This window comes from Homo sapiens, chromosome 3 (assembly GCF_000001405.40).
Source record: "Homo sapiens chromosome 3, GRCh38.p14 Primary Assembly".
Classification (NCBI taxonomy): Eukaryota; Metazoa; Chordata; class Mammalia; order Primates; family Hominidae; genus Homo; species Homo sapiens.
The window spans coordinates 177,985,895-178,130,073 of NC_000003.12; the positions used below are offsets into that span (position 1 = coordinate 177,985,895).

The 144,179-nt window shown below is 35.7% G+C and overlaps 1 long non-coding RNA gene and 1 pseudogene across 2 annotated transcripts, besides 3 other annotated features; one reads left to right on the forward strand and one right to left on the reverse strand.

Annotated features, from left to right (window-relative positions):
* Positions 8,345 to 8,552: a silencer, noted in NCBI's record as "fragment chr3:177712027-177712234 (GRCh37/hg19 assembly coordinates)". NCBI's record gives its function as "represses an EF-1alpha promoter that drives an FKBP-Casp9 reporter gene in an ReSE screen in K562 erythroleukemia cells {active_cell/tissue: K562}" and the evidence as "EXISTENCE:reporter gene assay evidence [ECO:0000049][PMID:32094911]".
* RNU6-1120P (RNA, U6 small nuclear 1120, pseudogene) lies at positions 21,778 to 21,885 on the reverse strand (annotated as a pseudogene).
* On the forward strand, positions 29,885 to 79,954 carry LOC105374234 (uncharacterized). Of its 2 annotated transcripts, none has more exons than XR_001741026.1 (3): positions 29,885 to 29,998; positions 64,161 to 64,212; positions 79,928 to 79,954. It is a non-coding gene; the product is annotated as an uncharacterized LOC105374234 (long non-coding RNA). The 2 variants fall into 2 exon arrangements; XR_001741025.1 differs by lacking the exon at positions 29,885 to 29,998 and adding an exon at positions 63,037 to 63,123 and having other exon boundaries at positions 79,928 to 79,952.
* Positions 98,987 to 99,281: an enhancer, noted in NCBI's record as "tiled region #11026; K562 Activating non-DNase unmatched - State 24:Quies". NCBI's record gives its function as "activates a minimal TATA promoter and a strong SV40 promoter by Sharpr-MPRA in K562 cells {active_cell/tissue: K562}" and the evidence as "EXISTENCE:reporter gene assay evidence [ECO:0000049][PMID:27701403]".
* Positions 98,987 to 99,281: a silencer, noted in NCBI's record as "tiled region #11026; HepG2 Repressive DNase matched - State 8:EnhW". NCBI's record gives its function as "represses a minimal TATA promoter and a strong SV40 promoter by Sharpr-MPRA in HepG2 cells {active_cell/tissue: HepG2}" and the evidence as "EXISTENCE:reporter gene assay evidence [ECO:0000049][PMID:27701403]".

Here is a 144,179-nt window from a genome sequence, read left to right on the forward strand (position 1 = left end):
TTTAGCCAATGTCCAAAGTAATTGCCTGTATTAACTCATCAAAACTCACAGCAACACTGTGAGGTAGGGACTCTTAGAGTCCCTTTTATAGAGGAGCTAATGGAGGCACAATGAGATTAGGGAACTTGCCCAAGGTCTCTAAATTGGAAAGTGGTGTTTATGTATACATCATACTTTCTATTCCCTTTGCAACATCGTTATAGTTTTTCCTGCTCATTTGAGTTTCAGGATTAATGTCCATTAATGGGTTGATTTTTTGAAGTCACATGGCTTCATTAGCAAGAGAGCCTGGATAAGACTATAGTTAAATATAATGTGCAACTGCAGAAAACTGTGTCCTTCACAGCCCTCTCTATGATTTGCTTCCACTCCACTTCAATCAGCCGTGGGAACATGGATAGCTCCTCAGGGATAATGATGAATTACTAATGTAATTGTGTATTTCAAAGACCAGTAATAGTTCCAGTGCCAGGCAGATGATACAACTCTTACATATGATTGTTTTAGTTTTGACTGATGTTTAATCCTATTTTTATAGTTTTCAGGAAATGTATTGCAGTTTTTTTTTCCCCAAGAAACTAGTACTACTTAAGATTAACTGATGAAACTGTGGAAAATAGCTGCCATGAAAACAGTCATTACTATTAGGAAATGTAGAGCATAAATCTGAAATAAAGATCAAGCTCTTCTTTTCCTTATTAAAGCATAATTTTATGCATTGGTTGAATGCCTCCTTGAGTCATGGTGAAATTGAGCCACTTAATGATGTGGAAATATTTAGAATGTTCAAAAAGGAAACATATTACAAGGGGCATCAGCACCTAGAAAAATGTCTATCTTTCATTTCTACAATTACAATTTTCCCAGTTACATTTTTTTTGCAGAGATTTCTAATATATTTGAACCCACAGCCAATATATTGATTAGAGATCCATAGTGAATACCATGATACTTGGGTAAGATTCCTGCATTCTTACCCAAGTATCATGGTATTCACTATGGATCTCTAATCAATATAATTTTATTGACAAACATAGCCTCTATTATGTGCAAAACAAGTGCTTGGAAAAATAGAGACAACAGATCCTTAAGGATGGGAGAGGGCAAGTAGACCAAAAAATATAATTCAAAACAAATGAAGTAATGCTTATAAAATACGTTGAAAGAAAAATCTGCAAGGCTGCAAAGAAGGTAAGGTTAAGAAGCATAAGAATTTCCTGAAAGAGGTGCTATTGAGTAGAATCTTGAATAATATGGATTTCAAGTGTAAAATATTTCAAGTGTATATTAAGTCCCCGAGAAATATCGGCTATATGAGTGAAGTTAAAAATCTAGTGGGGAATAAAAGAAAGGAGAAGGTTTCAGGGCTCAGGAAATGACAAATGGGGATATTATTTCAGACGGAGACAGATCCTTCCCTGCTCACCTGCTCCTTCTAGTAAGAACTTACACCTGTAGTGAGATGTCAAGAAAGCTTAATTGAAATACAGGTTTTGACTGTCAGATAGTGAAGAAACAATTGGCTGTTATTTGATACATTGAAGAAATGTGGTGTTCAGAAAGGCTTGTAAACATAATTTAGAATATATGATTATTTTCTTTCTCTGTCTCCGGGGATGGTTTTACCATCCATTCAGCCGTGCAAGTGGGATTCCTAGAAATGGTCCCTGGCCCCTCTTTTCCAGGCTTCCATGAGCTCTGTTGATGTTATGTCCTAATGCTGCCAAACAATCCACTCTTTTGCATCTTTACCACCTCCAATGCAGTCTTTTCTCACTTTGGCTTTTAAAAATTCCTTCTTCCACATCCATCCATGCTCTTTCAATTATGTTTTCTACATTGCAACCAAAGTGATCTTTTAAAAGAGCTGTTTATTTATTTTATTTTATTTTATTTTATTTTTTTTTGCTAAAACTTGCAAGAGGCTCCTCCTTAACATGGTACAAAAATCCTCCAGGGTTTATTCCCTGCCTATAAGTCTGGTCTTACTTTACACGATTTTCCTATATCATTATACAATTTCTTTCACAGGACTAATCACCATTTACATTTGTATATTCTTGTGTGATCAGTTTCTCCCTTTCTTACCAGGGGAATCCACATACATACTCCGTGAACTCTGATTTTGTGTCCCAGTGGTGTGATTCTCAGAGTTATTTAAACATTATCCCTAGTTTTATCATCTGAAAGAAGGAGAAGGAGAAGAAAAAAAGAAGTTCTCATGGAGTGGTTACAGATTACACGGACTAATACCTGCAAGAATTCTTAAAACTGTGCCTGACACATAGTACATGCTCAATAGATGAAAAAACTACTAGTTATAGAATGTAAATACTATCAATACATGTATCAAAATTTGTTTGGCACATCAGCGCTTTGCATAATGCCTAACACAATTGTTTAATTCCTCAATAACTGTCAATTAAATAAATAATAAAGAATACAAACATAAAAGTGAACATTTGATTACACCATGTAATACTTATGAAATTAAAGGTATAGTGTAGATATCTGAAATACTGACAAGGGAGTCCAGCTAATTTCTGTTCTGGAGCCTTACAAGATGATCTAGGTGTAAATCCTTAACCTGCAGGCCAAGAAACACAAATTTTGGCAGTGTTCTGATTAAGCTGATTTGGTGATGGTTTTCCACAATTAGAGTCACAAGAGATGGTTATTAAAACAATATTTGTTCTTTTTAAAATGAGATATTTATTATTTTATTTTATCTTTTTTGATACAGAGTCTCGCTCTGTCACCCAGACTGGAGTGCAGTGGCGCGATCTCTGCTCACTGCAACCTCCACCTCCTGGGTTCAAGCGATTCTCCTGCCTCAGCCTCCCAAGTAGCTGGGATTACAGGTCCCTGCCAACATACCTGGTTAATTTTTTTATTTTTAGTAGAGACAGGGTTCACCATGCTGGCCAGGCTGGTCTCCAACAGCTGACCTGAGGTGATCCGCCCGCCTCGTCCTCCCAAAGTGCTGAGATTACAGGCCTGAGCCACTGCACGCGGCAGAGATATTTATACAATGTAAAACACAATTTATATTTTGGTTAGCACATCCTTTCCTTTCTAGGAAAGTATATGTAAAAACCAAATTATTATAAGAAATATATTCATTGATCATGGAATAAAAGCAAAGGGAGCAGTGGGATGACCTTTATAATTAATGACATCAGGCTTACAAAACTGTGATCCAGCTCTCTTCACTTTAGGGATACAGCAACCAATGGGCAGACCATCTCTTCCTGGATTGTTCTGACTCAGTCTTCATCTTGGTGATCGCACATGTTTTGCTGGACAATATGTAGGCCACTTGTTTGTATTCACGTTTTCTTCTTTTTCCCTAAACCATTATTTAGACTCTACTCGATATGGCTAGATTTAAATCCTAAGGAAACGTAATCATTTTTGTAATAGACTTAGGCATTTCCCAAATCTCTCATAGTTCTACGGATTTGTTTCAGTTTGGCTTTGTTGTTGTTGTTGTTTGTTTTTTAATTTATTTTAACCAAGAGTTAGTTTCATCCTTTATGCTACGGTTTTACTACTCTCACCTGAGCAGTCTGGAGTCATTTACTGATGCCCACAATATGCCAAATGTTACCCTAATGCTCAAGAAACCTGATATTTTAAAAATACCTTCTCATTTCAATTTTGGACTAATTTTTACATAGGAAGCATTACTTAGGTTTTGGTATCATTGTTGTTTTCAATTTTTACTAGTTATGATAATCAAAGAAACCTTTCAAAAATCAATTTTGGGAGGTTTGTAGAGTAACTGAGAAATGCAAGAAACAATGTACAGACTTGGTGGCAGCATTTCAGATAAACCTAAACTGGAGATTTACTTGCACAGAACCCCAGAGAAAACCACGGATACTACTTTCTTTAATTTATGGGCAGTCATAGAATTGAATTTTTTAAAAAAAATAAAATGAATGTTGCCTCGTTATGAATAAACCTTCACAAATTAATTAAACCTTTTAATTTTCCTTGCCATTAGATCATAGGAAGAAATGTCATTTCATATTTTTAATGAGTATTCATTTATTTGAGATGTGGCTTTATAACTAGTGTTAGGTATAGTAAAATTTCCCTCTATTTGGACTAAACAAGGAGAGGAAGCTAGTTTGAATTTAATGAGTCTGAAATAATTTTTATTATTTTCAAATGTACTGGTAACTAAATCAGTCTAACTCCATGCCCTATAATGAGACATAGCAAAGGATTTGTAGTTAGCATATTGATTGCTTTAAAATGCCGTTAATACCTAAATAGGAGCTCAGAAGACACATTAAAAATAGTTATGGAAACAAACAGAATTCCTGCTATTGATTTTTCAAACCTATTTTTCAATATCACACAAAATTATATTTTGTCAAAGAACCATTTCAAATTTTCATAAGTTTCAGATTTGTAAGGCATAATTAAAAGCTTTAAACTAATTTTGTAGGTGGAAAGTTTAAGTAGTTTTTTTTTAAATAGTAGCTTTATGTGTTTAATGATCTTTTGGATTTTTAATGCCTGCAGATTCCTAATTACGATTACAATTATGGGCTCAGTTAAAGTTGAATGCATGATTATGTGGGAGTATTTCAGGTAATAAGTTAGATATTTTAACTCAGTAATTGCCAGTGATTAATTCTATTTTTTTCCCAGATTGTTTTTTGTTTGAATTTGAAAAGTTAGCTTATTATTTCCTTGAACTGTAATTGCCTCTAAATTATGCACAAGGCTTTAAGTTCTGAGTTAATTATATCCTAGTGCATTCTTTTAAATCAAACTTAGAAATTTCAAGGTGCACACATCATAAGAATCCATAAAGTCCTTTAACATGTGCCTGGATAAAGAACTGCCATGCATGATTGATGACAGTAGGTTTTTTGAAGTTCTTTCAATTCTGTGGTGCCAATCATTAAAGGCATTAGAAATTCATCTCTATCGAAGAATTTATGGAGATTCAAATATTAAAATTAAGCTGTCGAGTCTCCGGTCAATACCTTTTAGTCCAACTTCTTTGAAAAACAAGAAGCTTCAGTGTGAATTATATTTTATAAATGTAGGTATAGAAAGCATCAGGAAAAAACTATTTTTTTAAAACCTGCATTTATTATATATCCAAAACCCAAAACCAAAATAGCTTCATAAAAAGCAGAGTAAGAAATCTTAAGGCAAAGTTGGGACATGTTATGATGATGTTACAATTGATACCTAAAATAAGTAGGTGATTATAATGAAATGTCCTGTATTTATCTGTTTATTTATTCATTTAAAAAGTGACATGGAGTTCTTACTTCAGAGAGTAAGTGGAGAAAACTCATTCACTTTCATTCCTTCTGATCCTGTGTAGAAATAAACGTTGAGATTTTTAAAGTATAAACCCTAAATAACAACATGAACCATGAGACAAAATTGGAGCATGAGAAGGGAGAGAGATAAATATGTTTCTGGAAGATTGAAAGCAGTTGGAAATATATTGACATGTTTAAAGGCAAAATAAAGCAAACCAAACTATATTTCCCAACATGCACAATGAAATTTCAGCAGAGACAAGAGTCTACCTTTGAGGGTAAAGGCAAGAGAGACTGAAAGACTAAAAACAAGGGGCTAATTGATGCCATCTTTTGGACAGTTGCTCCCCTGCACATCGACTTTTAACTCTTCTATAAATGAAAAAAAAAAAAAAAACACACACAAACTGGCATCATGCTTACCAGCAGCAGCATTGTTGATAATGTTGATAAATTTAAAAAATCATCCATTTGGAAAAACACTTTTAAACACAATTTTTGAGACTTAAGTATTGATCAGGAGTGAAAGCAAAATAGATGTTTTTAGACTTGTACGAATTCGTAAATTTTACTTCTCCTTTACCCTTTCTGAGAAAGTTATTTGAGGAGGGTACATCAGTAAAATAGAGGATAAAACTAAGAAAGAAATGTTATGAGATAAAGGCACTAGCCTTGGAATGAAGTAGTAGTGGTGTTAAAATGAGAGCTTCAAAGCCGACCTGGCAACTGGACCTAATTGCTTAAAGGGTAAGGGATGGGGCAGACATTTGTATTCAGAAAAAGAACCTTTCCAGTGAAAGTTAATGATAAAAATAAAGCCCGCGTTAGACACATTTTGATGAAATCACAGAACACAAAAGACAAAGAAGTTCAATACCCTTACTCCTTAGCAGAAAGAACAATCCCTTCATAAAGTCTTCTACTTATTTCTACAAGCCTATCTCTGGATATGCATATCTAGTTACATAGTTTTAACTAGTCATATTCCCTCTCATGTTTTGGTTTCCTGCAATGCTAATGCTAATTGCGTTTGTTTATGCCACGCTGTCTGTCTAAATACTTTTCTTTTATCAGTGCTTACTAGATATGTCTGGAGACTATACTATAACTAATGACCACTTATCATTTAATAGCAAGCTCAGTTGTTGTTAGCTTGAGTTATGCATTCCAGGCTGAGTTATACACCAGCTTGAGTTATACACCCAGGCTGAAAATGACATCCATTTTCTGTCTCTCTATCACTCCTTCTTCTGTGGTAGTGTCCAGATCATAAGATATTATAAACCTCTATCAAGGTTGATATCAGTTCTTGCATGGGGGCAGGAATTGTGTCATGTTTAACAGTGAGGTCCCAGTGCCCAGAATAGTGCAGACATATAGTCAGGGCACAACAGAAGCTTATTAAATTGGAGTAACCCATTTAACACAAAATAGTCAGAAGTAAATTCATTTTTTTCCCTGAACGCTTGTCTCAACCGCCCAGGGCATGCTCCAAACTCCACGACATTGGGTCCTTGCTAGTGGTCTTTGCTAATGACAAATGCTTATTTAATGTACCTGCTCTATCTTTCCCTCAGAGGGAGACTGAAGCACATTCTTTTAAGTTAGTTAACTATTTTATTGCAACTAAATCTTTGTGTAGGAATACGGTCACATGCCAATACATAACTTCTCAACAGGAGGGAAATGAAAGAATATATCTCTTTGTCTTTACACTACAAAATTGTGGAGTTCTCTTTTTTTTCTGTCATGTCCTAGCAACATCTACTGACAAACATTTAAAAAAAACATATAAAAAAGGATGTAACCTTATAAAAGTAAAAATAGAAAAAGTGCAAAAAAGAATTATAAAATATATTTAAAAGTTATTAATATTTGATGACATGTACCTAATGTTTATTAGAGAAACAATTACAACAGCACCCTTGTAATTTCCTGGCTATCACCCTCAGTTACTGGGCCTGATTGGTTGTGCTTCCTACTCCATTCCTAACCCCGGTGTGAAGGTCCGATAAGTAAGCTTGTGCAATTCTCTTTGTCCCAGTGAATAAGCTTTTTGTTAGACACTCACCCATAATAACATATGAGCATGATAATGATCAGTCATATTTGATCACTGCGGTTCATTAAGTCTTAGCAAGTCATTAACATAGGGAATCTGCTTCTTAAAATAATTCTTATTATTTGGTCAAGCACTCTGGAGAAGCACACAGAATTAAAGCTATTAAATAAATAACTGTTCTGACTGATGGAAAAAGTTTCCCAAAACAGGACCAAGAGGGATTTTCCTCACACTCACCTTTGGCCCTGCTATCAAGAGTAGCTTTGACCATTGCCTGTTCTTACCCAACGATAAAAATTCCTTAAAGTGATACAGATCTTGACAGTTTACAGATTGCTCTAATATACATTTTCTTGGGTAATTCACCCAACACCTCTTTGATGGAGGTCGTTTTCATCATTCTCCTTTTGTACAGGGACAGGCTAAGGTCTCCAGAAGGTAGCTTGGCCCACTTGACTCGAAAGCTTTAGTGTTGAGGTGCAAACTAAGACAGGTGATTCCAGAAAGAGGGCACTTTTCCATGAATCAACACTGAAACCAAGCAACTCATGCTGTGGCAGTGGTGGTCAAACTCCAAAGGGCTGTTTACATTTTAGATACTGTAGTATGATATACTATAAACTACTGGTGAAAGGGTAAAATCATGACCTCTAAAATTTCTTGCTCCTGTGATACATCTTGGAATGTTCAGCCTGTCATTGGATAAGAGTTGAAGACAAACAACATGCATCTATCAAACTCTACCACAAGAAGGAGAACCACATGACACTAATGGCATACTTTACTCTTTTTTGTTTGTTTGTTTGTTTGAGATGGAGTCTTGCTCTGTGTCCCAGGCTGGACACAGTGGCGCAACATCAGCTCACTGCAAGCTCCGCCTCCCGGGTTCCCGCCATTCTCCTGCCTCAGCCTCCCGAGTAGCTGTGACTACACGAGCCCACCACCACGCCTGGCTAATTTTTTGTATTTTTAGTAGAGACAGGGTTTCACTGTGTTAGCCAGGATTAGTCTCGATCTCCTGACCTCGTGATCTGCCTGCCTCAGCCTCCCAAAGTGCTGGGATTACAGGGGTGAGCCACCGCACCCGGGCTCTTTTTTTTTTTTTTTGAGATGGAGTCTCCCTCTGTGGCCCAGGCTGAAGTGCAGTGGGGCGATCTCGGCTCACTGCAGCCTCTGCCTCCTGGGTTCAAGCGATTCTCCTACCTCAGCCTCCCGAGTAGCCACGATAACAGGCATACACCACCACACCCAGCTAATTTTTGTATTTTCATTAGAGAGGGGGTTTCACCATATTGGCCAGTCTGGTCTAGAACTCCTGACCTGAGGTGATCCTCCCCCTTCGGCCTCCCAAAGTGCTGGGATTACAGGCCTGAGCCACCATGCCCAGCCATTAATTTACTCTTAATCGGACCTCTGTGACCAGGGTGCAAGTCTTATATTTACTCTGTGCCATAAGAGAAAAAGTAGATTTACTTAGAGTTTCTGGTATTACCTTAAAAATTGTATTTCTACCAAGGGCAATATTCTCTGTGCACTAATTCTATCTCACATTTATGTTATTGGCAATTGCATGCAACTTCTGATGGAAACATTTATTTCTAGGATTAGTTTGACCAAATTATAAATGCCTCTAATAGAACAGCTTATACTAATAGATAAATCCCCCTTTCACTTCAAAACCTACTGCTACATGATTTTTAAAGAGCATTTATCAGAAACCCCTAGACAATCCTCCAACTTCAATTGAACCAATTAATTTTATGCAATGAAAAATCTGAAGGAAGTCTCTTGACTGCCTCTCTGACACTTTATATCCTGTGATATTTCATTTTTAGCAATAAGTGATTGAGAGCAACAGACATGACTTTTTAAAAAAATGGTATGTGGGACTCCAACCTACATTTTTTTTTTTATTTGTTAGCAGTATTCTTCTGCCTAACACCCACTCACACTTTGAAATCTTACCTCATTGTGTCATAACAATGATGTGTCATTCTTCATTTGGAAAATCTGAAAAAGAAATCAGGTTATCTGAAGAAAGAATTAAAAATATCCATTACATAGTAGACTCTTTGGAGGTTTTTATGAACACAGCTTAGCCACAAGTATCTTATTTGATTGGGTGAGTGGGCTTTAAAACCTAAAAGTAGAATGTGAAATTTTTTTACATTGTGATGTTGACCCACAAAGTACATGAAACCATTTATCTTTTTCAAGAAATATGTATTTTTAAGATTATAAAAATGTACTTCTCCGAGTACCAAGAAACATTATGTTTCTGGTTCTGATGGGTGTCAGATAATAGAAAGGGTATCTGTCTCTCTCAGATCTTTGCCTTATAAAGGATGGAGTGCTTGTTATTATTATGTGCTGTTACTGAGCAACTTTTCTATTTTGGTTTCAGTTCTTCAGAACTTATTTTATAAAAGCAATGAAACATTTTTATTTTATAAAAGCAATGAAACAATGAAACATAAAAGCAATGAAAAATAAGGTTTGAGGGGCAGAAGGATGCTATCTTAATATTTAGCTATGTGAAAGCTGACAATACTCACCTACTATCATCTGTATGTATTCCCATACTTACTTCTTTCCTTCTATAAAGACAGTAAAAGTGCCTGTTTACCAACATTAGACTAGTTCTGCCACTGTGGGTATGAATCACATTTCTTTCCACTAAAATTAACCCTATCACAGTCTCTCACCCATCTTTAATCATTTCTTCTTACCAATATTTTCCACAACTGCCTTTAACAAATTCTAATTTCTCAATTAAAGCCAAAAAGAGCAACTAATTCCTTTTCCAATTCTAGTTCACCTAACTTTCTCCTTTATTTTGCAGCTAAGTTTTTTGAAAGAGTACATTATATGCTCTTTCCAATGCTTCATATATCATTTACTGTTTTAAAATTTTGTCTTTTGTGTGCTGTAATTTCATCAAAGTGTGTTTAGCTAGGGCCTTGATTTTATATATTCTGTTTTTATGATGTATCGTAGAGCTTGTATTTTTCACATATATGGATATAAGTTATTTAATCATCAGTTCTGGAATATTCTCAGCCAAAATCTAGTTGAATATTATCTTGCATCCATCTCTTTATTCTCTCTTTCCATAACTCCTATTAGATACATTTTGGACTTCTGATTCTGTTCTCCATCTCTCTCTATGACATTCTGGGTGATTTCCTCAGATCCTCAAATCTGACTTAGGGTCTGTGCTTAAATTCACCTTCACAGAAAAGCTTCCCCAATAACCATATCCAAATAGCACCTGCTCCTTCAGCATTCTTTATAGTGTCTTCCTAATTTACTTTTTCTTAGCATTTTTCACTATTATTGTTTTATTAAATATTAAGTTTGTAATTGTCTTTCTCCCTTATTAAGAATAAGCTCTGTGTGAATAGACACTGTAATTTCTAAAAGTTTATTTATTTATTTGTTTATTTATTTTCAAATCTGCTTGCCTTTTAACCATCTTATCATGTTGGTTTATGGTTAGATTTAATTTTAAGTCTCTTTAATAATTTTAAATAAAAATTTAATAGTTTGAAGTTGTCAAGTTTTGATATCAGACTAATATTGACCTCATAAAATGAGTATCAAAATGTTTCCTCTTCCTCTATACTCTGAAAAAGTTGTTAAGTTTTGGAATAAATATTTGGTAAGATTTACCAATGAAGCCATCTGAGCCCAGTAGTTTACTTATTGGAAGAGTTTAACTCTGAATTCAAGGTCTTTAAGAGATATAGAACTATTCAGTTTATCAATTTCTTCTTGAGAATGTTTTGTAATTTTTGTCTTTCAAGGAATTTGCTAGTTTATCTAAGTTATCAAATTTACTGGTTGTGATGGTAAATATTGAGTCAACTTGATCAGATTAAAGGATGCAAAGTATTGTTTCTGGGTGTGTCTGTGAAGGTGTTGGCAAAAGAGATTAGCAGTTGAGTCAGTGGACTGGAAGAGGCAGACCCGACCTCAATCTGGGTGGGCACCATCTAATCAGCTGCCAGCATGGCTAGAATAAAAGCAGGCAGAGGAACATGGAAGAACTAGACTGGCTTAGTCTCCTGTCCTACATCTTCCTCCCATGCTGGATGCTTCCTGCCCTCGAACATCAGACTCCAAGTTCTACTCTTGAACCTTGGACCCCCAACTGAGAGCTGCACTGTCAGCTTCCCTACTTTTGAGGTTTTGGGACTCAGATTGGCTTCCTTACTCCTCAGCTTGCAGATGGCCTATTGTGGGACTTTACCTTGTGATTGTGTGAGTCAATAATCCTTAATAAACCCCCCTTTATATACATCTATCCTATTAGTTCTGTCCCTCTAGAGAACCTGACTAATACACTGGTAGAAGGTTATTCATAATATTCTGTTATTATCCTTTCAGTTTCTGTAGAATATATAGTGAAGTCCTCTCTTTATTTCCTATATTGATTTTATTTTTCTTCTCTCATTCTTTTTCCCACTTTTTTGATAAGTTTGGCTATGTTTTTAAGTGTTATTGATCTTTTCAAGAAATCAGTATGGTTTTATTGATTGTTTTTGTGTGCTCAATTCTATTTATTTCTGCTCTTGTTTGTATAATTAGAAAAAATTGTAAAATTTCTTTTGTTTGTGTTAGATTTAATTTGCCCCTCTTTTTATAGTTTGAAGAGTTTGATTCAAAATCTCTGTTATTTTCTAATGTTTGCATTTAATAATATAAATTTTCATCTAAGCATTGCTTTAGCGGAATCTAACACATTTTTGTAAGTTAGATTTTCATTTTTATTTAAATTAAAATCTTTTCTAATTTCCTTTGTGGTTTTCTCTTTGGCTTCCATGACATTATGTTGGTTAAGTCCCAATATTTGAACATTTTCCATATATCTTTCTATTACTGGTTGTTAGGTTAAAGCTGCTGTGGCCTGAGAACATACTGTGTTTGATTTCAATTCATTTAAATATCTTGAAGTTTATTTTTGACACAAAAAATGGCCTATCTTTCTCAATATTGCATGTGCACTGAAAAAATTATGTACACTACTTTTGCATGGAAATATTCTATAAATTAGATCAAATTAGTTGATAGTATAGTTCAGGTCTTTTATAACCTCACTGATTTTTTAAAAATCAACTTGTTCTATTGATTTCTGAGAAGGAAGTACTGAAGTCTCCAAGTATAATTGATTTGTCTGTTTATCCTTCAGTTCTACTGGTTTTGTTTTAGGAATTTATATTCTCTGTTTCCGGGTATATCTGCATGTAAGATTGTCATATCTTCTGGATGGATTGTTGATTAATTCTTTATTGATATGTATGTCCCTCTTTGTCTCTTGTAATCTTTCTAGATTTGAAGTCTACTTTTTTGGTATTAATATAGCCACTCTAGTATTATTTTGATTGATATTTTTATGAAATTACTTTTAAACCTTCACTTTTAACCTATATATGCATTCATATTAAAGATAACTTCTGTAGAGCATATAGTTGGGTAAACCTTTGTATTCAGTCTGATGATATCTGCTTTTTAAATGTGATTTTTGGAATGTTTTATTTGACATAATTATGTATGCAGTTGGATTCAAATCTACCATTTTGATAATTGTTTTCTGCTGGTCTCATCCGTTCTTTGTTTTTCCTTTCTTTGCCTTCTTTTGGATTATTTTAATTCCATCTTACCTTCATTTATAAGAAGGCTTAATAGTTATGTGTATTTTTCACGATTGCTCTAGGGTTTATATTATACATTTTATCTTATCATTCTCTACATTCAAATAATATCACATTATTTAATGTAGGAACTTTACCATAATCAAATTCTAGTTCTTCTCTTTGATCCTATGAATTATTGTTGGCATATTTTGCTTCAACACATGGTACAATATATTGTTTCACTTTTTGCCTTAAGCAATCAACTATCCTTTAAAGTGAATTTTGAAAGAAAATATCTTATATTTGTGTTCATTTTTACTATTTTTAATGATTCTCTTTACTTTGTGTAAATCTAGGTTTTTATTTAGTACCAAAATTTCTGCCTGAAGAACTTCCTTTAACGTTTCTTCTAGCACAGGTTTGCTGGCAAAGATTCCTCTCTGTGTTTGTTGGTATGTAAGAAGAATCCTTGTTTTGTCTTCATTTTGGAATGTAAGAAGAATCCTTGTCTTCATTTTGAAAGGTAGTTTTATTGGGTATACAGTTCTGGGTTGACAATTTTTTCTTAAAACCCTTTAAAGATGTCACTCTTCTGTCTTGTCTTCTGCTTTGCTGCATTCCTATCTTTGTTTCTTTGCATGTAATGCTTTTCTTTCCTCTGTTTGCCTTCAAGATATTTTTCTTTAATTTTAAGCATTTTTGATGTAATATCTAGGTGTGTGTGTCCTCTGAGCTTCTTAGATCTATGATTTGCTTTGTTCGTTTAATTTGAAGAGTTCTCAATCTTTACCTCTTTAAATATGTCTTCTACCTCATTCTGTCTCTCTTCTATTGGGACCCCAATCACACATACCTTAGGCCAATTGATACTATCCCACAGCTTTTGGGTGCTCTGTTCTTGTTTTTCTTCTCTTTGTTTTCTTTCTTTTCTGTTTCATTTTGGGCAATTTTTATTTACCTATGTTCTAACTAACTTGATTGGTTTTTCAGTAGTATATGGTCTGCTGATAAGCTCAGTAAAGGAAATCTTCATCTTTGATAGCATTTTCTCTTTCTACTAGCATGTGTATTTGACTTAAAAAAAATACTAGGTCTCACTCTGTGATGTAGTTTGGATTTGTGCCCCACCCAAATCCTTGTCAAATTGTAATCCCCAGTTTTGGAGGAGGGCCTGCAGGAAGGTGATTGGATCATGTGGGCTGATTTCCCCCTTGCTGTTCTCATGATAGTGAGTGAGTTCTCACGAGATCTGGTTGTTTAAAAGTGTAAAGCAACTCCCCCTTCACTCTCTTACTCCTGCCTCTGACGTGTAAGATGCGTCTCCTGGAGGGGTTCTGTGGCTCATGCCTGTAATCCCAGCACTTTGGGAAGCTGAGACAGGTGGATTGCCTGAGGTCAGGAGTTTGAGACCAGCCTGGCCAACGTGGCAAAACTCTGTCTCTACTAAAAATACACAAATTAGCCATGTGTGGTAGCAGGCACCTGTAATCCCAGCTACTTGGGAGGCTGAGGCAGGAGAATCACTTGAACCCGGGAGGTGGAAGTTGCTGTGAGCCAAGATTGTGCCACTGCACTCTAGCCTGGGCAAAAGAGCGAAACTCCTTAAAAAAAAAAAAGCACCTCCTTCCCCTTCTGCCATGATTATAAATTTCCTGAGGCCTCCCCAGAAGCAGAAGTCTGTATAGCCTGCAGAATTGTAAGCCATTTAAGCCTCTTTTCTTTGTAAATTACCCAGTCTCAGGTAGTTCTTTATAGCAGTGCAAGAATGTACTAATGCATTCTGCTGCACAGGCTGGGGTGCAGTGGCGCAATCATAGCTCACTGCAGCCTCAAACTCCTGAGCTCAAGCAATCTTCCCATCTTAGTCTCCTGAGTAGCACAGACTACAGGTGCATGCCACTATGACTAGCTAATTATTTTATTTTTTGTAGAGACGGGGTCTCACTATCTTATCCAGGCTGGTCTCAAACTCCTGGTTTCAAGTGATCCTCCCACTTTGGCCTTCCAAAATGCTGGAATTACAGGCATGAACCACCACTACCTGGCCCATACTTGATTTTTTTTTTTTTTTTTTTGAGACGGAGTCTTGCTCTGTTGCCCAAGCTGGAATGCAGTGGCGTAATCTCGGCTCAATGCAAGCTCCGCCTCCCGGGTTCATGCCATTCTCCTGCCTCAGCCTACCGAGTAGCTGGGACTACAGGAGCCCGCCACCACGCCTGGCTGATTTTTTGTATTTTTAGTAAAGACGGGGTTTCACCATGTTAGCCAGGATGATCTCGATCTCCTGACCTCGTGATCCACCTGCCTCGGCCTCCCAAAGTGCTGCGATTACAGGCGTGAGCCACCGTGCCCAGCCTTGATTTTTTAAAGGTAGTTTCTATCTGTTGTAATTACTATTTGTTCCTATATATAATCCGTCTTTCCTACTAGATACCTTAACATATTAATAATGGCTATTTTATTCATCTGATTGCTTTAAAATCTAGGTCATTTCTTTGGTTTTGTGGATTGCTTTTACCATTAACAATTGATAGCTCTTTTTGGGTTTCATTTGTGTGCCTTGTAGTTTCAATTGAGTGATTCCATTGTGTGAAAAGGAATTACTGGGTCTGAGATTAATAGTATTTATGTCTGGAAAAGGACTTGCATCTTCTTTGGTGAAGTTCTTAGCATGGTGAGTGGATTTAATATAGTTAGTTGTTGATCTGGGCTTGGATTATTTTCCTTGATAATGCTGTTCTAATGTAGCACTGGCTTTAAATCTTACAGCATTTGTCTTCCATTAGCTTGTGCTTAGTGTGGTGCCTGGGGACCTGGAGGATCTTTCTCAGTGCTGGAGTTGTACTCTCTGGTTTTGGTAGAACCACCCTGCATAGCTGTGCCACACAGGGAGTTTCTCTCCTAGCTCGTGACCAGCAGTACACTGTTGTTGCATGTTAGTTTTGCTAGGTTTGTAATGGAATGATGGCATTTTTGTTTTGTTTTATTTTCCTGGTCAGTCTTAGGCAAGATTTGTGTGCCTGGGCCTCAGGGGTGGGGCTTTCTCTACATCCTGTTCTTCTTTTTCACCCCAGCCAAACACTGCTTTATATTTTTTTGTGGTCTTAGGTAGGAGTTTCCTGTTCTTCCTCCAGTTATGACAGATCTCTTTGTGTTATGAGTGTAGGATGCTAGGTTCAAGACAATTTCTTGCCTTTCCCCCAATGTCTTAGTCCATTTGGGGAGCTATAACAGAATGCTATTGACTGGGTGACTTATAAACAACAAATTTATTTCTTACAGTTCTAGAGGCTGGAAAGTACAAGATCAAGGTGAAATCAGACTCTGTGTCTGGTGAGGGTCCTCTTCCTGGTTCCTAGAAGGTCATCTCCTTTCTGCATCCCCACATTGCAGGAGGGTTGAGTGATCTCTCTGGGGTCTCATTATGAGGACACTAATTCCATTTCTGAGTGCTTTACTCTCATGATCTAATTACCTCCCAAAGGCACCAGCACACTGAGGATTAAGTTTCAACATATGAATTTTGAGGAGATACAAACATTCAGTGTATGGCACTCAAGTAGAAGGACTTTTGCTTTTACTTCCATCTCAGCAAGAATGGAGGCTGTGTCCTAAGGATGAGAAGCTTTTCTACTCCTTTCCCAATAAAATGTTGGTTTTATTCTACTCCTATACCAGAAGCAATGCATCTTTACCCATTTGCTGAGAGTGAGAGCGTTCATTGCCCTTCTCTAGAATATTAAGGCTTTTGTTTTGTAGGAAAGAACAGTTCAGGGAAGTAGGCACAGCTCTGGCCTGGTCATTAGTAACTGCCAATCATCTCCTTTATGCCTGTGCCACACTGAGTGGCACTCTTCCCTGTAACCTGCTCATCCTCCAGTCTTTCTTGTAAGCATCTGATAGAAGTCTGTGGAATAGAAAATGTGAGTGTTGGCTTCCCTACATCTGGTTCTACCAGCTCTTCTAAACTTACATGCTTGACCACACTTAGTATTGAAGAATTTATTAAGCTTTTGCTAAGTTGTTTTTATCCATTTTATGTTGTATACTCTGATGTAGGTGAATAAGTTTGTGTATCTGTTTTTTTTTTTTTTTTTTTTTTGAGGCTTGCCCTTCTTTGGAATTGCATTTATTTGATTGTCTTATATCATGAATTGAGTGTTGGTATCTCCCAAAATTTCATATGTTGAAATCCTAACCCTCAACATGATGGTATCAGAGGTAAGTCCTTTGGGAGGCGATTAGGTAATGAGGGTGGAGTCCTCATGAGAAGGGTTAGTGCCCTTACATGAAGAGACATGACACCTTGCTCTTTCTCTACTCTCCACCAAATGAGGATACAATGAAATGAAGGCCATATACAAACCAGGGAAAGTATTCTCACTGTAGACTGGATCTGCCAGCACCTTGGTCTTGGACATCTCTGCCTCCCAACCTGTGAACAATAAATGCTTGTTTTTTAAGCCATCCAATCTATGGTATTCTGTTATAACAGTCCTAATGTACTTCGTATACCTTTTGATCTCAGTTTTCTGATGGGCCCAAGAAAAGTTAACGTTTTGTAGATTATATGGCTTTTCTTTTTTAGGAAAAGAGCAATGTTTTGCATCTTTCAACATCTTTAAAGAAAAGTAATCTTGAAGTGAATGCCAGTACTTTGGCAGGTGCTTAGTAAACTTCTGAAACCATGTTTTCACTGTTTCTCTAGCCCACCCTCCCTCCCCAACTCCTCCCCTAAAGCTTTTGCTCCCCTTCATTTTTAAAGTCTTGCCAGAAGAAAGACTGCCCAGATGGTGAGTGGAAAATGTAGAGGAAGGCTCTGTGCCTTATATAGCCCGAACTATAAACTTGTAAAGACACTGAGTTTTACTTACTTAAATCTATTTTATTTAAAATGTAAATATAAAATATTTTATTTCTATTTTGGACAATATAGTAGGTAGCTAGCAGATCAGTAAAATTACAAATAGAGCAAGTGCAAAAGAAGAACAGGTGGAAGACAACAGGAAATGTAGGTGCTGACTCAGCCTCACTTATATGATGTAGAAGAATTTGGGAAATGAAGCCATTAGGTTAGGCAACTCTCTCTCTCTCTGTCGTCACGTTCACATGTGTTAGAGAAAGGAGTGGTTTGGTAAAATATGTCTTCAACCACAAAATTTGACAGTTTTGGAGAATAAGATATCTGATATTCAACTCCACAAATGTGGTGATAAACATAAGTGATATTTAGCCCTCTTAATAACATGAAAAACACTCACACACATGGAGCTGGATTTTCTCCTGGAAAAGATAGGTTTTAAGTTTTACATGAATTTGTTAACTCTCTGCTACTAGACATGGAGGGCACTTGGTTTCCCAGACAAGGTGTTGGGAATGAGAATCCTACGTCTGCCAAACCTATTTGAACTTGTTGCCTTGTTGTGAATCTCTACTAGATCGTTTGGCATCTCATGCACAATTTTTTAATCTTATAAATGAGAGATTCATGTAAATGTTTAACTCAGTCTGAAAGAAGAAATCTTGAAAGGGCAGCCAGGGAGAGTGAGAGCAGTGTCAAAGAGGCAAAAAGAGGTCAGACTTATTTCCTTATCTAAAAGGATTTTATATATCACAACTTCAGGTCTCTTTTCACCCTGCCTGGGGAAGCTCTTCAGCTCGTCTTTAGGAAGCCATGCTCTATCATTGCCCCATTAGGTGGACTTTCTTCTTACAACAGCTGCCATGTGAAATACTGGGCTTGGGTTATTATCACAATTTCTGTGTTTCACATACATTCTGCCTGTGTCACAGCAAATCGATTTCTCTAAAGGGATCATCAATCCAAGACTATGGGAACAAGCAAATTCTCCTTGGCAAGTCATTTCTAATTATCAAAATGTTCCAGATAAGTGATTACTTCTCTAGGAATGTTCTAAATGTGAGCTCATATGAAGAGGTTTGTGTCTGTAGAATGGAAGGGATTTTTATTGACCATCTAGTCTGCCTACTGACTAAAGATCTTTTTTTTTTTAATTTTCTGACTAAAGATCTTTAGGAACGATCATGCAAACTCCACTTTGATATCTACTGTTGTGAACTGACCTAAAAAAATTAGATGTAAAAATATTAGCCTCCTTTGAGTAGAGATTAATAGCCTATAGTTTTTATCTGCTCTTATACCATCTTTCTAAGTAATTGAAAATAAAATTCTTCTTCAAATATAGACATTTAATAGCAAGTATACACAACATAAGCTCTACGAATTCTTGGCTTTATCTTTTTGTGTGTGTGTGTGCTAAGACTGTACTAAGGATGGTAGATTCCCCTGAAGGCAAACGCAGCAAATGCAATATGATTCCAACAGTAGGACTCGGCTGATGTTCTAGTTAGACTTGGGTGGCCAAAAATCCCCCAATCCAATGTCTGGACAGAGGTCTCTATAGAAATCAAGTCTCGGGTGCAATTCTTACAGCTAAATTTTGAAAGGCTAGTTAGATTCTTAAACTATAGTCTTCCAACAGACTAAATGCCTCTAACAGTTTTTGCGTCTATTTGAAAAAATCACTAATCCCTAATTTCAACAACAGAAATCTATTTCTAATATTATTTTGTTAACCTAGAAAGGCTATGGTGTTGACTGGCCAGTAAAGATGCTTAAAGCTCTTGTAGTAGCCACCTTTATCATGTGTCACTTTAATTATGCCTTGATTTATGCTCATTTCAAATTATTCATCTCTCTGTTTCAGCAGGCGTCTGTCTTTGAAAATAGTGAGGGTAATGCTGGTGGATAAAGGGAAGGCTTGCAGGTAACAGTTAGTCTGGGCAAAGGTAGTTTGAGGTCAGCTCTTTAGAGTGGGGATTTCACTGGATCCTCTGAGGAACCTGAACTTTTCATATTTCTCTAATAAATGAGGAAGTTTAGGGACATTATTACCTTTGAACAATCTACATAAGTCATAAATACATCTTCTCCCTTGATGTAAGGGAATACTAAAAGCAAAAAATACTAATAGTTTTCCAGCCTAAAATCCCATTTGGAGAAGGATGGGCATAAAATATTGATCTGTATCTTCTACAGTCCAACCTCTTTGAATTCATCTCATAAAAGCAGACCTGGAACTATTTTTGGTGCATTAGTTTTATGAAAGAGACCATACAAACTCCTATTAGAGACTTGGTCAAAAGAGTCAGTTTAAGTTTTTTTCTGGTCTCCATAAAAATTCAAATTAATTTCCTGTATAATCTACATCAATGGGGATACACAGAAGTTAAAAAAAAACTCTCAAAGAAAGATTTAATTGTATTCATCACAGTAAACTTACATAAACCAGGATGTGGTTCAATTTATTTTGAAAGGATTTTCAGCATTAAAGGTTAAAACAAAAAGAAGTCTCTAGTTAACCTTCAATTAACCATAGCTGCCTGGCACTTTCTATTAATCAAGATTTTACTCCTTCTCGCATTATTTTTATGACATCCAATTTTATTTGGTTTCTTCAATATATTTCTCAGAAGTGAAATAGCTCTATTTTATGGATGAAAATCGAATCAAAATGTAGAAGGCTTACTGTGACCTTCATAAAGTCATCTCCCTGAGGTTCTTTTCTTATTTTTAAAATGACAATAACGAGGTCTACTCCAGTGTGCTGTGTAAGAATGGAATGAAATCTTGCAGAGAGGCAAGGTAGCATTGGAAAGACTAAAGGTTTAGGAGTCAGGTAGATGTAGTTTTCACCACATATGAGCTACGTGACATTGGGCAAGGAATTGACATTTATAAGCCTCAGTTTCCTTATGAATAAAATAAAAACATAAATCCTCATTGGGACATTGCCATGTTAGATGAGGTAATATTTGCAAAGGTCTTGGCATATAAAAGGCAAAATAAGGTAGCTTTTTTTTTTTCATTTGAGAGAAGACCCTGAATATGACTACAAAAAAGTATGAGAACCAGTGTTAGAACTTGCGTGTTTTATTATCATCTTGTGTCTCTCTGGAAATGTTTCTTTCTCTGTAGTCAATATCCATATCATGAACATGCACTGTGTAACTAGTTTCCCTCTTGAAAAATTCTTAGTCTATTTTTGTTTTCTTTTAAGTCCTGATTAAGGATAAGGTTAGGCTTCTGTGAGTTCTTGTCTCACAATTTTGTTCCTTTCAAAGCAGCAAAAGAATTTAGGTGTTGGGAGGAAAAGTCATAGTTGTATCTTAAAGCAGTGGTTCTTAAGCCACTTTGAATCGGATTTACCTGGAAGGCTCTTAAATAATCCCAGATTTAAGGTCCCCATTCCTGATTCAGTAAATCTGAAGTACATCACTAAAATTTGTATTTGCCTAAGTGATTTAAAAAATTCTCTGTAATCATGGTAAAATATACATAGCATAAAATTTGCCATCTTAACCATTTTTAAGTGTGCAGTCAATGGTGTTAAGTAAATTTTCATTGCTGTGCAACCACTACTATCCATTTCCAGAACACTTACCTTGCAAAACGGAAACTCTATTTACATTGAACAATAACTCTCCATTTACCTCTCTCCCCAGCCGCTGACAACCACTATTCTATTTTCCATTTCTATGAATTTAGCTATTCTAGGTTCCTCATATAAGTGGAAGCGTACATTATTTGTCTTTTTGTGACCGGCTTATTTCACTGAACGTCATGAAATCAAGGTTCATCCATGTTGTAGCATGTGTCAGAATTTCCTTTCTTTTTAATGCTGAGTGATATTTCATTGTATATATGGATCACATGTACTTTATCCATTTATCTGATGATTACTCTTCCCCAAGTCATTTTTAAAATATGAAATACTTCACAAATTGGCATATCATTTTTGCACAGGTGCCATGCTAATTTTCTTTGTATCATTCCAATTTGAGTACACATACTGCCAAAGCCAAGGACCCCAAATTATTTTTGAAATCACTGATAAGGCAATTTTTTCAGATGCACATTGGTGGGACATTAAATCAATCTAATTTGGTGACCAATATTTTTTAAAAACATAGAATAGAAGAAAATAAAATAGGTAAAAATTGTAATAATAGGGAAATATATTATTTTAAGTATTTTATTTCTGTATGTGTGTTATTGTGGGAGAGAGGGGTTATGTGAACTAAATCAGGACATACTAGCTGTTCTCAGTTTAAAAAGAATAAAGGCCACCTGTCCAGAGACCTAGAATATAGAATCTAGTTGGATGATATGTAAATTAACATAGTGTTCTCAGCTCAAAATGTGTAGAGGTACTATAGTCCTGATTTTACTTTTAAGATACTTAAAATTTAAGATTGAGAACAGCCTTCTATAGACTGATGTGGACTCCATGCTTCATCATAGAAGTCTGAGTATTGCTTATTAATGAATCATTTTCATAACATTGTATTAGGAGTTACATATAAATTTGGCATCACTTTGATACACTAAGCTTTTATAGACTCCAGAAGTAGATAAAGAATTTCTAACAGCAGTAATGGAGAGGTGTGAATGCCACCAGCAATTCAAGATTCTGTTCCAACTCAGGAAACATACTACCCCAATCAAAATTAATTTCCTCCCCCTTTGGCATTTTTCTCAACCATATGTAGTTTTAAAATTATTGTGGTGACTTCTATCGCTCTTTTGAAAATATACAGGATGTATTTATCGAAGATAAATATAATTTTACTTAGTATGTTTTCTGAAATGATAGCACACAATATATATCAGAAAATAAGGCAATTATATGATAACTGTTTGTGAACTGTATTTGATTCTGCCAGATTTTATGAAAGATATATGTTTAACATATGTAAATGTTTATATTAGATCATATGGAATATAATTTTCGTATGCCTTTTAAAGAATTATGGAATTCATGTTCTTCCTCAGGAGAGTGATTTCCAAAGTGTCTTAGATTTTTGCGTATGACTCCACTTCAAATCCTCTGTGATTTGCATCATGCTGTACCATTTGACCCAGCAATCCCATTACTGGGTATATATATAAATCATTCCATTATAAAGATACATGCAGACATAAGTTCACTGAAGCACTATTCATAATAGCAAAGACATGCAATCGACCCAAATGCCCATCAATGATAGACTGGATAAAGAAAGTGTGGTACATACACACCATGGAATATTATGCAGCCATAAAAGGGAACGAGATCATGTCCTTTGCAGGGACATGTATAGAGCTGGAAGCCATTATCCTTAGCAAACTAACCCAGGAACAGAAAACTAAACACCCTATGTTCTTAATTATAAGTAGGAGCTAAATAATGAAAACACATGGACACAGAGAGTGGAACAACATACACTGAGGCCTGTCGGAGGGGCCGGGGAAGGGAGAGCTTCAGGATAAATAGTTGATGCATGCGGGGCTTAATACCTAGATGATGGGTTGATAGGTGCAGCAAACCACCATGGCACACGTTACCTATGTAACAAACCTGCATGTCCTGCACATGTATTCCAGAACTTAAAATTAACTTTTTTTAAAGTGCATAATCTTCCCAAATAACTGAAGTTATTTGTCTTCTGTTAATTCACAGAGAAAATAGTGGCATAGATGGATGCATAGATAGACGAATAGATGGATAGATAAATATATAGATAGATAGAAGATAGATAGTTAATACATATAAAATAATATCATCTAAATACAGAATTAAGACTTCAAAAATTACAGTAAATGGAGACACAATTAGACTTTAAATACATAATGAGAGTTATGTTCAGAACTATAACCCTTAGCAGTCTGTAAGAACATTTTACATTGTGGATCTTTATTGGTTCCCACAATTATGTGAAAAAAGGCCAAACTATATACATTTTACAGAAGAGAAAACAGGTACCAACATTAACAACCTTGCTGAGTTGCAGGCCATGGTTACGTCAGAGTCAGGAATTGATTTCTGCAGAATTGCTCCAAGTCCAGATGTTATCCTGCTAGACTGTGTTTCACGAGACAAGTAGAATTCTTCCCTATGGTTTAGTTTTCCTTAAAGTCCTTTCAATTTCAGAATGAGACACTCTTGAGCAAATCATGAAGAATTTAAGAAAGTAAGAAATTATTGATAATAATTACAAATTTATTTAAAAATGCAGAGTAATAATAATTTTATTCTCTCCCTATTTTCAAACCTACCCTCAGCAGAGATTTCAAACTTGGATGATGCTCAGAATCAGCTTCAGGGCTTTTGGAAGATAGTGATTTCTACACCCCAGACTTACATATTGCCCAGGAATCTCTGTTTTTGTAAAGGTCCATAGCTGATTCTGATGCTGAGCTAGGTTTGAGAACTGCTGCTTTAGAAAAATATGTTAGAGTAATTTTGGTGGAAAACCTATTAGAAAAATCAAATAGAAGACAGTACATAATGTATTTACATACCATAGTCCACAGTTCTGAAGAAAGTGCAGATTTTGTGTAGCCAGAGTTTATATCAATCAGGGAAACTTCTTTTTTTAAGAAAAAGAAAACATAATTATCAAGATGAAATTAGTTTTAAAGAAAGAATATTTACTAAGAGTGAGAAAAGTAATCACAACAAATTATACATTTTAAAGAAGCTTAAACCTACCACAAACATTATTAATTGCCTAACGCAACACTGTGCTTCACAATATCCTAGAAATTGCTCCACATTATTCAACAAACAACTTCCTTATTCTGTTAAAGGAAATAATGTGCACTGTGTAGATCTACCATAGTTTATTCAATCACTCTCTTATAAATGGGCATTTACATTGTTTCTAAGATGTTGCGATGACAATGAATGATTTTTTTTGTGTGTGTTTGTATGTGTGTGTGTGTGTGTGTGTGTGTGTGTGTATCTTCATAGTATTGGATGTGCAACTTCAGAAAAAAATCCTAAAATTGGGATCATTGGGTCGTAATGTAAACATATATGTAATCATTTGGATATTACCAAATTTTATCCCCTAAGGTTTGCACCAATTTTCTTTCCCACCAGCAATATATGAGGGTGCTTGTGTTTCCACAGCCTAGTAAGAGTACTGTTATTTTTTTTAATTTTTACTGATCTGGTAGGTGAGAGTCGGCATCTTAGTTTTGTTTTAATTTGCATTTCCCTTTTCTCATATCCTGAATGAGGTTGAACATCTATTCATATGCTTAAAGGTTATTTTTATATCTGTCTTGTGAATTGATATCTTTTAAAATAAAGAATTGAAATATTTCAGGGTTTTCCTCCCAGGTGTGATAAATATACTGCAAAATTCTATATGCTGATTTCTACCTCCATAAAATATATTTCACAGTTATTGTAAAGACAGCAATTATATAATTGAACTGTGAATAATGGCTTGTTGTTTGTTATTGAATGATACATCTTAAAGGTATATATCTTAACTTCCACAATTCATAGCGAGCCCCAGAGGAGGAAAATAAATGAGCCAATTCCATCAATAGGCATTGGCAATTGTAGTGACATTTATTACCATATTTCTTACATTGCTGTATGTGTTTGGCCATTCTAGTATCACTGTTTGAAATAATTTTTACAAAATCTAGAAATGTTCCACTATTTCATATCATTTTGTGCTAAAAGGGCCACAAAAATATGCCTCAAAACATCATTTCAGTGTTCTATATCAGCATTTACTTGTTTTTATTTAAAACTATTGTTTGCTATTTATTCAATTATTTCCATTCTAGTAGTTGCACAAATGCTTATGTGCAAATGATGCAAATGACGTTTCATGTTTTTGTGGTGTGTGTGTGAGTGTGTGTGTTTGTATTATCAACAACCTAAATGTTTTCTGTCACAAATATTACATTGTTCCAAACCGATCTGAGAAGATTTGTTGAGAAGCAGGTAAGAATAATAGTAAAATATTTTGTCTGTGGAATTAGAATAGAAAGGGCAATTTTATTTTATTTTAAACTTTTATTTTAAGTTCAGGGGTACAAGTGCAGGTTTGTTACATAGGTAGCTTGTGTCATGGGGGTTTGTTGTACAGATTATTTCATCACCCAGGTATTAAGCCTAGTACCCATTAGTTATTTTTCCTCATCCTCTCCCTCCTCCCACCCTTCACCCTTCAAAAGGCCCCAGTGTGTGTTGTTCCCCTGTATATATGTTCTCATCATGTAGCTCCCACTTCCAATTGAGAATATGCAGTATTTGCTTTTCTGTTTCCGTGTTAGTTTGCTAAGGATAATAACCTCTAGCTCCATCCACGTACAGAAATACCGTTTGACCCAGCAATCCCATTACTGGTTACATACCCAAAGGAATATGAATAATTCTATTATAAAAACACATGTATGCATATGTTTGTTGCAGCACTATTCACAATAGCAAAGACATGGAATCAAGCTAAATGCCCATCAACGATAGACTGGATAAAGAGAATGTGGCACATATACACCATGGAATACTCTGCTTCCATGGTATTAGTATGCAGCCAAAAGAATGAGTATCTTGTTCTTATTCAAAAAAAAGAATGAGAAAGGGCATTTTCATAGTTTCTTTTTCCATTTGAAGAAACTGTAGTGTCAAACAAAATTTTCTGCAATGTTCATCCAATAGAAAATCAAAATAAATGATTTGAATCATATTGTGTTTTTCTAGAAAATGTTCATATCGTCAGAATGATGCAATGGCAATTTTCTAGGATAATATTCTAAAAAACATAGTAAGTCTCCCAAGTTTCTTTAAAATAAAATTTTCTGATTTCATGAATGCAGTTTGTCCTAATGGGCAGGCCGTAGTTGTATTTGTTGCTTCTGAGTTGGGAAATTGATATGAATAATGTTTTTTTTTTATTCCCACTGTTTTGCTCAGCAATCAAAATCTTCGCGTAGTACAGAAATTACATGATCAATTCAAGTTTTGTATTTGATGAAAATAATATTCTTTCTCACTGTCATTACTTTGATCCTTATTTTTTATTAAAAATTATTTTGTAATATTTTGCTTTAAAAATGTCATATAATTTATGTTCAGCAGAAGCCTCTTTTGTTTTCAGTTTTTAAACAGTTAAGCAGATAACTTCTTTGGGGTTTTAAATATTTTCTTTTTCAGTTTTTTTCCTTTTCTCAGCTCAAAGGTATTTTCTATTCCAATTATGATTTGATGTTTTAATTCACATTGATCTCAAAGATTAGAAAATAGTAATAAGGTTTCATTCAACGTACACAGAATGTGAATATATATTCTTCAAAATGCAAATTAAAGCAAATGCAAGAAGTTGAAAATGTGAAAGAGTTTTATGTTATCAAAATTGTTCTTTCAAAAATATTTCAAATTTCCATTAAAGTAAAATAAAATTCATATTTAATATAGGTTAGAATTTGAAGTCAAAATGATTAACACCTGAATTTTAAAATTTAACCTTATAAAACATTTTTATAAAATAAAACTATTTGCAATTCTATTTGCCAATATAAAGAATTAGTAACCTGTTTTTATATACATACATATTCACAAATTTATAAAAATATAAATTGTTTAATATTGTACAATATTTCAACATTTCTCAGACACTATATGCACCTGTTGCAAATACCATGATAATTTGATGGCAATTCCAGAAACGTGATTTAGAACACCATGAAAGACTGATAAATGGTCACTTGGCATTACTTGGAAACTGTTTCACATTCTACCAGAATCTATTTTATTCACATTATCTGAGGGGAAGAATGAGTTTTTATTGTCTTTTACCTGAGTGCTGCCACCACTTAACTCTTTCTGGTATTCCTTAGCAGGGTCTGTTCCCTACCTCTGCCTCACAGCAAACATTCATGGAATTTAAGCCCAGTTGCTTTTTGTTTTTTTTTGTTTTTTGTTTTTTTTGTTATTATTATACTTTAAGTTTTAGGGTACATGTGCACAATGTGCAAGTTAGTTACATATGTATACATGTGCCATGCTGGTGCGCTGCACCCACTAACTTGTCATCTAGCATTAGGTATATCTCCCAATGCTATCCCTCCCACCCCCCACCCCACAACAGTCCCCAGAGTGTGATGTTCCCCTTCCTGTGTCCATGTGTTCTCATTGTTCAATTCCCACCTATGAGTGAGAATATGTGGTGTTTGGTTTTTTGTTCTTGCGATAGTTTACTGGGAATGATGATTTCCAATTTCATCCATGTCCCTACAAAGGACATGAACTCATCATTTTTTATGGCTGCATAGTATTCCATGGTGTATATGTGCCACATTTTCTTAATCCACTCTATCATTGTTGGACATTTGCGTTGGTTCCAAGTCTTTGCTATCGTGAATAACGCCACAATAAACATACGTGTGCATGTGTCTTTATAGCAGCATGATTTATAATCCTTTGGGTATATACCCAGTAATGGGATGGCTGAGTCAAATGGTATTTCTAGTTCTAGATCCCTGAGGAATTGCCACACTGACTTCCACAATGGTTAAACTAGTTTACAGTCCCACCAACAGTGTAAAAGTGTTCCTATTTCTCCACATCCTCTCCAGCACCTGTTGTTTCCTGACTTTTTAATGATTGCCATTCTAACTGGTGTGAGATGGTATCCATGTGGTTTTGATTTGCATTTCTCTGATGGCCAGTGATGGTGAGCATTTTTTCATGTGTTTTTTGGCTGCATAAATGTCTTCTTTTGAGAAGTGTCTGTTCATGTCCTTCGCCCACTTTTTGATGGGGTTGTTTGTTTTTTTCTTGTAAATTTGTTTGAGTTCATTGTAGATTCTGGATATTAGCCCTTTGTCAGATGAGTAGGTTGCGAAAATTTTCTCCCATTTTGTGGGTTGCCTGTTCACTCTGATGGTAGTTTCTTTTGCTGTGCAGAAGCTCTTTAGTTTAATTAGATCCCATTTGTCAATTTTGGCTTTTATTGCCATTGCTTTTGGTGTTCTAGACATGAAGTCCTTGCCCATGCCTATGTCCTGAATGGTAATGCCTAGGTTTTCTTCTAGGGTTTTTATGGTTTTAGGTCTAACGTTTAAGTCTTTAATCCATCTTGAATTGATTTTTGTATAAGGTGTAAGGAAGGGATCCAGTTTCAGCTTTCTACATATGGCTAGCCAGTTTTCCCAGCACCATTTATTAAATAGGGAATCCTTTCCCCAATGCTTGTTTTTCTCAGGTTTGTCAAAGATCAGATAGTTGTAGATATACGGCGTTATTTCTGAGGGCTCTGTTCTGTTCCATTGATCTATATCTCTGTTTTGGTAGTAGTACCATGCTGTTTTGGTTACTGTAGCCTTGTAGTATAGTTTGAAGTCAGGTAGTGTGATGCCTCCAGCTTTGTTCTTTTGGCTTAGGATTGACTTGGCGATGCGGGCTCTTTTTTGGTTCCATATGAACTTTAAAGTAGTTTTTTCCAATTCTGTGAAGAAAGGCATTGGTAGCTTGATGGGGATGGCATTGAATCTGTAAATTACCTTGGGCAGTATGGCCATTTTCACGATATTGATTCTTCCTACCCATGAGCACGGAATGTTCTTCCATTTGTTTGTATCCTCTTTTATTTCCTTGAGCAGTGGTTTGCAGTTCTCCTTGAAGAGGTCCTTCCCATCCCTTGTAAGTTGGATTCCTAGGTATTTTATTCTCTTTGAAGCAATTGTGAATGGGAGTTCACTCATGATTTGGCTCTCTGTTTGTCTGTTGTTGGTGTATAAGAATGCTTGTGATTTTTGTACATTGATTTTGTATCCTGAGACTTTGCTGAAGTTGCTTGTCAGCTTAAGGAGATTTTGGGCTGAGATGATGGGGTTTTCTAGATACACAATCATGTTGTCTGCAAACAGGAACAATTTGACTTCCTCTTTTCCTAATTGAATACCCTTTATTTCCTTCTCCTGCCTAATTGCCCTGGCCAGAACTTCCAACACTATGTTGAATAGGAGTGGTGAGAGAGGGTACCCTGTCTTGTGCCAGTTTTCAAAGGGAATGCTTCCAGTTTTTGCCCATTCAGTATGATATTGTTTTGAGGCCAAGGTGAAGAGCCCTAGAGAGGCATTCTCTGGAGCCGAGCAGTGTTACAGGAGCAGATCTTCAGTCTTAGTATTACAGGTTAGTACATTTCTGTTGTATGTTGCAGTGCTTCCTAAAGTGTGGGGCTTTGAGAATGGCCCCTCTCACCTGGATCAAAGCCTTATCTTGAAGTATAAAGGGAAAAGAATATTAACAGCATTATTTTGACTCCACATACTTTGTTAATACATATGTTTACCACAGTGAGTCTTGAATAATTGTTCTTCCCATTTTACCCAAGCCCCCTTTAATGTAACAGCAGGATTAGTCCCATCTGGCCATCTTCATTCACTAGATTATATTCCTGTAGCAAATGTGAATATATTTGCTTTGAAAATTGGGAGAAAGAAATCATATTCTATAATCAACGTTTCTTTTTTTCTGACAATTAACACAGTAGTTTGGAAACGAATATTTTATGGTATATTTTATTAGCTAATCTGAGCTACTTTCATGTCCTTGATCTAAAGGCAACTTATTTTTCTTAGGAATAAAAACAAAGAATGTATTGATATTTTCTCTCTTTCAAAATTCCCTGAGCCTTTATATAAAAGCTGAACCATTTTATTCTTCTAAAGAACTCTGAAAAGAGAAAAATTAAAAAATTAAAATGCCTTTTTCACTTGAGATATATTCAGATCAACAACCTGAAAGGCAAGATTAAAGGCAGTTCATTATTTCTTAGGGCCTTTATACAGTGCGGTCATTGATTTGGGTTCAAACACCTGGCTGGGACTTATATCTTTCAAATCTTTCTCTTCTATCTAGAACTTCTAATTAAACAGTTTCCACTTTTGGTGATATTTATAAATTACTCACTGCTTAAAAGGATTGACTGATGTTGGTTGGGAATCAAATCTCCAAGAGATCTGCCATTTCTACCTTTTTACACACTGCAGACTCACTGGGTGGCTCAGCCACTGATACATATAATTATTTTAAGTTTATGATATTATTCTTAATTTGAAAAAGTTAAGAATTACTCAGAATCCAATGTGCAGAATCAGTATTCATGTGCCCAGACTCCTGCTGGATTGAGAGCTGGGGGTTGAGACACAAATGGAACCTGGAGTTAATATTACTGTCACGGTAGTAGAACAAGCAGAGCTAGTCCTCTCAACTGAAGCAGAGAGGCAGGTAATAACTATTGGTTCTGCTGCTCCAGAGGCCAGCAGACTGATCCTAACATGGAATGAATCTTTGTGGGATCCCCTGTGGTCCCTGAAGTTCAGGGGAAGTTTCCTTATTCTAAAAGACTGCAGAAATTATTTCATGGTACTGTGCCTGTCATTGACTTGAGCTGTCACAAAGCTAAGAGTCTATGACCAATTGCCGCTATAGCAATTGTCTGCAGCAACCCCTCTGAATTCCCTCCAAAAGTTAATTGCCCGCAATGCAAGCCAAAGAAGAATGAATGAGGCAACCAATGTACCTGAGGTATACTTTAGGTGGCAGCATGAAGAAATTAAAAGGGCAGTGAATTTAGATTTGGAAGACTTTATTTCAATTCCTGTCTCTGCACTTAGCTATATGATCTGAGTAAGTCGCTTGACCATTATGAGTCTCAGTTTTCCTCATCTATAAGATGGGAACAAGAATAGCTATTGACCTACCTATAATGAAATTAAGAATGCTTTATAGTTCCCAGAAACAAAATTTGTAACTTGAAAGAAACAGAGATATACAGAATGCTATATTGTTTCTCCTACCATATTTCAATGTAAATATTGTAATTAATAGTAAATGTATCCCATTTTATATTATGGAACACATAATATAAAATTATTATGAGCTGTGTGAAAATGAGGTATATAGAGTGATGAAAGGAAAATGAAAAATGGTCAATAAAATACTACAATTTGCACATAGACATGACGTATAAATTATGATGAGAAATAATTAAAATTAATAGTTAAAGAAATGAAGTTAAAATATAACTGTGTGATCTTAGGTATAGTTCTTACTTTCAATTAATTCACTGGCATTCTGTTTCCTAAAAATATTTTTCACTTCGCTGAGAATAATGCTGTGATAAAATATTAAATAATGATAGCAGACACTCTGAGATCTTCCACTGTTTCCTGTGCTGGCAACTTCCAAATAAATAAAAGAACAAAAAGAAAAATGAAAACAAAAAGAATGCTTTATAAACCTTAAGTGATGAGGTTAAGTGTTTTTATTTTTCTCCTGGAAGTTATTTGAGGGCAGGAGTTGTGTTTTATTCAATGTGAAGTAGATTTTGTTGTTGTTGTTATAAGTAAACTTATTTTTGGCAATTCTAGTGTCTTCTTGTTAAGTATACTCTCTTTTTGAGGCAATTGCATCTCTTTAGACTTAATCTTATACTGGCTCTTCCCATCTTTCAAAGTCGGCTTTGAAGAAATATACAAACCCAGCCTCTTATATCTTGATCATGACACAGGCAGACACAGGCTGGAGATATAATGGAGCTCTCTGCATAAGCCGATAGGGAAGAAAAGCCCTAAGGGAACCATGCTTGAGGAAGGTGCCATAGCTCTGGGTTTTAGGCCAGGCCTTCAATGAGTGTCCGATGATTAATGAAGGTAGCAAATTCAGCCTTAAAATTAGTATGCATTGAAGAAGGTTCTAGACTGTCAAACCCCGTTATGGCAGTAATAGCAACACGTTTCCAGGCAAATCATCAGTCTGAAGTGGAGAGATGGTTTGCTTTAAGATCTAGGCCATAAGCAACCATGTTTTGTGTGGGATTGAGTTCAATTTGTAGTGTGCAAGGTAAACCAAAATTCATTTTACTTGTTTTCAACTTAATGTTTGAAACAATTGTTTCTTTTCAACATGTTCTTGAGTTTCTAAATTATAAAATTTGTTATTTTATTTGCTTTAAAAATATTCACAGTTACTCTATCAAATCTGTTTTCAAATTTAATCATCTTTTGGTCTTGAATTGTTTGTTGTCTCGATTAATATCTCCTTCCTATATATTTTTTTCTATGTTTGTTAATAAATATTTTATTCTTTCTTCTCTCTCTCTCTCTCTTTTTTTTTTTTCCCGAGATGGAGTCTCGCTCTGTCGCCCAGGCTGGAGTGCAGTGCTGCAATCTTGGCTCACTGCAACCTCCGCCTCCTGGGTTCAAGCGATTCTCCTGCCTCAGCCTCTCCAGTAGCTGGGATTACAGGCGTGGACCACCATGCCCAGCTACTTTTTGTATTTTTAGTAGAGACGAGGTTTCACCATGTTGGTCATGCTGGTCTCGAACTCCTGACCTCGTGATCTGCCTGCCTCGGCCTCCCAAAGTGCTGGGATTACAGGAGTTAGCCACCGCGTCCAGCCTTCCTTCTCTATTCTTACTTTAATTTTTACATATTATTTTGTAAGAGACTTTGATTTTGCTGGTTTGAGTTTGATTTTTTTCCATTGGGAAAAGTTCTATCTCTTATACAGGTGGTTCAGTCTACTCACAATTATTATTGTCTACCTGATATTTTGGTTAATTTGCTCATTTTTGTAAATGCTATATAATTTATACTCTTTCCTTATTACTTTCTTTTTATACATGAATTATATTTTGTATAGTTTTACTTTCTTCTGTGATTTTGACTTGCAAGTTTCATGTTTTATAATTCTGAAACAAGTCACCTTTAGGTATTACAGATATCCTATATTTCTGAAATCATCAAACTCAAGAATTAAATGATACATTTAAAAGTATTCCATAATTAAAATAAGAAATTTATTTTACTTTAATTCCTTTTTCCTCTCATTCCTGATGTTTCCCTTGCTTCACTTTATATTTATGTGTTGTAATTAGGACTCAGATAATTATCACAGAACATCACTCTTATATTACCTATCTTTTATTTTAAGAAATCCTTTGATATTTACTTTACACCATATATTAAAAATGTAACTAGGTTTAGCTCTATGTTTAACAGGCTTGAGCGCTTATCACAGTCTTTTTGAACAGAAACATAGTTTCGCATTCTTATGTTGATCACCTTTCAGTAAGTTGAATACACTTTCAGAAATTTTTTCCAAGAGTCGAGTGATCTATTTCCTCAGTCGTTCTGCATCTGAAAGTGTGTCTCTATTGACTTGATCTATGATGAAAAACTTAATTGCAAATGACATTCTTTGCAAAGAGATTTCCTCCTTCAAATATGAGTATATATAAATTTATTTTCTTCTATATTTATTGTGCAAAGGAAAAATTGGAAGCTTTGTTTCTTTTTGTGTTTTAAAAATAATAGACAATTTTTAAAATATAACTTTTAACTTACTCAACAAGCATTTATTGAATGACTAGTGTAAGCCTTGGGCCAAGTTCTAATCTTGTCACTGGGGACATGGTCGGAAAAAAACATACAAACATTTCAGTCCTCATGGGATTACATTTTTTTCTCTTAAATGCTTACAGGATTTTAAATTTGATTATTATATTTATTTTTTTCTTGAACATGACTTGTTTGAGCTATTTGTTCATAAATTTTGCCTAGGGTAAGTTGGAGGTAGTTTGCTTAAAATGACAAAAGCAAATGTATTTTCAGCTTTGATCTGTGCTTTCTACTTACGCCTAAATTTTTCAAACTTTCTCCTTGAGAGAACCTATGATCCTTAGCTGTGTCTTTATTTTATATATCAGCTTTACTGTGAAAATTTGTATAAGCCGTAAAGTTTTCATTTGTTTCTGCATTCTTAGAGGGCTCTAAAAATTACTTTATAAAGCTCACTAGAGTTCTGAATATTAATTTTACTATTCAATATTTTATTTTCAGGTTTTATTTTTGCTGTTGTAGTTCATGTCATTACAATTGTTCATTCCCACGTTGAGTGCTCTGTGTACCTCTTCCTATTATTTTTTGTCTGCTGATTCATTTTTGTCTCTTCAGTCATTTTTGTCCCTTTGCAGTTTGGTATTGAACTAAAATATAAGTACAGAAAAGTGTATTTATCAAAATATACATTCTGATCAATTTTTACATTCTGCCCACACTTGTGTAATCAGCTCAGAAATCAACACTCAGAACATCACCATCTTTCAGAAACACCCTTTATGTTCCTTTCCAATCACTGCTCCCCTCAAAAGTTACCTTATTGTTTTACATATCATAATATTTTTCCATATCTTTTTTTTAAATATAGGTGCCATGTCTATCATCTCCTGGTGGGCATACAGAGTATTTTTCTTGAATTTTCTCCAGGGTCCTGCAGTATCTTATCTTTAGAGTTATGCTCTTTTACTAAATTTTCATGATTCTTCCTTTCTTTCTTTCATTGGTAATTTATCATAGGCTCAGCTCCTACCCTGCCTTTTTTTGAGAAAATGAGGCAACAATCATATTAAGTCAGTTTGCTCAGATAGGTTAGGCAGATTTCCTGTGGTTCTCATAAGCACCTGCTACCTGAATCCATTTATCAGGTCTTCAGCTGATTATCTAAAGAATTTAACTGTTCATCTATTGTTATCCTGCTCTGCAGTGGTGAAATTTTTCACTACTTCTACTGTCTCCTTCTATGATGTTATATACCAATTAAAGACTTAAAAAAATTAAAAAAAATGTATTTGCACCCTGCTATAGGTCAGTTTTAAAAATCCTGCCTGCTATGGTTTGCTTGTTGAAGCCACATCCACTGAGGTATATTCTGTCTGCATTTTCTATATCACTCAGCTTTCAGATCCACTCCATCAACTTGCAGTCTTGACATGGATGTAGAAAGATGGGAATACTGCAATAATAGTACCTTGGTCACTTTCAAATGTGATATTCACAAAGTAGTGAGAAGCTTGGCTAATTTACAATCATCTAGCTTCTTTCTACTCATGTGTGGTCCTTCCACAAGAAACATCAGCATTCACCTGTAGTTTCTTTGAACTCTCAGGCCTCATCTCAGATCTGCTGATCAGAATCTTTTCACATTTTCACAAGATGTCAGAAATGCAGATTCTTATCAAATTAATGTGATTCCTATGTACATTGATCTGATAAGGACTGACCTAGGAAGCTTTTGAAAAACACATTGCTCCCTGGCCTTATACTAAGTTTTTTTTTTTTTTTTGAGTTAAGCTACATATTACTGTTGGATTGCTACTGTAACAAATTACCACATGCTTAATGGCTTAAAACTATACAAATTTATTATATTATATCTCTGTCAGTCAGAAGTCCAGAAGTCCAGTGGACTCAGCTGGTTTCTCTGCTCATTCTCAAGGTCCATATGAAGTTGTTGGCAGGGCTGTGTTCTTTTCTGGAGGCTGTCAGAGACAATCTGCTCCCAAGCTCATTCGGATTGTTGGTGGAATTTGTTTTCATGCAAAAGTGAAAGGGAGGTCTCTGTTTCTTTGCTGGCTGTGGCTGAGAATCATATTCAGCTTCTGAGGCCTCCTTGGATCATGGCCCCTCGTCTCCAAAGCCAGCAATGATGGGTTGAGTTCTTCCAGTGCTTCAGGTTTCCTTGACCTCCATTTCTGCCCTCCTTCTCCTGTCTTTTCTTCTGCCATATTATCTTTGAATCTTCTGCTTTTCAGGGCCCATATAATTACACTGGCACACCTGGATAATTCAGGATAATCTCCCTGCTTTTAAATTAGTTGATTAGTAACTATCCTTAATTGTATCTACAAAATCCTTTCACATTAATATGTAGATTAACATTTGATCAGATGACCAAGCATGGCAATGTTGTGGAGGGGGAGGCGTTTTTAGATTATTCTATCTACCTCAAGTCAGCCCCATGGGCTTCTAATATGTAGCCAGGATGGAGAGCCACTAGGAGAGACCTTGGAATTTTTATCTAGGAAGAGAGAAATGGGTGTTTTTTCTACCTTCTTTCAGGAATAAGGGAATGCTCTGTTTTTAGGACGTTTAAAAAAAAAGAAAAATAGGCACTATATTTTTTTCTCCATTGACATTTGCCTTATTCTTGGAAAGAATGCCTCTGGTGGTTGCCTGTAGGTGTCTGCATCTGGATACCATCACAGACTGTGTGTGGGTGTGTGCCTAGACTGAATCAGGCAAAGGCAGTTATCATGCTAGCCTGGTAGCAAATTAAGCCAGAAACCTCCACATCTTATTGAGGCAAAGATTTTACTACTTTAATTTTGATTTTTTATTTTTCAACCAGGAAAATTCAGGCTTGAAGAGATTAAAGGCTCTTGCAGAGCATATATATATATATATATATATATATATATATATATATATATATATATATATATATAAAATGAAAGAAGTCACTTGGTCTGCTTAAAAAAAAAATCCCTTAACATTTACCTTCTGGGGAAATGAGCTGTATTTTGTGCAATCCACTTTTATTTCTTTTGAATCTCAAATACATTATTATAACTTGAGGGGCAAAATATATATTCCAGTCTAAAATATACACTTTTAACAGAGCTGGTTAAATTTCTGCGATGTTAAGGGATGTTTGAGGAGTGGTGAAGTCTTATGAGCATTTTGTAGAGCCTTTATTAACAAAAGAGGGAAAAGTTAGGTTTGAATTCACTGCAAAAGTTCAGAGTATCCAGATTTGGGGTTTCATAATTTAGAATCAGTACTGAGCTACTTTCATTCTCCAAATCCCAGAGACAGAATTTCCAGAAAACCATGTGCATTTTTGCCTTTTAAGACCTCTGAAAGAACAGTGAAGCCACAGGGTCTCCTTTTCCACTGGTAAGTCCACTGGTAATGGTTTCATTTTAGTTGAGCTTTAAATTGGCATATTTAATGAGCACTAATTCTTGAGGATCAGTGGTAACAGGGAAAGGGGAAATTTAAGACACTTAGAATCCCTTGATAATCATTTTAGCCATAGAAAAAATTTAATCTGTTTCTTCCATTCCTGGTTCTTCAAACCAGTCCTTTTCAGGCATGCCCAGCCTGCTATAACACAAATGCTAGATCACGACTTTGGAATAACTCAAAAGATTCTTTTGATTCTTTTACTTCTGATTTATTTTGTTTTACTCCTGTCTCTATTGTCCTGAATGTTGAATTCATAATTTACTCTTGGGTTTCAGCCTCTGGTCTCACAAAGTTAACTGATCTTTTTGACTTGCTGTCTTGTCACCTTGGACCTTGGCACTATTGCAGTTTTACTTATTTATTCCACTGGCTTTAGTGTCTCTTATTTCTTGGTGTGGATGCCAGACTCTGCTTATTATTACAGCAGAACATCCCATAATGGTGACCTGACTTGGAGAGTTTTAGCCATTCTTACAATTGTAAAAGTAAGAAGATATTCAGTCATTGCTGAGCAGTGAGTTGAATTAATAAAAGAGAACTAAGTTTAATAACTTGTCTCTACTCAGTACTCCTTCACTATTCCACCAACAATACTCAAAATGTAGTGTGTAAGAATAAATGGTTTAGAAAAAAACCGCATGGATAATAACCATGTAGTATTATTGGCTGTATTCTATTTTACGAAGGTATAGTCTATCCTAACATTAACACTAATTCCTAAAATCAGGCTTTTAGAACAAGAAGAATTTTAGCGATTCAGTGAACTAGTCTAGTATTTGGTTCATGAGAGTTCCTTGAGATCCCCGATTCCTCAAGAGGCTACCACAGGAAGCTGGGGTATGAGAAAGACGGATGAGTAAAGATGGAGTGAGTTGGAAGAAGTGGAAGAACACCCACCCTGTTTAAGCAGCAGAATCTTAGCCATTACTTGTTTTGCTTACGTTAAGTTCCAAGAAAGATTTTGTTTGAACAAAAACGACTGTGATTTTTAAAATATTGACAACTATGGATCTGGTTCAATTCATCATTCTTCACTTGAGAAAATAGAGGCTCAAAGAGATTAAGTGGATAAGATTACAAGAAAGCAAAAGTCACACAGTTACTGTCAAAGCTCTAACCAGATTGCAGGACTCTAGGGCCTCATGCTAGTACTCTTCCCGTTGACCCACAGGCTGCCTTCCATGGAATGGTTTCCATAACAATGAAATAACAGTGGTCATAACCCTTATACTGCTCTGGGTAACCAATAAATAATGATACATGGATTTCATATTTACAAATTGTTAAAAAAATTCTAATTTCATATTTATATCCCAAGGCTAGAGTACTTTTATTGATTCTTAGAAATTAACATTTCACAGTTTTTCATTCAATAAACATTTTGGTGGAAGATGAAGACAATACCAAGATGAAGGACATGTGTTTCCAGGTCTTTAAAAAAGTTCATTATTTTGTGATAGAATCTATTTCAGAGAGAAAAATAATCACAGAACCCTGGAATTACAGACACTCAAGATTGAAGGGTAGTTCAAAACAACTCATTTTAATATGATTTGATACAATTTAAACACATTTTTCATGAATGAATGAATGCTGTTAACATAAATATTTTAATTATATTATCTCAGGATTGATGGCAATTTTTATATTAATACTTGCATAAAACAACCATAGAAATGAAATTATAAAAATGAAATTGCACATGTATTAGGGAGTAAATGCTATGACTTTATACAATTCCATTATTGGAAGTTATGCATATTTTTTTCTTAACTTTCTCTCTATTTTGAAAAAATTGTAGAAAATAGCATATGATTATCTCTAAACTGCATTTCATATTTCCAAATATATGAGGGCCCAATCTTGGGTCAGTTGCTATCAGTAGTTAATCTATGCAGTTAATTCCTAAGTAGAGTAAACTCACTTTGTAAACATTGTGTATATATTCATATATGCTATCATAAGTATTTCTATTACACTGATTCACTTATTTATTCACAAAAATTTACTCAAATCTTGCTATGTCCCAGGCACTGTGCTAGGAACTAGATTCCTTCCCCTCAAGGAACTTGTAGCCTAGTAGGAGGTGTTTCTGTTTTCTTCTCCAGATAAAAATAGCAAATTGTGCATTGAAAGAAAGATGGTCTCAACCAATGATTAATGTATAAATACATAATTTAAAAATGCTTTCATTATAAAGCAAACATATTATTCCAGGATAAAACAAACCATGGATGCCTTTTGAATTAGAGGAGAAAACAGTCTTTTGCTATAGAAACATATAGGGATAAACCCTACAAACTAATATAAAAGCTATAAAAGTCCAATGAAAAAAATAGCTATTATTTAAAATGATGTGTTGGATAGATTTACCAGCCAGTAAAGTAAAAGTAGGAGCAACAGAATCTCTGTAACTCCAAATCAATATATTTCCCTTCTTAGTGAAAGTGGCAAAGGGGACATCATCAGCTCATTTGCAAACTTATACATAGTAATTTTGGTTTTGATACTTGCTCTTTCTCACCTCCCTAATACAGCATCATCTAGATTGTGTCAAAGTAATCACGCACAGGAGACCACTTCTGAAGGAGTTATGGGGCTTCCCAGGAAGGGATTCAAGCTGATCAAAGGAGGGAAAGTGATGCATTGATTGGTTTCATAATGACATTCATATATCTAATGACCTTCTATCATGCAATTTGATTTCTTTTTTTTTTAAATGCAATTCTTTAGGTGAGTGTGAAGAGAAAAAAGAAATCAGGTATTATCAAGGAGGCTTTTCAACATGGTATCACTTGGCCAGAGATTTAGGTCATGACAGTGGAAATAACTTTGAGCCTTTGTGCACTGAGCTGCTCCTAGACACAGTTAATGTGTAGATGTGTCCGCAGCTGGCAGACAGCAAGGTCTATAGTTCAGATTGTTTCAAGAAGTCATAATGAATCCACAAGAGCCTCGTTCTTTATGATAGAAATGTCAGCTCCTAGAAAGTCTCTTAAACTGTAAAGACACTTCATTACATAGAAGATCTGACTTAATATACTTTGCAAATAACTTCATAACATTCAAATTTGAGAATCATTTTCGCTCTTTTATTCACAGTACATAGGGAAATTAGCTGAAATATTTATCTTTGCTCCTCTTTAAGTTTTATAGCACTAGTCTAAAACTAATTAGACTCTGGCATTAAATTCTGCATGCATGCCTCTTTTTTTTTCCTCAAGGAGTGTTACTTGTAATGTAACTTCCTTCCTTTAGCAGAGAGTGGCCTTTTTAATTTAAAGGATCTCAATTTAGGCTTTCTAAATGCCAGATGTATTCACTTTTTTATGTATATCTGACAGGTATTTCAGAAAAGAGAAAAGAGAGGGAACCAATCACCAAAACCAGTAGGTATTCTAATGAAGCGTGATCCACAAAGTAGGTAGGAAGATTTCCTGCTATTTCAGGCCACTAGGCAAGTAGGAGACCTCTCAGAGATGCCCCTCAAACCCGCTTGCTACCTGAGAAGGTGAGGTATGCTATGGGGCAAGTTCAAGTTTATATTAACCCATAAATTCAGGGCAAGTATGTTTCCCTTTTCTCCTGAAGAAGAGTCTCAAAATATGTATGTCTGCATCACTTGTTCCCCTTGGAATCTTCCTTTTGGAATTACTTGATCTGATTGTTGGCTTCTTGTTTTGTATGATATATAAATTTTGGGCTACTCCCCAAAAGAGGGGACCTTATTGCATTAGGAAGGCTCAGCGGTGTGTTCATTAGGTGAACTCTGCTCTAAACCCAAAGGGAAAATTCTTTCTTTCCTTTGATATTTTCCCCCACCGGGGATTACTTTTGGCCATCCCATTGGCAAGATCTTGAGGGCCAAAATTAAGATTTGGATCTACCATAAAGTGTTTAAGAAAGGTTTTTTTTTTTCCTTTTATTCTAGGTTTTAGACTAAAGGCCTAATATTTTCACTGTGGCTTGCAAGTGATTTGACCCATCTCACTAGAGCTGGGAAATTTACAGAAAGGTTTGTGGCCACAGCAGCACAAGAGAATGATATTTTGTAGTAGTATGTCTGATATTCAGATTTCCCTTGAAAATCTGGTAGTAGAAAGACGCTTATTAAATATTAGAGACATGGAATCCCAGCCACCTTTAACTCTTTCTTCAGAAAATTGACCAATATGCATTTTCTCCATTTCAAAATAAATTGAAACAATGAAAAAGCATGTTACCATAAACTACACCAGGCAAATGCTTGGTTGATCTTAGGGTCAGTTTGTACCAGTGAGATAAGGCTGTTTGGTTATGAGCATCCATACATGTAGGAATTAGCACTGAGATTTGTAATAAAAAGTATGAGAAAAGATAGAGAAGACACTGGCTCTATATTCTATACATTTATAACCTACTCATATGCACAGCTGGATATAAGAATAGAGAAAGGCTGAGAAGCCAAAGCTAGAAGCATCATCAAGTTTAAACAATGGCACATTTTAATTTATCCCTTTACTCAATCATGTATTTGTGTGCATTTTACATCAGTACAATGCATTGATCTCATAAACAATGCAAAGATAAATCAGACATGATTCAAGGAGTTACTTGTTTAAAAAGGGAATTAAATATTTATACAAATAACAAAACTAGTATTTTAATTTTCAAAAAGGGAGAAATGACTTCTATCTCCCTGTGTTGGATGGAAAGCTTTGCAATGCTTTGTAAAGAAGGGACTTGAAGTAGTAAAGAAGGGACTTGAAGTAGGTCCTAAAAGCAAATAGAAAAGGGGCACTTAATTAAAGAGAGCATATGTGAAACCTGTTTGTAAATGAAGAGAAAGTTTTTGGAGTTTAGGAAGTTCTGTTTTGTCATGCATGGTAAACAGAATTCTAAACTGGGCACCAAGATTTTTGCTTTCTAGGGTTTATACACTATGCAATCCTATCCCTTGAGTATGGGTGAAAGCTTAGCAAATATGATGGATGCCATTCTTTGATTGTTTTATATTATATGGAGAGGGTGAAGGGATTTTTGCAGGCATAATTAAGGTCCCTAATTAGTTCACTTCGAGTTAATCAAAAGAGAGATTATGCTGGATGGGTCTTACCTAATCAGGTGAGTCATTTAAAAGTGGGTCTAACAATCAGAAACTCAGAGCAGTACAAAATCTCTCTTCCTGACCTAGAAAAAGCAAATCACCATAAATATTTCAACTGTGGGGAAATGTCTGCCAATATACATGTGGGTTCAAAAGAGGACTCTGAATCTTAGATGAGCTGCAACTCTGACCAGAGACCCTGAAGAGAAAACTCAACTAAAGTGTGTCCAGACTCTTGACCCACAGAAACTGTGAGATAATAAATGGGTGGTGGTGTTGGAAGCTTCTAAGCATGTATTAAATTGTTACACAGCAACAACAACAACAAAATACACTCAAATATAGATTATATCATGGCCTTTAAACTGAGATACATGTGTTCTTGCTGTAGACAGAGGCTTTCCAAGGGTTAACAGCCACAGATTTAATGAAATCACTTCTCACATCCCCAACACTTATGTCTTTCCTGAAAGTCATCTGAAAATGTGTTGGTTCTCCTTTCTTACCTCCTCTTGAACAATCACTCTTCTTCCATTTTGACAAGAAAGGTCACCTCTCTCTCATTCTAATTTACTGGTATACTGCACTGGGGTAAAAATACTCTGTGATACCAAGCAGAAAACAAAAATGTTTGAAATAACCGAGGTCTGCAAAGCCTTCTGTAATCAAGGTATCTTCAGTCTGTGGTTGGGCTCCATATCTTCTTCCCATCTTATACATATTTGGGTTGATGCAAAGCTTGGCATTAGAAGCAGGATATTATGACTTGGATGAAGAGGATAGGAATTCATAAATGTTGTGGAATTGGCCAACAGAGTTGGTGATGGCACATTTTGTTTAATAAGCAAACTTCTTTCATCTTAAATGTTGTTAAATACTGCATTTCTCCTGAGGATTGGTTCTGATAGTAAGAAGTACTGGAGGTTGTGACATCTTATTTTATCTAGACAAAAAAGTCATGACAATGCTCAATATAATATGTTTCTCTACTTTTGAGTTAGAATAATTAAGATTTGTAAAAAGAATGCTGGTATATACCAATCTCTTTAAAGTGCTTTCTTCGCACTTGACAATCTGTCTTGAGAACTTGGTGAATGATTTCAGCCACCTGTGTTTCTCTCTGCATCCCAGGGACATATTTTGCATGATTTCAAAAAAAAGGAAGAATTAACCAAAACTTTACTTCCAATAGCTTATTACATATTTGAGTAAAAGAAACACATATGAGAGGTAATTTAGCCTTTTCTATTTCACTGAAAAGTTATTCAGACTTCTAGAAGATTATTGCCATTTACTTTTGCCAAAAAATTTCAGATTATTGGCTAATTTAATATTTAATGCTTTGTCTCTTGTGACTGCAGGGAAAAATACATGTAGATAGATAGTTGTTTCAGAAACATAGGAAAAGATCAATAAAAAACTTTCAAGTAGAAAACTACATTAAGATAAAATTCTGAGGGAGAATAACGAAAATGTGAGTTTCAAGGAGAAAAATGAGTTATGTGAAAATTCTGTTAAGATAATGTTTAAGAACATTTAAAATAAGTTATAGTGGTTATCAAACTACTATACTATTTAAATTTCATTGGGTACTTATAAAGTAATATAAAAATAATATGGTAAATTATTATGTTTATTAAAGACATAATATTTAGAATTACATTTTTGTAACTTTTTAAACCCACAGTAAAATTTGTTCAATACCAACTTAAAAATGGATGAGGTTATAAATGGTTTTTAAACATTCTTTTAGGAGAGTTGTGAACAAAAATTTCAAGACCAAAAGGTGAGAGGCAATGTTCGAAAGGCAATTTAGTATTTAATTTAATCCACTGGGATAAAGCGCATCGATTTTATTTCATAAGCAATAGGAAGCCAGTGACAGTTTGGGAAACACAATGATATTCTTTGTGCAGGATGCCTTGAGTGAGTTCCTCATAGGTGCCATATACTCTGCAAAGCTCTGTGGTCAGAGTTGTGTACTTCAGGAGAGTCTGGGTGATAAATAAATCAAACTTCATATTGTCAGCAAAAATTTCATTATTGAATTAATTTGGAAAAATAACTTTCTGAATTATTTTCTGTTGACCATATGTTTGATTACCCCTATGCATGCACCCAACCCTTCTGAACAATACTGAGAACAATATCAAGAGCTGTGACTATCCCAGGCTAACTTACCCAGGGGGCCAGAGGTGGAAGTGAACAGCCGTTTCCCCCGGTCCTTAATTCCTGGGCAACCAACTGGGTGAGTAGAATATACCAGACATGTTAGCTAAATAACTTCACAATTTATTTCCTATACCATTTTGACCACTATCAGTGGAAGAAGCAGGAGGTCAGCAGTAACCAGAGCTGAACTCTCACCTCAACACTTTTATACACACGTCAAATTCTTACCTTTCATGATGTCATTCCCTGTGGCACAGATCCCTTCTATACCTTTCCTCTGACCTTTCATGAAGAAGTTTATGAAGCCAAGTATTTTATTGCCTCTAATTCATTGTTTCTATTTGCATATGCTTTTTCTCATTATAATATCACAAACATGCTATCATTATAATGGATAAGGATCCCCATTGTCAATAGGAGAATAACACGAGCATTTCATGCTCAGTCAGGCTTTCCACTTTATTACATAAAATCTATTTGCTTAGAGCATCCCACTTCTGCAAATGCAAATGTTCTATGGTGTAACCTTCCTTATCCTACCTCTCCAATAGATTTTATTAACTTTACAGATAATCCAGAATTCATTCTTCCGAAAATTTTATGCTTGCTAAACTCCTCCACATCTTATCAAGTAGTGAATTCAGTCTCTGAATAATGATGCCATATTAGCATTTTTCTAACTTTACAAAGGAGATGACTATAGTGGCATTCAACTTATTTATTAGAATATGGTCTACACACCCTATTGCTTAACGGAGAGCTATAATGGTAAATGGAAAGAAAGAATTTGGAAGGGGTTGTTGGTAAAAGCAGGTGGTAGACACTGAGTTTTTCCATGAAAATGAAATAAATGAGTCCAGTTGCCTTGCATGATTTTAAAAGGTATGTTTTTACTCCCTGTGGACCCAGAACAGAAGTATGCATTTAGAAGTTGAAAAAATAAGCTGAGACCCTTTAAAGAAAAAAAATTACTTTAATGTGATTAAAACATGACTGACTTCAAATTTGGGCAGAAGAGTTGTTTCTACTTATGTAGGTCAGGGCTATTTCTACATTGGTGGCTTTATTAGTGAACAGATTGGTTCTTCTCTGGCAGTTCCTCATTCATCTCTTAATTTAATGTCAGTCTAATCAAACATTGGTACCTATCTATAAAAAGCCTTCAAGGAGGATTTGTTCACAGTCAGCTTAATAAAATAGAATTGTTAGTGTAATTGGTTTGTTTAATCACAATTACACATTTTCCCAGAAATTTTCAATGTCATTTGTTGTTCATCTTTCTATTTAAAGATTCACACATTTTCTTGTTTGGGGCTGAATATCTAGACATGAAGAAAACAAAATGGAACAGGTTATTACCGTCACAATCAATGAATTGCCACTTAGGGTTACTAGTATTGTTTTCTGACATAGGGATCCTAAAAGGTTCACCAAGCATAATATAACTATATTATATATATATATGGCAGCATTTAAAGAGGTGCCCCATTTTTCACACAAATCTTGTAAAAATAAATTTTATAAAAGGAAAATGCAACTTTTAGCACAGAGAGTTTTTTACAGAGCCCTATGTATGAATTTTGTTTTTCTTCAAAGATACTAATACTTTATATATTTTGATGCCTGTTAAGAAGATAGATTTGAATTATTCTCACTTGCTAGATCCCAAAAATCTTTTAGCATCATCTTTTAGCTAGTTATATTTGATAAATGTTTTTCAAAACAAAACTTGGTTTGTTTGCATAAAGTGGATTTGTATTCTTGCTTCATACTTAATTTTGTGCATATTGTAGACCAGAGTTTTGCATTTTAATTGCCTATTCATTATAACTGATCGACTAAATAAATCTTCCCCAAGTTCATCCCACTAACTGCCTACTTGCTTGTTTGTATAAATTGTCTATACGTTTATGTTACCATAAGATGAATAAAAGGAGATTTATTTTCTACTCACCAGTTACAAATTGGTACAACTATAGTTGAATAGTTGAATAGAGATGACAATAAATGATATTTTATTTTCTAAATTCTCGAATTCAATTTGTCATTCAATAAATAAACTATTGTTGTACTTATAGACTGTATTAAGGAAAATAGCCCAGGATTTGTTTACATTTTGCATAATAAGTTACATTTAAAAAAACCAACCAGTACCAATTAATTAATTGATAATTATTTGATGATTTAACAAAAAATTACTAGAAAATTATCACCCAAATTTAATGAATGAAACAAATAAAAATATCGCTAAATCCCAATGTAATGTCATAGAAGGCAACAGTATTCATAAGAATGAAATTTTATTACTATGAATATAATGTGGAGAATTATAGCCATAATTCTCAGAAGCACTAGTTGAAACTGGGTTGATCAAATGTAAAGAAAATCACAAAATTGAAGATAGTATGAAAAGAGAGACAATAATATTGGCATCCTATTATCATTCTTTCATTGGGTCCAAGAATTTTCTCGAGCGACTGGTCAGGATGAAAGAGGAATAGAGACTTAAGAATAATTGCTGCTTAATGGAAAAATATAAGACCTCTAAGCACAGGCTAGCTGAACTTTCTTGTCCCCTGTGCTGCAGTGAAATAATATACCATTTGATATTTTCCCTAGAGATAGCAAATGATCCATGAACAGAAAGCAAACACTTCTTTTACAATAGTATTTCTTGTGAAAAATACAGAAAATATTTATTCCAAATTTTATTTAAGTAATGGTTTGCTTTATAGAACAATGTAAAGGATTGATCTGTATCAAAATTTGAAACACTGAAACAAATATTATTGATGAACTTTTTGTTTTATACTGATTAGCAGAATAAGTATGTTATTTTATATTTTTAGGCAGAAAAATATTACCAATGAATATGTTCTGAATAAATAAAATGCCTCTTCTGATTCTTCCTCTGCAGATTGGCATCCCAGAGTTATTATCTTTGTCAACTAAAGACTTAACAATGTGATTTTTACTTTTCCTCTGTAATTATCTGAATGCATGGCATTTACACGTGGATTAGCTTAAGGAAAGATTAAACATAAATGTTCTAATAGCTACTATTCTTATGTATGGATTATTTTAATATTTCTTAGGCTTTTTATGTATGTATTCTGCTATGAGAATTAATGCTAACAGTCTGATTTGTTAGTGACTGATTGTTGAGGGCCATGTTCTGAGTAAAGATTCTAACTTTTGAAAATAAATCTTACTAGTTGCCTATTAATTTCTATATTTAATGTAAACATAAAAGCTTTATTATTGAAAAGCACATCTTCCTTTTAAGGAAGCCGAAACCCTAAAATAAAATCTAAAAGTCATTGCTAATCCTGAGCATCTAATAGAGCTCCTTCATCTAAACATTTGGATCAGTTTTGTATATTCAAAGGTATTTCTGGAGCTGAGTTCATAAGGTGGGAGCTAAAGAGAGCCGGATATTATAGTGCGAAGTTGGAGTTAGGAATAGTCTGAGAAGGATGGATTGGGCAAAGGAGAAAAAAAAATGAGAGCTAAGAGAGAAGAGAGTCAGCAATATCACCAAGGCTGGATGCTCCATGGGTTCATGTATTTGGTGAAAACCCAGTTGCAGGCTAAACAAAAGGGCTCTGAAACAGGAAAATCCAATGTTCGACTTTCAGTTCTTGACCTTGTGCATATAAATCCCATGTTGATTTATAAGTCCATGTTGATTTAAATTTAATGATGGCTTATGTTTATATAAAAGTTTTCTATCAGTGACTTTTCTTATTGGCTTCCATCTTTTTGTAATTTCCCATTTATTTATTTTTTGTCGACAAATAATTATACATATTCATGGAGTGCTTAGTGATGTTTCAACACATATAATGTATAGGGATCAGATCCAGGTACTCAGCATATACATCATCTCAAAAATTGATCATTTCATTGATAAATATTTATCATTTTCTTTTCACCTAATCATATCCTATTTCTAGCTATTTGAAACTATATCATATATTATTATTACCTGTACTCACCAATTGTACATTGGTATAGAACACTAGAACTTATTCCTTCTATCTAGCTGTAATTTTGCATCTTTTAACAATCTTTCCCTATCCTTTCCTTCCCCCATTCTTCCCAGCCTCTAGTATCCTCTGTTCTATTTTTCACTCCCATGAGATCAACTTGTTTTAGTTTCCACATATGAGTGAGAACATGTGACATTTAACTTTTTGTTTCTGGATTATTTCACTTAACGTAATGTCCTCCAATTCTATGCATGTTGCCTTGAACCACAAAATTTATTTTTTATGACTGAATAGTATTCCATTGTGTATATATACCAAAAATTGAAAATGCATTTATCTGTTGTTGGACACCTAGGTAGATTCCATATCTTGGGTATTGTGAATAGCGCTGCAATAAACATGGGGGTACAACCGTCTCTTCAATATACTGATCTTCTCTCCTTTGGTTAAATGCCCAGTAGTAGGATTGCTGGATCTTATGGTAGTTCTACTTGCAGTTTTTTGAGGAAACTGTATACTGTTCTCATAGTGGCTGTACTACTTTACATTTCCGCCAACAGTGTATAAGAGTTCCCTTTTCTCTGCATACTTGCCAGCATTTTTTTTTGAGTATTAATTCTTATATTTGTTTGCCATTTGTATGTCTTCTTTTGAGAAATGCCTGTTCAGATCATTTGACCATTTTAAATTGGATTGTTTATTTTTATGCTGTTGAGATGTTAGATTTCCTTATATATTCTGGATGTTAATCCTGAGTCAGATGAGTAGTTTACAAATATTTTCTCCCATTCTGTAGGTTGTCTTTTTACTTTGTTGATTATTTCTTTATTTTTCAGAAGGTTTTTAGTTTGATATGCTCCCATATGTCGACTTTTGCTTTTGTTGCCGTGTTTTTGAGTTCTTATTCATAAAATCTTTTTCAAGATCAATGTCCAGACCTGTTCCCATGTTTTTTTCTAGTAGTGTTTAAAGTTTCAGGTCTTAGATTTAGGTCTTTAATCCCTTTTGGGTTGCTTTTTGTATATGGAGAGAGGTGGTCTAGTTTCATTCCTTTGCATATGGATATCCAGTTTTCCCAGCACCATTTATTAGAGGCTCTCCTTTCCTCAGTGAGTGTCCTTAGCACCTTTGTTGAAAATCAGTTGGCTATAAATACATAGATTAATTTCTGGGTTCTCTATTCTGTTCCATTGGACTAAGTGTCTATTTTTGTGCTAGTACCATGATGTTTTGGTTACTACAGCTTCATAGTATTTTGAGGTCTGGTAAGGTCATGGTTCCGACTGTGTTCTCTGCTCAGTAATTCTTTGGTTATTTAGGGTCTTTTGCAGTTCCATAGAAATTTTAGAATTTTTTTTTCTATTTCTGGGAAAAATGTTATTGGTATTTTGACAGGGATTGCATTAAATCTGTAGATTGCTTGGAGTAATATTGTCGTATTAACAACATTAATTATGCTGATCCATGAGCACGGAATTTTTTTCCATTTATTTGTATCCTCTTCAATTTTCTTTAATCGGTGTTTTGTAGTTTTCCTTGTAGAGGCGTTTCACCTCCTTGGTTAAATTTATTCATAAGTATTTTTTTGTAGTTATTGTAAATGAGATTGCCCTCTTGATTTCTTTTTCAGCTAGTTCATTGTTTGCATATAGAAATGCTTCTGGTTTTTGTATATTAATTTTGTATCCTGCATCTTTATTGAACTTGTTTATGGAGTTCTAAGTGTTTTTTTTTTTTTGTAGAGTCTTTAGGTTTTTTTTATATGTAAGATTATGTCATCTGCTGTTGGCTTACATTTTAACTAATGACCATAGCTGAGTGGCATGTTTGTGTTGATACAGAGAAGAAAAGGCACAACATGCAGAAGACATCCTAACTCTTCTTAATGTAATTCTGTAGAAACATGTAGACTCAGAGGTGAGCATGAGAAACAGTTCTCATGCTCCCTGGAAATTTGCAGAAATCTTTGATGGTGCACTGTTCTTTCCTCAAGGCATCGATAGGGAAAGGGCTTGCCTCATTCTAAAAAGTTGGGTAACTGCAGCCGACACTGTTTCATAAATATTTAAAATTATAAGGAATAATGACATAAGCAGGTTTAGGAAAATTGAATTCTATTCTCTGCAGTAGCCACAATCTTCCAAAACAAATACCTAGCCATCACATTCTAGCATTTTTCGTATTAGAAATATGCATTCCTCAACTGTTTGGTAAGTGACTATTATGATCTGCTTTATACCAGAAACTGTGTTAGGTTCTGGAAATGCGAACATGAATAAAATTGTCACTACCCTTAATAACTTCATAGTTCTGTTTCTCTTTCAGAGAAAAACATATACATAATTACAATGCGGTATGATATAATAAGAATAGAGTTATACAAAAACTGTGGTAGGTATCCAAGACAAATAGAAAGTAATTATTACTGTGACCACTGGCAAATCTTTAGAGTAAAGGCAGAATTCATTGGGAACTTCAGGTTCAAAATGTGGGGGACTGCAGCCTGACCAACATGGAGAAGCCCGTCTCTACTAAAAATACAAAATTAGCCAGGCGTGGTGGGCATGCCAGTAACCTCAGCTACTCTGGCGGAGGCAAGAGAATCGCTTGAACCCGGGAGGCAGAGGTTGCGGTGAGCCGAGATCGCGCCATCGCACTCCAGGCTGGGCAACAAGAGCGAAATTCCGTCTCAAAAAAAAAAAAAAAAAAAAAAAAAAAAAAAAAAAGTTGGGGGGAACTGATATCTACTTTTAATTCTCATCTGTTCTCAAGTCTCATTGAAGTGACCTAAGAAATCCATAGCAATCCTGAAGAGCTGGGAAGGATGCCGTCAGAAGATCAGGGACTCTGGAAATATTAGAAAGGGAAAACTGATCAGTTTGGATTGATGCTGAGGGGAGCTGTAGTAATTGAGAGACACTGCTGAAAACATCCAGTGCTGCTTTTCCTAAAGGAACACTGAAAGACGGAGAGATGAGAGCATGCAGAGCCTGATGTTTAAGCACAGGAAAATTGGCAGGTAAATCACTGAACGATTTCTAGGTCAGCAGTCACCCTTTACAGAGTGCCTACATGAAGTTTTTGCCTCCAGATTATAGCTAGCAATATAGATTTCTAAGTAAAATGGAGTCTACCACAGTGGACTCCCAGTATGGGCATCAGGCCTGAAAAAATAAGCAGGACTGGTAACTCCTGTCTTCTACAATTTATGTCATGAAAATGTCATGGGCATGGAAGGAAGGTCATCGGTCCCTATGCTGCATTTTCCTTCCCACCTTCAGCTTATGCAATTTTGAGTTATATTTACTGACAGACGAAAAGTGATTTTTCGCAAGTGTTGAGGAAACATAAGCTCCCTATATGAATTAATTCTAGATGCTAATGAGTAACTCTGAGGAAATAACAAAAAATCACTTCAAACAAAAGGAGGTCATAATGTAAACACATAACTAATCTCTGAAGAAACAATGCATAAAATGCAACTTTAAAATAAGTCTACTTAATATTCTTAGAGTGTTTTATGGGGATATCATATCCAAACGTAAAGTTATAAACATAAAGCATAGTCTGTTGATGGAGGGAGGAGAATAAAGAATAAAAAAATTGGAAAAAGTAAAAATCATTATTATTTATAGAGGGCAGTAGAAAATTTGAATAGCAAAAGGGATATGGCTGATAGCTAAACTATTAATCTAGAAGTGAATATATTAAGAACAAATGCAATAATACAGCATTATTATTATATGAGAAAAGAGACAAGACAGATGTAAAACATCTGATGCCAATTTAACAGACAATCTAGAAGACGATATGTAAGGAAGAAAAAAATAATATAGTAAAAGAAAAAATTCAGATCTTCCTTCAGACACAAAGAACTTTTCCAATATTTTAAGATAACATTGTGGAAGAGGAAAATAAAAAATATAGATTTAATAAATATTGGTAAAATTTGTGAATTCCAAACTAAAGAAAATCTAAAAGACAGAAGAGGGTCCTTACAAATGAATTATTAGTTCTTAAACTGATTGCTAAGGATTATGGCAAAATGTCTATAATTTAATAATAGGATTTTGATCCTAGAATTCTATACCAAAATATAACTAAAAATAAAATCAGTATGCTACATGAGCACTTACGGGAAAAAAAATTCAAGATAAGGATGCAGTAAAACAAAACAAAAAATGAATTCAAGAGTTAGACCTTGGGGATAAAAAGCAGTGGTGAGAGAAGGAGCCAGTAAAACTTCTAATTAAATTTTGAGTTGCTAATAATTTGGCTATGAAATTTTAAATGATTGTTAAGATGAAACTCCTGACATATGTGAGACAAAGTAGACAGTAAAATTACTGTCAACAGGGAGCTAGAATTCTACATAATATTAACAAAATGTGAGAGAATGGGCAGGGAAAATGACTATGTTGAGTTCGTGGGGTTTGTTGTATTTTGAAACAGGGTTTCACTCTGTCATCCAGGCTGGAGAGCAGTGGTGCAGTCACAGCTCACTGCAGCCTCAACATCATGGGCTCAAGTGATCCTCCCATCTCAGTCTCCCAAGTAGCTAGGACCACAGGCATGTGCCAAGATGCCAGGTTAATTTTTTAATTTTTGGAGAGACATGGTCTCTCTATGTGGCCCAGACTGGTCCCAAACTTCAGACTCAAGTGATCCTTTTGCCTTGGCCTCCCAAAGTGCTGGGATTACAGGCATGAGCCACTGTGCTTGGCTGAGTCCCTGCATTATACAATGGCTAGAGGCTGTGCATATAATTGTTTTTGCAATTAAGAGGAAACATTTTAAACATACTTTTATAAACTTAAGAAAAACTATCAATATAAAAAAAAAGAGAGTACTTCCCTATCATTCAAATAAACAAAAAATGTAAAGAAACAACTTGATCAAAATAGGAAATTTGGCAGGAAAAAGGGCAGCCTTACCTTGATGCCAAAATAAGGCAGAAAAAGCTCAGAGTAATGCCATTTATGAATGCAGAGATAAAATTTGAAATATTAAAAATTAATATTAGGAATAAGTCAAAGTTAATGAGTTATAGTGTTCTTACCACTGTAGGCTGACTATAGTTAACAATAATATATATAGGTTCAAAGAGGAGGATATTGAATGTTCCTAACACAAAGAAATAATAAATGTTTGAGATAATAGATATGCTAATTACCCCGATCTGATCATTGTACAGTCTATATATCAAACTATAACTTAGTACCTTATGAATATGTATAATTATTTGTCAATTAGAAAAATAAAATTTAAAAATGTTAACAACAAAAACTAATATTACAATATAATCACGATTTTTATTTCAGAAATGTAAAGTCAATTCAACAGTAGGAAATATATTAATGTAAATTCCTACATTAATATATTGAAAGACGATAAAATCAGTTATGCTACTTTTCTGAATCACAAAGACATTTATGTTTATAATTCTGCAAAGAAACCAGGAGACAATTGCTTTAAAAATTATATCTATCCCAATAGCATCAAAACTATAGCTATAAAGTTAAGAAACACTTCAGATTTCTATAAACAAAATCGTAAAGCTATAAGAAAATAGAGTAGGAAAGATTTAAATTGTCTAAATTAATTGCTCGTTAATAGAAATATTCAGTATTGTAAAGATATTATTTATCTCAAATTATTATATAATCTCAATGCAATTTCTGTCGAAATTACATAAGACCTTTTTTCTTGAACTTTAAATTTTTATCCTAAAGGTTTCTTTTTTCAAAATGAAAATATTATTATACCCAAGAAAAAATCAGATTCATCCACTTATTCAATATTATGTATAGTAGCAAAAAAGTCCTAAAGATTGATTACTCAATTATGAAACATTGTGGAAAAAGAATAATCAGTTATTGAGACATATTATGATCCTATACAATAAGGAAAATGGGAACAATTTTAGTGATATATGTAAAAACAAAATGTCTGTACTCTATAAGGGCAAACATAAAAATAAGAATACATGAGGACAAAGAAAGTCAAATGCCATGAAAAAATAGTGTGTTAGAATTGAACATAATAACACTTCTTGGTCTTAAAATATCTAACATAGTTGATGTGTCATCTTTCAATACAACAAATATGAAAAATACAGCAAGTGGGATCGTAAATAATTTGTATACTCAGAAAACATCAATCAAGAGCTTATTTTTCTTTCAAAGTAATTAGTTTGGAATGCCTTCTTTTTTATTTAAAAGAAAGTGATAGAGAATTATCGCCTGTAATCCCAGCACTTTGGGAGGCTGAGGCGGATGGGTCACGAGGTCAGGAGATGGAGACCATCCTGGCTAACACGGTGAAACCCCATCTCTACTAAAAATACAAAAAATTAGCCAGGCGTAGTGGTGGGCGCCTATGTCTTGTCTTCTGTCTGGTCCCAACACCTTCAATGCCAACAACATCTTCTTCTGTAACATAGCTAATCTCTCGATATTTTCCTACCTTCCTTGATAGACAATTTACTTTAACTGTGCCCAAATCAAATATGCTCTCTTAATGTAGATCAGCTACTAATGGGGCCACCTGGAATGCTGTAAGTTCTACACATAACATAGTTTTAAATTACATTTACTGTTTTAGAATAGCTTTTGCCTCACACTGAACTTGCTGTTCATAAAAACCTTTTTCAAATGAATTACTTAAGTTATACTTCATCTGTTCGGCATTTGAGAAATCATTTTTAAGGCTCAAGGGTAGGCCTAAAATATGTCTCTAATTTAATCTTATTAGTTTTTAGTCTGTCGAAATAATTTTAAATATTGATTGCCACTCTACATGTTACCTGGTTAATTCAATTTTTAGTTATTTGTAAATTTAATTAGTATGTCATTTATATCTTCTCTCAAGTTAATAATCAAAATATCAAATTGGTCAGGATCTCATCGCCATATCACTAGAGAAAACCAGGCTGGCATGATAGTGATGGCTGTCTAGCTAGCTACAGCCTAGCTAACTGTATTCTTGTCCCCTCCTACTTTATTACTACAGTCTCAAGAATATCATGAAAGACTTTGTTATATCTCTTCCTAGAGGAAAAATACTTCATCAATAGGAAGACTTTCAGATTGCTGTTTGCCTTTTCAAAACCAGCATAATTGTCCTTTTTGAATAGTCTTATATGGAGTCAAAATTTATAAAGCATAGCATGGTGGAGCTGCTGTGTTTGAAATGAGAGTGGAAAGACAGGAAACCTACTCTCATCACCCCTGTTTCTCTGAAGCCCTTCCTACATCATGGCTGCCCACAAGCCTCAGGGATGCAAGAAAAACATTTAATGACACTGATTTGTAGTGACCCATCATATTTATTGGTAGAGTCAGCTCCACTTTCAAGGAAATGAGACCAGCTAGGGAGGGAGTAAACTAGGTGAACACATGCTCATGCTTGAATGCCCACTGTTCTATTTGAAGTACTCCTTAAAATCTGTTTAATACTTTTATTAGGTAATATAATGTGTAATAGCAATACTTTCAAGCTTACTGACATATGTGTGTGTGACATATATATTCTCCTTTTATAATAGATGAATTATAATTAGTACAAAGGCCAAATCCTGGTGTCTGCTATGTCTTCTTACAATTTTCAGTTAAAATATTTTGAAAGATCAAGAGACAAAAATTGCAATGACATGGGAAACTAAAAATAAGAATAGACCATATGCTACTCTATGAAGGGAATTTCCAATGACTTTGTATGCACATTCAGTTGTAGACACATTCCACTCACTGTACCAGAATTGTGCGGACAGCTGCATCTCCTATATCTGCTCTTTTGTGACTTAAGGATTACGTTGACCAGAAAATCTGGCAGCCGCTCTCATCCTGATCCACAAGAACTTCCATGGAAGATAATTTACTCAGTATCCTAACTCTAAAACATACAAAAAGGACAATTCTACTAAATGTCTTCTTAAAAAAGTGAACATCTACTTGTAAAATCATATATTTTGATAATGGAAGAACAAATTGGAATTATGGACAATGGCAGGCTATAGGCATCTGCAAATACACAATTTGTGATGATACATAGAAGCCCAGTATATACATACTAGGTGTATGTTGTTGTTTTCCCCTTTTTCATGTAAAACCAGACAAAAGATATTGTAATATAGCTGCAATTGATTTGGGTGATAGATTTTTTATTAAAACAAGTTTTTAAAGACATATGCTTTTGAATTTTACTTATTTATTACCATATTTTGGATCTTATTTTCCATCTTTGTATGGTGAAACTATTTTTATGCGTTTACTCCTTTGGCATTACACAAAAATTGGAAATTGCATTAATGTGGAATATTCAAATTTCATTCAGAAGTTACAATTTCCAATTTATAACATGATCAAAAGTAGAGAAAGGGACAAGTATTGCATTATATCCTGTGTTATGCAATTATCTCAGGAAAAGTCTTGTATGCCGGTGCTGGCTGAGCAAATAAGAATCACTTAAGCAGTACACAATAGATGTAATTTTTTAAGTACTTTCCTTGTACAAAAAGAACTACAGTACAGTCTGACTCTTTATTGTAGTTAAACAGGCTAACTAGTGCACTAGTCTCCTTAGTACACTGAAACAAATGACATGACTCTATCTAACCATCTGCCTACTTATCCATCCATCCACAACAGCGGCTGCATACATTACCCCATACTGAACATATTTCCTCAGACGGCTCTAGAAACAAAAGGATTAATTCATCAGTACATGTAGACTAAGTATCCGGATAAGAATAACTCATATACTCTTTTGTAAAATAAAGCATCAGAATAAAGGAATTAAGGATGAGTATACGAGGTAGTATTAAACAGGATGACTTAGGGTTTATGGAAAGATTTTTCAACATAAAGGCAAAGAAGAACTATCCTGAACAATCAGAGAGCAATATGTTTCTGAAAATAATTTTCTGTGAGAATAAGAGTGAAATGTTTAAGAATATTTGTCTTGGCCTGGCGCGGTGGCTCACGCCTGTAATCCCAGCACTTTGGGAGGCCGAGGCGGGCGGATCACGAGGTCAGGAGATGGAGACCATCCCGGCTGGCATGCTGGAACCCCATCTCTACTAAAAATACAAAAAAAAATTAGCCGGGCGTGGTGGCAGGTGCCTGTAGTCCCAGCTACTCAGGAGGCTGAGGCAGGAGATTGGCGTGAACCCAGGAGGCGGAGCTTGCAGTGAGCCGAGATCGCTCCACGGCACTCCAGCCTGGGCGACAGAGCAAGACTCCGTCTCAAAAAAAAAAAAAAAAAAAGAGAGAATATTTATCTTACTTTCTTAAGAAAAGTCCAATAACACAGCCAATGTGAGGTAGAAACAGGGACTGATACTGGTATCTCTGGCCACAAACAATAATTCTGCTGTGGGTTCACTTAAGCGATTTTCTCATATACATTGTTTTCTCATATACCTAGAAGTATGGAAGCAGAGTGGATTGTCATGTAGGCTCATTACAAAGGTCAACTTGTCATCACGGCTTCTGTGTTTTTCCAACCTCATTGTGTTGGTTCTCTGTTTTCAGGCCTTCATGATCATGTGGTAAATCACCCTCATATTCATTGCAGCATTATTCATAATAGCCAAGAGACTTAAAGTTTTCACTGACAGATGAACAAATGAAGAAAATTGGTATCCAAATACAATGGAATATTATGCAGCCATAAAATGGAGAAAATTGCGCAATTTGAGGCAACATGGATGAGGACATTAAGCTAAGTGAAATAAGCCAGACATGGAAATAAAAATACCGGGTGATCTCAATTATACATAGAATCCAAAAATGTTGAATTCATAGCAGAGAGTAGAACAATGGTTGCTAGGGATTGGAGAGTGAGAAGGGATTGGGGGAAGTAGGTGAAAGGGTACAAACCTTAAGTTATGAGTTGATTAAGTTATGGGATCTAATTACAGCATGGCAACTATTATTAATAATACTCATTGTTTACTTGAAATTTGATAAAAGTAGATTTTAAGCCTCCTGGTAACTATGATTGGTGTTGGATATGTTAATTTGATTGTGGTAGTAATTACACTATATATAGTGTAATTATTATATACATAAACATTATATAGATACACATTTGATATTATCATTTGATATATAAATGTATATACAAGTGTATATACATTTGATACATATAAATGTATGTACATTTATATGTACACACATTTGTATATATACACACATTTGTATATATACACACATTTTATATATATATACACACGCACATCAAATCATCAGGTTGTACACCTTGAAAAACACATTTTTTACTTGCCAATTAAATTTTTTTAACAAAAAAAGGAAACAGCAAGTGTTGCTTATTTGCAAAAAATAAAAATAAAATAAAAGCAGAAGAAAGGGAAAGAAAAGAAAAAGAAAGTAGAAAAATATTTCCATTTCTATAAGGTAAAATTAACTTGAGCCTGCAGATTGAAAGTGGCCCCATATATTCCAGGAAAAATGAAATGAATAGTAAGACACTCACAAATTCTGTATATATTTAGTTAGGAGCAATGACATACAAATAACCTAAAAAGGAGCAAAGTTACACTGGCCTCAGACTTGAATTGTACAACACTAAATTGTGAACAACAATGCCTATAGAAATTTTAGGAGAAAAAATTGCGACCTGAGAATTCTATGTGCAGCATTATTACCAATCTAGTTTGAAAGCAAGACAACAACTATGTGTTTATGGCTTTTGAAAATATACTATTCATTTTTGTTTTCTGTAACTAAAAATATACTTAACTTAATTACTCAATATAGAGAAAAGTCTGGTATTTTTTTTTTTTCGAGGTAAAATGGTAAGGACTCAAGATTCACATACTTATCTAAGATGTCATTCTGATGTAATGACAACAGAAGGATTTTCTTAGGTTTGAAAAGCTCTATTAAACTTGAGACTTACATATTCTTGTAGAAAAAGACATTCTTTGGTCACTTTAAGAACCTAAGAATAGTAATCTGGTAATATAAAAGGACTGATTATCTTTTTATACTTAAAGCTACATAATTGGATGAAATACAAACAACTGTAGTTGTATCCTTATTCAGTTGAATGCAAAGCTACAAAATTAAATGTTGATATCAGAAAAAAATATTCAAATCAAAAAGCATTACTGGACACTGGATGGTTATTTTACATTGATAACTCTTTCTATTAATACCTTAAAACAGAATAAAAATGTTAAGCATTATATAGAGATGTTTACCAATAAAATGACCACTGACTCATACAAAACTCTTCTACCTTACTGAGATACAAACAAATACAAATCAAAATAACAATATATCATTTTCACCCTTAAATTGCAAAATCTTAAGTAATTTTGAGATTCCATTCATTTGAAGATCCCTTGGGACGGTATTGTTGTACATGTACGTTGAATGAAACTCTGAAAAACAGTTGAATAATGTACATAGAGTCATTCTATCTCAAATCATTATGAAGGAATGAATGCTAAGGCATCATCTAAAAAATAATAAATATTTCTGTGTAATGATGTTCATCACAGTTTATAACGGTGCAAAACTGGAGACAAATATCACTGGAAGAGAAGGGTTAAAGAAATTACTTAACATATACAAAAGGCGATGTTATGTAGTTATTAAATAGATGTTTTTGAATAGTTATCATTGCATCGAACAATGCTATGGTTTAAGACAAAGTTGATTAATCCTGATGAATAATTTTATAATCATACTATCACTATGTAAAAGTACATATAAAATGTCAGGAAGAAAATATGCTGTGGTGACCACAGTTGACACTGAAAGATAAAAGTAAAAGTAGTTTCTTTCCTTCTTCTTAATACCTTTCTACATGCTCTAATTGCCTACTTCTGATGTGAATTATCTTAATGAATATAAGATATAAATAATTAAAATGAAAGAAAAAGTTACTTTTTTTCCATTTCCAATTTCTTCCATTTTTAGGCATCCTCAAAGATTGTGGTGGTTTTGTCATTGAACCTCTAGTTCTTTTGCTCCCCTGAGATGTAATTTTTCTGAGACTGGAGGATTACAAAGGCTTTATATTTTCACAGCATCTCCTAACCTGTCTTGTTTTCACTTTCCTCCTAACGACGTTTGCTATCCTTTTGCCATTTTGGGGATCATTCTCCTGGTTGGAGAAGGTGGAAGCTAAATAGGCATCGATTGGTTTTGTTTCCTTTTTGTCATCTGTTACTATTGTACCATGTGTCAACCATAGCCTGCCTTCCCTCATCTTCTTCTGACTCTGAATTTAGCAAAAAGGAAAAAGGTCCACTATTTTGTCTCGAGAAAGTTTTGCAAACTTGAACTCACTTTGAATATTCAACCTCCTTCTTAGAGATTCAAACCAATCTTCTAATTTAATCCTTAGTTTTATGTTCCTAATTCCTCCCTGAATCCCTTTCCAGTGTTCATTTAAAATCTGAGCTCATCAAAGAGTGTCCTTTGCAACTACAATGAGTTTTTTTTTAATCTGTGGCCCTTTAAACCAAATCAGTCCATTTACCAATCATTCACCATTGGTTTATAATTTTGGGCCATATTTACCAACTGTTTTCTCTCTTTGGTCATTTCCTTTTATGCTAACTGCTTTGTATCTTATGTTACTTTCCTAAACTCTGGGTGCTTGTACATGGTTCACATACATACCTTCACAGGCCTAGCTGGTAAAAGGTGGAGAACTGGAAAGCCCAAAGCACACCTACAGGGAAGGCAGTCATTACTTAGCTACCTCTGGCTGATTGCCATGCAGGACTGATGGTCCACTGTGGTAAAATCCTCTGATTTTAAAAAAGATGCTGAAAATCTGAGTGTGTGTGTGTGTGTGTGTGTGTGTGCGTGACTGCGTGTTTGCAGGGAAGAGAGAAAGAGAACGAAAGGAAAAGAAGGAGAAAGGAAAGGAGGAAGGAAAGAAGGAGGAAAAAAGGAAACAAGGAAAGAAAAAGAAAAGAGAGATCATTATAATTTGAATATAAGTAGTTAATACATTTATTTATTTATTCAGGTCAACTATCCACAGAAATTACAAAAACAAAACTTTGTGTGCTAAATTTGGTTTGAGACCTCTAGGTTTTAACCTTTTATACCTACTATGAATTTATTTTCCTACTCTATCCCCTCTTAGTCCTGGCATTTGGATTTCAACTTTCTTAAAGTATCTTCCATAACATCTTGGTGTCACCAACTCACAAGGCTCATCTGTGTGTGTGTGTGTGTGTGTGAAGGAAATAGATATTGATATTTGGCTTGTTTCCCAACAGCATCTTCTGGCCTGATATCTTTATGATCACAAAGCAAGAACTTACTTTTATTGAGTATCCACATATACATGGTCCTCAGTCACACAACATGGCTCAGGACATAAAACAGGTTATGGAAACACGAACTCTCAGGTGCTAGGTTGTCATGGACCCTTCATCTTCCCTCCCACCCTTGCTGCCCCGGCCACTTCTGTTCTAATGTCTACTCATTTCTTTATCATTTATCTTGACTCTAACCTTGCACCTGAATCTTGTTAACTGAATTTGGTCCCCTCATTTTGACCTTTGGTCTTTTCTAGGGACATGACTTTAAATCACCTCTGGGTGCTCACTTTTCTTGATTACTGCAGGTTACTACACCAATCCTGATTCTAGTACTGGATGACGGGGATGGTTTCGTAAGTGAATATACTCTAACATCCAGTGAAAGGAGATCCCGCCCAAAATCTTCAGTAATCAATTCTGTGTATATTAGAGAATGTACCTTTTCTACAATTTTTTCCAAAACAACTTTTCTGAAATCCAAGGTACAAATCAGTTGATATTATTATTAGGTTACATATATTTTTGCTATCCGCTGTCCAAAATGCTTTACAAGTAGTAATTCATTCAATTCCAAGAACAACCCAATGAACTAGTTATGATTATTTTCAGAAACAGAAACTGAAGCACTGAATGAGTAAGTAACAGGCATTCAGCTAGCATCAGAGGTAGAATTTGAACCCGGGAAGTTGGACTTCAGAGGCATACCCTTAACAACCACACGATATTATCTATCTCTCCCTACTTGTTATAAACTCAAAGATGACATCATTCTTTTCTCCCCAGGTTCCCATCATTTCTACCGCTTTCATCAGTTCTTGTGCAGCAGAATGAGGTCCCAGCAGGGTTTTCTCTCATTGCTGCCTCCACCCTCTGCCTTGTGAGTAATGAAACTATCAGTTCAGCAGGGCTTGTTAAGAACTTTCTGATGCTCCACCTTTAGCAGAATCAGCCTTCCAATAGCTATATTGATAGTTGAAGCTGCTTCTACTTGCTTCAGCACCAGTTTTCTGCTTTATTGATTATTTACTTTTTATCCCATAGCTCTGAAGTGTCCTTCTAAAACTGCATAGATAAATATATACTTTTATTTTTAACGAAATCCTACTCTTCCACTCTATACATTGTCATTTAAGTCCACGTTAAACTGTGTTTATGTACAATGCTACTTCCGCTCTTCTTTATTTCGGAGTCTCTCTGACTGACCTTATTCACTCACTTAAGGTTTAAGTGGAAACTTATATTTGTGTGGTTTCAAAATCCTTATTTCTGAGTCCACATGGAGTCCCAAGCTGCACATAAACAAGTGGAAGTAACTCCTGGCCGTATCTTCCCGCAGGCACCTCAAATGCAACACTTCCACCACTGAACTCATAATCTCTCCTCCATAACTGCTCCTTTTTTCCAACTATCTGGTTGTCTCATCTAAAAATATTGGCTCCGTTTCCCTGCCCATCTTCATGAGAAACACATGAAAAGAGTAGTTGGTGATCATCACACCCATTTTCACTTCTCACACACTGTTCTTTGCTCAGTGAGAGTTGGACAATCACCTAACTATAACAGTGAGTGTCATCAATACCTTCCATGTTGCCAAATCCATCAGTCACTTTTCTGTCCTTATCTATTTTATCTCTTAGGCACCTTTGATGTAGTTATTCACTTTTTTCCTTCTTGGTTGTTATGATGCCACACTCTTTTGAATTTCTTATTCTCATATTGGTTGCTCTTTTCAGGTTTCTTAGCTGACTTTTCCTTGGATTGGCCTCTAAATGTTTAAAGTTTCCCCAGCCGAGTCCTTCAGTTTTTTTGTTGCTGTTGTTGGTGTTTGTTCGTTTGTTAATTGCTGCCACAAAAATACTACCACAAATTTAGTGGCTTAAGACAGCATAAATTTATTGTCTTACTGTTCTGCAGGTCAGAAGTCTGACCCAGACCTCCCTGGACTAAACTCAAGATGTCATCAGAGGTATGTCCCTTTCTGAAGGGTCTAGAAGAGAACAATTTTCTTGTATTTTCCAGCTGTGTATTCAGAGTTAGCAACCAAATATCTATGTATTTAACTTTAAGGATCTTACTTAGGTAAACAACTAAATAGTTACACTCTATCAGAGTGGTTAACAGAAATATAACTAAAATGGTGACTTTGTCTGTACTTCAGGTTTTATAAATCTATAATTGTTCAAAATAAATTAGGTAAATATAAATAGAATAATTATATTTATAAATAAACTTTTTATGTAACTTAAAACCTTAAAATTATGTTATGCTGAATTAAATGATAAATACTAATTAGATATCTGAGACATTTTCAAATAAGACAAAATACTAAAACATAAATTACCAAACATAACTATAAGTTTGTTCTTGGCTTCTTAAATTTTACAGAAAGACTAAATATATTTGGTTTTATTAATACATGTAAAATTTATGTTATGGGAAAAACATATTCCTAAAATTATAAAATAGCCCTCACATAGAAACCACTGATATGTGACAGACAATTCAAAATTTCTTGCTTCCTAAGTTTTAACTGAAAATTGCTATATTAAAATTAATATAGAATTCTGTATACAAAATGTACCAAAAAATGTGGTTTTGACTTAAAAAACTATTTAAAAAGATATAAAAGTATGTTCTTTATTTTTTAAAAGGAATAATTTTGTCTAATTCAGAGGTTATTTGAAGGTTGTTTTTAAAATATGGGTTTACAAAACAAAAACAAGATTTAAGAGATCACTAAGTAAGAGGAAAAGATACAAAAATGTTACATGTATGAAAATATATTTTGGGTATCAAAAAAGTTGTAGAAAGAAAATCATTTTAAATAAACAATAATAATATATGATAGATTTTTGTCCTAATGTAAAACGACTGGTCAATTTTTTTTAAAGTATAGGAAAAAGCAGAAAATATAAACATGTCATGAAAAGTCTGAGTAAGTCACAAAAGGTTTGGAAAGGACAAATTTATAGAGGAAATTTTGTACATGATCAAGTTGCCTACAATTAAAAGTAAATTATTTTTGTCTTTCTAAATACTGAGCTTTGATATTAAAAATACACTAATACAAAAGTATAAATTTGGTCTCCTATATTAGAATAGCAAGGTTTTCCTAAAATGTTAATCTACTCAGTAAAACTTGCAAGAGGTTTTGATTTAATTCTAAAGTCTGTTTTTTAAAAAATAAACTTTTCAACCATCTCCTAAACTGTGGATTTACTGTTACCAGCAATGTTTTTCTTGATTCTATACTCTTGGCTTCTCTTGATGTGTCTAAATTTTTCTATGTAAGCAGGAAATTTCCCATGCTTTTACTAAAAGCCATGTATTTCCCTACTTAAGGTACTACTTTTCTTGTTTGCATTCTTCTATAATATGAGATACACTAATGACCTTTGGACACACAACTTTCCTATGTCTGATTAAATTCAAGTACCTTTTCATCAAGTTTGACTTCCAGATTGCCTAAATGAATTTCTCATAAAGAGAAGCATCACACTACAGGAGGTATTTCTGAAGCCTCTTTGGTAACTGGCCTAAAAAACAGATTTTTATGTTTTATCAGAATAATTTCCTATGTTGTCTTTATTGATTACTTAGGAAAACTGAGATTTGAAAGGGTTAAGATATTTGAAAATATATATCCATGAAATGTCTGTGTTACATTTAAAGCCTTTGGTTATCACTCTGGTTAAATACATGGCTATTACTTCATAGTGACTTGTGATACTATTTTGATCAGGTGTTTTAAATATTTTGGCATCTTTGACAGACTTCCTCAGTATCAAAATTGTAAGTTAAGTCTTTCTGATCTAAAATTAACTTTGGGATTTTCCAGTTGAGCCCCTGGAGAGCCTCAAAGGGTATATTTCTCATCTTGTAAAAATATTGAATGAAGAGGTTTATTTGGCAAATTGTACGGAAAACATTTTCAAATGAAAAGTAATGCTATATTTTCTTTTGATTACATTTATGAGTATGTTCTTAATATAAACATCCCCAAATTATATAAAACTCTTAAAAATCTAACATGTCATCAGTCATAATTCTGGTTATGATGTTGATTGCCACATAAATAACCCAATTTCCTTGTCAATTGCTGATTGTAATGAACTTCCATCAGATTTTTAACGATGCTATTCTAAGTCTCTGTCATCTAGTTTTAATTCTTCTCTAAAAGCATTTACAGTCAGATTCATGGAAAAGACTCTAACAAGTATGCTTAAGTATAGATTCTAATAACTTTGAAACCAATGTACTAAATACAAAATTTTCTAAACGCTAATAAATAACTGATACATTCATAAAACTGAATCAAAATCAAGCAAAACAAAAATTAGATGATATTTTAACTGATGAGGTTAATGTTTTTAAATGAAGGCTTTCATTTAAAACAGAGTTTATGACAAGTTTGTAAATCATACTTTTGTGAACAAAGGTAAGAACACTTACTTTTTCTCCCTACTTGATCCTTCTAAAATTCAGAAACTATTTTTGAATATTCGTAGGGTAATATGGTTATTTACATAAGTTCAATAAAAATCAATTGTCTTTTTATAACAGGATACAATTGGAAACATTGGTTATATTACCAGGGTTTTGACTGAAATATCATATTTCAAAATGTACATAAAATGCCCGACTTCAAGGATTCTCAGCCTTATAGTAAGAAAATAAAAATTGTCACTTTCTGACAGATCCAGAAATCTTTTAAGACTGTAGATGAAATCTAAAGTCAGCCTTGGTTTGGCTCTCTAGCCTCAAGAGGTTTTTAAATCTGAGATTCCTATGTGATCAATGTAAAGGAAAAGTTATCTCTTTTAAAAAAGCTATATTATGTCTGTTATTAGATTGTTATTAGAATAAAGCTCTACACATTGTTTTCAAGTTCTTGCTATCTATCAATAGACTAGATTCTGAATTCTTCTAGATTCCTCAAATTCATTTTTTTCTACAAAATTATCAAAAATGGAAACTGCTCCATTCCTGAAGCTCTAGGAGCTAAAATTAGATAAACTTTAAGGGATAAGTCTTCCATTTGATGTATGGGCCACACAAAAAGTTCACCAAACCGCACAATGCCATAACCAGAGATATTCAACCTCCAAACAAGATGAGAAGTTAATGGTTTCATGCTATAGATATGGCTTTTCCAAAACCATCTGAGCAAGACTCCATATCATGAGACTCTTACTCCTCTTAATCCCTACCTTTTTCACGTGGGAAGATAATAGTATAATTAAAATTTTACAATCAATAGCTTCTGCTGGTAACTTGACAAAACCTGACCTAACAGATCCTTTAGTCTACTTAGTGGGTGACTTTGGCAACATCCCTAATACAACTGTTGTTCACTTTCTGCTTTAGTTCAACTCAGTCATGAGATACTAGAAAATAAAATTATATTATTGGTTAAATTTTTAAAGTCTGTGCTATTGCTAGTGCTACATGCTGTAACTGGATAAATTTATCTGAGAAAGGAATATACACAAAATTTAAAATATTTAGGTCACATCTATTGCCTTTAAAATTGCCTGGCCACTGCTTCTACCATTATTATTCATACCGCATTTCGTTGCAGCTTGTCTAAACAATGCTGGGCCAATACTGTGCTGCTCTTTAGCTGCTCCGCTTTGCCAAAAATTGCTGTGCCTCTGATACATCCGTTCTCCTGATGTGGCAAGATCAGCTTGCATTTTCTGCTAAACTCTTCTTCCTAACCTATGTGCTATATTTCTGTATATGGGTCCTAAAACCGTGTTATTTTACACTACCAGTTTCTTAAGAAAACAGTTATTTCTGATTTGCAGCTTTCTCTCCAGGCAAAACTTGTTTACCAGAATCTTTGGATCACTGTTTTTTTTGTTTTTGTTTTTTTTTTTTTTTTCAAGCATCCTTATTGGGAGAATAAACTGAGGAATAGATAATGTTCTATACTCAAAATTATCCCCTTCTAGGATGCACCCATGGTAAATGGACCACATGCACATGTCTGAATCCCTCTTTCAATAGGAATGCTCTTCCAGAAAGCCCCTCAGCACGACGGGCTTCCCGACTCTCCTTCCATTCATGCTCAGCTGTTCTAGCTCATATTTAACAAAACCGTTGAAAAAGCTGCATGTAATCCTCATTCTATCATGTGGAATCAGTTGCTACCAATTAATTAATTCCTTTTTTTTTTTGCAAAGTACTGAGTTTAAGGGTGATTTATCATATTGTTTTGGATAGTTTTTAGCTCAAATGCATTCTAAATGACAACTGTGGACAATAGTCTTGTTATACCGGGTAGCTAGTGCCTCCTAAGGAATGATGCTATAAGCCTTTTATTCCTCCCTCCTTCACTCCCTGTCTCATTCCTTCCTTTTCCTCCTTCCTTACATTTTTCTTCTTTGGATAAATAGTTTGTTGAAAGCAGCAGAATTCCACATTAGCCTTGTCAGCCATATGAATGGTTAACATGGTTGCCTCAGTATGGAGTCGTCTACCACCCTGTGAGTTGCTTTTTCCTTGGTTGGTGATGGATAACTCCCATATGCTAGAATCTGTGGGTCATCACTATTATTGTGGCAATGCTGAAAGATGTCAGTGTTTCTTCCGAGGCTGAACTTCACCCTCTATGATGTGTTTCTCAATCTTTCTTTCATTATCATGCTCTACTTCCTGCCCACTCAAACCCCTAGAAGCCTTTTTAACTTTTTATTCCCTAATCACTTCCCTTCTCCCCCACGAAATTTTAATACCGTAGATACGCTACATATCTGTTTATGCAGTGTTGTCTGCCAACCATTGCAATAAATAAGTTTTATTTATTTCACCACTCCTTCCTACCTCTGCTAAGAACCATTTTTTACCCATGGGGCAATATTAATCTTCATAGAGGATTTATGCTTTCTGAAAAAAAAAGCTCAGATAATATTGTCTTTTTTCTTCTTTTGGGGGAAAGGCAGTTTGATATAATAAAAAGATTAGAGACTTGGGAGTCAGAGAGATGGGGGTTCTGTTTTTGCCATTACCAGCTGTGTGATCTTGGGAAAACATCTCAGAATCTTATTTCATAAGCAGTAAAATGTAGGAAAGTATACTTAACTCATAAGGCTGTTTGGAGATTAAATTTAGAATTCCTGTGCGATCTTTGGCATAGTGACACTCACATAAGTATAATTCCCTAGTAGTTACTCTAGGTCATATTGGTCAACTCATCAATTTCTCAATGCCAATTACCTTCTGTCTTCTTGAAATCGTATTATTCCTGGATTAATTCACACACTATCTCATACTCATTTCCATAAGATGTTACAACTTAATATAGATATTCTTCAAACTGGTTCATTTTCCTTCTGGAAGGAAAAACAGCTTGTATTTAGTTAGAGCTCACAGAACCCAGATCACGTCATGTAGAAAGTCAAACAGAAAGCATACTCTGTAGGTTAAGGAAAAAATTCCACAGGTATTCATATTTCCTGGGTCTGGAATTGAACAATAACTTCTTAGATCTTTGCTAGAAATTTTGGAGTCTGCTCAGTAAAATGGACACTATGGTAGTCCCCCCTTATCCATGGGGGATACATTCTAAGACCCCCAGGATACTCCTGAAACTGTGGATAGTGCCAAACCCTACATAAACTATGTTTTTTCCTATACATACATACCTATTATAAAGTTTAATTTATAAATTAGGCTAAGTAAGAGATTAACAACAATAATAATAAAATAGAAAAATTATAACAACATACTATAATAAAAATTACGTGAATGTGGCCTCTCTCTCTTTCTCTCTTAAAATATCTTATTGTACTGCACTCACCTATTTTCAGACCTAGGTTGACTGTGGGTAACTAAAACCTCAGAAAGTGAAACCTTGGATAAGGAGAGACTATTGTGATTCTAGGAGTTCTTGAGAGTATGCCTTTTAAACCTTCTTAATCCTTGCTACTCAGACTTTGATTCGTAGACCAGCAGCTCCAGCATTCCCTGGGAACTTATTAGAAATGCAGACTCTCAAGTCACACCCAGGAACTACTGAATCAGGATCTTCATTTTAATAAGGTTCCCAGCTGATCTGTATGCATTGTAAAGTTTGAGAAGCACTTTGCATAATCACTTTTCTTCCTCTAGCTGCATCCGATAATCTTTTAATTAACACTATTTGCAAATATTATTACCTATTCATACCTATTAGTGCTATTAACTAAATACTAAGCCCAGCCTTCATCAGTAAATCTTGTCCTGTAAAAGTTGTACACTGGCCACACACATAGAGTGATTCTAAATTTTAGTTATGAGGGTGGGCGTGGTGGCTCACGCCTGTAATCCCAGTCCGTTGGGAGGTCAAAGCCGGTGGATCACCTGAGGTCAGGAATTCGAGACAAGCCTGACCAATATAGTGAAACCTCGTCTCTACTAAAAATACAAAAATTAGCCGGGCATGGTGGTGGGCACCTGTAGTCCCAGCTACTTGGGAGGCTGAGACAGGAGAATCGCTTAAACTCGGGTGGCGGAGGTTGCAGTGAGCCAAGATCGCGCCACTGCACTCCAGCCTGGGTGACAGAAAGAGACTCTGTCTCAAAAAAATAAAAATAAATAAATGAATAAACTTTAGTTATGTTTATAACTTACCTTAGAAGCCTACTAAAAATGCAGGTTCCAGGAGACTACCCAACAGAAATTAGTATTCACTAGATTTATGATGATGTCCAAGAATCTGAATTTTCTATAAACACTTAAGTTTTTTTTAATGCAAGTGATTTGTAGACTGTAGTTTATGAAATATGGCATTAAACTATTTAATTTAGAAAGGATCTTGCTCTTTCTTATTCCTTTAATCGTAATGAGAGTTGCTGGTCACTTTGATGGGTAGAGAGCTCAGGCAATGTACACAAAGCCAGTTTCTTAGAATACTTACTCATCTCACTGTAATGTTTTTAATATTTTCTCTGATGTTGTAACCCTACTCTGGGAAAGAACATGTGAGACTGGCTGAGGCTGCAGAAAATGTATTGCAGTACTCATTAATGAAGGGGAGAAATTTTTATCACTTAATCCCTCTTTAATCAATGACCACTGCCAAAACAACTAATGTTTATTATATTTATAACTTCTTTTGTAAGTATGTAGGGGAGGGGAGTGTTAAAAATCCAGATCCATCGCATTGCTTTGAAGACAATTTCAAAGTATGTCTTACCTAGCTGTATATACTATTTTGTAAATGCTGGGCAGTAAATGGTTAATTCATAGCCATAGCATTTTCCCATAACATTTTGTGCTACAATTAAGGTATCAGGTAAAACGCATTGAAAGTCTTTCAGAAATTGATGCACAAAGCAGAAAACACATTAATAGGAGTACAATAGACAATTTTAGAGATAGCAGATCATCTTTCCCATCTTGCTTGAGAAACAGATGCTGAATAACCATCATATTACACAAAGTGTCCTTCAGAAACACTAAATGTAATTAGGAGTAGCTGTTCCTTGGAGAAGAAAATAGCATAATAATAAGAGGGTTGGTGGCACATATGAAATGGAAGAATTACATAATCCTCTGTATATTTAATGCTACATAAAAGGTTTTTATGTCCAATGAGAGAGCCCATCAGATAAGAGAGCTTGGTAAATGAGCACATTTGACATTGAACCATGTTGAGGGTCAATATTGAGATTTTGACTTTATTTATTGTTGTTATTGTCAATTTTTATAACAAACATTGAACTATTGATTACATGGGGGGCATTATTTTTTTGTTTTTTAAAGAATGACTTCTTTTAACTTTTATTTGCCTTTCAACATTACAGCCACCATTGGGGTTTCTTAGATAACAGAACTAGACTTAATCAGTAGAAATTATGAAAATAAGAATAATTTTGAGTGTCTGTCTATATCTATTATCTAGCTATCATCTCTCTCTCTCTCTCTCTCTCTCTCTCTCTCTCTCTCTATCTGTCTACCTACCTAGCTATCTTTCGGAAGGAACTAAAGATTCCTCCAAGGTCCCTTCTCCACTTCAAGCCAATTTGATTCGTAAGATTCTGAGGGCATTTCTGGAATCTATTTTAAAGGTAATATGGCAGCAAAAAGGAAAATGTAATAATACCACAGGAAGTAATACAGGGCCGAGTCAAGAAAGCTGTGGGTCATAGGGAGCAGATGGACTATTTAGGAACAGACCTAGGAAGGAGACTATAAGGCCAGAGAAGGGATTTTCCATCATTAGTTGTTTATGGAAAGTGAGTAAAAATACTCTTATGCATCATCCCAGTTCCCATGATGTTTTGAGTGTCTTTTCTATAAAGAGACTGTTATAAGAGGTAAGATTACTAGCAGTACATCCAAGGGACTGCAGCTGGTTTACCTAATCCTTTATACTGTGATTGGTAAAAATCACACAAGGTCCAGGGTAAGTAATGAGGCTGACATATCTTTAGGTGCATCTTTGTTACAAGTTTTGGATCAGCTTTAAAGAAATTGTCCTTACTTTGGCTAAACAAAGAGACAGTGTTTTATCTTTTTATTTTCTAAGGTACGTGTCTTTTCTTGTCCGCAGCTTATCAAACAGAACAATTACATCAGCCTTTCAGATTTTTAAGATGCTAGGCTTTATACCTTCCAAACAACACTTTTTGTCACCAGTGATGTTTACAGTAAGACTAATAGTGGGGAGCTTAACAGAGAGTTCTTTCATGGCCTCTCATATGACCTTGCTCCCTGGCTATCAGCGTGACCGAATAGACCCCAGTACATTATTGCTGACACGGCTTCATTCAAACTGTAGAGATGAGACGTCTCCATAGGCACACCAACTACAAATATAAACATCTGTTGGGTCTATGCAGAAGATAAAGTAACCTCTTAACAAAACAAAACAAAACAAAAACCCAAACATATGGGTAAGGTGTAGATCTAAGGAAGCTCGAATAAGACATTTTAAAGTTGGGTTTTTAATTAGATTGGGTTTGCTTAGAACATCCTTAGAGGGGTCTACTAGGTGAATTTAAAAATAGAAGTATGATAAGATTGGGTAATATTAAAAAGGAGACAGAGCAATGAGATTGAGACTCATAGAGAAATTTAGGACACTTTGCTAACTGTATATAGAAAGTAGCTTTGGAAAAGTACATAGAGTTTCTCCTACAGTTCTTGGCAGTCTTCCAAAATCAGAGTCAGAGTTCTTTGAATTTGGAAAGAGGGGATTGTTTAGAGATAGGGTGTCTATGGGGCCTCTGGGCAATAGGAATACTTTGCTTTTCAAACAAGAGGTGATATGGCTCTGGCATATCCATATATAGTTAGGTATCAGTGTGTTGTCACAGGGAGTACTTTAAGACAGAGCCATGCTAGAATTAAGAATGGTTAATCTAAGGAATGGAACCTACAGATGAGGGTGCTAAAACGGTTCTGGAAGAGAAAAAAGAGAAGCCAAACTAAAAAGAGACCAGCGTAAGTAGCTGAGGCTATAGAAGGGCTCATGGTTTATAAAGAAATAGAAACTGAAAAAAAGCAATTACAAAATAAGCTGCACTGCAAGTCCACACAGCTCTATCAGAGGCTATAAATGCTATTAAACTCATGGGGTAGTTTAGTTTTATACAATAAGGAAATATTGCTTGCTCTTACTTAAATCTGATATTATTCGCATCATTTAATTGCTAGTTTTCTAGGAGAGGGTCAACAGTAAATGGTTAACATTAGTGGCATTAGCCCTCAGCAAGCCTTGACCACTGAAAAAAGTAGTGGGTAACTTCCATTAAAATCAAAGTGGCAGGCAAAACCTCAGAATGCTTTCATAGGAAGGGGTTGGAAAGCACAAGTGCCGTCACTGAGGACCATCCTATCAAGATGAGCAGCATACTGTGTTTCTCTTTTCTTCCTTGATGCCTGGTACAATGCATGACACATAGTTTTTGTTTTGTTTTGTTTCGGCAATGATTTGTATGTGTGTGCGCCGTATGATGGGTCAGCTTAATGATTTCTTGTTAATGCTCAACTGAAATCTTAGTGTAATATCCTTTAAAATGTTCTTTGTGTTCTCTCCGCTGCCCTCCCCGCAACAACACATTTAAAATGGGAAAGCTATAAATAAAAGAAAAAGGAAAATAAATTAGAGTACCAAGTAAAAAGATAAGAGAAACCCCAAGTAAGAATAAATTTCTGGATAAGAAAACAAAATCGCGTGAGTAATAGCAGGAGCATTACATAATTAAACATGATATTTAAAAGTGGGGCAATGGGGTAAATTGGAACACATGTGTTTGGCAAAAGGAATTCATTTGTATGCAGAAATCAGGATTTTCATCAACTGCTCTTATAGTAAGTCTAAATTTCCATCTTTTGCCTTTGTACTTTTCCATTACACACAGGACATTATAACCAGATCAGCGGGGCAGCCAAGAGAGCAGAATTTATATTTCTAAATGAAAGTTGATAGTTAATAGCCTAGCTGCATAATGAGCCACATTTCTTGTGCAGAGTCCAAGCTTACACTGATTGCCCAAGTCTAAACAGTGACCCTCCCAAGGCTGATGATTTCCTCAGTAATCCCAGATGGCCCATGCTATGTGAGGCCCAATAAATCAACCCTATCTACAATATTTTTGCTGGAAACAGGGAGAAGCAGCCACACTGGGCTTTCTCTGTGACAGTGAGGGAGGCACGATATATACAACTTAGCTTACAGCAAGTTTCCATTCATAGAGGTGTCAGATACATTTAAACCACCTTGCAATTCATATTTTAAAATGAAAAATTTACCTTAGCATAGATAATTTGTGTTTTCTTGAACAATGGAGGATGCAGTGATGAGAAATACAGTAATTGAGGGTGAAATTCCTTGTAATGGTGATAGCTTATGTTTATTAAGTGCTTTCTGGGAGCAAAGCATTAGGTTAAGCCCCTTCCATGCATTATACCATTTAATCCTAACAAAATTCTGATGAGTTAAATACCACTGTAATTCATATATTAATGAAACAGAAACTGAGGTTTATAAAGGTTAAATAACCTGCTCAAGTAGCAGAGCCAGGATTTGAACCCTAATCTTGTCTGATGCTAAATCCCATGCTTTTACCACAGTATATTTGCTTTGCTTCAAAATATAATTGGGCAAAAGAAACCTAAAATTTGTTTGTAGGATCTCTCTGGGTAATGCTTTAATATCTTGTATCAATATAACATGCCTGTTCTAGAATTCAGAGAATTCTAAGACTCATCTTGTTGAATCCCTTCTGCTCCCGTATGGAAAAGAAGAGAATAGGGGATGAACATTCTTCAGTGGTAAATGACTATCATCTTTGCCTCTCACATTTGACCTATCTCTTCAGGCTCATGATAAATGCCATCTTCCCTAAGTAAACTCTTCCAGAACTACACTCCCACCAAAGTAAATATTAAGCATTTTTTCCCATGCTGTCCCCACCATGCTTTATGGATATTATTCTCTTCTCTGCACTTCTCCACAGATTTCTAGGGGACAATGTCTATATCTTACTCACAGCTTTATTACCAAAACGTAATGACAGGCCAAAAAGAGATTCTGGAATTGAACTCAATCTTATTTAGAATATTCTGCTTCTATTTCATCTACTTTAGTGTTTTTGTTTGCAATTTTAAAGTGCCCAAGAAATGAGAGGAAAGAACAAAGGCCAACTCAGTTGGTCAATTTGTACAAAATAACTTGAGCCCTGGCCAGGTGTCTATGCTGTTGAATTATTTGTCACATGGTTCCCAGGTGAGAGTACTCTGATGATTCTGTTCCAATTCATCACAATAGGGTGGAGAAGTACCACAGAGCACAAATTGTGCTGATGATGGTTGTTCAGTGCATCATCCTTCATATTTGCCAGAATTAATTCAAGCAGTCATTCAACGAACATCATTTGTACATTGAACAACATTAAGTTGGAGAGGGATTAGAAGACATGGTTTTCAGGAGAGGAAAATTACACAAATGAACATAATGGCAGAAGTCTGTGTTTTCAAAGACTTATTTTCCATTAGAGAAAACGTAGAATTTTGCTCCCTTATATATTTAGTATTTATTTTGTTTGGCTTATCACAAAAGCAATTTTTATATGGATAACACTTGACAGTTTACAAAGCACTTCCACACTCATTTATTGTTTCACTTAGTTTTCAAGATAGATCCTAATCAGCATCCTGCTGATGCTGAAAACCAAACACACTTTGTTATTTCTTGCATCCAGATTGTGGGAATTAGAGGCAACCACTGAATGGCCATGCTAAATTAAGGTCATGCTGATGACATAGAGAAAATGCTATTCTTTGGTTATAGATATTAAAAGATGCATTTCCTAGGCTAGACTTCTATATCTTTATAAATCAGCCCCCAGTTCCATTTTTAGCTCATAGCCTAAGGAAAACAATAAACTATCTCCTGCCTTAAAAAACAGCCACTTGAAATCACAACAATTATTTCATGCTAGGTCACAACTTTAATTTTTAATTTTTATTTTATGTTATTTTTTATTATTTTACTTTAAGTCCTGGGATACATGTGCAGAACATGCAGGTTTGTTACATAGGTATATGTGTGTCATACCGGTTTGCTGCTCCTCTCTACCCATCATCTAGGTTTTAAGCCCCGCATGCATTAGTTGTTTGTCCTGATGCTCTACTCCCCTCGTACCCCCACCCCCTGACAGGCCTCCGTTTGTGTTGTTCCCCTCCCTGTGTCCATGTATTCTCAATGTTCAATTCCCACTTATGAGTGAGAACATAGGATGTTTGGTTTTCTGTTCCTGCATTAGTTTGCTGAGGATGATGACTTCCAATTCATGGGTTGCACAGTTCCATGGAAAAAGCACGGTTACCTAGGATGGGTAGCATGCTTGCTTAACACCTCCCTTAGCTGGGGGATGGGGGATCCCCTGCCCCTTGTGGCTCTCAGGTGGGCCGCCACACCACACTGCTCTTCCTTTCTCTTAGTGGGTCTCACCAGCTGCCTAGTCAGTCCTGATGACAGAACCTGGATACCTTAGTTGCTGGTGCAGGATTCGCAAGCTGTTTTAGTTCTTTTCAGTGGGAGCCTCTGACCACCACTGCTTCTAGTTGGCCATCTTGGCCCCGATCACAGCTTGTTATTGTGATGCTGTCTGCCCATTATGATGCTGCACCTCAGGCCATTCCTGCACTGTATTATAACCAACCATCATCAATAAATGTAAGAAAACAGGGCAGAATATTTTTTATTACGGTTGTGTTGTTTTTAAAAAAGAAAAGTAGAAGGCAAATAACAGACAAACAGAAAAAAGCTTTTGCACATAAATGGCTTGTGCTTTTTTTCCGTAATAAAAGCACCCAAATCAGTTTCCCTCTAATGGGAAAAGTTGATTGTGTTTTAGAGAATGGCACATGGCTTCAAGGATCAGTTAAGTGAATTTTATTAGGACCCAAATGGGTGATAGGAGATTAATGTTTGCCTTCTTGAGAATAGCTGTGCCAGCTTCCTCCCAAGAAGGAAGCATGATGTAACTCGTTAAATACAGACAGTCAAGATGAGCTCCTCAGCCAGCTGGCCCCTGAGTTTCACACACCCCAGGAACTGACAGTGCAACCATATCCCACTTAATAAGAATGCAGTCTTACTTTTAAGGATGGCTCTAGGCCTGGTCATTTCCCTTTTGAAATGGCAATTGACTCATAAAACCTTAGGAAAAAAAGTGTTTTGGAAGGAAATCAAAAAGTTAAGGCATATACTTGCTTAACAGTGAATGTTCTCCAAAATAAAAAATGTCCCATCAATACAATTAGTACCAAAATATTGCCCACCACCAAAGTCCTAGTAAGAATGCAGAAATATTGGCAAAGAAAAGGTGACTCAACACCTTTCATTAAAAGAGGAAAAGCTAAAAGTAGTTACCTAGGCTTTTGATTCATCTGTTTTCTTCTTCTAGGACCAAGGAAACTAAAGGCTATGAAGTGCTATCAGTTGAGCAGATGAATCAGAGATTCACCTCATAAAATATCAGTTAAAAAGTAATAATTAAGTCATTTCTGTTTTAAAACATAATTTCCTATAGGAGGAAGGATATTCTGAAGATGGTGACAATTTCTCTCTGACTGGATTCAGAAAAAATAAGCTGATAAAGCATAAGCAACTTAGATTAGAATAAGGAAGACTTTCTTGATGAGGAGAGAATGCCCAATGGTTGAAGGGAAAAGTCTTGAAAAATTGACTATATTTTCTGTTGGAATGGGTCTAGTTGCAGTTCTGATAGGTAGAGTTGAAGTTTTTTGTTTTGTTTTGTTTTGTTTTTTTGAGACGGAATTTCACTCTTGTTGCTGAGGCTGGAGTGCAATGGCATGATCTTGGCTCACCGCAACCTCTGCCTCCCCGCAACCTCTGCCTCCCAGGTTCAAGCAATTCTCCTGCCTCAGCCTCCCGAGTAGCTGGGATTACAGGCATGCACCACCATGCCTGGCTAATTTTGTAGAGATGGGGTTTCTCCATGTTGAGGCTGGTCTCGAACTCCTGACCTCAGGTGATCCGCCCACCTTGGCCTCCCAAAGTGCTGGGATTACAGGTGTGAGCCACTGCGCCCAGCCACGATTTTTTAAAAGAAATCTTTCAGCCCCCTAAATCTTCTTAAAATTAACATTTTTGTTATGAAATAACTATACTGACATGCAGTTGTAGGAAACAATGCAGAGAGGTACCACACTTTACACAATAACTCCCAATGGTAACGTTTTGCAAAACTGTACTACAATATCTCAACCAGGATCTTGATGTTGATACAGTCAAGACACAAAACAGTTTCCTCACCACCAGGCGGTCCCTCTCGCACCCTTATAGTCATACTGACCTTATTCCTCCTTACCTGTTCCTGACCCTTGGCAACAACTAACTTGTTCTTCATTTCTAAAGTTTTGTGATTTCAAAAGTGTCTTATAAATGGAATCATACAGTATGTGACCTTTCAGTATTGGTTTTTATTTTTATTTTTTACTCAATATAATTCCCTGGAGATTCATCAAAGTTGATGTGTATACCAATGTTTATTCATTTTTATTGCTGAGTAGTATTCTTTAGTATGGATGTACTGCAGTTTAACCATTCACTCATTGAAAGAAATCTGAGTTGTTTACAGTTCTTGGTTACTATGAAAAAAACTGTTAGAAACTTTCATGTACAGGTTTTTATGTGAAAATAAGTTTTCATTTGTTTGGGTTAAATGTCTGGGATTGCAACCGTTGAGTTATACGGAATTTTCACATTTAGTAGAAAACTTTCAAACTGTTTTCCAGAGTGGCTGTACCATTTTACATCCTCCCCCACCCCCACAGCCATATATGAGTGATCCTGTTTCTCTGCATTTCTATACACCAGCATTTGCTGCTGTCACTCTTTTTTAATTTAGCTATTCTGATAGGTATATAGTGGGCTGTTACTTTGCATTTCCCTGATGATTAATGAGATTGAACCTAATTTCAGCTTATGTGAATACCATCTCTCTAGTCCCTTTGGCTAAATGTTTGTATGTGTCTTCTGGCCATTTTCTAATTGGAATATTTATTGTTGTTGTTTTTTAACTGTTGAGTTTTGAGAGTTCTTTATGTATTCTAGTTACTAATCCTCTTTCAGGTATGTAATTTCAAAATATTTTCTCCCAGTGGGTAACTTGTCTTTTCATTTTTTTTTTTTCTTGCTCTGTTGCTCTGTCGCCTAGGCTGGAGTGCAGTGGTGCAATTATGGATCGAGGTTAACTGCAGTCTCAACTTCTCAACCTTGTGAATTCAAGCAATCCTCCCACCTCAGCCTCCCAAGTAGCCGGAACTACAGGCATTTAACACCACATCCAGCTAATTTTTAAAAAAATATTTTGTAGAGACCGGGTCTCACCCTGTTGCCCAAGCTGATCTCAAACTCCATGGTTCGACCTCCTGATGCCCAAATCCTGGAATTACAGGCATAAGCCTCTGCACCTGGCTGCTTTCTTCCTCTCAAGAGCTTTTCAGAATTCAAATGGTTTGAAACTTTATTGAGATTAAAGTGATCATTTTTTTTTCTTTCTTTCTATTTTGTTATTATTGTTGTCGTTTTGAGACAGAGTCTTACTCTGTCTCACAGGCGGGAGTGCAGTGGCATAATCTCGGCTCACGGAAGCCTCCACCTCCCGCATTCAAGTGATTCTCATGTTTCAGCCTCCCAAGTAGCTGGGATTACAGGTGTGTGCCACCATGTCTGGCTAATTTTGTATTTTTAGTAGAGACGGGGTTTTGCCATATTGGCCAGCCTGGTCTCGAACTCCTGGCCTCAAGCGATCCACCCGTCTCAGCCTCCCAAAGTGCTGGAATTACAAGCATGAGCCACTACACCTGGCCCAATTTTTTTCTTTTATGGTTCAAGTCTATGAATTCTTTTGTCTATGCTTAGATCCTGCAAATTTTTTCCTAAAAGTTTTACAGTTTAACATTTTACATTTAATTCCATAATTCATTTTGAGTTATTTTTTGTAATAAAGTGTGAGGCTTAGGTCAAGGTGTTTTCTTTTATTTGTTTTTGTTATTGTTGTTTGTTTTGTTGCTGTTGATGTCTACTTGTTCCAGTACCATTTGCTGAAAAGACCATCTTTTCTCCATTGATTAATTTTGTAAGACCATAACTCTTAACATCAAAGAAGACACAACTTTATCTATATTTTCTTATATCTAAGAAAAGCAGTAGTTTTTGTTTAGAGAGTGCTAATTGTGTGCCAAAGCACTATCCTAAGCTTCTTATATATCTTTACCCATTTCCTTGCCTCAATGACTCATTACTCATTTAATTGTCTTAATAACTCCTTGAAGTAAGTATTATTGTTTCCATCTCACAGATAATGAAACTAAAATTTAGCCAGGTTAAATGATTTGCTCAAAGTCACAAAGCTAGTGAGTTGGAAAGCTGGGATTCGGACCCAAGCGATATTCCCCTAAAGACTGTGCTGTTAACCTTCATGAATGCTGCATTATTTACAGTGCGCCAGATATTTAGCAAAATACTGAACATTTTGCTGTTTTTCTCACTGTTATCACAAGGCATTTCAACTAACGTAATAATAAAAGACTCTCTCCTCACATCCCTTTTTTTAAGTTTCATGTGTTTGATGTTTTATTCATATCAAAACCCTCATGTCCATGAAAATACAATTTAAGAGTCAAAAAGCATAAAATTATATTTCCAAATTTGGAGTCTGTTTCACAAGCTGAAGCGCACAGTTTTGATACCTTGACAATCTTTCTGTTACTTGCAAACCAACTCTATTTCATAGGGTCTAAACACACGCACACACACACACACACACACACACACACGTACACACAAATCCACTGGGGAATCCCAGTGCTATTGTTATTAGGTACTAATACAGCTTAGGATTGTTTACTAAAATCAACTCCTATTTCCTTTTTGATTTGTTCTTTCAGTTTGTTTCCTGGTTTCTTAGAGTAAACACAGCAAGTATTCATGATAAATGAAGGCACTATGGAAGGAAACAACGCTAGCTGTGCTGTCAGAGAAAAATTGAAAAAAAGTGGCGATGCAAAATTTCCAACATGTAAATATTTTCTTTCATATGCAGGCAGAAAATGGGATATTAAAATATGAGCCAACAATAGATTATTAAAAAATTTCTACTCAGTAAAAATGAAAAAAAAAAACAAAGAAAAATCATCTTTTACTGTAAGGGCATTTTGGAATCTTCATTTACAAAAGCATTTCTGAAGTTGCAAAATCTGACACAGATGAAAGATAAAAGAGCCAGAAATTCCTTCTCACATGCAATATCAAACTGACTTGGGTTACAGGAACGCTGTTAAACTGAGTTTGAACAATCCTTTTTTATTGTGTTTATCTATGCATGAAGCAACTTGTCATGTTCTTCTCTTAAGTAAAAAGCACTGTCCTAAAAATGGTACTTGTAGTAGTTTGCCTTATTGAGAAGAAGAAGAAGGGATAAAATCTAGTCTGAATGGTTTGAAGTTCCAATATGAGAGCTACTCGGTATAATCCAAAAGTCCCAAGATAGTTTAAAATTGTCATCCTGATTTTCAAATATATCTCCAAACTAGATTTCCAAATCTTCTGAGATGTTTTCATCACTAAAGCTGGAGAAATTGTAGATGATAGACATCCAGGAGATTGGTTAACAATTGCTGGGTACAATGTCTACCACTGATGAAGCTGCTAGCAGGTAGAGATGAAAGCATTATGGAACATAAACCACATAGATAAGTGACATAAAATACAGCACTTTGGAATCTTGGTATGCACCTGCCCTTCCTCTCCCATTCCCTGCTCCTCAACACTCTTGGCCTTTCTTCTGTTCTTCTTTGTTCCCCATTTCACTTTCCATTTGTGGAGAGTTCATATCATGTATTAAAATGATACTAACAGTTGGTGGTTCTCTGCAGTCCCACTGCTTTGAGAGGCTGAGGTGGGAGGATCACTTGAGGCCAGGAGTCTGAGACCAGCCTGAGCAAGATGGTGAGACCCTATCTCTACCAAAAAAAAACCTCCCCAAATAATAATACTAATACTCAATGAAACTCTGGATTTACACATATTTATACCTAAGGGAAATTGTAAGCTACAAATTTATTTGGTGTAAGGGTCCTTGGTGAAGTAGAAAGATAGAGTGAACACTGTATTTATACTTTTTAAAGGATTCTCAGAACATTAAAGAAAGCAAAATCAAAGCTGTTCTTGTTGGCTCAGGTTATATAAAATTTAGGGCATTCAGAAAAGGCTAAAAAAATTAATTTTCTTTCTGTTTTGCTTCTCCTCAGATAAAGATATGCAATATTGCAGCAAGACATTTAACTGTGTAGGTCATTTGTGTTTTATTATAAAAATCAAAAATGTATTTCATTTTGTGTTTCATTATAAAAATCAAAAAGGGCAAAAGTAAAGTAAGTAATTTGTGTTTTGAGCTTCATTATGAATATCAAAAAGGGCAAAAGTAAGGTAGAGTGTAGTACATGGAATCATCAGTGTCTCTGAGACTCAGTGGTGAGACAACTTCAAGATAAAGAGGAAAGAGAATAATTTGCCTTTTTTTCTCTAACCATGTACAATTATGAACTTCCGAATATCCTACTATTCTTTACCAGATCCCCTGAGTCATCTTTTTAAAGGTAAACCAGATTATGTCAGCTTAAAACCCTTTAGTGGCTTTCCATCTCACTCAGGATAAAATCCAAAGTCCCCCCATTGGCCTTCCAAGGTCCTTTACATAGACTGACCTCCAATTACCTTTCTGATCTCATGTCTTCTGCTCCACTTTTCTCTTCTCTGCATCGTCAAGTTCTCTCATTCATCTGCCTGGACTGTGTTTTCCCCAAATGTCCTGTGGCTCATTCTCTCACCTCCTTCAAGCCCTTCTCTCACAGAGACCTTCCTTGGATGCTTTACACAACCACCCTCTATCTTTACGTCTACAATTTCTCATCTCCCTTGGCTTTATTTTTCTCCTTAGCATTTTTTTTCAAAATATAATGCTAAATATCTTAAATATTTCTTGTTTTTTATTGTTTTCTTTTGCTTTTTAAAATTCCCTACTAAAGTGTAAATCCAAGAAGTGCAGGAATGTTTGGGTTTAAGTAAAATATGTATATGGTACATACACACAATGGAGTACTATTCAGCCATAAAAAAGAATGAGATCCTGTCATTTGCAACAACATGGATGGAGCTAGAGATCATTATGTTACATAAAATAAGCCAGGAATAGAAAGACAAACATTGCATGTTCTCATTTATTTGTGGGATCTAAAAATCACAACAACTAAACTTAATGACATAGGGAGTAGAAGGATGTTTACCAGGGGCTGGGAAGGGTGTTGGGAGGCTTTGGGGGAAGTGGGGATGGTTAATAGGTACAAAAAATACAAAGAAGGAATAAGTCCTACTATTTGATAGCACAACACGGTGACTATAATCAATGATACCTTAATTTTACATTTTAAAATAACTCAAAGAGTGTAATTGGATTATTTGTAATTCAAAGGATAAATGCTTGAGGGATGGATACCCCATTCTCAACGATATGCTTATTTCACATTGCATGTCTGAATTAAAACATCTCATATACCCCATAAATATATACACCTACTATGTACCCACAAAAATAAAAAATAAAAGCATATAAAACATGTCCTGGCATATACTATGGTCTCAGTACTATGTACTATTGGTGAATGCTTAATAGATGGACAAGTCATGCTTTAAGAAGCTGAAAGAAAATTAGTCATTTCTCACTTGACATTTATAAAGAACTACAAAATGGGGGAAGCAGAATTGGCAAGGTCATTGGTTGGATATCTACAATTAAAATGTTTTTTTTTAAAGGTTATTTATGCAGTTTCCTACTTTGGGGTGTAATCATGAGAGAGGCCTACAGGTCTACTTAAGTTACTCAGTCAACTAATTGAAATTTCTATTCTTATTTTGCTGCAGGAGACAATCCAGTTATAGTGTCTCAGCCCACAGAACAGTGCCAACATTGGTACAACAAAACAGAATTTGGCTTAAAGAGGGATTTGTTCCCCCCTCCCCCAACCCCTGTTTATGCTGGATGAGAAAAACTAAGCAGCTTTAAGCAACTTTGAAGTTTTTCAGACTTGGATTTGATTCCCACCTCTGCCAGTAATTATCTATGTGAACTTGGCTAATTTGCTGACTCTTTCTTAACTTCCATTTTTTTCTTCCTTAATAAATGGGGCTATGTTAGATGTTGTGGTAGTTTCCTGTGGCTGCTGTAACAAATTACTACAAACTTGCAACCTTAAAAAAACCCAGAAATTTATGCTCTCAGTTCTGGAGGCCAGAAGTCCGAAGTCAGTATCACTAGGCTGTAATCAAGATGTTAACAGGACTACACAGCCTCCAGAGACTTTGGGGTAGGATCGTTTCTTGACTCTTCCAGCTTATTGCGGCTGCAGGCGATCCTTGGATTGTGGTCACCTCCCTCTAACCTCTGCTTCTGTCTTTACATTGCCTTCTCCTTTCTGCCTGTGAAATCTCTCTGTCTTCCTTTTATATGGACATTTGTAATAACATTTAGGACCCACTCAGATGATAATCAAGAATTATCTCATCATCTCAAGATCCTTAACTTAGGCACATTCACAAAGACTCTTTTTCCAAGCAAGGTAACGTTTACAGATTCCAGGGATTCAAATACATACATATTGGTGAGGGCATTTTTCAGGCTATCATAGGTGTCCTCTTAGGATCGATGTTACAGTGACTGGTATGTTTAATGAATTCAGTAACGTTCCTCTTTTTTGTCTTTCCCTTCTCTTCCTCCAAACCTCCGTAATGTTCCCCTGTAGCACTAACTCCCACCCCTAATATTATGAAACAGGCTATGCCTGCCCTTAGCATCATTGCTGCCTTTCAGTTTGTACCTCCATTATCTAGTCTAAAACAGACTCTGGGCAGTTGAAAAAAGAAAAAGAAACCTTTCCTATTCACACGTAGCTTCCATTCTGGTGTGGGAGATGAACAGTTAAACAACCAGTTGCAATATAAGGAAGAACAATATACAATTTACAGAGACACATCTGTAATGCACCGCAGGTTAAAAAAGGAATTAGTAATTATTATTGAGAGGTAGGAGCTAGTGAAATCTTGGAGCCAATAACATTTGAACCAAACCTTGAAGATAAGAATGTCAATGGGTTAATGATGTTGGAAGAAATTTCCAGACAGGAGAAGGACACAGAGGAGAGCTCTCCCTTGTTTCTCCGAAAAACCAGTACCTTCCACCTCCCTTTGCTGCACTGTACACTCCCCCGGCTCTGTCCCAGGCAGCCCACCCAAACCTGCTCTTTCCTCAATGCCTCATATGGCAAAGTGTCCTCTTCTCTCAATCTCCTACCAATTAGCGGCTTTAAACTAGGTGCTAAAAGGAAAAGCATGTGATTAATCTAACTCACTATATGGTGTGTGTGGCTGATAACTCCTAAAATCTCCTAGAACAAAAAGAAGAGTTCCTTACCATAAATAAATCTCTACTGGGATTGTACGCCATGTATAAAATTATATGCAGGAAGAGTGTGTTTCTAAAATCACGCATATTAAGGAACATTAAGAAAATGATAAGCATAGAAAATATTTTTCAAATGATAAAAATGCCTAACTAGGCAGCAAAGATTTTGAGCTATAGACAACCACTCTTTCCATTCTCCATGATGCCAGTGTTGTTAGGAGAAAAGGATTCTGCCTCCCAATCTTATCCATACCCCACCCCCAAAGAAAGGAAAGAAAAAAACTTATTTTTCATTTTCTCTTCACATTTTCTAAGACACTAGTTGGGAAGCAATGGACAGAAACAAATCAAGCAACCCTCCCTTTCTTTTTTTTTCCAGCTAATTCAGAATGAATTGAATTTACACAAGCAACAGTGCTTAAGCAAAACCGTTCCTATGGTTACACAGAAGGTTTTCTAAATGTGGCACAAGATGCAGGCAGCCAAAATGACTTGACTGTTTATGTTAAATATGAAGTCTATTCCCTATTGAAATTTAATGATCTACTAGCTGCATTTTAGCAGCTTGCACCCTGATAAAATTAACATTTCGAATACATTTGGAGAGATAAATTGCTTTAGCAATTGGCGAGTATTCACTCATATTTATTGGATCACATCAGTGATTCAGATGAAAGCATTTCCTCCTGAACTATTAGAAATTGGGTCTGCAAATTATCCTCATCTCTGGGCCTACAGGTCCCCAAACACATTCTATTATCTTTATGTAGGTTAGCTGGTGCCAGATGTTAGTCCTCACACTTGACAAGAGAGCACAGCAAAATATATATATTTTTTCTTTTATAGCAACTAGACAGGACCAGCACTGATTCTCGTGGCATTGCTCAAGTCATCCAGTGGTTCTCAAATGTTCAACAAGGTGAACAGTTCAGACAGGGTGAAGTCTGTTCCCCCATCTCCCTCTACTTCACGTCCTGAATGAGAAAGACAATCTGTGTGTTTTAAAAAGCTGGCAGGAAATTGGATCTGGGAAAGATATATTCACTGCATATTTTAGCTGACACCATTCAAATTTGCTACATAAGGGCGTTCCTTGATGTCTGTAAGTAGGAACCTCCCATTCAGCAAAAATAGAAAATGAAAACAGGCTGCAGGATGCCACTCTCTCGTATTTACTTATGTATTTAGTTCAATTTGACTAATGCTTATTGAGCTTCTTATGTAGTCTATTAGACTATATAAGAAGGACTATGGATATAAAGAAAAAATATATATTTCCTAAACACAGATAGCCATTGGTCAAGTAGAAAAGATGGGCAATCAATACTGCCATGCCAGGTATTTCTTCTCAATAGCAATCTATGTGTAGTTCTATACCATGTCACCATCCTCCACGAATATAATCACGCCAAACATAAGATTTTGGTTGTCAGGAAAGGATACTGCAACATATGGCTTGGACTATCTCCATAACTCACGCTCCCCCAGTCTCTCCTGTGCAGGATCACCCACTGGGAGTTTCATCTTCCTCACTGTTTCTCTATAGAGCTCCAATTTGTTCATTTCTTTCTCATTCCTCCAGAATCCCCCTGCTTACATAGATTTAGGCTCATAAATGGTGTCTCCTTTTCTACTACCCAACACGTAAATCTTTATTTTCTATAGCCCAGAAGTATGAGCTTTGAGGTCTTGATAGATAAATTCTATGAAATTCAACTATAACACATTAAAATCCTCAAAACACAAATTTATCAAAACTTCTCTAGACTTTCCTTGTTAGCGTCAAAATATTTCATTCTAAATAGCAAGCTAGACAAGGCAGACATTTAATAATACTTTAATTCTATTTATCTCTTGAGATGAATGTACTTACATCTGACATTTGAGAATTTCAGTCTGTTTGAGGAAATTTATTTTGAATTGGCAAGGAGAAATACATTCATCCTATATTGATTCCCTTGTCAGGTTAGTTTCTGAATTAAGGTTACCTCTTACTGTTCTAATTAGTAATCCTAGAAGTGATTCTTTATGATCATTGTTATTAATATTTTTGGTGAAAATTTTAGTAAATTTCCCCCTTTATGAAATTCATTAGATAAACAGAAGGTAGAACTTTGTCTTTTCATTTTTGAAAATTATTGACTTAAGAATCTATTTTTTCTTTCAGAATAAGTTTCAAGGGACTACTATCGCAAATGTGTGAGGCTTATTAAAATATCTTTTTACCTGTAGATTTTACAGATGATGTCACACTCTAAAGTGAGTTCTAAAGGTGATCCATATCTTTATAAGAGAGTCAGTCCTAAAACTGAATATATCTCAGAGGAATTCTACTCTGCCTTTTGTAGCTGGGGTATATTTTAGAGGAACCCTAATTTCCTATCCTGTTCCTCTAAGAATGTGGGGATTTCTGAAAAGGCCTTGATATTTTGGTAGATAAATTACTGAACATTCTCTCAAAATCCAGCTTTCAGGCCACCACTTATTTACAAACATTCAATTTTTAAAATTTCTAATGAGTCTATAACTGTCTAGAATAACGGTATGATTGAGAACTAATTTCAAGATTCAGTTGATCTAGATGCAAATTACTTTTTTCTCACAAGCTAGGTCTTCACACAGAGCTTCATAATGGTCAACTTTCAGTACAAAACTAAGGAGCGGATCATCATTCTGTAAAAATTGTGCATGTGGGAGATGAACACTTTATATTAGGAGAGAATTATTGAGTAGGGAAGTGGGATTATCGAACTTCAGGGGAGACTGCTACAGAGGACTTCGCAAACTTAACGACATGGACCCATAGACAAGAACGCTATGTAAGTCAGTTCGCTGCATGATCTTAACTGCAAGAGCCAGGTATTTTTATGTACCCAAATGTCAAGAAGAGTATAGGCCCACAAAATAGTTGTTTTTCCCAGAAATTATGAGTCATTTTCCTATCCTGAACTCACCATTTTAAATTCAAATAGGCATATTTATTACACAGTATTTTGGAAGACATATCTACACTTTCCATTCTTGTTCTCTTTCCCTTTTTTACTCAGAGAGAATAATTGCAGTGAGTACCAGATGGAGTTTAAAATATTGATTCTAAAATATTGTTGCCTCAAGTGTACATATAAGGGATGTATTTAATAATATTTCTAATATACAATTTAGGAGATTTAAATAATACATTTTGTGCGGTTGAGGCAGTTAATTTTTCAGTGCTGACTTCCAGAGTTCACATTCAACAGCTCATGCATAACATAATGTAAGGTGTATTTAAATACCCGAAAGTAATTTCATCAGGCAATGAACCACGGTGTCTTTTCCGTGTGTTCTTACTCAGAACACATTCACCAGTTCACTTGGCATCCATCACTTTTATTTTGTATCCGATACTCATTGTCTGAAGTAATAATGAATAAGTGATCCAAAGAATAAAGTATTGCTTTGAACTGCTGACACAGTGCAGAGTGCTGTATTATGCAGGATTGTGCTAGTAGCCAAAATACCCGTTTAGCTCAGAGCTCTTTGCAGAAAGCATGCCATTGCCCCCATATTTGTGTATAATAAATATTCTATAGTGAGTGATTAAAAATGGAAAGTTGTCTGCTTTGTTCAGTAGAACAGGAAATGGTATATTACATATTTAATTTTAATCCTATCACTCCATAGACACACTTTTTCATGAAACATATTTGAAAATCTGCTTTTTATTTCTACAATGTAAAATGTTAAATTGAAATAGTAGACAACGTGAGACAAAAAATGAGAGAACACTTTAATATTTTTATCAGAATTGTTTGGGATGCAAACTTACATACAATTAAAATTTTCCAGGAAAAACAAAATGTATCCTACTAAAATGCCACTGATTAATCAATAAAGAATGGAGTCTGCTGGCTAACATGGTGAAACCCCTTCTCTACCAAAAATACAAAAAATCAGCCGGGTGTGGTGGCGGACGCCTGTAGTCCCAGCTACTCGGGAGGATGAGGCAGGAGAATGGCGTGACCTCGAGAGGCGGAGCTTGCAGTAAGCCGAGATCCTGCCACTGCACTCCAGCCTGGGCGACAGAGCGAAACTCCTTCTCAAAAAAAAAAAAAAAAAGAATGGAGTCCAAGAAGCAGCTTCTATTTTGCCATATGACAGAATCAAATAAATAAGCAAATTTCAAGATATGTAATTAATTTCATACACACTCATATTCAATGCAGTAACACAAACCAGGCAAGGTCTGCCTATAATATGAGGCCATTCACACGAACGTTGCGGCAGGGTGGACATAGTTTACTATAAAAAGAGAAAAAGGCATTTCTTTTTCATTGCCACATAGACACAAAAATATGAGTGCATTTTGAAATGCTGGAAATACAAATATATATATACATATATGTGTGTGTGTGTATATATATATATATATATATATATATATATATATATATGTTTATACATGATGTCCTAGAGCCTTAATTAAATGGAATCTTCAGGGAGGTGGTGGTGTGTTTTTCTTAATCAAAATTTTAAGTCGTCAAATTGTTAGTGAGAATTGCATTGACCTTTCTGTTAGCAAGGAGCCAAGGACCATGACTTAGCATCCTCTTTCCCCTCACATAGTAAGACACAACATATTGGTTTCTTTGCTGCCTTATTGCATACAACTATATCTGTATCTTTGATGATTTTAGAATTTGAATTTCTTTGGAATAATAACTGTGTCCAGTAGCCTAGATCTAAGTTTCTCTTTTTAAACTACCCTGCAGACCACGGAAGTGAAAGCAAGATGAGGAAACAGGCCAAACTACAACTGTTGCTGTTGAGTGAGATAGAATGAAAAGGGATATTCAATGTTGTAAAACTGTCTGAGTAGCTAAAAAATATTGCTCTCTGTACTTAACATTGTGGGAGATTACATAAAGTGAATGCTAACCTGATAGTACTATGCTTGCTTTTACAAAATACCAGTATTATAATTTACCTTTCCTACACTAAAAAATGAATGTGTCCACTATTCCAATATGGTTTATTGAAGGTTCCTTTTAGTTGAATTATAGACAATTGATGCATTTCTATAATTATACTTATTAAAAAGTTCATAAACATAAATATATTAAAAAGTTAATAAACATTAATGGTACTAAGCACCCATTGCTGTTTTGAAATTCACTGAGTATCTTGTAGAAAATATATTATATTACTAATTGTAATAATAGCTATTTAGATATCAACCACACAAGCTTATTTCTTTACCTGTGACATCAGTTACAAACATAGCTGGATATTTTGCTACATAACATAAAATGAATATATTTCATTAATCTTTATTTTGACAATGTTAGAATGTTTGAAGGCATGTTTCTCTGAAATTCATTTACTTTTTCAGAACTTAAGACCTGCTATCTTGGTTCCTCTATCATGAAGAAAATTCTTCTGACCTTTATATTAGGAGAGGATGATGCTATGACTTTCTCATCACACGAGGATGCTTGTTTCTCCATTAGTGTGAATGGTTTCACATTGATCATTTTCATTCTCTGATTTGTCTCCCTTGTGATTGAAGGCACCATTTCTGAATCTTTGACCAGAGTAAAAGGAGCAGTTTAGATAGATGAGTACTGCCATGTTCTCTGGTGGAAAGCGATCAGACTCCAGCATTATCTGGTTATTTGGGTAGATTACTTAACCTGTTGGCCCTCAGTTTTCTCCTCTGCCTGTCTACTTTTTGCGTTTTGCATAAAGACAGAGTTTCACCACATTGGCCAGGCTGGTCTCAAACTCCTGAGCTCAAGCTATGCACTAGCCTCAGCTTCCCAAAGTGCTGGGATTATGGGCATGAGCCTTCACTCCCAGCCTTTTCATTTAGAATTTTAAAAAGTGTATGTGTATGTGGGCCATGTTTTTGTCTTTCCTTTTTCCCAATTTTACTAAGAAAATCTTTGTATATAGAAATAGATAAAAGAATAGTAGAATGCTCAGTTTTATACTACTAACTTAGGTTATAAACTTAACATTTTTCCATATTCTTTTTATTTTTTATGACCCAGTTGAAAGTAATTCGCAGATATCTTACTACTCTTAAATATTTTGGCATGAATCTCCTAAGAATGATGATATTCTCTGACATAACCATAATACCTCTATCACAAATAAAACAACAATATTTACCTGATAGCTTCTCTTATCTAAGTCATATTCAAATGTCCCCATTTGTCTCAAAATTGGATTTTATAGTTTCTTTTTCCACCCTCATCTATGATTCAATCATATTTCTTGCATTACATATAACTATTATTCAAGACAACCTGTAGTGTCATAAATTATTTGGGTTTTCATATTATGGTAGTTTTTCTATTTAGGACCACTTGATTGTGAAAATATATGGCAAAAATAAATCTTTGAGTGAATAAACATACCTAGTACACGGTAGTTGTTTAACATTTCCTTGCTGAATACATGAATTTAGTTATGTTTTTAAGTGACAGTGCATTTTACTAAGCACAATTCTAACTAAATATATTGGAAAAACAATACATTTCCATGTGAGAGGCAATTTTAAGTTCAGTCCATAGACTCTAATTATAGCTCATGATTTTGATCATTGATTTTGCACCTTATATGGAGCTGAGCACTGAGTATTAGCTCATTTTTCACAACAAAATCATGGTGTATTATTTTTCAGAGTAAGAGGCTAGCCAAATTAAGTATTTAAAGATTTCAAAGTTATTAAGAGAAACAATCTATAGATAAACTGGAGGGCTTATCACATATACTACACTGCTTTGCATGACAAAGCTGGGTGGGTGCTCGAGGAGAGCTTATTTACTCCCTTGCAATGCTTCCTCAGCCTCACCTAGCAGCCAGGTTCATTTCTGTCTGCATGCTCGACCTTCCCAGCTGAAGCACTGTCTAGCATTCTGCTTACTTATTGCTCTGGCCTTAAGGGAACTTAGATCTCTGTGAGGAAGCCCTTTGAAATCCAAAGAATTAGTGTACAGTTTTTCTGTTCAGACAGAACTTTCAGCAAGGTCATGTCTGTTTCCTGAATGAACAGGATTAGGATGGAAAACTGGAGCCTTTCCCAGCTCAAAGGGAGCCAAGTTTCACTGTGTCATTTCATTATTCTCTTTGAAGTAAATTCCCAGAAAAATCAGATGCATCCATATTAAGCTTAAATAGAAAACACATCTCAAAGCCAAATGGACATGATTCAGGGAGTTTGCCACCATTTTGGATTGCCTATGCTTTTGTTCCCTTCTGTTAGTGAGAATAATCACATTTTTTCTGTAACTTCATAGAATGCGGATTAATCCAGTGCAGCCATATTCCTGCAATGTATCCTGAATTATTCAGAGGATAGATCAGGGAAAGGAAGAGATCAACTTTACTAAACATCTGATCCTATTACAGCGTCAGAGTTTAGTTTGGTTTGTTCTTTCAACCTGGCAGTGGAGATTATCTTTTATTTTTGTGATTTCATTTCCCATGAAGTGATATTTCTATTGAGTCTGTAAATCAGTGGTCTGTTCACATAAAATAGATATGTCCACCCTCTTAGAGAGAAAATCCTTCCTAAAAATCTGAATAGACAGATTTAAAAAATAGCCCCCAGAAAAATATCTGGCTCGCAGTTGGTCTCCTTTGTGGGATTAACTTCAAATCTGCTAACACATTAAAAAAAAAAAAAAAAAAACTAAATTATATGTCAACAAAAAGTCAAAATTAATCATGAAAAGGTTCAATACTATGTGTGAGAGAGAAAGACTTGTTATAGATTTAAAAACACTGTGTATGAGATCTGTATTTCTAGATGCCTTATAAACTAAACCTGTGGAAAAGAGATCATACCAGGTTTGCACACAAAGTAATGAAATGTGGAATCAGTCCCACAACTTTCTAGCCACCCAATATGTAAGTGTCCTAAATGCCTCTCATTCTGGGCACTCAATAAATACTAAACAGGGGCAGCAATTTCGTTTCCTGTCTAGTCAGGGTGTCATTATTTCTGTAAAGTCTCTGAGCTAGTGAGCACATAGAAAAACACAATCCACCACAACCTGAAATATGCCTTTGCCCTCCCACCTTCTCCTTTTCATGTGGCTTAAATTGCTGTGTGACCTACTGGAAACCTAAGAATATTAGCTCTCAGTTACCACTTCTTCAACCTTAACCTTTCCTCTCCCAAATGCCAAGAAGATATAGCAAGTCTAATCAGCATATTTTATTTTGCCCTTTTCAATAAGCTGTTTAGTGATGTTGATTTACTGTTGGAAGAAGTCTAAAAAAAACCTTCACTATCTTTTGCTCATGTCTCTGTTCCTTAGGGAAAATGGCATTTTATGTCACTGCTTGTCAGGGCGTTTTCAGTGTTGCTTTCTCCATTTTGGAGGTCCTTTGGGAGAGTTCACTTGGACCTTTCTCATGTCCTTCATTTATTAAAATACAAAGTAAGTGAGAGTAACTAACACCCAAATACTTATTATTACTCTTGGTTATGAACCTTCTTTCATGCTACCGAATAACCATCTCTGTCACTATACAGCAGGACATGGTCCTATGCCCAAAACATTCACTTGGCTTCCAGGATGCCACACTCATTTTCCTACTACCTCACTGGCTGTTCTTTTTCAGCCTCCTCAACTGGCTCCTACTCCTCTGTCCTCCAAACATCAGTATTAGGGTAGTTTAGGATTCCATTCTCCACCTTCTCTTCTCTGTGGATGTTCACTGCCTGGGAGAGCTTCTCCATTTCTTTGGCATTAGATATCTAAACACTGATGATTCTCAAGTTTTTATGTCCAGTTTACAGCTCCAAGCTGCAGATTATTATACCCAACTCCACATTTAACATCTTGACTCTGATATCTGTGTGGTTTTACAAACTTATCATGATACGAGAATTCCATATGTTCTCCAAATGTGCTCTTCCTCCAGACTCCCCATTTTAATAAAATGTGCTACTATTCAATCAGTTGGCCAGGCCAAAATCATATGGGGCATCCTTGATTTCTCTATTTCCTTCATTTTCCATACACAAGTCTTGCCAGTTCTACTTCCAAAATATATCCTGAAGTTGTCCTCCTCTACACTGATATGACTCTCACCCACACTACCATTTTTATTTTCTATTGACTACTGAGATAACTCCAGGATGGTTTCCAGCTTCCAATTTTTCTCCTCTATAGTCTATACTTTGCACAACAGAGTGACTTTTTTTAAATGTACATGTGGTAATGTAACTTCCCTGTTCAAAACTGCAGTATCTTCTCATTATGAGTTAAGTAAAATATGCCCTCCTTACTGTAACCTACAAAGCCCTGCACCCTTCCGTGCCCTGATCTCCCACCATTTGCCCTTGCTCTTCAATGCAGCCACCCTGGCCTACCTGCTTTTCTTAAAACACACCAGTGCAGTCTCGGCCTCATGGCCTGTCACTCATTGCTTTCTTTGCCTGGAATACTCTTTCCTCTTATCTCCGTACGGATCCTCTTTCACATCTTTCAGAGGATTTTCCCCATCCCTTTCTCCCTCCAAAACAGCTTTTCCTGCCTTATCTCCAGTGCTGCTTCACTCTTTTTCAAGGCACTTATTACTACCTGAAAATACTTATTTTTTAAGTTATCCATTGCCTGCCTCCCCCACCAGAATGGAACCTCAGTGAGAAGGCTGACTTTGTTTTGCTTAGACTAAGGTCCGATGCTTTCAGCACCTAGGACATAAAATAGCCGCTTAATAGTATTTGTTGAATAAATGGATGACTGGTTAGGAGTCCTTAGTAAATAGGATAATTTAATATATTATGTGTCTTGTTTGTTACCCTTCATGAATCTCTTTGTTTTGCTTTATTTTGTTTTTATGTCAATGGTCTGCTAACTTTAAAAAGGATAGATCTATATTCTTACACAGAAACCCTTCCTAAAAGTCTGGCTAGATGGGATTAAAACAACAAAAAAAAAAACTGTTACTGAAAAACTGGATTTATATTGTCACTTATTCACTTTTAAGGGTTTTTTTGGTCCAAATCTTCAAGAGATTATGGCAATGAGCTTCAAACTTTAATGTTTATAACAATTGCCTGGGGGAGCTGGCTAGTAAAGCCAGGATTGGGTTCTAAATCCTGATTTGTTAATAAGCCCCTAGGTGACTTTGATGCAGCTGCTCCTTCAACTCCTCTGAAAAATACTGGGCTATGGGGTTTTGTAATTTCTTTCATAACTTTGAGAAAAATAGATACATGCCTGCCTGATTTACCACTAATGGAAAATCAGATTTAGGTGCTTAGGTGCCTGATGCTAAGTTCCTGAAGACCACAGCTCAGTCATGTGAGATAATCTGTCAACCATGGAGAAGGTAGGGATGAGTTTAAATTGAAAGTGGAATCTTCCTAACACATTCTATTGTTGGAACCAAGTGGAAAGCATAGGCAAGAAAGCAGAGACAGAGTCCAGCAGGCCAGAAGCCCAGGAAGACAATAAGAGGGGGACGAATGAGGCTTAGAATGAAAGTAGAGATTTCCCTAAATGGAATTGGAATTCTTCGCAAACTGCCTGTTTGAAAGTTTACGGACAGGTTAAACTTGCCTGGCTGGTCACAGAGGGAACACACAGAGTTTTTCACCTCCTAGAGGTGTATGAAAAATGTACCATAACAGTATACAGCAAAGCTTTCTATGATGGTTAACTCATAGAAACTTTCTGTGTGTGCTCCACACAACTTTCAATTACCAGGTCACGTAGTGTGATTATTGGCCTAAGAGTTTTAGCCTGTAAGACAAAGTCCTTAATATTTGCAGCAGGTGCACATATTGTGATATGGGAGGCAAGCTTGGGGTAAAGGAAGGCATAGAGAAAGAAAATTCTTTGAGTTTGACATATATTCTACAATTTCAATTCTTGAAAGCATGCCATTTAATGTTATTAATTCTACTTATCATCATGTTTCAATCCCATAAATGTAGATAGAACAATTTAATTGCTTCCTATTTTTGCTTTCATATTATAAAGATTCCCTGCAATTGGTTTTTGGTCCTTTAAAGTATAATAGTAATTTTAATCAAACAGTTATTACTGACATTCATTGAAAGCCTATAGATGAAAAAACTGAGGTTCTGAGAGCTTGAGTAATTTTCCCCAAGTTCATATAATCATGAAGTATCAGAACTGAGATTCAGATCTGGGTCTGATGAAAACCTGTGCCCTGGATGAGCTTCCTGACCTCAGTGCTAGTAGTCCTGCCTTGCTTCTCCTCTCTAACATCTGCCTGGTATGCCCTGTACACCACAAGCAAGGGGTGCCTTCCAGAAGTCTCATCTAGTCTCCAAACTATTGAATTCTCGGAGTGAGCAGGGGCATTCATGGCCAGAGATAGTGAGATTGTGCTTCTTGGTCCTGAAGGTGAATATTCTGGCCTGGCTGGTGAAAGGGGCATCAGGCTGAGGCCCTCCCATCTAGCCCATCTGTGTTTGGCCCAGTCTGCCTGCCTGGGTATCTGATTACTTCTTTCTTTTTTATTCCACTCTAAAAATTGAGCCTTAACCAGAACTCTGGGCAGGGAACCTTGGCTATCTGAGACTGTTGTGTAGTTCTTTACAATAATTTTCCTTGGTGACAGTCACTGATTCCAATGTCATACCAAATGATTCTACACTGACTTCTCTCATCCATACCTTGAACACCTACTGTTTGCCGATAATTAGTCCTGTTAGACACCCTGGCACCACCCCTGCCCTGCCCTGCCCTGCCCTGTCAGGGTACGTACATCAATCACCCATTATGCCTAGGATTCCCTACATTCACATACTGTGATTTTGCACTGGGGACCCATGCCTTTCAAGCTGACTCATGTGCAAGAAGAGGTCAAGGATGGAGTCTTTGTTATGATTTGTAGTTAACTTACCCTAGTAAATAGGCCAGTCTGTTTTCAACGACTCAGGTCAACAAGGATAGGGATCTGGAACTCGGAAGTATTTTACAATCAGGTTAAAGATGAGTTTAGATTTCTGGAGGGATACACTTCAAATAGTGTTTATGCTCCCTGGATATCACACTCAGGAAACTGAATTAGGAAGAAACCTGCTTCCTTCCACTGCCTGGCTAAACAGATGGGACACAAAAAAAAATCCTGATATAGAACCATTCCTGTTGCAGAGAGGCATAGAATCCTGAGTAGAAAATGGAAAAAGATTTTTCCATTTTATGCATTAGCAGAGTTTATTTTAGTGATTTGTTTAGTTGTTAATCTTCTCTGTGATAGTGTGATCCCTGGAAGGGCCACCAGGTCTCTTGTGCTCATTTTATCCAGTAGGGGGACACAAAAATGTGCTCAATCATTGTCAGCTGCTGGAAGCAATAAATTTAGGGAATGTCTAAAGAAAGAAAAAGACCCTCATGTAAGCAAATAAATGATACTAAAGGAAAGATAGGTCTTGTCTGCCTTACCAGATATGAGACGTGATGCCCTTAAGTCTAGTGAAAACCATCTACACGATAATTATGAGTGAAGATAATAATGGTAAGCAGTAGAAGCTTACTCTTCATATTCACATTGCACTTTTCAAATAACAACTGTAACATTTCTTGCTCAAGTCCTCAAAGCTCAGAAATAGTTATATTCGAAGTCTGTGCCAACCAAATGGATGTATTAAATACATTGCTGGCTAAAAGCCATCGAAAAACTCTCTTTTCATTTTTCCTTCACCCTTCTCTCTATCTATGCAAGAAAGACCTAGGCACCATGGTGCAAAATTCTACTATAATATCACTCTTGGAATTACCTGGCTTTGGAACATTGTACATAATAGTTCTAATGTAACAGCAAGAAATTTCCTCCTCCTGTTTATTTTTCTGAAGCTGTAATAAGCAATCCTGTGTGACATTGCCTGTGGTGCGGTTGCCAGGCAGCAGAAAGAGATCTGCAGCAGGAGGCGGGAGAGCGGGGGAAGAGAGAAGAGAAAAGCAAGAGAGGAGGAGGGGGGAGGGCTGAGCAAGTTGGGGGCTGGGCTCTCAAACTGCTGAGCCAGAATTCCATCTCCTTGTCATCCTTCATGTTCCAGGCACATAATGAGCCAATAAGCTGGGCCTTAGAGGGGAAATAAAGATGGAAAAAAAACAGTTGAATGTTGTCATTAAATAGGGTGTCAATAATGTGTTTTTATTTTGTGAAGAAAGGGTTTCAGCTTTTTTTTTTTTCTCATGAACTTTGCTTCCTGGTAAATGCAGCTGTACAAATATTAAAGGGACAGCTTCTCAGTGGGCCTGCTTTGCTCTAAAACAACAAACAATTAACACATAACATCTTCCAGCACCGTGCATGGAGAACATACAGTTATAACCTGAAAGGTTTCAACTCCTCCCAAATCTCATGGTGTGGAAAAGTAAATCACAGAGAAAAGGTACTCCACCCTTTATTGAACATGCAGTACTGAGACACAGCTTTGTACCTGAGAGCTGAGAGGTTGTTCAAGCTATTTCAAGAAGCTGGTCTCCTCATTGTGAGGCTTTCTTTAGTTTGTGAAATTGGGAGCTGCAGCTAAATCTCATCTCTTGGCTTTACAAGAATCTTGTTCTAATGAGATTAAAATGATAGGACTGGGATCCGAGCAGAAGTGGTGAGGGCAGATGGCACACAGGTCCCTCCATGCCGGCTTGGATGTCCCCCAGCACAATGCATGGTGCCTTTTGCCAGCCTTCCAAGCTGTCTGTGACTGGATTGGACACTCTCCAGTGGTAACAGACAATGATTTTTATTTAGATGTTTGATTATTCTTACTAATCAAATAGAAAAAGAACAGAAGGTTTGTTCAAAACAAACAATGTATTTACAGATAGTTTTGTGTGGTGGATGCACATTTCAAGGCTCTGAAGTTGTTAGTTCTCTCAGAAGACTCAAACTCACCATGTGGGAGAGAAAATGGGACAAAGCATGTTAAAATGGCAAGATGATCAGAAAGCACTTGGAATTAATGTAATGATGACTAAGTTTCTTTTTTCACCTCAGCAATGGGAGTGAGAAAAAGGGAATGTTAAATTAGGATGATCAACTCTGAGAATTTTGAGGAATAACATATGGGAATCCCGTTTCCATCCCCGCTGCATATCCAGGCATATTTCTTCTGTGCAGAGACTGACTTTCCAGTCCCTTCTAAGGTCATGAATGAGTCAATCAAGGATAATCAGTGATTTTTTGCAGATTCTAGGAGGAAGATAATGTGTCAGAAGAACAGTACTCTTTGGCATATACCACATAAAGAGAGAAGCAGAGACAGATAGGGGATTAAGCAGACAGATGGAATGATAAGAATAAGCAAGCAAACCAAGTCCACCAAGAACCAGGGCTAGGTGCAGGACCAATCACACTCTGCTGTTTTTTAGAAGGCTAACACTTTTTCCTAAGGAACTGCAAAATATTTACAGACACTTGACAGTTTTCTAGGTAGCACAGTTGGAATACGGACACTCAAGCTCTCCAGAACATCCTGTGATTGAAGTTTTGTCTATACTGAACAGCAGGAGGAACTAATCAGGGAAGCTGCTGGTTTGCCTGACCACACTGGTTAACGACAGTCTCCACAGAGCCTCCCTTGGAGCTAGAGATGAAATATCACACTATTTCATGCGAAACTTCACTTTTAATCAAAGCAAGAGGAAAAAATCTTCTAGAGTCCCATAGTTGTGCCACAATAGGAATTTCTACCAAAGTCTACAATCATTCTTCGTTTTTCACTCTTTAAACATTTATCTATCGTAATTTAGTTTTTATTTTATCAAAGTTATGCATGATTTACAAGATATTAATGAGACTTTTGTTAGTTTCCTTTTAGATCTCAATGTTGATAGATGATAAATGATAGGACACCAACATTCTAATGGGAAAAGATAAACCATCTATACAGGACTTTTAAAGAGGTGGTCAACATCCAATATTGTGACCCTGTGCCTAGATACAAGAGACTTCTCAGATAATGAAAGACCATTTTTTGTCTCTTGTTATGTGACCATCTAATGTGAAAGCTCTAGCGTTATCCTTTCATTTACTCATTCTTCTCTATCTCAAGCCAGGTAGAAGGATTCCATGGGATTTATGTCATTGTGGGAATGGGACATGAGAGAATTCTGGGGAAAACTGACCTGTGTCTCCTGAGGTTTGGGAAGCCGTGAGTTCCAAGAGCAGCTGCATTTGGCATCATATTTGTCCAGAGTCTTGGACCACGAAGAAAATAACACAAGAGGAAAGAAAACAGCTAAGTTACTGACTTTCTGTGGCTAAGACAAAGGTTCTGGACCAATTGAAATTCAAAGTGAAATACATCTGGTGTATTTAATTCAGTCAGAATAGATTAGATAGATTCCATTTTCTACATGCTGATAACACCTAGGGAAGGACTGAGGAATGGAAGATCAAACACACAACCTCCTTATAAACACACCTCTGTGCAGCATTTATAATGTACACACAATAGCCAGCATATCTTTCCTCATAAGGTTTGGATTGTTGAAAAGGTGTTAAAGCAATTTACAATGGGGTTGTGATTTTTATTTGCAGTGCAAATAGGAAAGGACTTTTGATGCAAAACCTTGTCAATGCAGAAGCAAGGCATTATTTTCATGGTAGGAAAGATAAAGAAAAATAGAATCTGCATCTCCCTTTGAAGAATCTAGCCCTAGCTGCCAAGGAAAGCAAAATAACAGAACAAATAGATTCCTGTGAGAGGATAAGCACCTTTTCGATCCTGGGAGCTTTGTCATTTTTCAAAACTAGTACATTTTTCATAGTTTGCCACAGTGATCTTCAAGTAGATAAATGGATATAGTCAGAAGCAAGTTAATTCCCATCCAGTTCCTTTTTAAGGATAACAGATAACTTCAAAGAGAAGTGGCACAAAGAAATGGTAGATGAAGAAAATAAAAGCACAGTCTGAAAATGAAGGGGTTCAGAAACCAATTGAAATAAAGCATGGCTTTAAACGATTTCTTAAATTATTCACATGTCACATTATTGGAAAAGCAATGGTTTCTCTCAGCCATTTCTTCCTAAATGTTTTGCTTTTGTTTCCAGAAATAACAGGTTTAATTAAGTGTGCAATATATACTCAAGCAATCCAGACTAATGCACACAGGACTTTTGAAATCACTTAGAAGATTTTAGGAGAGATTTGGATTTGCCATGTTCGGATGCTAATGGAGAAAGCTGGTCTTCAGGGAAAGGGCATGCATGAGTTGTGTATGGCTTTGTCAGTGCTGTCAAAGCTAGTTATTACATTATTAGGAAAAAATGGTTTTGAAAATAGCAAACATTAAGCAAACTGGAAATAAAACTAAGCTTTGTTAAACTCCTTATATGTGTCAGGATAATTTCACATGCATTATTTCAATTAAATCTTAAAAAACTCAGAGGAAATGGATATCATTTCCCCATTTTTAAGATATGTAAGCCAAGACTTTGTGAAGGCTAAGGTTCTTTCAAACCCAAGGTGTCTGACGGCAAATCCAACCCCTTTTCAATTATATTTATTCATATCTCTATGCTAATGAAGATGCATTATCAGTAAATACTGTTTCTGATCAGGAGATCAAGATGTCTAGTAATGCATTAAAGGTGTTCTACCCATTTAATCTGGGATAATCATATCCTTAAACAGCCCAGTTAGAACACTTTTGTATGTTCATGTTTACAAAACAATGTCAAGCATTTAATATAATTCAGTAAGAATGGTCACAAAATGTTGACAGTATGATTTACTGAACTTGCATACAAATGCTAGTTTCAGGAACACAGAATTTTTTTCTATAAGAGGAAGAGAGAGAGTTGCAAATCAGTCAAGGCCACTGGAGCTAGCTCATTGCCTCAATATGTTGCTATTTATTTTGTGATTACAAATTTAAAGCAAACTAAATAAACGTCTTCAGCTTTAAAAGGTACAAGTGCATTATACATTTCATGACTAGCACTGTCTTTTTTCTATAAACTACAAAGGAAGATAATGAATGCAGTTGAGCACATACTGTGAGTAGGCTGGTCCAGCCTATATTTTATAGGCTGTGCAGAATAGCACCCTTGTAAATCAAATGGATGTTGAACATTGGACTTTGAGTCAGGAAACATGAGCTCTAGTCCTGATATCACTGTTGAGTAGGCCCATGAGGTTTTTCCAGTGAATTAGTCTGTTTTGGCTTCATTTTCCTAGATGTTTTGTATAAATGTACTTTTAATACATCTCAGCATTTATGAATATTTAGTAAGCACACACACATTGCCTGTTGAATTGACAAAATAAGAAATTGGGTTTGATTTTTTTCTAAAGTTTTATAATGTTCTAGATTTTTATTTGTTGAACATGTCCAGGTACTGGATTCTTTTAGAAGTTATTCCAAATAAAATACAAGAATAAGTGGGCTTTTCTGAGTTTTCTGCCAAGGACACAAGGCATGTCAAAGTCTTTCAGCTAAAGAAATGTGACTAGAAATAGGATATGATATGTTAAAAGAGGTCAGATTTAAAAATAAGCTAAAACATTTTCTAAGACTTCCCATTAATAACATGCTACATTTTAGAAAAGGCACTAGGCAAGGAATCAGCAGATACATGGAATTTATTAACTGTTTTAGCACTAAATACCTCAATAAATTTGGCTGTCCCTTATTCTGTCTGGCTCCTGGTTTTCTCAGCTGTGAAATGAACTGCAGCATTGTGCTGTAAAGGAATAATGAGGGTTAGGTCAAAACATCCAATAGTCAGTCAAGAAGAAGCAAGCATTTGGGGAAATCCATATAATAAAAAAGCACCATATTCAACCAAACAGAAAAACTGATACCCAAGTCATCAATGTAGCAAACAGAAGTGTGTGTGTGTGTTTCAAAATGTGTTTTTAAAAATTCTAGAAACTTGTCCCTCAGTGGCCAAGATGGCTGACTACAAGCAGCTAGGGTATGTGGCTCTCACAGAGAGGAATGAGAGGGTGGAGTAAATACAGCACCTTCAACTGAAACATCCAGGTACTTGTATTGGGACTAATCAAGGAAACAACTTGACCCACAGAGAACAGAAAGGCAAGGCAAAAGGATGGCCCACCCAGGAGTGACATGGAGCCAAGGGAACCTCCCCTGCCAGGGAAGTGGTAAGTGAACATGTGATCCTGGAAAACCACACTTCTCCCATGGACGCTTGCAACCCTTGGGTCAGGAGATCCTCTTGTGAACTCACTCCACCAGGGCCTTCAGTATGATATACACAGCTAGGTGGAGTCTTGGCAGATCAGCCATTTGTGCACACAGAGAGACCTAGGTGCTTTACATATTCCTGCTCTGGGCTTCCCAGCAAAAGTAACAGCAACTCCAGCAAAGTGGGAGGTTAGACCTCTGTACGTACCACTACGAAAGAGGCTGAATTCAGTGGGCTGAGCAGTGATGATCTGCGGGCCTCATTTCCACAACATCTCACAAGATAAAGCCCACAGTCTTGGAATTCCAGCCAGCTACCAGGAGCAGTGTTGCACCTACTTGGGGAAGAAATCAAGGGGTGGGGAGGAGCAGGACGCCATCTTAACTATTTGGAAAACTCAGCCATTCCAGCCTGTGGGTGGAAGGGATCTCCCAACATAGCACAGCTGCTCTACCAAAATGTAGCCAAACTGCTTCTTTAAGTAGTTCCCCAATATGTTTCTCCTCACTGAGTGGGACCCCCACCCTGAACTAGGACCCCTTAGCCACCCCTGCTGATGTTCTCTGGCCAAAAGAGATTTGAAAACTTCCTAGGACAGAGTTCTCAGAGGGATGAATGGGTCACAATCTTTCCTGTTTGGGTGACTTAGCCATTCCAGCCTCCAGGCTTTGGAGAGCCCAAGCTGACTGGGGGTGGAAGTTGTACTCCAGTACAGCACAGCTACTCTGTGAAAGTGTGCCCAGACTGCTTCTTTAAGCAGGTTCCCAATCCCATTCTGGCTGACTGAGTGAGATCACCTAACTAAGGTCTCCAGCCACCTCCTACAGGTGTGTTCAGGCTGGCAACAGGTCCATAGCTCCCTAGGATGGAGCTCCCAGAGAAAGGGGCAGGCTGCCATCTTTGCTGTCTCACAGCCTTCACTGGTGATCCCTCCAGGTACTGGAAAATCTGAGGTGACTAGGGACTGGAGTGGACCTCCAGCAAACCACAGCAGCCCTGTGGAAAAGTGGCCAGACCGTAAAAGAAAAAATAAAAATCGAAAGGTAAGCAATCTCAAAGATTGAAGGTAGATAAGCCTACAAAGATGAGAAAGAATCAATGCAAGAATGCTGAAAACTCAAAAGCCAGAGTGCTCGCTTTCCTCCAAATGACTGCATCAGTCATTTGGGTTCAGAACTGGGCTGAGGCTGAGATGGCTGAAATGACATAAGTAGAATTCAGAATATAGATAAAATCGAACTTCACTGAGCTAAAGGATCATGTTGTAACCCAATACAAGGAAGGTAAAAATCATAAAACATTGTGGGAGCTGACAGACAAAATAGCCAGCCTGAAGAAGAACACAACCAACCTGACAGAGCTGAAAAACACACTACAAGAACTTAATAATGTGATTACAAGTATTAATAGCAGAATAGACCAAGTGGATGAAAGAATCTCAGAGCTTGAAGACTAACTTTGTAAAATAAGACAGATATATAAGAATACAGAAAAAAGAATCAAAAAGAATGAACAAAACCTCCAAGAAATATGGGATTATGTAAAGAAACTGAATTTATGACTGATTGGCAGAGAATGGAACCAATTTGTAAAACATATTTCAAGATATCATCCATGAGAGCTATCTCAACCAAGCTAGACAGGCCAACATTCAATTCAGGAAATGCAGACAACCTCAGTAAGATACTCTATGAGAATATCATCCTTGAGACACATAATCATCAGATTCCCCAAGGTAAAAATGAAAGAAAAAATGTTAAGGGCAGCTAGAGAGAAAGGCCAGGTCACCTACAAAGGGAAACACATCAGACTAACAATGGACCTCTCAGCAGAAACCCTACAAGCCAGAAGAGATTGAGAGGCAATATTCAACATTCTTAAGAAAAAGAAATTCCAATCCAGAATTTTATATCTGGCCAAATTAAGCTTCATAAGCCAAGGAGAAATATGATCCTTTTCAGACAAGCAAATGCTGAGGGAATTCATTACCTCCAGACCTGCCTTACAAGAGCTCATAAAGGAAGCTTTAAATATAGAAAGTAAAGGCCATTACCAGCCTCTACAAAAGCATGTTTAAGGAGGCAGACCAGTGATACTATAAAGCAACCACATAAAGAAGTCTGCAGAATAACCAGCTAACATCATGATGATAGGATCAAATCCACACATATCAATACTAACCTTAAATGTAAATGGGCTAAGTGCTCCAATTAAAAGACACAGAGTGGCAAACTGGATAAAGAACCAAGACCCATTGGTATGCTGTCTTCAAGTGCCCCATCTCACATGCAATGACACATGTAGGCTCAAAATAAAGGGATGGAGAAAAATCTACCAAGAAAATGGAAAACAGAAAAAAGTAGAGGTTGCAATCTTAGTTTCCGACAAAACAGACTTTAAACCGACAAAGACAAAGAAGGGCATTACATAATGGCAAAGGGTTCAATTCAATAAAAATATCTGTCTATCCTAAATATACATGCACCCAACACAGGAGCACCTAGATTGATAAAGCAAGCTCTTAGAGACCTTCAAAAAGACAGACTCACACACAATAATAGTGAGATACTTCAGCACTTCACTGAAAATATTAGGGTGATCATCAAGACAGAAAATTAATAAAGATATTCAGAACCTGAACTCAGCACTTGATCAAATGGACCTGATAGATATTTGCAGAACTATCCATCCAAAAAGAGCAGAATATACATTCTTCTCATTGCCACATGGCATTTACTCTGAAATTGATTACAAAAATGGAAGTAAAACACTCCTAGGCAAATGCAAAATAACTATAATCATAATAATCTCTCAGACCACAGCACAATCAAATTAGAACTCAAGACTAAGAAATTCACTTCAAAACCATATAAAATTACATAAAAATTGAATAACCTACACCTGAATGACTTTTGGGTAAATAACAAAATTAAGGCAGAAATCAAGGAGTTATTTGAATCTAATAAGAACAAAAATACAATGTACTAGAATCTCTGGAACACAGCTAAGGTAGTGTTAAGAGGGAAATTTATAGCACTAACTGCCCACATTGAAAAGGTAGAAAGATCTCAAGTTAACAACCTAACATCAAAACTAAAAGAACTACAGAAGCAAGAACAAACAAATCCCAAAGATAGCAGAAGACAAGTAATAACCAAAATCAGAGCTAAACTGCAGGAGAAAGAGACACTAAAAACCATTAAAAGATCAATAAATCGAGGAGTTGGTTTTTTGAAAAAATTTAATAAAATAGACAGCCAGCTAGACTAATAAAGAAGAAAAGATAGAAGATTCAAATAAACACAATCAGAAAAATAAGGGGAATATTACCACTGATCTCACAGAAATATAAACAACTATCAGATAATATTATAAACAACTTTATGAACATAAACTAGAAAATGTAGAAGATATGGATAAATTCCTGGACACATACACTCTCCCGAGACTGAACCAGGAAGAAATTGAATCCCTGAACAGACCAATAATGAGTTCTGAAATTGAGGCAGTAATAAATAGCCTACCAACCAAAAAAAGCCCTGGACCAGATGGATTCACAGCTGAATTCTACAAGTTGTACAAGGAAAAAGCTGGTACCATTCCTACTGAAATGATTTAAAAAAAATCTTTTTTAAAGGAGGGACTTCTTCCTAACTTACTCTATGGAGCCAGCATCATCCTGATACCAAACCCTGGTAAAGAGAAAATGAAAGGAGAAAACTTCCGGCCAATATCCTTGATGAACATTGATGCAAAAATGCTCAACAAAATACTGGCAAACCAACTCCAGCAGCACATCAAAAAGCTTATACACTGCATTCAAGTAGGCTTCATCCCCAGATGCAAGGATGGTTCAATGTATGCAAATCAATAAATGTGATTCATCACATAAGCAGAACTAAAGACAAAAACCATATGATTATCCTAATAGAGGCATAAAAGGCCTTTGATAAAATTCAACATCACTTCATGTTAAAAACTCTTAATAAGCTAGGTACTGAAGGAACATATCTCAAAATAGTAAGACCCATACATTACAAACCCATAGCCAACATCATAATGAATAGTCAAAAGCTGGAAGCATTCCCCCTGAAAACTGGCACAATACAAGGAAGCCCTCTTTCACCACTCCTATTCAACATAGTATTGGAAGCTCTGGTCAAAGAAATCAGGCAAGACAAAGAAATAAAGGCATTCAAATAGGAAAAGAGGAAGCCAAACTATCCTGTTTGCAGGTGATATGATCCTATATCCAGAAAACCCCATTGTCTCAGCCCCAAAGCATTTTAAGCTGACAGACAACTTCAGCAGTCTCAGCATACAAAATCGACCTGCCAAAATCACTAGCATTTCTATACACTAAAAAGAGTCAAGCCAAGAGCCAAATCATGAACAAACTCCCATTCAGAATTGCAACAAAAAGCATAAAATACATAGGAATATAGCTAACTAGGGAGGTGAAAGATCTCTACAAGGAGAACTACAAACCACTGCTCAAAGAAAGCAGACATGACACAAACAAGTGGAAAAACATTCCATGCTCATGAACAGGAAGAATCAATATTGTTAAAATGGCCATACTGCCCAAAGCAACTTACAGATTCAATGCTATTCCCATTAAACCACCATTGTCATTCTCACAGGACTAGAAAAATAACTATTTTAAAAAGTGTATGGAACAAAAAATGAGCCTGAATGGCCAAGGCAATGCTAAGCAAAAAAACAAAGGTTGAGGCATCATGCTCTGACTTCAAACTATACTACACTGTTATGGTAACCAAAACAGCATGGTATTGGTACAAGAACAGATACGTGGACCAATGGAACAGCATAGAGAACCCAGAAGTAAGATTGCACACCTACAACTATCTGACCTTTGACAGACCTGACAAAAACAAGCAATGAGGAAAGGATTTTCTATTCAATAAATGGTACTTGGATAACTGGCTAGCCATATGCAGAAGACTAAAACTGGACCCCTTCCTTAAATCATATGCAAAAATGAATTCAAGATGGGTTAAGAATTAAATGTAAAACCCAAAACTATAAAAACCCTGGAAGACAACCAAAGCAATACCATTCAGGACATAGGTACAGGCAAAGATTTCATGAGAAAGCCACCAAAAGCAATTGCAACAAAAGCAAAAATTGATAAATGGGATCTAATTAAATGAGTTTCTTCACAGTAGAAGAAGCTATCTACAGAGTAAAAGACAACCTAAAGAGTGGGAGAAAAGTTTTGCAACCTATACATCTGACAAAGGTCTAATATCCAGCATCTATAAGGCTCTTAAATAAATATGCATGAAAACAAACCCCATAAAAAAGTGGCAAAGGACATAAATAGACACTTTCAAAAGAAGACATACATGCAAGCAGTCAACAATCATGTGAAAAAAAGCTTATCATCACTGACCATTAGAGAAATGCAAATCAAAACCGCAATGAGACACTTCTAACACCAGTCAGAATGGTTACTGTTAAAACGTCAAAAAATAACAGATGGTGGTCAGGTTGTAGAGAAAAAGGAACAGTTATACACTGTTGTTGGGAGTGTAAATTAGTTCAGCCATTGTGGAAGATAGCATGGCAATTCCTCAAAGACCTAAAGACAGAAATACCATTTGACCCAGAAATTACTGGGTATATACCAAAATAAATATTAATCATTCTATTATAAAGACACATGCACACATATGTTCATTGCAGCACTATCCACAATAGCAAAGGCATGCAATCAATCTAAAAGTCCATCAATGATAGACTGGATAAAGAAAATGTGGTATATACACACCATGGAATACTATGTAGGCAAAAAAAGAACTAAATCATGTCCTTTGCAAGGACATGGATGGAGCTAAAAGCCATTATTCTTAGCAAACTGATATAGTTTGGCTCTGTGTCCCCAACCAAATCTCATCTTGTAATTTCCATGTGTTATGGGAGGGAACTGGTGGGAGATGATTGAATTATTGAATTCCGGGGGCGGGTCTTTCCTGTGCTGTGATAGTGAATGGGTCTCATGAGATCTGATGGTTTTAAAAATGGGAGTTTCCCTGCACAAGCTTCTGTTCCTTGTGGCTGCCATGTAAGAAGTACCTTTTGCCTTCAGCCATGATTGTGAGGCCTCCCCAGCCACATGGAGCTGTGAGTCCAATAAACTTATTTCTTTTGTAAATTGCCCAGTCTCGGGTATGTCTTTATCAGCAGTATGAAAACAAACTAATACACAAACTAACACAGAAACAGAAAACCAAATACTGCACGTTCTCACTTGAAAGTGGGAGCTAAATGATGAGAACAAATGGACACACAGAGGGGAACAACACACACTGGGGACTTTTGGAGGGTGGAGGGTGGGAGGAGGGATAGGATCAGGAGAAATACTTAATGGGTACTAGACTTAGTACCTAGATGATGAAACAATCTGTACAACAAACCTCCATGACACAAGTTTATCTATGTAACAAACCTACACTTGTATCCCTAAACTTAAAATAAAGATTAAACAAAGAAAGGAAACTGGTCCCTACTGGGGAAGCTATTAGGATTGGATATTTGAGTAAAGGAATTTATGTAAAATGGATTTCCACATTTACAATTCATAATTTGCATAGTATGAATTATACCCAATAAGAATATATGCATTCATCACATTGTGTAATATTGTGACATTTGAAAATAATTTTAGACACATAAAGAAAGAAAAATAAAGTAAAAGAGGAAGGAAGGAAGGAAAGAAGGGGGGAGGGAGAGAGGAATGAAGGGAAGGAGAGAGGAAGGAAGGAAGGGAAGGAGAAAGGAAGGAAGGGAGGGAGAGAGGAAGGAAGGAAGGGAAAGAAATAAAGGAAAAAAATGTGGGTTACAGAGTCAGATAACACTGGGATTTATACTAACCCTATTACTTATTAGCTCTGTATATTTGAATAAGTTAATTAAGTTTTCCCGCCAAAGTTTTCTTATCTATAGGACAGAGATTAAAATAGGTACCTTACCATGTTGTTATAAGGATTAAAGATAATGTATGTAAAGCACCTGGAATATATTCAAAACTTAATAAAGTGCAATTGTTATATGAAGAAGATAGATGAGATAATCTTGGTTTTACTTTATGGATCAATGAAATGGATTCTTATTAGAATCCTTTATTACTGATACAACTTCTACTCCTCCTTCCCATCTCCCCAGTTAAAAAAGAAATTAGAGAACTGGAAAGAAGACTAAAAGGCAGTAATAGAATAGATGCTATTTCATTCTTCTTGTAGCTACAAAGCCTTCTCTGGTAGCTCTCTATATGTACTGCATGTAATAGAGAATGTGTAAAAGCTTTCAGGGTATTTGTTCTGAGAAAACTGCAGCCTAAAAAGCAGCAGATGGAAGAAGTAATGAAAGGATGTCTACAGACATTAGATAGTCTAGGATGCTTCCTAGAGGCAGATTTCAACATCCCATTGCACAATTCCATTCCTCCTCCTCATATCGCTTTCTGCCTTCTTTCCCCACTTCCCTTTGGAGATGAACTTGGCATGAAAGGAGAGAGGCTGTGATTTCAGGCAGCTGGTGGTGCAATGAGTCTCAGCCAAACCATCAAGATCAAACTGTGTAAAATCCCTTTCAATCTTTGAGGCAGTCCTGGCAGGAGAAGCAAATGCAGCACAACTGACAGCAAAGTGAAGAGTCAGGGGTATCCCACCTCCAGAAAACTATTGTCATGTGACTCAGAAGAAAGGCTGGAATTTTAGTGGAGGAAAGGAAAAATGGTTGAAATGTCAAGACCTATTTAATATACCGGGGACAAGTAGGTGTGTTTCTTTGGGTTTTTTTGTTTTGTTTTTTGTTTTTTTTGAGACAAGGTCTCGCTCTGTCACCCAGGCTGGAGTGCAGTGGCAGGATCTCGGCTCACTGCAAGCTCCGCCTCCTGGGTTCACGCCGTTCTCCTGCCTCAGCCTCCAGAGTAGCTGGGACTACAGGCGTGTGCCACCATGCCCAGCTAATTTTTTTGTATTTTTAGTAGAGACGGGGTTTCGCCATGTTAGCCAGGATGGTCTCGATCTCCTGACCTCGTGATCCACCTGCCTCGGCCTCCCGAAGTTTTATTTGGGTTTTAAAAAACCAACAAATGAAAATGGTTCAGAGATCTACTTAAGAAATGGAGATAATCCAGGTATATATATGGTGATTCACCTCTGCCACTCTTCTTGGTTAGGATTCCCGTTTGGGATTAAGATACATTATTAATCAAGTCTCTTATGATTTCTACTTACTTGGGGTCAGCCCTAGCTCATCTAGTATGTAAAGAAAAACACCCTGCTTCCTCTGGACAGTTGAGCCTCCGCTATGGAGCATGGCTGTGCAAGCAGAATAAGGGCTGGCTTTCAGCTCCACTTGCCCCTTTGGTCTGGCATCCTTGTTCAGTGAACAACTTGCACACTTATGTGTGGTAACCTTGCTCCCAAATATCAATTGACCTAGAACACATACCATGTTTCATGTAAGTAATTTGAGTCGTTCTCAAATTACTTACAGAAGGTCACACAGATAGTAACAGAGCCAAGATTTGAACCTAGGTTTGCATGGCTCGGGACCCCAATCCTTAACACTACACTCTACTCCCTTTGTAATAACAAGGTATAATTAAAATTCAAGCAATTTAAGGTAAAATAATAAAAATGTCAGTTACATATCTGAATAAGGAGAAAACACCTCTCTCTAAATCTCATTATGAACTCTTTTGAATTGCCAAAATAAAGGTCATCATTGTAAGTAATCATAACACATTGACATCTTACAGAGACTAAAAGGAATTCATAGAGCCTGCCTAGTGATGGACAGTGATTACAGTTTACGCTAGTTTCTAATGCAGGATTCAAATAGCTTTTTTTCTGCCATCATTGAGAAACTCAGTTGAATTGATCTTTAGTCCCTGAGTTAAGTACTTCTGTATGTCATCATCTTGGCCCCTGCATTGATTAAGACAGATATAAATCCTCCATGTGAGCTGTGTCTTAACTCTAGATCCAGGAAGGACAATGAGAGTACAAAATGAGCCGCTTGAATTGCAGAAATTTTTTTTTTACACCTTACCTCTTCATCACAACTAATTCTGACACTGAATTATTAAATAAGCTTTGAGGATATGAAGAAACGAGCCTCGGAAATTTTTTTTACATCCTAATTTCCAACCCAAGATCAAAGAAGCTTACTCAGCCAGAAAATAGTCAGATTGCTGGGACTATGTTTTAAAGTAATTCTCCATCTGGTCTGCTTTTGAAGGAGCAGTGAATTAATCACATGGAAGTGTAAGTTAACAGGAAGTATAAAGCTATCCACAAACAAACAAATAAATGAACACGCAAAACAAAAAAATCCACTTTATACACAAAATAGAAAGCAAAAGAATGGAGGTAACTGTAAGCAACTCCGTACCCTAAAACATCTTTTTTACATAAAATGGAAAATTTTAGAAAATGGAGTTTACCTTTTCTCGTGAAAATAGAGAATGATGTTTGCCAAATATTGTCAGTTCTCTACCCACTTGATATGTGACAAGATTGTACTTTCATTCTTGTGTAGTTGGGTAGATCCAGGTAACTAAATTGCACCAATGAAATCTGCTCAGAAGTGATCTGTGTTATTTGGGGGCTGAGCATTTAATTGAGTATGACTGAACTTGCAAAGCTCACATTTTACTCTAGCAAAGGACTGGCAATAACGTTTTCAATACTGGCTGATTCATCACTCTGAGTCCCTGTGTGGCTATAATGAGTAGGCCCTTACGGCCAACCCAAGATATTTAAGCACTAAAATATATGTTACTATAACTTTTACTGATAATATCTTTAATGAGTACTGTGCACACAAATCTAGTGCTGGCCAGATACAAAGATAAATATGTTGTAGTCTGGATTGCCAAGGCTGCTGGATATACCTTAAACTTTAGACCACTGACTTCAAATGCAAGGTTAAGTGGCTCCTATATTCATGGCATAATGTCACAGTTATTCAATGTAATTCTACTTTTATGTTTAAAAAATGTGAATGAATACATTACATAATGGAAGGAAATGCGCTAAAATTTAAATATGGACTTTACCGGGAAGTGACTTTTACTTTCTTCTACATTTGTTTTACCAGTTTTCTGTAATATTTATAAAAGCATGAATTACTTTTGTGATAAAAATTAAATTTTGGCTACACAAAAAGTAAACTTAAAAAAAGTTGATATCAGTTCTATTTTTTAGAATTTATGTAATTTTACTGAAGTATATAGATGTAGTATAATTCTCATTCCGGATTGTAGGACTAATCTTTCTAAACAAATCAGTCATATATAACATACTTTTTTAGTATCAACCTCACCCTATCCCATCTAGCTGCCAAAAGTGTTTTGTATTTCATTGTTTCAAAAGTGTTCTGGTGAGCAAAATCATGTACATGGAATACCTCACCAAACTCTGTCTTAGCAAGGCTGATTTCTTTCAGGTATGCTGCACAAATACACTTTTATGGCTCTTCACTTCATGCAGTCATCTTCAAGGACTTAGTATTTACTATGACCTCTTTCTCCTGTAAATATGGAAAATCCACTTCAGTTCCCACTGTCATTTTCAGTGATTTTAATAAATTACAAAAGTCTTATAAGACTCTTCCACCCATATCTTCCCCCAGTTCCCCACACTTTGCATTTCCTATTGCCTCTGGGCCTGAAGTTTCATTCATTTGAAAACTATTCTTGGAAAGATCTCCCCTCCTCCAGCTGTTAATCTGTCATTAAGGGACCATAAGTAATTCAGATATACTACACTATTATGCAACCTCAACAGAGTGGGAAAAATCATTTGCTTCACTGTCAATGTAAAAACTTTTATCTTCTTTGACAGTTTTATTTAGAAAACCTCAGCTTTATTTTAATTTGATTCTAATGATGGCTTTCAGAAAATGATTTGAGTAAGTAAAAGTTTAGTGCAATGACAGCTGTCATGATTTCTGTGGTGCTTTCTCTCAAGGAGTATTTATTGAAAAGATGCATTTGAAATACAATGCATCATTTTTGGCACAGTGGATGGAAGTTAATTATTCAGAGCTGGTAATGTGGTAGTATTTACTCAGTGGGGAATTTAAGTAAGAAAGGTCCATTTGTTTTATCTTCTCTCATTCCTAGCCAATGCTTCCTTGAGCAAAACTGAGATTCACAGAAATCCCCATGGCATTTGAACGTACAGTAATTGCTGTTGATTGTCCTTACAAGGTAAAATGGCCATCACATTTTCTAATAATAAAAATGATGACTTGAAATTAATTCAGAGTGCAGTGGGTAATGAATGGATTTTTTTAGTTCAGTTTTTATGTGGGCTGCTGTGTGGAAATGAAGGGTAGAGGTATTTATAACAATCTGAAGCTGCTTTATTTTGGAAGTATATTAATGGAATTAAGCATAATTATGACTCTCACTAAATTTTCAAACTTATTTTCATGTAGTGGGGAATACTAACCACATATGACCTTGTAAGTCTGTAATGAATTTATCCTTGGTTGGTGGTGGTTAAGACACAGAGACCCAAGTCTTCATTCCAAAAATAATTTTGTAATACTTCCAAATAAGAAGTATTTAAATCAGCTTTCCACAAAGCCCAAATAATGGACTAACTCAACAATGGCAGTTCATGTAGGTATCAGTAATTTTTCTGTAGAATATCTTGCCTTATAGAAATAAGGGCAAAATACTGAGAGCTGAAGAAGCGAAACTATGGATATCTGCATATCTTCAGTCTTAAAAGATGTATATGTAAGCAACCTGAAAAATCCATCACTGTACAACTACTAAATTAATAACACTTTAAATGATTTTAAGACTGCATTGTGGTTTCAAAGGAACAGCTAGTTAAGGTTAGCTCAGGAATGAACATTTAATATAAAATGTGTGGTGGATTTTTTTCTCTTAAGGCTTATTTTATTTCAGAATTATAATGATATAAAATGACTAACAAGTAAAATATAAGTCAAAGAGAAACAGTCCTTTGCTTGCTTTGTTTGGCTGGATGCAGAGAGGGGTGGGAAAGTGCTGCTTTGCAACTCTTGAAGAGAAAGCCTTTCAGAAGAGTGTCTTCAGATATCACAGAAGGATTTGTTTCAAATAGTTACTTGCGGCAATGCATTGTCTCTGGGGAAGCTGACATATTCCAATAAGAGATGACACTAAACGTTAGACTTTATATTTTGTGATTTTTTTATTAGGAATTAAGTGAAAGGGAGAAAGTTCTTTTCTTTTTTTATTTCTTCTTTTTTCCAGATTGCATCTTTATGCTGTTTCTCAGCCTTCACTGATGAAAAAACACATTAGTAAGAGGATTATGTTTACCATTCTACCCTAATTAATTTAAATGGAAAAGTTCAAACTAAGCAATGAAGCTTTTCTAAATCTGAAAATGTTCCCAATCTAAAGATCCAGAGGCCCAAATATATAAGCTCTGTCTGCATAATTTAGGCAGGACGGTAAACACAGCTTTGAGAAATTTTAAGCCATGCTTTCTAGACAGCATTAGCTTTTATCCTCACTAGAAGAAATCTTATAATACCTTGCTGAATTGTTCCATTGTGTTTAAACAAAAAACACACAGATTTGGCAAATGATAAAAAGGACACTAATTTCAAAATATCTAAAAGAAGACAATTCACTACTTAATAGAAAGTTGTACATTGGGCTACCATCTAATTCATGTAGATAAGTATTTTGTTAGTTAACACTTGTCTAAGTTTATTCAAGAAACATCTAATAGGCTGGATGGCATTCCAGAATAGTAATCCTGAAAAACAGGTACTTTGATGTCTGCTATAATTCACATGTTTGTTTGTTTAACTGCTTGCATTTAATCTTTTTTTGGTATGTGTTTCTATTTGGCTTGGATATGGGTAACTTATAATTGTACCATATGTCCCTCCTACACAGGAAAAATAGGCTCTACAAAGTCAGTCCTCTGGACCTCAGTAGCAGACTTTGGATAGAGTGAGAGGGATGAGGGAGAAACATTCCTTCTCTATGCACAGGCACGGTGATGTTACCCAGCTGGTCCACTCAGACATCACGGACACACACCAGTTCCCCAGCTGGGCATTTCCAGGGTCAGAGCCAGCAGACATGGAAATAAGAAAGACTTGTTACCTATCCAGTCCTTTGGAACCAATTCTATATTTACATACACAGCAAGGTCAAGCAATCATAATATTTTGATTTCTTCTGGGGTATATTTAAATATTACTCAGGTGTCCTAAGAGCCTACTTAAATACTTCCAAATTTTTCAGTCCCATTTGCCTTTGTTTGTAATGGTTCAGAATTTGTTTTCAATTAGTTCAGAAGGTGAAAAATCTAGTTTGGAATTTAATCAAGTGTATAGGGACTATTGAGCTACTCACTGCCAACGTATATGTTATTAAAACCACAAACTAAAAGTGCTTGTTGGAAGAGGCATCATTAAATAAAAGTTATTTTTTAATGTTTAAATAAAACTCCTTGGAATAATATCTTTGAGGCAATGCAGAATCCATTGTAATCTTAACAATTCTCTGCCCAACCGTGAAGGACATTTTCTTTCTTTTACACAATTAGACTAAAATGAAGAAATATAATAAGAATTGTTAAGATTTATTTAGCAGACACTATATATACATTACTTAATTTAATTCTAATAATAAGCATATAACACTCCTTTTATCCTTTTATTGTAGGCCAACAAACTGAGTCTTAAGGAAATGTTTGAATTATAGTCTGCCTGGCTCCAAATCCTGAGCTTTTAAACAATTTACTGCATGAGATTTTATACAAAGAAATATTCTGCTAAATATCCAAGTCATTCCATCTCTTCCTCCCTCAGCTCTCTCCACGTCTGGTAACAGGTTTAACATTTGTACTTTCTTTTTCAATTTGCTACTTAAATAGGTAACAATACCATAAGGTGATTAAGATCATGGTGCTTGGAGTTTATTTAAGCCTGAGTTTTAATTCCATCTCCTCCTCTTACAGACTTTGACCTACGGCAAGTTACTTAATTTTTCTGAGTATCAGCTACATTTATTTATTTATTTATTATTTATTTATTTTTGAGACAGGGTCTCATTTTGTCGCCCAGGCTGGGAGGCAGTGGTGCAATCACAGCTCATTAGCTACAACTACAGGCACCTGACACCATATCCAGCTACTTTTTTTTGTTTTTTGTAGAGATGGTGTCTCACTATATTGCCCGTTAGTCTCAAACTCCTGGCCTCAAGAAGTCCTCCTGTCTCAGCCTCCCAAAGTACTGGGATTACAGGTGTGAGCCACCATGCCCCACCCTAAGCATTAATTTTTTGGTCCATAAAAAGGAAGATGACAATTCTTATCTTCTATGGTTGTTTTCAAGGTTAGTTGAGATAATGTATGCAAAGCATTTAGCATAGTGCCTTGTACGTAATAAACCCTGGATAAATGGTAGCCAGTTTTGTTAATACCATATAATTTAAATATTGCTGTGTGTTATAACTCCAATAACACCCTATTTCTATTGTCATCACATTTAATTTGACTCCCATGCCTAGGCTGGAACTCATATCTGTATTCCAAGCCTTCATTTCTCAATGCCAAGAGGTTAGCTCCAAGTGGCTGGAACAAGCCATGCACATTTAAGATGTGCAGAACTAATCCCAGTAAATCGGAATCAATGACACCCACAGTCCACCCACTAAGGGCACAAGTCCTAGCAGTCACTTAAGACTCCTCACTATCTTTAAACCCCACTCATGAGCAGTTACCCTATTCATTCTATCTCCCAATGCTTACTTTATACCATTGCTACAACTTTGGGTCAGACACCAGACTTCTTTTCTCTGCTCTATTCTTTCCTCTTGACTTGTAATCCTGCCTCTAATCCCAGCTCTGCCAGGAGACAGAGAACAATTGTATGTATTTAATTCTATCACTCCTTCTTATAATGGCTCTCTAGTCTATCTAGCAGGGACTCCTGTGGACTGCACACATTTCATGGAATGCACAAAAGAACTCACTGGAAGTTAAGAAAAAAGCATTAGAATTTTCTTTTTGTTTCATAATTTTATTATTTCTAAAATATTTTCATATATGTCTGTAATGCATATGTTTTATAATGTACCTGATATAGTAGTAAAATAGATACATATGTGGTAGTTAATTTTATGTGTTAAATTTGCCTAGGCTACAGTACCCAAATATTTGGTCAAATGCATCTGGATGTTACTGTGAAGGTATTTTTTAGATGAGATTAACTTGAAATTCATAGACTTGCATTAAAGCAGATTACCCTCAATAACGTGGGTAGGCCTCATCTAATCAGTTGAAGTGCATGAGAAAAAGACTGACTTCCTCCGGGACAGAGAACTCTTTGAGCAGACTGCCTTCACAGTCCTGATGTAAAATCAACTCTTCCCTCAGTCTCCAGGCTTCTGGGCTGTCCTGTAATTTCAGACTTGCTAGCCTCCACAATCATGTGAGCCAATTCCCTAAAATAAATCTAACTTGCTCTCTTTCTCACTTTCTTGAATATATGTTCATTCTATTGGTTCTATTTTTCTGGAGAACCCTGGAGTATTACAACATATTTTACAGAAACACATGTAACATGCTCAAAAGATTTTCAAAAAAATTTTAATCTCTGCTCAATAATTTTATGAATGGGTAGCATGTCAAAATAAATCTCATTCGCTCTCTTTCTTACTTTCTTGAATATATGTTCATTCTATTGGTTCTATTTTTCCGGAGAACCCTGACTATTACAACATATTTTATAGAAATACATGTAACAGGCTCCAAAGGTTTTCAAAAAAAGTTTAATCTGTGCTCAATAATTTTATGAATAAGTAGCATGTCCCCAAAGTTTGGAGACTAGCAGTCTCTATGACAAAGTCTAAACTCCTAAGTGTGAGGGACCCTCATGAGCTGACCCTTGCCTGGTTCCCTAGTCTCCTGGGCTGCCATGCCACCACACATACCAAGCACTTACCATTCAAAAGTGTTTGTGGCTCTTGGAATCCAACAGATTCGTGAACATTTTTGCATTTGCTAGCATTTCACTCTGCCCATAATTCTACCCCCAAACTTCTACTGCTGCATTTGTCTTATAAACTATTAAACTTTCTTTGGACTCAGTTCATGTGTCCCCTCTTCTGAGAAACTATTTATATCCCCTAGACATATTTAGGTTCTCTTTTCTATTTCTAAGTGCTCATTATAGATCTAATTATGTCAATTATCCTATTATTTTGTAACTATTTATTGGTATGTCTTTTCATTAAACTGTGGCATTCTTAAGAAGAGATTGTTTTCTTGTATGTTTTTATATTTCCAAAACTGAACAGTTCTACAAATCCAAACCCTTGAGTTTACACATGAGGACAACTAAGACCCAGAGGGATAACTTGCCCCAAATCACAAAGCCAGGAAGAGGCAGAGCCAGAAAGAGAATACAATTTGTTTTTCATGTTGTCCAGAACTCTTTTCACTACTCCATATGGTTGAGTGGGATGTATCGCAAGTGCACATACATGTTTTCTGAGTATCTGCATGTTCCTAAAACACAAACATAGGCAGAATGGAATATGTAATCACAAACCAGTCAATACTCAGGAGAAAATGGTGAAAACCTAACTGTGATTTTGTTCACCATCAGATAAACAGCTGTTACAATTTCTTACCCCATGCTTCCAAAAACATAGGAGACTTTATGGACAAATTGATCTTTTTAGACACTGATCTTGCCACTTGGATATGCTATTTTCAAAGAATGGCACCAATAAGTGACATCTGATTAATTTTTAAAGCATAATTTCTCTTTTCACCATTACTGTTTTGAGCAACAAGAAGAATCCTGTGGAAATGTTTAAAGAATATATACCAACAACTACAATTTACCTAACTTTACCTAACTCCAAAGCAAACTTAGGTCCATCATTCATTCATTAGGTCCATCATTCATTCATTAGGTCCATCATTCATTCATTCATTCATTTTCTCACAGAGCCTCAATAATACTATATCTCAAGCCATTTTCTCAAACCGAATATCTAATAGCTTTCTGGATATTTCTACATGGTGGATTGGCATGGTTTTGAAATAATCATGCCCAGAGCTAAACTCATTTCCTTTTCTCAAATATAGTTTTCTCCTGTTTTTGTTTGGTATTTTGAATCACCATGGGTGGATCGCTGTATAATATATACCCAGATACTCAATTTTGAATAAAAGTGATGAATTACTGTATAATATGTGCCCAGATACTCAATTTTGCATAAAGGAAACCTCACCTCAGTTCAGGTCATCATCAACTAGTTTCTTTTAACTGAGTGAATGTCTGTCTGAACAAATGAAACTAACCCATTTTGTTTCTACCTCCAATATAGACTTCCCTTCACAATAAGTTTTCTACTTCTAAAAGTGGCACCATTATTCTCTCAGATTATCAAGGAAATTTTTGAAATTAGTTTTCCTACCAGGATTAGACTTAAGCCCCAGTCCCTCCTACACGTCCATATACATTGTCCCTCATACCTTTTTCTGATTGAATCTAATATCTTGCTGTGAATTCTGTCAGTGGTTTGCTCATCATGACTCAAAAGTATTGACAAAGTCCCTCTGCCTATGTTATTTGATATGGAATCTTCTATCCCTTCTGACCGAGAAGCTACCTGTCTGGCTACCTCTTCTAATTATTCTGCTCATCATTTGAGGGAGAAATTGCTAATGTGATTAGTCAGAGCTTAACCACATTTATGATGAGCATGGTTATTCTGTTCTAAAGATTAGTATGTATAAGAGGTATTTCTTTTTGTACTCATTTCTCCCACGTGATAAGTATACCCCCAAACAGGGCATGGATTTGAGGTAGGTCTGGCCAGGTATCTCTGTTCTTATGTTACCTCTTCCATGCTAACAAATAAGTGATGACTTAAGCTTTGGTCTACTCTGCAGACAGAGTCACTGCAAATAGAAGAAGGAATCAGTAATTTTGCTTTAAGTTATATATGTCAGTTCAGTTTAACAAAGATTCTGTATGTTGAATTTGAAGCACTGATTCAGCTATTATAGACACAATTTTTCACATTTGATGAAAAATGCTAACATGAGTTTAAGAAGTTAAACAAAAACTCATTTAAGATAGCTCAAAGTAAAGCACGTCAAGGCATGTCATAATCAAATTTCTGAAATGCAATGATATAACAGAAAATCTTAAATAACCTAGGGAAAAAAACATTAAACATAAGGGTCCAATGATTCAAATAAGGGCTAAATTTTTATGTGAAACCATGGAGGTCAGGAGACAAGGGGATGACATTTTTAAAGTGCTAAAAGAAAAACTGTCAACCTATAATTTTATATGTAATGAAAATATTTCTCAGATCTGAAGGCAAAACAAAGTCATTTTCAGACAAATAAAGGATGAGAGATCTGTTGATAGTAGGTGAATATTAAAAGAAATGTTAAAGAACATTTTGTGGGGAGAAGAATAGATATAGTAGATGCAAATTTGGATCTACACAAAGAACTACTGAGATCTGCAAATGATAAGTGTGTGAATAAATACAGTTTTTAAAAATTTTTTAACTTTTAAAAAAGATAATTTAACTTCTTAAAACAAAAATAACAATATATTGTGGCTTTAAATACATATGAAAGTAAATTGTGTGCAATGAAAGCACAGAAAAGGCGGGATAGGTAATGAAACCATATTGTTGTAAAGTTTATATATTATATTTGAAGTGGCACCATATTATTTTAAGATATAATGTGATAAAGATACATATAAATTGTAGAGAAAACACATATACACACAACAAGCAAAGCAAAACAAAGAGTTGTGACTAATATACAAATGAAAAAGTGGAGGAGAATACTGAAAAATATTCAATTAACACAAAATAAAGCTGTAAAAGAAGGGAGATATCAAAGAACATATGCATACATAGAAAACCAGTAGCAAAATGGCAGGCTTAAACCAATCAGACCAACAATTGCATTAAATGTAAATAAACTAGGGCCTCTTCTGTAATGACTGAGTAGTGCACAGAGGATGATGCCCTGTCACAGATAACAAATATAAGTTCTAGACACAATGCAAACCAAACAAATAAACAATCAACAAGCAGTGATTGATGGCAACAAAGAGCTAACAACAAACGTAGCCAGATTCTGGAGGGAAGCAGACTCTTGGAAAAAGGCAACAGCACAAGATGAGTTACCAGGTCTTACACCTTTTATTCTGAGGGCTAGTGAAATTTGGCAACATGTGGGGATTAAATTTTTAATTGAAAAGTTTATAGTCTTTCTAATCTGAAGAACTATAGGTCAGAGTTTTTGGAAATCACAGCTGCATAAAAGAAGTGTGTATACTGATTAGGCGAGGAAGGGATGAGAGCCCTGATTCCTTTGTGTAAACTCAACCCAAATGTCTGACTTATCTTTGAAACATACATGTGTGGGACAGACTACAGCTAAGGATAAAAAACTGTGCTAAGAGTTGAGCTGCTAACAGGAAAAAGAGTTTGCAGTTTAAGACCAACTAGGAATTTCCAGAATCCAGAGTCTCCACAACATAACATTCAAATGTCCGAGATATAAATTACTCAATTTATGAGGTGCTGGAAAAGGTACTCATTAGTGTAATAAAATAGCAATCAAAGAAGACCAACACTGAGATGATCCAGTTCTTAGGATTAATGTGCATGGATTTCAAAGCAGTATTATAATAATTAACCTCAAGGATGAAATAATGTATGCCCACAATAACTCAAAAGAAACGACAGCTCATCAGAGGAAAAAAATGTAAAAAACAACCAAATGGGAATTGTAAAGCCGAAAAATATAATACATTAAAACAATTTCACTGAGTGAGATGATCAGTAAGAAGGAAATGACAGAGAAAAGAGGCACTAAATTTGAAAAGAGATCAACAGACTTATACATTTTGAAGCCTAAAAAAAAAAAAATGTAAAGAACAGACCTTCTCAGACTATGGGGCGGCGGGGGGGGAAAAGACTGTCAGAAGTAAGAGAGAGTGAGAAGAGGACAGAGAAAATATTTGAGGAAATAATGGCTGAAAATACCCCAAATTTTGTAAAAGAAAATAATTTACAGATCCAAAAACGTATCAAGCTTTTGGAGCATGAAAAGTACAAAGTACAAACTACAAAATATAATGTACAAAGCAGGAAAAGTACAAAATATAATGACAAGAGACTATAATAGAGTCAAACTTCTAAAAACCTGAGATAAAAGGAAAAATCTTGAAGCAGCCAAAGAAAAATGACACCTTATAGAGCAAACAATAAGTTAAAAAAAAAATGAAGGCAAGAGGCAGTAGGAAAACATCTTCAAAATACTTAAAAAAAAGTCTATCCCCAATTTAAAATTTTTTTTTAGAGACGGGGTCACCTTATGTTGCCAAGGCTGGTTATGAATTCTTGGGCTCAAATCATCCTCCTGCCTCAGCCTCTCCAGTAGCGGGGACTACAGGTGTGTGCCACCATAGCCAGCCACAAATTCTATGTCCAACAAAATGCTTTTCAAGAAACAATTAAAAAAACATATGTTCATCGAGGGGAAATAGAACTTACCCTCAGTATAGCTGCACTATAAGACATACTAAACGAAGCTCTTCATGAAGAAGTAAAATAATACAAAAGGAAAACTCAGGTTTTCAGAGAAGAATTATGATTATAAAAATGTTAAACATATGGATAAATAAAAAAGACTATTTTTATCTTAATTTTAAACAATACCTAGGACTGACTAAAGCAAAAATTATAACATTCTAGTGTATGTAATGGATTTAGATGGAATGCGTAAGACAACTACAGTGTAAGGGAATTGGGAGAGGTAAATGAATCTATAATGTTGCAAGGTGTATAGATTTTTCAAGAACTAGTACAATATTTACTCTAGGTAAACTTTGAAAAGCCAAGGATACATCCTGAAATTCCTAGAACATCCAATAAAATTAATAAAAAGAGTTATAGCTAAAAAGGCAATAGGTAATTAAAATTACTTTCCAAAATATAAATAGGCTATATACTCTACTTACAGGACAGATTGTCAGGTGAAATAAAGATGGTAAACACAAAATTTTTCAGTGTGTGAGTTACACGTAAATATAAATAGTTAGCTGGGTGCAGTGGCTTACGTTTGTAATCCCAGCACTTGGGGGGTCGAGGTGGGTGGATCACCTGAGATCAGGAATTTGAGACCGGGCTAGCCAATATGGCAAAATCCATCGCTATTAAAAATACAAAATTAGCCGGGTGTGGTGGCACGTGCCAGTAATCCCAGCTACTCGGGAGGCTGAGGCAGGAGAATTGCTTGAACCTGGGAGGCGGACATTGCAGTGAGCCGAGATCACGCCACTGCACTCTAGCCTAGGGGACAGAGTGCGACTCTGCCTCAAAAAAATATATACATATATATAAAATAAACACACATATGTATATATATTTATATGTTATATAATAATAATATATTATATATTATTCTATTATATATTGTATTAATTGTATATTATATATAAATCATATATTATATTATATATTAAACATATAGTATATTATATATGGTAAACATATATAGTATAATATAATATATTATATTTTATATATAATATAATTATTATATATAATATTCTATATAATTATATATAATAAATATAATATTCTATATAATTATATATAATAATATATTATTCTATATAATTATATATAATAAATATATTATTCTATATAATTATATATAATAATATATTATTCTATATAATAATATATATAATAAATATAATACTATTATACATAATAATAATATTATATATATATAATATTAGTTAGGAGGAATAAATTCTGCAGATCTGTTGTACGAAATTGTGGCCATAGTTAATAATAAAGTATTTTATACTGAAAACTGCTAAGAAAGTATTTCTAAAATGTCCTCACCACAAAAACATAATAAGTATGTGAGTTGATTGACATGGTTTGGATATTTGTCCCCTCCAAATCTCATGTTGAAATTTGATCCCAGTGTTGGAGGCGGAGCCTGGTAGGAGGTGTTTGAGTCATCAGGGCAGGTCTCTCAGGAGTGGCTTGGTGTCCTCCTGGGGTAATGAGTGAGTTCTCTTTCTACTAGTTTTTTCGAGATCTGTTTGTTTAAAACAGCCGGTCGTCTCCTCCACCGTCTTGCTCCCTCTCTTGCCATGTGATACTTGGACTCTCCCTTTGCCATCCACCATGATCGAAAGCTTCCTGAGGCTTCACCAGGAGCAGACGCCAACCCAGGCTTCCTGTACAGCCTGCAGAGCTATGGGCCAAATAAATATCTTTTCTTTCTTTTTCTTTTCTTTTTTTTTTTTTTTTTTTTGTTTGAGACAAGGTCTTGCTCTGTCAACCAGGCTGGAGTGCAGTGGCATGATCTTGGCTTACTGCAACCTCCACCTCCTGGGCTCAAGCAATTCTCCTGCTTCAGCCTCCTGAGTAGCTGGGACTACAGGTGTGCACCATCATGCTTGGCTAATTTTTCTATTTTCTGTAGAGGCAGGGATTTGCCATGTTGGCTAGGCTGGTCATGAACTGGGTTCAAGGGATCTGACTGCCTTGGCCTCCCAAAGTGCTGGGATTATAGGCATGAGTCACCACTCTGCTCCTGGCCATCTCTTTTCTTTATAAATTACTCTGCCTCAGATATTCCTTATAGCAATGCAAAACTAACACAGTGATGGATATATGTTAATCAGCTTGATTTAATCATTCCACTGTATATATGGCAATAGATAATATATAAACATCATATTGTGCCTTATAAATGTATACAATTATTTATCAATTGAAAACAAATAAATAAAAAATTTTTAAATAAAATTAAATAAAAATTTATTTTTTTAAATAAATTTTTAAATAAAATTAAATAAAAAATTTATTTTTATTTTAAATAAAATTAATAAAAATTTATTTTTTATTTAATTTTAAATAAAATTAATAAAAATTTATTTTTTATTTAATTTTAAATAAAAAAATTTAATTTAATAAATATTTAAAATAAAAATTTAAAAGTACCATGCAAATACCAATTATAAGAAAGGTAGAGTGGCTATATTAATATATCATGGAATGAAGATTTCTGGGAAATGAGTATTATCAGAAATAAAGAGGAATATTTAATAATAATTTAAAAAATGGTTCATAAAGAAGTCCTAACAATAATACATGCATATATACCTAATAGTATAGTTTCAAAATAATTGAAGCAAATATTGACAGACAGTAGAGAAACAGACAAATCTATAGTTACAGTAGGAGATTCTAAAACTAATCTCTCGGTAAATGACAGACCAACCTGAGAGAAAATCAGTAAGGATATAAACAACTTGAAAACTGTATCAACCAACTTGGTCGAATTGATATTTATGGAGCACTGCAGCTAACGGCCTGCAGAATTTGAATTCCTTTCAAATTCACACAAGACATTCTCTAGGACAGGACATATCCTGGGTCATTTAAAAGGTTTGAATTCCAAAGGTTGATATTATACTGAGCATGTTCTCATATCACTGTAGAATTAAAGAATCGATAAAACAGAAAAATAGAAAAGCCTCAAATATTTGAAAATTAAGTAACCCAGGTCTAAGCAATCTATGGGTTAAAGAAGAAATTACAAAGAAAACTACAAAATATTTTAATATGAAAGAAATGATGAAAAATTGTGATTTGTGAAATGCAGTTAAAATAGTGCTTCGCAGGGAGTTTATAGCTCTATGTGCTTATTTTAGAAAAGAAGCAGGGTTAAAATCGATGATCTAACTTTCTAACCTAAAAAGTTGAAAAAAAAATCAGATTCAAGCCAAGGAAAGTAGAACAATGAAAAAAATAAAGATAGGAGCATAAATTAATGAAATAAATTTCAGAGAAAGAAACCCAATGTGGCTCTTTGAAAAGATTACATTAAAATTGATTAACTCTCTCAGTATATTGATTATCAATATCAGGAATGAAAGTGCGGATGCTAGTGTAGATCTTACAAGTATTATAATGATAAAAAGAAATATTAGAGATGATTTGAGCCAGTAAGTTCAACAATTTTGATGAACAAATTCCTTGGGAGAAAAATAAAAAACTGATTTTTCAAAATAGAAAATTTAAATTGCCAAATATCTACTAACGAAATATAACTAGTAATTAAAAACAGTACCTAAAATATAATTAAAGCAATGGAGTAAAATGGACGTTTCAGAAAAAAACTTAACGTTTTTCATGAAATAAGTTTCAACTAAGCCTCCAAATTGAAATGATGGGAAAAAGGAGCATCTTTCAACAAATGGTGGTGGGACAACTGGATAGCCACATGGGGGAGAAACCTTGCCTCATCTCTCTCCCCATATACATAATTTAACTTAAGATGGATCTCAGAACTAAAAATAAAAGCTAAAACTATATAGCTTCCAGAAGAAAAAAATTGAATATCTTCAATACCTTGAGATACACAAATATTTCTTAGGATATAAAAAGCAAAATCCAGCTGGGCACAGTGACTCACGGCTGTAATGTCAACACTTTGGGAGGCCGAGGAGGGCGGATCACGAGGTCAGGAGATTGAGACCATCCTGGCCAATATGGTGAAACCCCGTCTCCACTAAAAATACAAAATTAGCGGCCGGGCGCGGTGGCTCACGCCTGTAATCCCAGCACTTTGGGAGGCCGAGGCGGGCGGATCACGAGGTCAGGAGATCGAGACCATCCTGGCTAACACGGTGAAACCCCGTCTCTACTAAAAATACAAAAAATTAGCCGGGCGTGGTAGCGGGCGCCTGTAGTCCCAGCTACTCGGGAGGCTGAGGCAGGAGAATGGCGTGAACCCGGGAGGCGGAGCTTGCAGTGAGCCGAGATCGCGCCAAGGCACTCCAGCCTGGGTGACAGAACGAGACTCCGTCTCAAAAAAAAAAAAAAAAAAAAAAATACAAAATTAGCTAGGCGTGGTGGCACGTGCCTGTAATCCCAGCTACTCAGGAGGCTGAGGCAGGAGAATCGCTTGAACCAGGGAGTTGGAGGTTGCAGTGAGCAGAGATCATGCCACTGTACTCCGCCTGGCAACAGACAGCCAGACTCCGTCTCAAAAAAAAAAAAAAAAAAAAAAGGAAAACCATGAAAGAAAAATTGTTACATGATCAAAATTAAATTTGTATGCTAATTAAAAGACCCTGTTCCATAATTAGATAAGCCACAGATTGAAAGATAATATTGTAATGCATTGTAATGCATATATCTGACAAAGGACTTATATCCAAAATACAACAAAAACTTCTACAACTTAATAAACATAAAGACAACTAGTCATGTCAAAACATGAGCAACACATTTGTGGTTCCCTTCAGGAAAGGATAGTGAATTTATTGACTGGGAGAGGACAGCAGAATTTCTCTAGGGTATTAAAGTGTGCTGTATCTTGATCTAGGTGTAGACCACGGTGGGGTATGCTCTTGTCAGAACTTATCAAATGGTGCACTTAAGATCCGGTGTCTCTCTTTTTGTGAATTGTATCTCAATGGAAAAAAATAAGTGTTACTTTAATTTTCAAATTTGCTACAATACCAATCCTGTAATAATTTCCTCATATCATGACAATTAATAATCACGAGTCAAATGATTTAATAAAAATGCCGCTCATTTAAAAACACTTGAATGTGACAATATGTCCTTAAATCTAGAAAGCTGATTTGCTATAGGATATGTGGGAAACAAATCTGTCCTCTGAGCTCACTTTATGGTAAATATCATTTTGCTGCTATTAATGGAAGTGTTTTTTTTTCATTTATAAAGCAAAAGAATATATACCCATTAATTTTTCACTTGCTAATGCAATAATAAAGCAGCATTTTAAGATGATGAAAAATGATTCTTCAGGCAGCATGATATAGCAAAAAGAACAATGGACTGAAGTCAGGAGGTCTGTTCTGTGTTCTTGGCATTGCCACTTCGTAACTGTGTATTGAACCCTGGAAAAGTCCCAGCATCTCTGGCCTTCCTCTCCCTCATCTGCAAAATGAAGTCATTGAACTGCATGACCTCTGAGACCCTTCCTGCCTCTAACTTTTTACAATCTATGATCCATGCCTTGAACTATGACTGCAGGTGTCCTCTCTTTTGACATTTCAATATGCCGAGGCACTTACACTTATTTTCATTCATTCTATTACTATGCAAAGATCCAATTCAGGAAGCTATTTTAAAAATATGGGAAAATTTAATTAATTTTAGTTGATATTTATGATTCTGTTAGCACATTATTTGTTATTAAGGTCACATAAAGAACTAATCATTTCTACTCTTATTCCAGAGGCATAGTGTGTATTACAATAACATAAATCATATTAATGTGAATGTGAGATTAATTTCAAAAAGAGACAAATTACATGCTTTGCTTAGTATTTACATATTGGATGTTATGAATTTATTCTTATTCATGGTAATAACATTAATTACAATAAATTTGTTTTATATTCATGTAAATGTCACACACTTCTGGAATTTGGCATCTATAATACATGAATAAATGGCCACTAGCTTTTTACTCTCGTATTTCAGATGTAGTTACTCAAATGAATAGTCACAAAATTAACAAGCTATGAAACCAGAAAAAAAAAACCTGATAGTTGAATTTTATTGATTTTTGTCACAATATCAAAATATATAATTTCTTACCTCTGGCACTTATTTAGTAATTTTATGTAATGAATTATTTATTAACAGCCAGTGGCCTAACTGGGAATTACTTTGATCTAGGTTGAGCACTTGAGGAAGCTGGTTTATGAAGGCTGTGTACTCAGTGAAACCAACATTGCTACTGAAACATAGTCTGGCTCTGTGTTTATTTCCCTTCACCTCTACTAATCTTGATGAGAGATAATGTGATACAATACAAAGAATTAAAATCGAAGAGTCAAGACACCAGAAAACCTGGGTTCAGATTTCAGTTGTACCACTTAAAATAGGCGTATCTTAAGCAAGTTTCTCAGCTTATGTAGATCTGTAAAACAGAGAAACTATTTAAATGTAATTCAATTTATAAATATACCTGGAACCCTCTAGGCAATTAATATTAATTGGATATGGATTTGCATCCTATGCCTTCCGTCTAACTCCTACTTTCCTTTTCTTAATCCTTTTAATTCACAATTGCTTTGTTAGATAAAAATCTCTTTCTCTGTTGTGTCCCTCCATGTTCTCATTAATTTCCTATCCAGACCGGCCATCTACATTTTTACTCTGTCAGCTAGGCTCCCAGCTCCTTAACAGTGGGGTCCAGTGACTCCCGCCACTCAGAGCAAACCAACCTATTTTTTCAGCCTCTTCCTGAAGCACTTTAGCTGCCTCACTTTGATGGAAACCTTGCTCTTCCTTAATCACACTGAAATCCTCAAAAACCTGCTGAAGAAAATTCTTTCTTCTCCAACCCTTATTACCACTTAATGAACCCCAGAACCAGCTTTCTCACTGGTGTCCTCTGTTCTCCCACAGCCCATCATTTGTACTACCACTTGGTCCAGCCTCCTGAGTCACTGCTGATATCATTTCCTGGTTTAAAAATCCTTGTTGGCTGGGCACGGTGGCTCATGCCTATAATCCCAGCACTTTGGGAGGCTGAGGTGGGTGGATCACCAGAGGTCAGGAGTTTGACCAACCTGGCCAACATGGTGAAACCCCATCTGTACTAAAAATGCAAAAATTAGCCGGGCATGGTGGCAGGCGCCTGTAGTCCCAGCTACTCAGGACGTTGAGGCAGGAGAATCACTTGAACCTGGGAGGCAGAGGTTGCAGTGAGCTGAGATCACACCACTGCACTCCAGCCTGGGCAACACAGAGCAAGACTCTGTCTCAAAAAAAAGAAAAAAAAAATTCTTATTGACTATTTGGGGCCAAAGATTTGTTATGACAAAGTCTAAGCTTACTTCATGGGCTTTAAAGACCTCTGTTAATCTGGCCCAAATCTATCTTTCTAATCTTAATCACTACATCTGTCTGCAAACCTTTTATTTTAGTGAAACTGAACTGTTGCTTATACATCTCTCTCTGTTCTTCCTAGACATGTTCACATTCTGTCTACTGAGAATGATTTTCATCCTAATCCCACATGTCCAAATAATACCCATTTGCCACATACAAACTCAAGTTCCACTTCTTTCTAAAGTTGTATTGGGTCATTGCGGGAAATCATCTATTTCCATAGTGTGTGGGCTCTGTGCCTCTTGTGGCCATCACACCTTTCTACCATGCATGCTACCAACTTACATACATGTCTTTTTCTCCTCATGTACTCTTTGCAGGACCCATATGTAATTCATCTGCAAATTTCTAAAAGAAAAGCACAATGGTTTGTAGAAAACAAGTTCTTCAATATGTGAGTGAAATGAAGTAGTTTTGTATTATTTAAACAAAACTTTATTTCCATGAATCTTGCTGGAAGAGTATTTGCTGCAGAAAATAGAAATTTATTATTTCTAAAAAAGAACCCTAGTAGAACAAAATTTAGGTGAAAAAAGATTATTTTATTATAAAGAGGTTGTGGTGAGCCGAGATCACACCACTGCACTCCAGCCTGGCGACAGAACGAGACTCCATTTCAAAAAAAAAAAATCTAGTTTTATACAGCTGCTATATTTATTATAAAGGTATAAGGACATCTCAAGAATGTAAGGTCTGGGAATTAGCAGGGTTTCACGGATGGAGTGTAATCAAAGGCTGGTACACTATGGGAAGACTGGGACATCATGTCTCTCCATCCCTCATTTGTGATTATTTCTGAGTGTCTGATGTTGTTTGATCTTTCTCTCTCTCTCCCTGTCTCTGAAAACTAAATTTTTCGCTTTTCAACCCATATTACAGATCTTGATTGCAACAACTTTTGAATTTTCACTTTTTCTATTAAAGAATATCTAGACTGCAACTCAAATCTCTAAGTTACTATTCCACATTCTCAAACAAGGACCCTAATGTACCTGGCAGGAATCAACTGCCCATCTTTCAGCTTGCCACCCTTGAATAGAGAGCAAAATTATACTATCAGACATTTTTGGATACACTAGTGTTTCTTCAAAATGGACATGACTATGGTATGCACCAAGGCTTCCTGTTGCACGCAGGGATGTCTATAATCACTGGCATCCTTTGGTAACAGTAGCTTCTCCAAAAAAGTGTGTGAGTGGCACAGGCTACCCAGTAGGTGCCCTTGCCAGTGGTTTGACTTCTGAAGTAATCTTCAGATTATAAAAAATTATTCTCTAGTTTTAGGCCGGGCACAGTGGCTCACACCTGTAATCCCAGCACTTTGCGAGGTCAAGGCAGGTGGATCATGAGGTCAAAAGATCAAGACCATCCTGGCCAACATGGTGAAACTCCGTCTCTACTAAAAAATACACAAATTAGCTGGGTTTGGTGGCGTGTGCCTTTAGTCCCAGCTACTCAAGAGGCTGAGGCAGGAGAATTGCTTGAACCCTGGAGGCAGAGGTTGCGGTGAGCCGAGATTGCACCACTGCATTCCAGCCTGGTGACAGAGCGAGACACCATCTCAAAAAAAAAAAAAAAAAAAAAAGAAAGTAGTTTTGTACAGCTGCTAGTTCTTCAAAAATATTTTAAGTACTGTGTATTTGCATTTTGTTCCAAATAGGATTCAAGTCAGAGTTATAGTTTTTGATGAAAATTTATGAAATCATTTTGACTCCTTGAGGCTATTTATCTTTGAGATCAGCAAAAGAACACTTTTGAAACTGAACCAGTTTATGAAATAGTTCTTCATCTTAAGATGAAGGTAGAGTCATCCAGTAAGTGTAAAGACACATTTTTCTTCCACAGGCTAGAGAGCAACTGATTCAACACAGCATTTCATGAGTGTGAAAAGAAAGATGAATCATCCTACTTTAAATGCAACTTTTGGCCATTACATCTCAGTTGGTTTGACAACAAGCTTAGAAATCATTTTTTTTTCCCCTAAATCTGTTGGATTCCCTTCTTTGACCAGAAGACAATCAAGTGAGGTGATCAAAGGGGTCATGTGTCAGAGGAAGGGGCAGCTTCTTCCTACATAAGGTAGAAGTATGAGGGAAGAGACTGATAGCACACCCAGGAAGTTCTTTTCCGGAACTGAATGAAATCAAAGGAAGGAAAGCAAGACTCAACTGGTATTAGGTAAAGGACTAGAACCTAGACAGGATCCAGCATTGACAGCTGAGTGGACTGGGAGGGAAGGGGAGTGATATGTTTCTATCTGTGTCCCTACCCAAATCTCATGTTCAATTGTAATCCCCAGTGTTGGAGGTGTGGCCTGGTGGGAGGTGACTGAATCATGAGGGTGGTTTCTCATGGTTTAATACCCTCCCCGCCTTGGTGCTGTCATCATGATAGTGAGTTTTTGTGAGATCTGTTTATATAAAAGTGTATAGCACCTCTCCCCTCTCTATATTGCTCCTGCTCCAACCATGTGAACTGTCTGCTTTCACTTTGCCTTCCACCATGATTGTAAGTTTCCTGAGGCTTCCCCAGAAGCAAAGCAGATGCCAGCATCATGCTTCCTGTATAGCCTGTGGAACCGTGAGCCAATTAAACTTCTTTTCTTTATAAATTACCCAGTCTCAGGTATTTCTCTGTAGCAATTCAAGAACTGCCTAACACAGGGCGTTAGGTAAGAAGGAGACTAGAGGATGAGAGGCAGCGTAACAGATAAGTGGGTGGTTGTCTGTAGACAAACCAAGATTGCTTATATTGTTTATTTACTCAGCTAGAACAGTCTTGCTTTGGTTAGTCAGCATATTTTTTAAAAGGTCTGGAACAGTATTGTGTTAGTCAGAGTTCTCTAAAGGTACAGAATAGGAAAGATGAATATACAAAGGGCAGTTTATTAAGGAGTATTGACTCACATGATCACAAAGTGAAGTCCCACACTAGGCCATCTGCAAGCTGAGGAGCAAGGAAGCCAGTCGGAGTCCCAAAACCTCAAAAGTACGGAAGCCAACAGTGCAGCCTTCAGTATTTGGACCCGAGAGCCTGTGGCAAATCACTGGTGTAAGTCCAAGAGTCCGAAAGCTGAAGAACTTGGAGTCTGATGTTCGAGGGCAGGAAGCACCCAGTATGGAAAGAAAGATGAAGCCAAAAGACTCAGGGAGTCTGCTCATTCCACGTTCTCTGCCTGCTTTATCCTAGCCATGCTTGCAGCTGATTAGATGGTGCCCACCCAGATTGAGGGTGGGTCTGCCTCTCCCAGTCCACTGACTCAGATGTTAATCTTTTTAGGCAACACCCTCACAAACCCACCCAGGAACAATACTTTGCATCCTTCAATCCAATCAAGTCGACACTCAATATTAACCATCACAAGTATATACAAAAGCTTACCTTCACATGGGTCTTCTGACATTGTTTGCTAGTGTTTGAGAGGTGGAGAGACATAACGAGTAGCAGAAGAGTGAAACCAGAATGGAAACAATTGGGACGTAGGCTGCTGGCTTTCCCCTCTGCCCCGTTACTAATGAGGGTAGACATTGAGAAACCCCATTTTTGTCCTTTCTGCACAGATTATAACTATCAATTAATGTATCAGGTGGGAAAGTCATTGACAGTTTCATAAAATTATAATATGCAAATTCCTTGTCAGTCCTTTATATCAGTTAGCAATGTATTCAGCGGCACAATTGAAACTCTCAAACAATATTTCATTTATCTCTATAAACAAAAATTCCAGTGTGGACAATCCAGGGTTAATGACAGTTTAGTGATGACATCTGGGATCCAAGCTCTTCCTGTCTTTCCTCTGTCATCCTCACAGTGTAGACCTTTGCCTCATGCTGGTCAACTCATGGTGGCAAAATGGCTGCTGTACCACCAGGCTCATGTCTGCATTCCGAGAAGAAAAAATGAGAAAGACCTACAGGTTGAATCTGTGACTATCCTAAATAAAATTGAAACACTGTTAATTAGCAAGAAGAGAATAAAATTTGATGGGGCAACTAGTTGTATTTGCCTTACCCTTCCCTTGATCAATTAAACCCATATATTTTTTAAAATCAAAAAGTCAAGGTAAACTGTGAAAGAGTGTATTGCTTATAACTAGTCCTGGACAATAGGGATTGACATTGCCTGGTTGAACAGATCTGGTTTCTCCAAAATATTTCAAAGCTAAGTAAGGTATCCTACCTTATTGATGGTTCACACAATGCCTGTAAGCCCCTGTAACTTGGCCCTCTGCACATCAGTTATGAAGATGGAAGAGGACAGAAGATAGACAGAAGCAGCACAGGTATTCTGGAAACAAACAATTTGCTGTACTGTGTGAAGAAGTGATGGAACAGAAAGCTGTGTTGGTGGGAAAAGCTGAATTATGAAGGACTCCATGTGTGGTACTACGCAGTTTGGATTTTTTCATATAGCAATAGAGAACTTGTGAAGGGTTTTAAACAGTAGATCACATGAAGAGCCAGAGACATCCTAATAGGCAAAATGGTGACAAAGAACATCCATTTTTATTTATTTATTTTGCATCAATGTACTAGTTCTGAACATTTGATCCGAGTTTCTAAGTGAAAACCTAAAAGCTCGTTATTCTTAAAGTTATCACATTAGACTCCTTTGAAACTCACAATTTATAAATGAGACATTCTTGTATCATATCAAAGTAGTTGTTCTTTATATCCTTACCTAAATATAAAGTATCATTTTCCTTCTATGCTTAAATAATGAATCACAGGTAGACACTCATTAATATCCAACATAAAGTACTTGAGTTAGGTTCTAAATTAAAGGACAAATTTGGGAGAAAAATCATGTATCAGAAACATCTTTGCTCCACCAGCAGCTTGAATTTATACAAACACTAGAACTGAGTGGAATCTGGGGCCCACTTTTTATATTAAGGAATTTGTTACTTTCTGTTCCAGACAACCAGGACAAACTACAAACTCTACTAGCAACAAAATTACCTCCTATGTTTGAAATAGTGCAAACAGCAGGTGTTGACAAGACAAAGACATATTGCTTTTTCCCCAAAGGAAGCAAAGGCCCAGATCTTTCACCAAGCCAACATCCATAAAAAGGATCAAATGAGGGCTTTAACCAGCTAAGAATCTCAATTTAGGTTTCTTCTCCAAAGAGAGAAGCTGAACACATTGCTGTCACCTGAATTTTAACTTAAGAAAAGAGTACACAAAACTTTATTTCATTTATTCTGTTTAACTCTGGTACTCAAGAAGATGTATAATTGTCTCAGAGTCTGTGACAGTTACCTGGAAAATACTATGCTGAAAATAAAAAATCAGTTCAATTCAAGAGATCTAGATTTTCAATCTGCTATTTTACATTACAAGCAATGTTAATGAAGGAACTTACAAATCCTCTGGGACTCTGGGTTTTATCTGTAAAAAAATGGAGTCAATTATTTTTGTCTTCTTTCAAGAATGTATTCATTTCTTTCAAGCAAGAATCAACTTAATTCTTAAAGCTGTTCAGCCAAAATGCAAGCAGAAAAAAGCAATTTTTAACAGAATTGATTTAAAAATTAGTATATATTCCCCTGGATTTCTGAGTTATCTGGTCAACTGAAATATACAACTTAACACTGTTATAAACTCATTCATATCCCAAGCAACATGACATGCTTCATGAGAGCTAGAGGATGGTGCTGAGGAGCAAAGAGGCCTCATGTTCAAAAATAGCTTTCATTACTTTTGCTATAATTTTTCTATTTTGGAATCAATTAATTGCCAATTAATTATTGATCTAGATTTACTGATAACCAGATGAAGGGAATAAACATATCTTGGAAAGGTGAGATACCAGATAACAGAAAGATATTAATGAGGTTGGTGGGTGACTAGGAAGTGGACCTCCGATTCTCCCCTTTATACTATAAGACTTGTGTGTTTGGCCGTGCATGGTGGCTCACGCCTGTAATCCCAGCACTTAGGGAGGCTGAGGCAGGCTGATCATGAGATCAAGAGATGGAGACCATCCTGGCCAACATGGTGAAACCCCGTCTCTACTAAAAATACAAAAATTAGCCAGGCTTGGTGGCGTGCACCTGTAATCCCAGCTACTCGGGAGGCTGAGGCAGGAGAATTGCTTGAACATGGGAGGCAGAATTTGCAGTGAGCTGAGATCATGCCACTGCACTCCAGCCTGGCAACAGAGTGAGACTCTGCCTCAAAAAAGAAAAAAAAAAAAGACAGGTGTTTGCATTTATTTTTCTCAGATCCAAAGTAAAAATGACATTCCTTCAAATGCTGTTCTCTTGTTTTAAAACCATTCAGCACTATGCTATTCTCACCAAGGTCGTAATTTTTACTGACACACTGAAATTTCTGTGAAGTTTATCTAAACTATAGGAAACCAATAGCAAGAAAGGATTTTACCAGAATTGGTAAATGCATTAATGTTTGTTTGCTCTAGCAATATTTCTCCTAAAAGAGGGCTAGAAAGCACAATGATGGGTCCTTGAGGCTCTCATGGGGAAAGAGAAGAAAAGACATTTGGAATTGCATTTTTAAGTGTAGTAACTTTGCAATAAAGCAAGACAGCTCATTTTTTTGCTGATGCCTTTAAAACCCTGGAGAGTTGTTTTGAAAGCAATATGACAATATAAGCAGATTCCCAAAGTGTACCTTACCTTTCACTCTATTGAGACCTTGTAAAGAAAATCATTCAAAGAAGATCACAATTAGGCTTGAAGATATTTACTACAGGATTAACAGGAATGGTGACTGACAAAAATAAACTTTGGAAATAACCTAAATTTCAAAATATTTGAGAATGCTTAGTTCTTATTTATGGAATAGAGGTATAGTAATTCTCAATCTTATATTTTATTTTATTATCTTTTATTTAAAAATATAATATTATTTAAATGGGCTTCCAAATCAACAATAAAACATGCTAACCATTTTCCTACTGTGCAGGTGCTGCTTTTTGGCTATCATAATGCTAAGAAAATATGACCAGGAGAGAGAGAGAGAGCAAGAGAGAATTGATGATGGGATGCTTCATCTTATCAAAAGCCAGCAAAATGTTGTATATGGGTGGTAAAGGCTAAACGATGAGATATGCACAAAGATTCCAGTCTTTAGTTTAATATACATATATATATATACATATATATACATATATATATGTATATATATATCTCTTTTCTAATTTTAGAGCACCTAGGAAGGGAGGAATAGAGTTGGGAATGACCAGATGAGTGAGATGAGTGTAGGGCAGACACCATGTATTTGTCTGGGTTTAACCATCTGCCTGTCACAGTTCCTGTGGTCTGCTTCCAAGTAGAGACTTTGTAAGTAAAGTGGTCCTTACTGAGGGGAGCCCATGAAAATCCCCACCACCAGTCCATTGGCAAAATTCATGTTTCAATGAACTTTTTCCTTTTTAAAGATGAGTGAAATGATAAAAATAAGATTTGTTAGAAAATAATACAAATGGAATGAGAAGAAAAATTATTCTGAAGAATTAGAAAAACAGTTACTTAAAGCTGGTCAACAAAAAAACAGGAAGAAAAACCTGGGTGTCCGCAATAGGATAAGTAAAGACATGGTAAATAGAATGGGGTGATGCAGTTATAAAAAGAGATCAGGTTAAGAAAAAGTCAGTACGAAGAGGTGCAAAGCAAATAAACTGAGATTTAAATTAACAAAAAGAAGGGGAAAAGGCTAAACTAAGAAAGATCAGCTCCAAAATTTCAGCAGGGGAATCACATTCTGCATAAAAAAATCAATAATGTCAAACTCTAACTTGCACGTTCTCTTAAAATAATAAAGAAAAAGTGGATAAAATTATAACAGAGAAAATTAAAGGAATAAAAAGATTTGGAGTTTAAACATTGTAGGTGTTCCTAAGCCACAGATGAAATAATGCAAAAGCCAATAACGACAAAAGTAAGTTAAAAAAACTTTCTGCAACTGAAATGAATAATTATTAGAAATATAAAGGAAGGAAGAAAGAAAGAAGGAAAGAAAGGAAAGAGGGAAAAAAGGGAGGGAAGGAAGGAGGAAGGGAGGGAGGTAAGGGAGGAGTGGAGAAGGAGAGGTAGGGAAAGAGAGAGTGAGGGAGGAAGGAAGAGAGCAAGCAATTTTTATGACAAGAGTACCACATCTAGACATTTCCTGTCAAATTTTTGCATAATACAATTGAAGATAAAATTCTACAATATTTAGAACAAACAGAAAAAGTTACTACCAACAGCAATAAAAAAATGCTTACCTACAGTAGATGATTTTCTTTATATGTCTAACTACTATTGTTGAGAGAATGTCCTGTAAAATCAGAATTTGATTGACAAAGGTTGCAAGTCAAGTATTTTACTTTAAGCATATATGATTTTTGCGGTCAAGGCAACAGAAAAAATCAGCGCAACCTACATGACTTTATTGAAAAACTTAGAGGAGATTAATAAATATATTTTAAATTGCTTATCTGCACTGAAGCCAAAGAATAATTTTATTCTGAAGTCTAAAAATAAGTAACGTTTAAATATTTATTTTGTAAAACAGAGGTAACCACAAATTTTTAATAATAGAATATTACATAATTTAAACATTCTTTTACTGGCAATTTTGATGACACTGCTTTTCTAGAATAACTAATGCTAGAATAACCCTATTTCAGAGAAGTTTTATAACAATAACTTTCTTATAATTAACTTTTAAAATTGAATATAAATTTAAAGTTGTTTTGTGGAATATTTAATAATATAAAAAAGTTTATGATATGATATTAGGGACAAAACCAGAAAACAAGAGATCATATATAGTAAGAAGTATAGTTACAAACACACTACACATACACACACTGTCACACAAACACACAAGTGTCCATTTGCTGATTATGAAATTGGGGATTATTTTCTTGTTTTTTCTTTTTAATAATTTTAAATTTTCTTCAATGGCAATGCATTTCTATTATAATCAGAAAAGTTAATTATCAAATTGATAAAGCATTTGAATTATCAAATTGATAAAGCATTTGAATTATCAAATTGATAAAGCATTTGAATTATCAAATTGATAAAGCTGTCACACTGGCCCTCTACTGGGCTGTAAACACTGAAGCAGTCTGCGGATGGCAAAGCTAAAAGGGCACCACTGTAACACTCCTTCTGGGGCTTCAGAGGTCACGAGCCCTCTAATTCTCCAGACGCTACTGCGGGGCCTGCACAGTTTTGCTCCTGCCAGTACCCAAAAGCGCTCACCTTGGCTCCTGCACCCGCTTACCTGCGCTGCCCTTCCCGTGAGGAGTGGAACACAGCAAGTTCCAGTGAGTGGAATTCGCCGAAGTGGCCAGCTAGGTCGAGCCCCTGTGACTCCAGTTTCCACCCGTGAAGGGGTCAGGGAAATATTCTGCTTCAATATTATATTGTGAATATTACTTCTTGTAATTGATGAATGTTGTAATAAGACCACTTTTGGAACAATAATAATCCTATGCCACATTTTTAAAATAAATGCAGACATTAAAAACCGTTGTCCAAGTAAATAAGTAGATAAGTAAGTAGATGGGATGGGAAAGAGTTTTATTATTCAGTGTTATTTAAGTATTTAAACTTATTCAGAATGATATGACAAAAAATACAAAGCGATCTATCATCAAAATTATACTTAATAATCTATAAGTTGATAAATTATGTTCTCCTTCAAGTTTGTTGAAGTAAAATATAGAAACTACCTGACTTGTAAAGACATTGGTTACCCAATCAGTAGTTATTAACTTTCTTAGTATCTGGGAAGTACACCAAATACATTTTATAAAAACTTATCAATTTATTATTAATTATAGTGGCACCCTTTCACTTAGAGTCACCTTATGAAGCCTAACATTTAAAAAAATGGTTAGAGAAAATTAAATTTTGGTAATCTTAATGCCTTGCTGACTTTTAAAAATGAAATGGCTATTTAAACACATGCACGACATATTTTCATAAAAACTCTGGAGCTCCATCAACTACTGATAAATGGATCAACAAATGTGGTATTATAATAATACCATACAATGGTAAAAGTAAAATAAATATGCACTCATTGAAATATTATCCAACAATAAAAAAGAATAAAGTACTAATACATGCTACACATGGATGAACCTAAAAATACATTATATGAAAGAATTCAGCTCCAAAAGAAAAATTGCACATGGCATGATTCCATTTATATGAAATGTCCAGAAGTGACAAATCCATAGAAACAGAAAGTAAGAGGAGCAGGAATGGGAAATGACTGCTAACAGGTACAGGGTTGGTTTTGGGGTGATTAAAAAATATTCTAAAATTAGATTGTATTGGTGGCTACACAACTCTGAATATACTAAAAACCACTGGACTAAGCACATTGAATGGGTAAATTTTATGGTTTGTGAATTATCTCTCAATCAAACTGTTAAAAAAAATTTTGAAGCTCCAGATTCAGTTCATATAATTCATGGAAAATATCTGCTATATAACTTTATTGGTAAAGCCAGTCCTGATTGTTTCTGCTATAAAAACTGCCCTCTTTTTAAAATTAAATTAAATGTGCATATTAATGTTTCCCTTTTATAACCATCTTACTTCCAAACACCGGAATAGCTGGGGATGAGTTTATCTCATTAATTCACATATCAATTTTTTAAAGCACTGGCTGGATACCCTGCAATTCATTATACTAATTGTTCTAATGTCAATAGCCAATGCTGTGTGCAAATGAGTACTCAGTATTTTGGCCACAAAAACTTGTGTTTTTGTTTGTTTTAAACAATGTTTCTAAATTGGAGACTAAAGCAGAAATTTGAGTAAGACCCCTTGTTATAGCAACTATGTTTGAATGAATACATACCTTTTTTTCTGTGACTCTACATGAACTTGAATAAAGCGATTCCACAGTTTTTAAAATAACAACCATAGTTGAATCATGTACAAGTCTTTGAATGCTATAATCTCATCAGTAATGCTTTTTTCATTGCTGTAGAGGCAGATATAAATTACTGGCATGGAATGACTGGAAACCTCCAAGGTTTCACCAGTCTGTAGGTCATAGCTCTTATTCATCACAACTTGCAAAGAGACATTTCCTATGTTGTGCCAATTTTCTCATTCCACAAATCACATGGGCATCTAACTAGAAAATGTGTTTAATCTCAAACATAGGCTTGACATGTCACATCTTTTTATCTGTTAAAAGTGCACCAGGTATAACAAACTTTTTATAAGTTATATGAAATGTCCTGACCTTTGCATTGAGACTTGTATGAAGTTTTCAAAGCCAACTTCAAAATAATTGTGTAAAACTATTAAGCTTATATACATATTTACTAGCACTTTACATTTTCTCATAAACAATGAAAACTTTAGAGTCTGGATGTTTTGTAAGCAAATGAATAGCAAGAGATACTGTTTCAAATTCTTATCTGGAAAGTATATCAAGAGATTCTCCCTTGGGTAAGATTCATTTCTTGAAAAAAATCAGAAAGTCAGTGAGATAAGAGGTTATTAAATAAAACTGATAAAATTTAATTATCTGTCTGAATTCATAACCAAAGTAGCACGGGACAAAATAACACATTTCTGATGTCATATTTTGCCTATAACAGAAATGTGTATAAAATGGGGGATGGCACTAAGGCCTATAGACACACCATCTTTAAGAGCTGTAACACTCACCGCGAAGGTCCGCGGCTTCATTCTTGAAGTCAGCGAGACCAAGAACCCACCGGAAGGAAACAACTCCGGACACAATATTTTGCTTACAAAAGGTTTTACAGACACCAGTATTTCAAACTGTC